A 115,473-nucleotide genomic window follows, 5' to 3' on the forward strand; every position below is an offset into this window, starting at 1 on the left:
AAGATACATACAACTCATTCGACAAATCAGCGGCCAATGGCCTACTTCAATGGGTCTAGGGTTGCACCGACACCGCGGCCAGGATTAGAAGGAAGGTAGAGTCGAAAGCTCGGCCCCATCAAGCCACTGCGGTGTTGGACTTTGACGAGAACGTTTGAATAGCTTATCAAGTCCCCAACTATTACTTTTCGTCGTCTCAAACTTGATGAAGCAAGCCTGGAGCAGCAGTTGGAGAACCGCATGGTCTTTCCTTTCTTCAGCAGGGGATTTCTCGCATTAGAAACAAGTTTATATGTCACTTTAATCAGACTTTCACATTTTGCGTGGTACTCAAGCCGGCGCCATGGCTTGCGCAGCGCGCTGGTTATCGCGCAGTTTTCTTGTGCTGAATCAAGATCTTGAGAACCATCATTGAGAAATACACGAGTATCAAAGTTCGCAGGATGTTGAAGCGTCTTCCACTACATAGTGTTAAAGAGGTACGCATTCGGAAATAGCATCAAATGAACGGTGTTTTAACGACAAATCGATCTGCCAGAAAAGTAGAACATAATTGAAGAAGCGGTAAGGGCCACAGAGGTTACATTTGTGATGGTTCTAAGGTTCTCCCGAGCTCCACAGAAATTCATGCCGCCTACCTAAAGTAGGTAAGACATTGAGGCGATTCTTTCATGTTCGGAGGACACATGTGACAGGTACATGGACTTCAGAGGGCCCTTCTCCCAAAGCCTAGCCAAATTATTTTGCGAATACCATCCACGTTGGAAATTGGAGTTAGTATGTCGTCTTCGCGGACTCCAAGGCGGCCATCCGGCATAGGGTCATCCTGATTTATGTACCCTTCGAGCCCTGAGACCCGTCAAAATGGGCGTGACTTGACCCAACTGAATATACATTACATCGATAAAATGCTACATCGTTGACAAAACTTGAAACCCCAATCCAAGAACCTTTTGGACTGCCGACAGCCGGATTTGAAGACTTGGTACCTTGTGAGATCCACACACGTCAATAGTCACTCCAGCGCCTGTCTTTCAAAGTTCATAAGCCATAGGTATCACTACTTGGGGGTTCTTCCGCCGTTCTCCCGTCGTTCCACCAGTCTTCCTGAGACAAGAAGGTGCTCTGTTGCCAGATTTCAATCCTCCCACCTCTCCTATTCCTGTATCAAACCATCAGCCGCCAAGATGTCGAGTTCACCTTTAGAGAAATATGACACCATGTAAGTCTCAACATTCATCCATACTTGGTCAAACAATCAACTGACCGTCTAAGTTTCAAGAGCGGCTTTGAAGTGGGCAATGCTGTCGAAATCAGTCGCCATGACAATCCTCGCCGCAGTGAAAGCCAGATGGCCACTGGAGAGTAGGCTACCACCAAGAAGCCCGGTCTAATCTTATGCTTCTTACTAAAACTACGGACTCACAGGCCGAGCAACCCTCTTGAAGGTATTCCCCGAGAACAGCTCAAGATCGATGCAAGACTTTTCGCTATCGGCCTAGGCCTTCAAAACGAGATCACCTACTTCGAAAAGGGGGCGTTGGCTGCACAGACTCCGAAAGCCTACGAAGACATACCGGAGCTAAATGAAGAGGATCGAGTCGTTCTGAGAAACGAAATCGAGCATCGCTGGAAGCATCCCAAAGCTCTCTACTTCACCATTCTTATGAACTCGGTGAGCGCAGCAATACAGGGCTGGGACCAAACAGGGTCAAATGGAGCAAATTTATCTTTCCCACAAGCATTTGGGATTGCGGACAAAGGCGAGGCCTGCTTAATAGCCGGAACATGTGCAAGAAACTCCTGGATCATTGGTGCCATCAACAGCGCGCCGTATATGGCTATTTGCGTCATGTGAGTCCTTCGCCAATTCCATAATGGACATATTACTGACTACCTGTGCGTACTAACAGCGCTTGTTGGCTGTCTGATCCCGTCAATAACTGGTTCGGAAGACGCGGTGCAATCTTCCTGGGCGCCATCTTCAGCATCCTCGGCCCCGTAGGCCAAGCCCTTTGCCAGACTTGGCCACAGATCTTGATCTGCAGAATTCTTCTCGGCATGGGAATGGGACTGAAAGAAGTTACTGTGCCCGTATTCTCGGCTGAAAACTCACCACCTAACATACGTGGAGCTCTTGTCATGTCATGGCAACTTTTCAGCGCTTTTGGGATCATGCTTGGATTCCTTGCAAATCTCGCTCTGGTTGGGTTTGGGGACATCGCCTGGAGACTTCAACTTGGTTCCGCCATGATCCCCGCAGTACCTTTGCTCCTGGGAATCTACTTTACACCTGAATCACCCCGCTGGCTATTGAAGAAGCGCAGGTTTATCCAAGCCTACGAGTCACTCCTGAGACTACGTGGCAACAATTTACTCGCCGCTAGGGATCTTTACTTCGTCAACGCACAGCTTGAAAAGGAGCAAGAATTAGTGGAGGCTGACGGGCTTGGTGACAGCAACTTTCTCACCAGATGCGTGGAGTTATTTACCATCCCCAGGGTCCGTCGGGCGACACAAGCATCGGGTATTATCATGGCTGCTCAGCAGTTTTGTGGAGGTAGGACAACGTACTCCCGAAATGTTCAAGAACGCTTGACTAACAACCGCAGTCAATCTCATGTCATTTTACTCCTCGACGCTCTTTGTGGAAGCAGGGGCAAGTAACACCATTGCTCTTCTGGCATCATGGGGATATGGTATGGCAATGTTCCTTTTCGCGATCCCGGCTTTGTGGACCATTGATCGCTGGGGCCGCAGAGCGCTGCTGTTGGTCACCTTTCCGAACATGTGCTGGGCTATGCTAGCAGCAGGCATGGCCTTCTACATTCCGCAGAGTAGTCCCTCACACCTCGGCGTTATTTGCTTGTTCATTTATATCTTCGCCGCATTCTATGGTCCGGGAGAGGGGCCAGTGGCGTTTGTCTACTCGGCCGAGGTTTTCCCTCTATCACATCGTGAGGTTGGCATGGCTTGGGCCGTCGCAACGAACAACTTCTGGGCCATCGTCGTGGCACAAACATCCCCGCCACTTCTCCAGGCCATCAAGCCCCAGGGAGTCTTCACACTTTATTCTGTCTTTGGCGTTATATGCTTGATTCTCATCTTTCTATTCCTTCCAGAGACGAAGCAACGCTCTCTTGAAGAACTTGATGACGTTTTCTCGGTTTCTACCAGGCGGCATGCGTCTTATCAACTATTGGAGGCCTTGCCATGGTGGTTTAAGCGCTATATCATGCGCAAGAGAAACGAGCCTGAACCTACGTTATATCTTTTCGAAGTGGAGGAAAACATTGAGTCGGGACCAAAGTCCTAGACACATGCTGAACGAAGGCGGAATAACACATAGATATGAAGCTTTGCGGGGATAACAGGAGCGAAAGGCTTGCAGACTTTCTTGCTGAGGGCCAAGAGCAATAATTCTTTTGGCTTTCACTCACATCTTTCATCTTCTTACGGAGACGGCTTGAAGGACAATAGTGAGATTTTGGAATTACAATATCTGGATAGAATCCAGCCGAATTTTTCGGATTTACAGAGTAATTCGTCTTTACGCTAATTAGTTGGGGCATCGGTATTTGAAACGTAAACCACCTTACACACCTTTGAAACCCCATGATGATAGATTTTGTGAGCCATCTGTGATGGTTCTAACAGATGCTACGTACCTTATCCATTTCACTGGGGGACGTTGAAAGGAGAACATTTCACTTTGTTAGTCTTGGCCAAGGAAGCTAACGTCGACCTGCCTATTCGTATAGTTATCGATCCAGTGGCCGGCACGTTATCCCTGTCAACCTGGAGCATGTGAGTCAATGCTCAGCAACAGCCTATCGCTAGTTTGATCGCCGCAACCATTTTTGGAATGGCCGGTGGGGTTTCGGGATGTTAAGTCTTGTACAAGGGGTTCTGTTCATGCTGCCTGCCGGATTAAACTTTTTAACGAAGTGAACCCACACTTCTGCCTAAGTCTTTCACGATATACACACAGAATTTCAGGGGTTCCTATTACTTCACAGGTAGTCAACACCTAGAAATAAACATATATAAAGTATTTTACCTTACCTATAGACTGTGCAGCAACAGCATCTCACCAAGCCTCTTCATTACAACACGATCCATTCTTCCACATACCCGTCTACGCTATGGCCACTCAAGCCTTTAGCAGTCCCGTGCCTCTCACGTCCGACGAGGAGGAATTCATGAAGCACGAGCACGAGCGTGTCAAGTTGACTGACAATCAACAAAAAGCCTTCGACACTTGGGCTGGCCCGAAAGACCCCGACGTGTCTGATGCGAAATATTGGATTGAAAAGAACACCGAGCTCGATTTCAATGCCTTCTCGTTCAAGTATCTCAACCTCCTCATCAAGCAGGCAGTATGGAGATACCACCATTGCTCATTCAAGGTGAGCCTCTAGAGGCCTGAAGTCCAGTCACGATCACTGATGCGTTTCAATTGACTCTGAAACAACTGGTTGTCGAACGTCCCGGGGCAGGTCTTAATCTTGGACATATGCCCAGTCTGAAAGGGAGATTTCCTGTTTTGTTCCTGGGCGAATGGGAAGCCGTCACGCTTCTGGTCCGCGAATGTTGCATGATGAGGGTTATTAACGAATTGTCTGATAAACCTCGGTGGTGGCTCAAGGTCAAAGACGACAGTATTGCTACAAAGTGGAAATCGGAGGCTTTGACAATCGACTGGGCATCGTATATTGAGAATGCTCACTTCACTCCTTCTATGGCCGATGCGGTAAGGTGACTTGTGTCTTCATTATAGTATATCAGCGCTAACGACCTCCAGTGCATCAGTGAACTACGGAAGAAAGCGGAAGTGTATGAACAGACAGGGCTTATGCCGGTCTACGATTACTGCACTGCCATCATCAAGTCTGACAGCATTCTAACCCCCGAGTTCGCCAAGTGTATCCGAGATGCTGTCAAGCCACTTGAGGATGTCCCCTCAGATTGCAAAGACTGGCACCCTAACAGCAACGATCAAGTCTTGGATTTGGTTCATCCCTCCCTCTGGCCTTTGGTATACGGTAGCTCTAAGGTGCTTCATGACCGCACAATCGGCGTTGATGACGCTCTTGACTACTGCGACATGGGTACTACAATACGCCAGCCGACAAAGGCGGAGGCCACACTATCTCCTGCCACTTCTTGGAGGAGTACTTCGAGAAACAAGGTGTTGAGTAGGGAGTTTCAATGGCTACCATGTGATGTGGACCTCGATCGAATCACAGGAAAAGCCAAAATTGCAAGCTACATCAACAACCTTCATCCTGTAGAGCAGGCTCACCTCTATCCGATCATCGAGAAGCTCATTGAGAAGTCTTTGCCAGCTTGGGATCTTATCTACAACTGGGAGGATAAGTTTGCGATTCAACGTCTCGTAACATCCAATGTTCAGAAGCCAATGTGCCCTTGTCCGGAAATCTGCGGTCGACGCCGTGCATGCAGGCCCCAGGCACGTCCTCTCGCCGAGGGAGAAGTCCCACGAAACCGAAAGGATCTGGGGCGCAACGCTCGTGACAAAGCCTGGTTCAGAGAGACTCATGGCCCTGCGCTTCCTGACGCTGACCCCGAGGCCAAAGATTACGTCAAATTCGCCGCCTCCGACATCAGAAGCAGTGGCTTCTTTGGATGCAAAGACCGCTGTCAAGTCATTGTCAAGTTGGCCAATATCCATCTCACGCCAGAGAACCCTGAATACAAAGGTGGCTCTTGGCATACTGAAGGTCTTCTGAACGAACATATTGTCAGCACAGCACTGTACTACTACGATTGTGAGAACATCACGGACTGCACTCTCAACTTCCGGACATGTGCCAACAGAGAAGACCTTGACGATTCTGGCTCACGAACCTCGCTCGACTATGAGCAGTACGACTGGTGGAGTATCAAGCAGGCATTCGCAATCGAACCTCGTGGCCACACATTTCAGAATGTGGGATCAGTACAGACAAAAGGCGGCCGGGCATTGTTCTTCCCTAACCTCCTCCAACACCAAGTCTCTCCCTTCAAGCTGGCAGATCCCTCAAAGCCTGGCCATAGGAAGATTGTAGCTCTTTTCCTCGTCGACCCAGCCATTCCTATCATCAGCACGTCGAACGTGCCGCCTCAGCAGAAACACTGGTGGCCTGCTGAGCCTAAGACTGGTCCATTGCCCGCCCCATCATCCGATGATCAGGGATCGATTCAGTGGGAAACGGCTCAGGAAGAGTGGGTTGACTCCGAAGACGCTTGGTTGAAGGCTCGAGAGAGTTGGGAACAGAGCCTTAGCAGAGATAAGTGGCCCATTGGAATGGAACAGGCCAAGGAGCTGAGGAAGGAGCTGATGGCTGAAAGAACGTGGATGAAAGAGAAGGAGGCTAATTGGCTCAAGACCGAGTGGAACTTCTGTGAACACTAGCTTTATGTTCTTGGTTTTAAGGAGAGACTCAAGTATACCATAGTCTAGACATACTTGCTACGCTTAATTCGCGATGAAGTTCCGATTGGCTTGCGTTTTACTTGGCCTAGCTCCCTCAGCACCACGCGACGACTCCTGCAATATCTCTACATTAGCCACTCGTGGCGAATACTTGTCCATTTTGGCTCATTTCGGGGTGTCGGCCGGTGGATCTCTGTAGTGAAATCGGAAACACAAAGGGACACCAAAGGCGGTAACCCGCTCGAGATCTCTATTTCTGAAGTTTCGTATTGTTATGTACCTTATCAATGTCAACATGGGAGACCCGCCGATGCCGCGAAGGCTAAACAGTTCAAGACTATCCTTCTCTATGTGTATACCATACCTCCATTCGCACAGATCGTGTCCCCGGTCACCCAGCGCGACCTTTCTTCGCACAAGAACACAATGATATCTGCCACATCCTCCTCCGTTCCACATCTGGGCTCGGCAGGAACCTTCTTATTCTGTTCTTCCATCCTCGCAAGATGCACAGGTCCGGCAGCACGGTACATATCGGTATCGACAGGGCCAGGGTTGACTGAATTCACAGTTACCCCGTATTTGTGGCCCAGCTCTGTGGCCCAGACCCGTGTTAGACCTTCGACAGCAGCTTTGGATGCGGCATAAACGGATTGAGTCGGGTAGCCACCGCGGGCAGATATCGAAGACAAGTTGACAATACGACCGCCGCGGTTGATGTGAGGTAAGACGCTTTGAGTCATGAAGATGACTGCTCTGACATTGACTGCCATCAGACGATCATAGTCTTCAATTGTGACTTCTTCGAGTGGTGCGTTTCCTCCGACGCCAGCGTTGTTCACCAGAACATCGACCTTGTCGGTTTGAAATTCTCGAAGAGCCGCTTTCAAAATAAGAGATGGAGCCTCAGGAGACGCCATATCGGCACGAATGCACGTCACTCGAACCCCGAACCCCTTTACTTCCTCAACCAACTTTAGAGCAGCAGCTTCGGATGAAGGAGAGACATAATTGAATGCAACCTGCACTATGTTAACATCAATATTCTCATCACAGGTCGACTCGGTCAAGATGAGGCCGTTGTGGATACACCAAGTAAAGAAGCTCTGATTGATCGACCTGGTAAACTGTTTCGGGCAATAAGATCAGGACTTACACTTGCGCCTTGTTTAGAAAGAGCTCGAACTATGCCAGCACCGATTCCTCGAGCCCCTCCCGTCACTATTGCGATCTTTCCATTGAGAGACATGACGATGACTTGAAGTCCAGTGGTCGTATATCTCGAATCACCCTTTAAGCTGAAGAGGAGACTGAGAGATGATCTTGATCCTTACTCTCAAGTTCTCTTGAGGGCTTGTCGATTACGATCAAGGGCGAGGTATGTGTATAGAGAGTATAGAGAAGATAAAAACCCCAGGCTTGCATAGGCTGCGTGCGGGGAGTCGCAGTGGGCGGGGGTTTCCGTCCAAATCAACAATGTGGCGGAAACCCAACCGGGTGACAGTGCGCCGAACGTGGGGTAGTGGTGACTTGAGACGGCGCCGTGTATGGTGTGAGGAGACGATGTGTTTGGGCCAATTTGTTGAGGCTGCACGAGACGATCTAACGTGAACGACAGGGCCAGCGAGCTCGGAGGGGGTAAGGGAGGGGTAAAGAATTCCGAAGGTGATGCAGCCAGAAACGATAGACATCTAATCAAGCTGCCCACCTTTTTGAGATCAGATGTGCTCGGTATATAACAAGCTGGCCGCACTGAGTTGATGTTCCCACCTCACTTCCTCATTGACACCCACGGAATCTCGAGTCCCTGGCCTGTATTGGCCATCAAAATCAGAATCATACTCATCAACCACTTATGCCTGCCATGGATACATCAAATGCAGTCGATATCCTTCGCCGAAAACCCGGAAACCTTGCAATTTATACTAACCCTGAACATGAGCTGTATCTCAAGAAGCTCGATGTTCCGACCCCAAGCGAAGGGGAGTGCCTCATCCACGTGCGAGCAACTGGCATCTGCGGCTCCGATGTTCACTTTTGGAAAGCAGGTCACATTGGCGAGATGGTTGTGACGGGCGAAAACGGGCTAGGCCATGAGAGTGCAGGCGTAGTTGTTGGCGTAGGACCCAAAGTGACGAAGTTCAAGATTGGTGATAGGGTAGCCATCGAGTGCGGCATCCCTTGTATGAAGGCATCGTGCTTCTTCTGTCGCACAGGCCGATACAACGCCTGTCCAGAGGTGGTCTTCTACTCGACGCCCCCATATCACGGAACCCTTACCCGCTACCACGTGCACCCAGAAGACTGGCTTCACAAGATTCCTGATGGAATGTCATATGAAGAGGGATCTCTTCTCGAGCCACTCTCAGTGGCTCTGACAGGGCTCGAGCGATCCGGCGTTCGCTTGGGTGATCCCGTGGTTATCTGCGGTTCCGGTCCCATCGGCATTGCCACTTTGCTGGCTGCTAGCGCAGCAGGTGCAAACCCAATCGTCATTACGGACATCAATCAGACCAGGCTGGACATGGCGAAAAAGGCAGTTCCTAGAGTACGAACTGTGCTTATCACTGCTGGAAAGGAGCCGCAGGCAACTGCCGAGGATATCAAGGGAGCTCTTGGTCAAGAAGCCAAGATAGTGCTAGAATGTACTGGCGTTGAGTCAAGTGTGGTCACCGGTATATACGTAAGTAATCTAACTTACACGAATTGTACGTTGGACGGGGATACTTGTGCTGATTAAACTCTGAAGTCTTGCCGATTCGGCGGCATGGTCTTCGTTATCGGTTGCGGTAGAGATTTTGCCACAATTCCCATCATGTACATGGCTGGCAAGGAAATTGAATTACGGTTCCAATTTCGCTACCGAGATATCTATCCTCGGGCCATTGGCCTTGTTGCTGAGGGAGTCATTGATCTCAAACCATTAGTCACCCATCGGTTTGCTCTTGAAGATGGTGAGAAGGCCTTCAAAACAGCTTCAGACCCTAGTGCTCTGGCATTGAAAGTTCAAGTACTTGACGATTAGAACCCAGGGCGGTAGTACTCAAGCTCAAGCTTTCTGAACTGTATCTTCGTTCAAGGAAGAGGTTCCGCCTGGAGGTGAATAGGGGCTGCAGGTTCGGTCGCGAAAATGTGCAGGCTGCAGCGGCGACGTCCTAGTGTCTTTCTATATCTCTCACAATTGATTCGAAACGTTGAACTCTCATTCCCCCGTACTACAGTGTTCTCATATGCCCAAATATAGCCCTGCACGGCGATAAGTCATGCAAGGAGCAGGAATCTAGGTTGGCCACGGCTCAAATCAAAAGGGCACATATCCCTAGCCGTGACATCGCATTTCTAGGAACACTGTTGTCGGTACCATGGTAGTCTCTTTCCCTCCAGCATTCCTTCAGAACTCGTAGCACCGTATCAACGTTTGTAAAACCGGAACCCGAGCTTTCAAGGATTCCTTCAATCAGATTCTCGAAGAATGGTTGTTGATCTGGGGCTGCCATTGCTCCAGCGACGCACATAGCCCATGTTACAGGTTTCAGAGACAGGCCATCCGGCACACTTTGAAGAGCATCCATAACGCCAGATACTGCGTTATGAATTGTTTCAAGCGCGTTTTCTGGTGCGTCTTCTATGTTGGCTGAAATTGTGTGCAGTTGTACAAGGACTGCCGTTGCATATATGCGGGTAATCGACTGCGAGATTAAGGCTGAATCGGGCTGACCGGACGAATTAGTATCGTTCCATACCCCATAATATTGAGAAGGTATACTAGGTACCTTTTGTTCTACCCCCAAGTATCCAACACCATCTTCGAGACGTTTAGTGATGTCTGCAATTTTGCGGCTCAAAGCTCTCGGATTCATCTCTGTAACTTGTGCCTCTAGCGAGGCTACATCTCCGAGAGCTAGCATAGCCCAGTTCTGGCAACCCATGACACAGGACACATCGATTTCTTCGTGGCTGAGCCACCTTTGATAAGGTAGCCTAGGTGGTTCACCTGTAGAAACACATGACAGAAGCTCGAACCAAAGTAGCTGTGACACATGGAATCTGATGGCCGCACTCATAATCCTCTGGAATCCAGTCTCAATTCTTGTAGAAGACTCGGACCTTCCTCCCACGCTCTCCAAGTCAATTTGACCTGCGACCAATACAAGAGCGTTCAGATGTGACTGCCAATTAGTGGTTCCTCCTTGGAAGACCTAGCCACTTTAGCATTAGCAGGGTGCAACCATGGGTTCAACAAAGGTTGGAAGAGTGGATACCTCGAAGCTGATGAGGAAAGTGCCACAAGTAAGAAACTCGACGCGATGTTCGGGATGGCTGGCGAAACCATCTGTCTCGCAGCGAATGAGAACTTGACGGAGTTCTTGCATCGCATTGGTGTGATACCGGATAAGCTCTGACTCCATTTCCTCTGTCTTACTTTGCGACATAGCGTGTTGGTGTAGAGCGGATAGCGTAAAGGCGGCTTGACGAAGCGGCCCTTGCTTGGACAGAAGCCAGAAAAGCCATCCTCGGCCACCGAGTGCTGGCTTATCCACGTAATAGGCGTATTGGAGGGGAAATATGTAGTCCAGATAATATGTCAGGAGCTCAGCTTCACGATACTCAGACCCGCCTGGAGAAAATATTGCTGACTCTTCGAGAGTTTCCCCAGAAGGCTCCGTTACGGCTCTGGTTGATGAACGTGTGGAAGAAGCCTGCAGTTTTCGAGTTCGGCGGAAGTTCTGTTTCACAGCATGCTTGATGCGTTGAAGTTCCGCCTGTAGCTTGACGGGGTCCTTGACCCAATCAGGCTCCGTTCCATAGCCATGGCATACTATGTGCCGATCTGTGCATTCTTTACAAGTCGGAGTTGCTTCGTCGCATTTCCTATGGCGAATACGACATGTCCAACAACCACCGCTACTACGGCCCAGGGGTTTGGACATTGTTGCGGGGGTGTCTCTGGACTAGTCTCGGGGTTTCGGTTTACCAGATTCATCGAAAATTTGCTAAGAAAAACACTATTAGCCAGACTCAAACAAGTCGTATTGGCCCGTCAGCGGGACAAATTTGCTCGGGCTGTTTTGTCGACGTTCGTCAACGTCTTCATTTGCGTCGGTTAATCTTTCCCAACCCCCCGCATTAGTAGCCCTGCAACCGAGACTGTCTCCACAATTCGCGCTCTTGTAACTCGGGAAGGAATGTCGAGCCGTACTTTAGGAAGGAAAGTCGAGACGAAAGGACTGCAATTGGTCCGCAGTCAACAACGCTCTTGTTTCTTAAAGTTACTTAATTAACAAAGCAGGCTAAGAACTGACTAGAAGTATGCTTTCTTACAGCTCAAATATTGATCCTTCAGTTATCTCACATTTCTGCGACTCTGAAAAATATTGTTTTACTTACTTTCTCTAAGAAGAAAATCAAATGAGTAGATCGTCTGCAAGCGTATGTCGACCACCAGAAGACAGCGATCGACCATGCCTACCTAGGCATTCATAATCGTTTGTGGTCCATTCACCGTAGACAAGTATCCTCCAATTTCAAAGGTCAGTATCACTTCGAGATGAGGATGCAGGATTTATGCAAGCGGCGCCAGACATGCCTTTAGATGTGAAAGCTGAAGAAATTGATAAGATCTCCCAAAGCGAATATTGGCGGGCTTAGCGCAGACAAATACATCACGGTTCCATATCAAAGGGTTAACAATTCCTTTCCATTCTCTGTCGTTTCCACACTGATTAATCCACTATACGAAATACAGATTACAGACTAAACATTCCATTAGACTCGACTTGGCTCAGCAAACCCTCCTCAACCTGCACACCCAAGTTGGTTCAGTTGGTACCAGCTGTATGCTCTAGATGAGAGGCACAATAATAAAAGGAAGACCTAGGCCTGCTTCTTGTTGCGGTCGCGGAAGTGATCTCTGGCCTTGTCGCGGGCAGCACCGCGCTCCCGGTTGGCGCAGAAGACGTAGTTGCCACGGTTTCTGTCGCAAATCTCGGCGCCACGCTCTGTGCGAGTGTTATCATTTTGCCTGATTGAACCAGCATTGAATTATGTCTGACTTACCATAGGTGATGATCAAGTCCTCACTAGCCGCGCAGAAAGCAAGGTCATCGCCCTTGCAATTGGGGTCGTGGTCATCGCGGCCACGGTCACCATCACGACCACCACGGCCTCGGTCACCATCGCGGTCACCATCACGGCCGCCGCGTCTGTCGCCATCACGATCTCCATCACGGCACTCGCGGCCTCTGCCGCCACGGTCTCCATCGCGTCGGCGGTAGCATTCGCAGCGGCGCTCTCTATAGCCGTAGTACTGATCGATCTCGCATCGTGTAATTCTGTCGAATTCGCGAGCCAGCTCGATAGCCAGCTCCTGCTGCTCACGAATTGCGCAGAAGAGCCTGTTGCCTCCATCGTTGGCGAAACAGAGCCTGTTCTTCGCATCTACAAGCTCCATTAGCAAAGCTGACTGAGGCCTGGCTCATGATGCGTTGAAATAATTTACCGTAGCGAGTAAACTCCTTGACACTGCGGCCGCAGTAAAGTTCGTCGCGTTCATCGCGGCATTCTCCACGGGGAAACGCCTCTGCTTTGGCCAGCTCGGCAGGCTGCTCAGCGGGCATAGCCGCGACGCAGCTGATGCCGGTGAGGGCGGCAACGAAGAGCTTTGAGTAGAGCATGCTGACGATCTAAGCGAACCGCAAGTGCTGGTATCAAAAACCAAAGGTGGGTATAATTGGAAGGGTATCGTGAGCTTGAACTGATTGTTGTCTTGTCTGTCTGGTGAAGAGAAAAGAAAGCAATATCTCACGGGGGGTGGTGCCGTTCTTTATAGTCTGGGATCACTTCAGTTGTAGTTCATCTTTCCCGTGAATTGTCGCCTGCCGAGCAATCAATGGACTGTTGACGCTCGCATTGCACCGGGTCTAGTTCGTCGACATACTCAAACGTTGTTTATCCCTCTGGCATCCAAGGATGTCCATTTCTCCGACGCATCCGTAAAGAGCTACCTAAGATGTGCAGCTTTCAGCAAGCTACCTCGATCGGCTTTGCTCCGAGGCATCCTGAGTTGTCTCCCACAGATCGGATGAGCTGCAACCAGTATGCGCCGTGGGTTTGGTGACTGTCACTCACGAACTAGCGGAGTATCAAGAGCAGAGGCGTCCTACAGAGATGACATGTGTTAGACAAAGGTCTAACGGCAGCATGCCGATTGTACCATCATGTTCATGAAAGTTGTCCAGGATTCCTGGCAAATGGACCAGAAGTTCATGCCTCCACGTTTGGCTTGCTACGCTTGATGGTGTGCCATCTAACTCTATTCAAGCTGTGAAGGGGGGAAGTGGTCGCATGGTGCAAGCATAAGATGGTTGCAACCTCTACAGTTAGGAAGAGTTGAAACTTTCTAGCTAAGCTGAGCAAGGCAGCTTGATTCCATTTCGGAAATCCTCAACTTGGGATTGACCCTTGGCAGTCCGGTAGGTCTTCCGAATAAGGATGGGTGATAATGCGCCCTCAAGCAACAAAGGTGTAAGTTTCTGGTACCTATTCCACGTATTAAGGTAGGATCATCTCACTGCCATACCCGACTACCAGGTCATTTTTGTGAGCGATACTCAAGTATAGTTCAGTCATCAGTTAGCGTTGTTGCTTCACTGACTGTTCAGTCTTCAAAATGGAGAGGTCACAGGATCTATTTCACCCTCCAGGTGGATAAACCATCTTGCATTAGGGACTTCTTGCACACATCCCATTAGCAACTGGACCGTATCCGCGAGATGGCCCTTGCTATACCCGAGCTTTCCTGCACCATGCCAATTTTCGACTCAACTGCTGTGCAAACTAATGTGAAGAAACATTTCATCTATCATAGTCGGCGTCTGGGGAGAACCGATAAGTGCCGCTCCGTCCCTCTGATTGGACTTCGTCAAAGGCGACGGCAAACATTTCACGCCTCAGAAACCGCAAACCTTGCCCATTAAGCCATTGTGTTTCCTGGGCGGAAGGTTCATGGCAGATAGACTCTGCTCATCTCCCGCTAACCCCAAAAGGCGAGCTCGACTTTGTATATGCTGTCCAAGTACCCTCGAGGCTGTCTTTGATCAGGGCTTCAATGGCAGATCATCGTGTGAGATCGAGTTCAATCCCTGTAAATGAAAAGTGTATGGAATTGCCTGACGGGTAAACCTCGTCTGACACGCATCTATTCAGCTGTTAACCCGACTTGTCTTTCTAATCAGCGTCACGGGATAGTCCCCGATCTGTTGCGACTCCCGAGAGCTCCGCATGCAAACTTCCCAGCATCCCAAATCGTAATCTCAATGTACGACTATTCGGTAAAGGAGGTGTTCGGAATCGTTTTCATTATGAGATCTTTAACCTTATGGGAATAAGGTTGGGGTTTGGAATGATATCCTGCATCTGCGGCGCACAGTCAATCCGAAGCCTCCACGCGAGCCATGCGCTACACTGTGACTGCACAAACGTCAGCACGAACCACACTCATAGTTTGGAGAGCACAGCACAGCTGTTCGATTGATTCAAGATTGGTCAAAGTTCAGTTCGTCTGGTATGCGTTGAGAGTTACAAACCAAACACTTTGCACCCCCGCAGAAATGTTTCGGCTTCTAGCATTGGTCTAGACCTTGAGCAAACTGTTGCGACTCGCGCTGATGTTGTGCTTCTGGCATGAACCACTGTTTGTTTGGGAGACAGAGGTTGTTAACCTCCCCACATTCCTGTCGATAACTTTGCTGCGTATTAAGCTTCTCCAACGTGGATCGCCTGAACTTCTCATCGGCGCGAAGAATGACTTGGGCAGCTTTTGAACCGCGAACAGTCGATCTGTCCTATAAGATTGTGAAGTGAAATCAAGGTTGACCAATGAATGAACAAGCAGGCCTCGCCAAGAACTCATGGCATTGAACGCTTCCATGAGGCTTGCATGAACGTTTCCACCAACACCCTGCTGTGAGGCAAGAACTGCCGTTCCTGGTGATCGACGTGAGCAAACTTCATGCAAACCGGTTCACGAACAGAACACTGAAGCGATCTACCTCGTAGTCCCCAGCGAGGCTGTTCACACGCCATCGCAATCCGGGGAAGTTTCACTAGACCAGAAGCAACGGAGACGGATTTTGAGGGAATTGATAGTCGGGTATATCGTTTATTGAAACTCGTTAGCCCCCACAAGGAGCGAGACACCTAGAGGATATCTTGGCACCAGTGATGTACATATCAAACGTCCATCAAGGACTTTCTTTCTTTACCTCCCTATCGTATCGTCCGCTCGAGATGAGAAAATAAAAAGGAAATCGCTCGGATATTCATGCAGGATAGCTCAAAAGAAACACAAGAAGGCCGCAAGTGCGTTGGCGGAAAGAATGATAAGACGTTGAAAAATAAAAATGAGTGGGTATCGGCGCTACCGGAAACCTCCCTGGGCGCCACCGTTGTTGAAGTATCCCTGATTCGCGCCTCCATAACCGCCATTGTTGTAGCCTTGCTGCGCGCCGAATCCATGGTCGCTGTATCCATGCGAAGGCGGGCTCATCGGCGGGGGAGGGCTTTGTTGGCCGTCAGGTGAGCCGAGGCGAGAGTAACCTCCTTGCGATGCGCTACGGCTCGGGGCCATAGGCAGGGGACCCGAAGGCGGCATTCCAGGGCTTTGGGTACGCAAGGGAGACATGAGCTGGCCGTGGCCATTCGGGTTGTCGCTATATGATCGCATGCCAGCTGCAGCACCAACCCCAGCGGCGCCCGCGGCCATGGGCGCGGCACCCCACGCGCCCTTTTCCTGAGATGCCGGGATGCTGTATGTGTTCTCCTGGACCATGCCGTTCTTGCTGAATGCGCCAGCATTGTACTCGGTGCCTGTCGCGCCAGCAAACGAGTCAGGGTCGACGCCGCGCTTGTGGAAGCCCTCAAGTTCGAGACGCTCTTCTTCGGCTCTCTTGGCGGCAAGGCTTGCCTCGTTGGCACCACGTCTACGCTGGCGGATGAAGTACCAGAGACCAAAGGCAATCAGAGCACAGCCTACGCCGACACCTCCAGCATATACAGCCGTTTTGGCGGTTGGGCTGAGCTCGTTGAACTTTTCGCTCACAGACTTGCTAGGTTCCTCCAGAAGAGCTTCCTTGACAGTTGAGTTGCCGCTGAGATTTGAGGTTAGCATGAGCTCGGTTGTAGTGCAACAGTCCAACGAGCGCAACTTACGCAGCAATTTTGATGCTCTCCCAGGAGCCCGTCTTGTCTCCAAAAGAGTACTCCTTTCCGGAGCTGTAGTCCGTCACCTGCGCAGACTTGACATACATGGTGTACGGTCCGGCGGCGTAATCGGTGTCACCTCCAGCCCATTCTCTAGTACCCGCAGCCATGCGGGGATCTCCACCAGCCCAGATACCGAGACTGAGGCGCATGGGAGTCTGGGGATAGGCCAGGGAGTTGTTGGCGTCCTTGGGGAGAAGAGTGCGAACGTTGTTGCCGTCGACCCACCACTCGAGCTTCTCCTTGGTCCACACGCAGGTATAGTTGTGAAAGTCGTCCTGGATGCTACCCGTCACAGGGTGCTCGGCACCGTTGTGCCAGTCCTGAACACCTTTGCCGAAAAAGTTACTCAAGGCGTCGTTCTTTATTCCAAGGAATTCCCAATCAACCTCGTCCAAGGTGTCGCTGAGCCACATCATAGAGCTCACAATACCCTTTCCCTTGGCGGCCCTCATGTGGATCTCAGTACGGCCCCAGAAGAAGTAAAACTTGGATCGAATTGTCGGAGAGTCGCCTTGCTTGCTAATCGTGAATTCAGCTCCATTATCCGAGGTGTACGTAACGGGGCCAACAGTGGTTTCCCAGGCATCAGTCGATGGAGTAGAGTTGAAGTTGAAGTTGTAGTCCATGCCAAAAGCCGGGTCGGCAGGACAGGTCGTGTTCATCGGATTACATTTCGTCGAAACTTGAGCGACCGCAGGCTGGGCAAGCGATGCCAGCACCGCCAGTGCCGAAAGAGTGTATTGAGACAGCATTGTAAGGGAGTGTGGATGGAAAATGATCCAATTGGACTTCCGCAAGGACGAACGGTTGTCGAAATGAGCGTTTCGTGACGTTTGCGACACGTTCAGTAACGTCAGAAGTCTGCAGAACACGGCGCGCCAGCGGTGAGGTCTTCTTTATAACAAGAGAGTGACAATAGTGAGAGACAAGGAGTATGTGTTGTCTGAGACGGACGAATTCACCAGGCTCAACGTCGCAGACACAGACCGGGCTGTTGGAACAGAGGGAGAGAAAGTTAACTTCTGGTGGAATGTCGAAAGGAATGGCGATGGTGGGGTTCAAAATCCAAGAATTCAAAAGCTGGGAGTGAGTGTGGATATGGTTGTTGGTGTTCGCTATTGAGATGGGGGCAAATGGCACGCATGGGAAGAAGCCGAAAGCACAGACTCGGGAATTGAGTTAGGGACTCAATCAAACGGAGAGCAATGATAGGAGGCAACCTCATCTCAACGTGGGCAAAGCGGAGAGACAGATGCAAGACAAGCCAGGGGATGCCGGGCGCGTGGCAAGCAGCATGTTGATTAAAGGGGGTGCCAATGTCTCTTTCTCCTCTTTGGGTTCTTGGAGTCGCATCTGCAACGGGCAGCGTTTCCGCACCAGCGCCAACCAGGATTAGCGTTACAACTATCGGTCGAACCAGAGGCGAGCAGCATTCTAGGGCCCGGTTCGTTGTGGCACCGGCAGTGCAAGGTTATCAGAAAGGAAATTGTTCGACATTCGCCAAACGGTCAAGCGACCGACTGGGAAACTCTCAAGATTATCCCGAGATTGTTGGTGGGCCTGCCGGAGGAGAAATGGCACCTTGGGCCGGGGGAAACGGCTGTGGAGATCTGGTGAACAGCGTCATGGGCGGTTGGAAAAGCGATCAAGTATGAGGCATTGCGAAGAAACTGCGGTCCGCGTTTGCGTGCGCTTCCGGGCACTCTCTTGAGTCGTGATCCTGAAGCAAGCGGTTGCGCGCATCGAAGGCCTGTTGGTAGTTCAAACGTCATTATATGGATGGCCATGTGAAAACCCATCTTAGGTGATACCAAAGAGGGCCCGCTTTAGGAGTCGGCGATCACACCGCCGTCACGTAAATCTTAAGGCACCTGCCCAAGCTGGAAGCATGAAACAGCATCTGCCAAGCAGCCGAGTACGGCTTGCAGTGGTGTTGTGTGATTTCAAGCCGCATCTGAAAAGATAGTTGCGACTGCAACTGGCAAATGCGCGTTGGAAAGGCGTCAGGTTCCCGATACCCACGACTTTGTCGTCAATTCGGTATTCGCGCGGTGAGTGATAGGACTTCCCCAGCTTTCGAGCATCGTTCTCCCAAAATACGACCGAGTTTCGTTGTTGCTAGCATCTTGCCTGTTGATCAATGACAAGAATTGTCGCCCTACACAAGCCAGCTTGCGGGCCAGTCTCGAGACTGCAACGGCGGGTTACTAATGCTTAATTTCAAAGAGAGACGCCTGGCCAGATCTGCTGCAGCTGTGATCCGAAGTGATGATGGTTGTAGAGCGATGGAACTCTCATGAGGAGCATAGCCAGGCGTCTAGTGACGACTCAAGATGAGCGAGAGAAGCGCGGTTGAGGAGTAATCGAGGCGGGATTGGCGTCGTGAGTTGTGGTGTCGTCGATTTGGATCTTCAGGCTTGAGATCTGGCCTGAGCGACTCGGTCGCTGTGGGTCACTAATGGTGAATATTTTCATCCGCAAATGAGCAATCGTAGTGTCTTGTTGTTGCTGCGACCCGTTTGGTGGGAAACACTGTAATAGCGTTCGTCGATGTGCTGAGTTGTTTGCGAAACTTCAATCATGGAAGCGTCGAAGGTTTGCGGAAAATGAGTGAGACAAGGAGCATGAGGACAAAGTAAGGTGAGTGAGTAAGGTGGGAAATAAGGTGAACAAAGTGAGATGAGTAAGGCTGCGTGGCTGCTAAGGCAAAGGCAATTCATCGGGTATTCGGCGCATGGCGGGCCCAAGCGTCCGGGTCAGGGCCGGTCGAGAGACCCACATCCTTAAATGACATTGCAACCGCTAAAACACAAGATTTTCCGCCTTGTTCGGTTACCGCGTGATACAGTGATATATGTACGGCTTGGCTAGACCGATATCGCTCGTCAACCTAAGTCAAGCCACAACGAGACATTTTCTGAATCACACTATCACTCGATGTCCTCACTCGCGTCAAGAAGCTGCAGTAACGAGACTCTAGCTCATCAATGATCCAAGACTCTGGAGGTTGACTTAAAGACATGCTCTTTCTTAGTATGCACAATGCCAACACCAATTTCGGCAATCTATCCGTGCAAAAACCCACATCGTCCCCGAACTTCACCAAACAAAAGTGATTTTTGGCGGCCCAGTCCGCTCCCGATTACGCGGCGGTGGATTCCCTCAAGAATGGACGCTTACCCGAGACGTAATAGTGGTGCAAACCGCCCTGCAACGACATGCTAAGATGCGATAACGCAATCCCAACCCCAGACAAGGTCTGCGGGATGAGCCCATGAAATTTTTCAGCTGTTGTTTGTTCAAATACTGGGCCGACTCCTGGCTTCTGACTGAGTCATCTCCCTGTCTAACCTCGAATTCACCCTTCACTCAACGTTCGCACAGCCATCAAAGCAGCCGACATGAGCGCGCAAAGTGATCTGCAAGTCGCAAACTCGTCCGACACCGATGCCGGAAATGAACAACCAAGGAACGAAGCTCAACGGCGCAGCTTCGGTGACTGGCTCCGTGATGATGTCAACATCCGCTATACCGATATCCCAGTCCTCGCTTGCTGTCTGGTGTCCGGCTTGTGCGACAGTGTAGCAGTGAACGCAGCTGGTGTCTTCGTCAGTATGCAAACAGGTAAGAGCCTAGCTATCAGGCAGGGGAAGCAACATGTGATACTGACCTGTTTAAAGGAAACACCATCTTCATGGCTCTTGGCGCCTCGAAGCTTCCGGCTGGCGAGCCACTCCTCTGGCTCAAGTCCCTCAGCTCCATCGCCGCGTTCTGGCTTGGGTGCTTCTTCTTCTCCAAGTCGAGACACATCCACCCCAAGCGCAGAAGCACTCTCGCCCTGTCGTTCCTTCTTCAGTCGGCTCTCGTCTTCCTTGCCGCCGCCTTTGCTCAGACACGTCTCATCGCCGACTTTGGAAAAGCCTCGGTGCAAGGCTCCGACTCGAATCACGAATTCAAGACCTCTGAAGACCCTCTTGTGATGGTCCCCCTTGCGCTTTTGGCCTTCCAGTTTGGCGGACAGATTGTGACGAGCAGGATTTTAGGATACAACGAAGTTCCTACCAACGTCCTGACCAGCGTCTACTGCGATCTCCTCTCCGACCCCAAGCTCTTTGCACCCCTAAAGGAGAACCCCAAGAGGAACAGGAGGTTCTTGGCCGTCGTTTTGCTTGTTCTTGGAGGTATTATTGGTGGCTGGCTGCAGAGAAGTCGGGCTGGCATGCCTGGAGCTCTTTGGATCTCTGGAGGAGTCAAGTTTATCATTGCCGTCGCCTGGATGGGCTGGGCCAGCAATGAGCCGGCTGAGAGCAAGCTGGAGAAGGGCGTTAAGTCATAATTTAGATACCCGTCTAAGCCATAGGCTGTTAGCAGAATATATCCCTCCCTCGTGCAAAGTCTCATTGTAGAATGCGAGCGTTTCTGGTGGGATATATGATGGCAAGTCTCGTGTTTTTGCGTGCCCCTCGAGGGCTAGCCCGACCATTCAACTGAGAGTAGTCAGTGTAGTTGTTGACTCGTACACATCCGTCTCCAGGGAAACACTCAGGGCTCACTGACTGCCACTCCAAGACTGATTTACGTACATATGTGCACTACTAAAGGTTACGGTTGTTCTAGTGCCGCTCCTATTTGATATATGCATACAATACGTGACAGCTGTGAACCTTGACCGAAGTATCACATAACAGCTTTCTCCTAGTCAAATTGGGACTTCGCGTTAGCGAACGAGCTGTTACGCGCCATGTCAGGTTGTAGGGTCTTTTCATCCAACTTGGCAAGATTGATGGGCTTGAGGTCACCATCTAACATTACCAGAGGCAGAGACAAAACTTGATAAGGTTGCTGTCTACTGATGGGTAAACCTTTGCCACAGACAGTAGCAGCATCTCGTCAAACTGTTGTGTGGGACGGATGGCTATGTAAGTCGTCTCAGCGTATGTCGTACTCCGCTGAGACGATGTGATCCATTAATATCGCTTCAAATCTGCCGATACCAAATCTTCGATATGTAAGGTAGACCAAGCCACCCGCTACGGGCTCTCGACCGTTGTCTTCTGTGACATTTCGGCGCACTCCGGTGCGCCAAACACGGGGTCTTCAATGATACTCTAGTGCATGAACAGTCAATCAGACAGCAAGGAACTTTCGACTTGTCCTTGTTTAAACGAAGACTTCCCCACAAACCATCCCTAATCAAGCCTTATAGGATAGCTTCCATGGCTGACATGCTGCATCGTTCGCTCTGCGCCTGAGTCCAACCAAGAAAGGCCCACCCCAGACGTAACCCACATGCCCGGATTCAAGATTCGCGAGAACCACGGTCAAGTCTTTTGACCATCTTTCAGGATCGCTTGGATGCCAGCGCAGGATCCCTACCTACTATTTGTTGCTAAACCGTTGTGCTTCTCGGTTTCAGAGTGAAGATTCGCGATAACAACCATTGGTAAATCATAGCGCTGTAGGGCAAGCCACAACGTCACGGTCATCCGTAGCAACCATCCATAGTGTCTTGCACCGTTGGGACCGCAACCGAGTCTCGGTCTGTGAACGAGCGCCAGCTCATCAAACTAATGGGCACACGACCGTCACACACGCCGTTAGCCGAATTCTGGTGCTTCCGCCATCTCGTCACCAAGAATGACCCCTTGCATCGCAGCACAGCCTCCTTGGCGTCTAGAGGCTAGATTAAACGCGCCGTCTTACGAAAGATATGAGATGTCATAATCGAGATTGTCCTCCCCTGTCGACTTTGCATCACTCTATTCATTACCAAACAGATCAGGGCCTCGGGGAACGGAAGGGCAAGACATTTTTGAACAAGACCCTGCGTGACCTGAACGAAAGAATCTAGGGGTCCTTCCACAAGAGGCTAGCCCGTCGTCATCATTAGCCTCTCATTGGTTGATTGGCCATACCTCGACCCCTGCACTGCAGCCTTCCCTTGCCAGCTTTTGACGTCACCGAGGACGGTGATCTTGGAGCGCAGATCACCGACAAACAGGTTTGGAGTCGCACGGCACCCAACCACCAAATCCGCCAAATGGCGTCTCACTCGGATCTAACAGCTAGTTGTCCTTCGAGGAACAGGAATGAGTGACGGACGGAGGGCATCCAAATGACCATCTTGGCATCATTGTGCAGCATCAATCATGCCAGCCTGCCAACAATGTCTGCAGCCAGGGTCTCGGCACGGGCGTCCGCCCAAACGACGTACCTTGCGGTGAGCTGTAACGGCAGTATGAGAGCCATAATGTCATGAATGAGGATGAGGAAGAGAGAGGATCAGGGGAAAGGTTATGAGAAAGGAGGAGAGATAGATATAACCTCCATGCTCCTCCCGCCCAGAGTCTTGTGTTCCGTCTTATCCAGCATCCTAAGCCTTCGTAAACAGAAGCACCCACACCACCAACCACACTCTACAACCTTGTAGGCGAAAACAAGCCTTTCGCCAAATCATCCTAGCAAATTGTATTCCTTCCATCACAAAACCTCTATATTCTCAAAATGCCATTCTTCGGAGGCGGCCGTCGCGAACCCTCTCCCGAACCAGTTCGGGAGCTGACCCCACCACCCTCAGAGCCCCGCCGCACCGGCTTCTTTGGCTCTCGCCGGGACCCTTCCCCGGAGCCAGTCCACCACCAACCCGTCGCCGAGCCCGCGCCCCGCAAGCACGGCCTCTTCGGCTCCTCTCGCCGTGACCCTTCCCCCACGCCGACAGCTCGCACATCCCGCACCTCCGCGACCTCCCACTCCTCTTTGTCGTCAACTACCTACCACACCTCCCCTGATGGCCACCACACCGGCGGAGGCGGCCTCTTCCGCCGCTCCACCGACGCGTCATCCGGTCGCCGGGGCGGTCTCCTGCACAAGTTTGGCGGCGGAGGCGTAGAAATGGACCCCAGCATCGTGCAGGCTCGTGAGCGCGTCATGGGCGCCGAGGCGGCTGAGAAGGAGGCTGACCGCGCGCTCATGGCTGCGCGGGAGAGCGTTGCTGCTGCGAGGGCTGATGTGCGAAGGCTTGAGGAGGAGGCCAAGGAGGAGGCCAGACGGGCCAAGATCAAGCAGTACCATGCCCGCGAGGTTTCCAAGCGTGGCAAGGCTTTGGGACGTCACGGAGACTAAGGTCACAAACTTGAGTGGTGCGGTTGAGAGAAACTCAGCAGTATTTCTTTTCTATTTATGAGTTCATGATCTGTATCATGGCGTACGTCGAACAATACGGAGTTGGGAGAGCGGAACAAAAGATTTCACACTATGTATTACTACTATAACACGCATGAGCGACGATTCGGAAACGCAAACATTACCTATGTAACAAGACGAGAAATGAACTATTTGACGAACACAAGATCGAGCCAATGTTTGTGACGCAAGGCAATCGATGCCGCAATTTTCATGAAAGCGTTCGTGAGGTCCTACAGAGAGCTTCGTCAAATTAGAAAGACAAAACTTGGCCGACAGGAAAAGGTCTGAGGCATGTCTGACAGTGCTGACAAGCTGACAAGACCCCTCCATAATCTGCCCGCCGTTCTCCAGTTCTCCAGTCCGACTGCAACCGGAGAATCTACTCAGCTCCGAAAGAGTCAGCACGGATCGGGGGTGTTCCCGGAACACCCCCTCGCAAATTCTCAGCCTTGACACCCGGTCGACACCACTCATTCCTCCCCTCATCCTCTGGCTCTAACCGGAGCGGACACGAGAATCTGCAGCGTCAGATTCCTTGCTGCCGTAGCGATTAGGTTCTCGGAAGTTTCTTACTCAAGGTGACGATCCGTGACGCGACGCTTTTTAATAGATTGACCGCAACTCCGAGTCCGGTTCATTGCAAGCAAGGTGGTGGTGGTGGTTGAGGTTTTTACTGATTTCCAAGACTTTGAGCATAGTGACAGAGTTCATTAGGGGTCATCTATCTAGTGACAACCTTTCTCGCTTGCTTGAGAATAGGCAAATGGAAAAAAAGGCCAGAACCCAATTGACTGCTGCTGTTGAGCTTTCATCCGAGATTTCTAGTACCCTGATCCAATACCTCATGCCATCCACCTGCCACCTGCTGAGCACGCCGTTCCTCCGGCCGTGCTGTCCTTCTGCGGATGCGCTGAAGACCGAAAGCGACAAAGGGAATGAAACCTGATCCTCCAACCCTGTATGTGCATTGTGAAGTGAAACGGGTATTTACATTTTTGGCTCAAAAGTGGTCAGTGCCCAAAGGTATCAAGAACTCATGTCGGCGACACAATCCGTAGATAGCCGCCGAAGTGAAAGGGGAAAAGGTCGCGTCTGCCCAAGGAGCTGGGCGGGCTGTAATAAAAGACATAGGTTAAAGGCCGAGATGCAAGTCGAGGTTGGAAGGTCCAATCCGTAGGAACGCCGACGCCTTCCAAGTGCCAAACACTGAAAAAATGGAATTCGAATCCGTCCAAAACAAGGGCCGCTCGTTTGATCGTGGTCGTAAGAAGATGAAGAACGATCATGGCAAGAAATGGATGCACCACGGTGATGTTTCTCACATAATGATGCACTGAGACTCTTCGCGATCCTTCTTGACACTGAGGGCGACGCGAGCGGCCTCGGTGAAGGCCTCGTTGACACCGCGGTTGCGCATGGCAGAGCACTCGAGGTAGCGGAGGGCATTGATGCGGCGAGCGACCTCCAAGCCCTGCTCGTAAGAGATCATGGGACGCTTCTCTCGCTGCTGGCCCTCGGCGGCCTCCTCCTCCTCATTATCGGCCTCGCGGAGATCGCACTTGAGGGCGACGAGAACCAACTTCACGCCGGGACAGTTGTCGGCGATCTCTCCAACCCACTTGCTCTCGACGTTCTCGAGGGAGTCCTTGCTGTCGACGCTGTAGCAGAGCATGATGAGGTCGGTATCGTCTGCGCCTAATTAGCAAGCGACTTCTTAATTCACCCAATATTAGAATCCCGTACCGTAAGACAAGCTGCGGAGGCGGTCGAACTCTTCCTGGCCAGCGGTATCCCAGAGGGAAAGCTCGATGTGGACACTGTCGACGAAGATGTCTAGCAATCTCAGGTCAGTTTTCAAATCGGCAGAGGGAGGATCGCGACGAAGGCATCTTCCGACTTGGCGCCTTTCGCTGGGAATCGAGGCATCGTACCATGGACGTAGTTCTCGAATACAGTGGGCTCGTAGACGGTCGGGAAGTAGCTGGGTCAAGTCAGCAAGAGATGCGCAATTGGAAACCCGGAAAAGGCCGGGCCCTAAGGCTTGAGGGTTGAAGGAGATAGTATTGGAATTACCCTCTGGTAAAGACGTTCAACAACGATGTCTTGCCGCACGCGCCATCGCCACTGCAGGTCGCAAGTCAATTAGCCAAACACTCCCAATCGCAGCCACCGACAAGGCTACACAAAGAGAAGGTCGAGGAGGTCTCACAGGAGGACCAGCTTGCGCTGGGCGGTCTTGTTACCACCGCACAAAGGCATACTGGGTGATCTGAAGGAGGTGGATTCGGTCGGGTTGTAGGAAGTCGGTTAGGGAGGGTTGATCGAGGTGAGGCGAGTCGGTGCGGTGCTGTACGAGATCGGTTTGCTTGGTTGTTTGTGGAAAGCAGAAAAGGATGCAGTCGGCCAGTAGGAGGAATCTGGGGGGAGAGTTCGTGGTTCGTCGGTCGATCAGCAAGGGGAAGGTACCAGAGATGGTTCTGGGTTGTTGTTTGGAGGTGGGTTGGCACGGCTGGTTGGTGCGCGAGGTGGTGGTGAAAGGAAACGGACAAAGAAAGGCCGATGGACTTTGGGGTAACTGCCACTGGAAGTGGAAGGGAGGTAAATTGATGGTAACGCAGGAAGGAAGGCACGGTACGGTGCGGTCCAGGTGCAGGTGCAGGAATAATGGAAGGGAACGGTGGGGAACAAAAAGAGCAAGGAAGGTCCAAGGCCCAGTGCTCTTTCCGTAGATGCAGTGCAACAGTGCCTCTTTTCGCTGGAGAGGAAAGTGCCAGGCAAAGCGGAGTGGCTTGGGGGATGGCTGTGACTGTGATGTGAGGCAGAGGAAAGGCAGGCGCAGAGCAGGCAGATGAGAAGAAACAAATGGGAGAAAGAGGCAGGCACTGGAGACCAAAATGAGGTAAAAGGTGCAAGTGTGAATTTGGGGTGAGCAAAAGATGCAGGAGCGGGAAATTGAAATTGGGTTGGAAGAAGGTGCGCTGCTCAATTGGCTGAGATCATGTCAGAGGGCCACTCAATGGAGTAGAAAAGAGCAATAGCGGACAGGGTCAGGCACCTCTTGCCGGGGTGAGCCTAGGAGGAAAGGAGACGGAGGAACACAACACTCATTGCCTTTTTGGCGCTGGGCTGGAAATGGACTTTTGGGGACCTGAGGAAGGAAGCCACCCAGCTGGATAAGGTAGGGACAGGCAGGAGCCACTGGGACTATGAAGATGGGCACCTTCCCAAGCTGTTACCTAAGAAACCTTTTGCTCTGTGTGGGGAAAACATTGATATACTATCATCATCATCATCTTCTTCTTCTTCTTCTTCTTCTTCTTCTTCCTCCATGGTGATACACTTCAGCACCAGCCAGGCCAGAGCAGAAAAGGGGACCAGCGCAGGGAGGCTGCGTGATTGCGTACTCCGTCACTCGTCGTCACTCAGTACACTTGGACGAATCCACAAGGACCGGAATGGGGAACCTCATGAATGTCACTGACTGAGCGCCTCCACCGAGCTACGGAGGCCCCTCTACCAAAGAATGCCCTGAGCACACATACGGACACTCTACGGATACCTACCTGTCCAACTTGACACGCTTGCTCCGTTATCGACCAGGAGACCAATCACTTGGGCTGCGACTCCAGTTTGCAGCGTACGGATATCTACTTCTGCCTCCGAAAGTGTACGAAGACGCTAAAATATCCGTAGATGCGAACTGGGAAGAAACAACTTGAACGAGTGGAGACTTCCCCGCCACACAATTGCGCGCATCTGCACCCACTATCGAGCTGCAGACATGTCACGACAGGGAAATCAGATTGAACTGCGCGAGAAAAGAAAAGAAAATCCCTCCCAATAAGCCATTAGTTGCCCTTCGTCCCGAACGTACCCGCAACTTCCAACAAAGTCATGAAATATCCCTCTCACAAATCACCAGGATGGACGCCATGAAGATGAAGAGGCTCGGGGCATGGGCCAGTGCGCGTCCAATGTGAGCTGAGCTGAGGCCGACTATGAGGTCTCGCCAAAACGGCATCATTGATCCAATGCTTTTCCAGCTTAGCCTTTTGGCTCCCCCCCCCCCCCTGCCACAACATGGCCGAGTGGCGCTTAAGGGCCCCTGGAGCCCCTCAACTCGAGTCCCGTCAAGGCCGTTCTTGGTAAGACAGCTGAGCTGAATGGGGCAGACAAGGTCAACGAGGGGCACCAGATACTCACGTACAGGAAGGCATCGAGGGCTATCTGGTACAAGAGAGTGTTCGGTACTGGACGCCAGAAACCTCCGCCAGAACTCGGTTGCGCTGTAAGCCGAGTCAACCTTATCTTCCGCTCTTTCGCCCGGCTGCGGCACCTTTCGAGAACGCCAGTCATACACGATTTATCGTCAAATCCCCCGACCTCTATCCACACAAACCTTGTACCTCCGTCTCACTCACAGACGAATATGCAGCTCCAATGTATGCTGAAGCCATCACGATACACTGGCCAAGATTTGAAGTGAGAATACGCAATCCTCTGGTTTCACCTCATAAATCCCGTCGCTCAGCCTCTACTTGTCGTGGGCTGTACGACTCGCTGCGCCGCTCACTCATCCCACCCATCGTCATTCGATAGTCCACACTGCAACGAATTAAGGAAGGAAATCCGATATCCACCTCTGTCAAAACAAACGCTCTCCACTACTCAAACAAAATAACTCCATCGCTAGCCAAGGAAGCACCGCGCCTTGTGGCAGACTCATCCCAGCGACACTCCCGCCGCAAAGCGCCGGAGCTCGACTCGCTGGAAGCCCCGAGAGCGGCGCCTGTTTTTCGGATCGAGAGACATGGGCGAATCCACCACGCCATTCACCCTAAAGGCAAAAGGCCCGGGCCCGTGTTTATTCCGTGCGAAGTGAAGGTCTTTTGGTCCTCGGTATTCGGTTCGATTGTTCTCGTTATTCCCTTAAGGTACCTTATTCAGCAGCGCTGCGAGAACCCTCAGTTGACCGCAGTGTCTGAAGGCATTCCGGGATCATATTCTGCCCCTCTTTGCAGCTCATCAACACCCCTCATCACTCCATGACCTTCCCCATCAGTGAGGCAAAGGCAGCTGGCATCGTCAGCCTCACTGACAACGCAACCCTTGCGCAACGGAACAGTGAGGCACAGCCAAGAATCGTGACGCATCATCACCCCTTCGCCAAGCACCCGTTCGCCGCTCTATTGTGCTTCGGATCCTCAATCCCCCTTGTTGCGCGCGACGACGCCTCCCGCACCCAGTCCGAGTGCCGTTCCCCCGGATACCCCATTGTCAGTGCTCACTCGCTGTTTCTCACAAGGTCTGATGTAAGATTGCGTGCCACCGTATCGTGAAGTATTCGATTATTGTTTAATTTTTCTACTTGTTCGTTACACGGGAACGTTCGTCACCGTGTCTTGGGTATCCACTACAGCGTTCCATCACCGTGTGTGCAGCCTGCAACATGCCTCGCATTCTAGAATCCATCCATGACGTGCAGTCGGCGGCACTAAAGCTTTCAAACCTTTCTTGCGCCGAATCCATGGACACGCTTAAGCACGTTCTCCCTCCCTTCCGTCTTCCGGCAGCGTCCCATCCCGACTTCGCTCCCGCCGGGCCCGACCATGCATAGGCGATCGATGGCTACTGCGACCCAGCTCCGTTCTGTCGGCTCGCACGGCGCCCGCTCTTTGACGCTCGACCTTTGCCCCGCGAATCCTCAACCTCCGCTTCAGGTTTGCCCCGCAAGCTGGTAGTTTGTGTGGTATTCAATTTGATTTGGCCAGGTCTCGCCGGTCCTATCGCATCCACCCCTCAGTCATCGTCTCTCTGCAGACCCTGCCTACTACGGCCCATCCTCTCCCCGAGGCTCATGTTGCCGGCCTTCCGATGCAGACCGTTCACGAATTGCCTGTCTCCAAACTTGGATGATCGTTCTCTCGCCTGATCATCGGCTTGTCGCGCGGCGTTCTCCCGTTCTTCAAGCGCAGCCAGTCGGCGCTCCCGATCTGTGTCGAGATCTGAAGCGGCTGCCTGCATCGCCGCCAACTTGCGAGCCCTTGCCTCCTCAGCGCCCTTGTCATCGACCTCTTTGCCGCTACTGGATCCATTGGTACGGGCAGCAGGTCGTCTGTCAGGCCCTTGCCGATGATTATCGTTGTTTCGGCGACCCCGGGAGACTGAAGCCTCTCCATCCCGGTCGCCACGCCTGTCGTGACTTCGTGGCGATCTCTCCCGTGGCCTGACGGGTCGTTCGTCCTCGGACACTGAGTCTCGGCGCCGCCGTTCGCGGTCGTCACGCCTGTCGCGTCGATCGCGTCTGTCGTAATCGTCCTTCTCGCCAGAGTCGCGTCTTCGAGGAGATCGGGATCTAGAAGTGCGTCTGCGCTGGTGGTGCCTGTCTTCTGAATCGCTGCGTCGACGCCGCCTTTCAGAGCGCTCTGCCTCGTCATGGTCGTCTCTCCGACGGCGCGGGCTTCGTGACCTTGAATAAGATCGCCGCCTCTTGCGGTGTCTTTCCCGATCGTCGTCGTCATTCCGATGCCTGTGGTGCCTTCTCTTGTGCCGCTCCTCCTTTCCTTTCGACTTTGATTTATCGTCTGCCATACCCATGGATGCAAGTAACTGCCGACGCTTGATGGGATCATTCATCATGGCTTCGTAGGCGGCCTGCTCCTGTCGCTTGATGGCAAGCAGGGGGTCTTCTCGAACTTTGGCTGCTGTGTCGCGTGCGGTGTTGGCCGTCTGTAGGGCCATGAAACTCTCCTGCCCGGCTTGCTTCTCCAAGTTCTTGTGTTCCGTTCCCTTGAGCAAGTTGTCGATGCGGCGCTTGCCTAAGAGGTAGCTCTCGCGCTCCTCGGTCGTGCCGGTCTGTCCATCGGTAGGTCCGCTGTAAAGAAACTCGACGCGGTCGACTCGTTTGGTGTGCCCTGCAGCCTCGAGCTTCTTCTGGAGTTCTTCGCGCTCGCGCTCTTCCTTGAGCTCGTTGATGCGCTGCTGTGTCTTCTTGCGCTCATCGAGGGCTTTGCGTTCCTCTTCCCAGACCTTGGCCTGGTTCTTGATGAGAGAAGGGTGGAAACTCTTCTTCAAGTTGAGATCGCCACCCATCTTGCCGACTGCTTAGTCGAGTATACTGGAGTATTCGTCGACAATTGTTAGAGAATGGGCCAAGCCGGAAAGTGAGTCGTGTGGAAATCTGTTGGAGATGTAGGTTGTTGGGAGAGATGGAGGTTGAAACTAGGCAGATGAAAGTCAAAAGGCTGGCACGGCTGGGTTCGAGTCAAAAAAGCCATGGGAGCCAAAAGTCGCCTCCGTTCATGTGGCCAGTGCGCAATCAGAGGCCGTTGGTGGGTCCGCCAATCGATAAGCTCCCCCCGCCTTCCATTCATTGTCCACCACAGCTGCACCTGCCTGGAACTGTCCCGCTCATTGTCAATCAGCCTTACTACCTTCACGTTCAATTTCCAACGACGAACAAACCTACAATTTCTTCCACCACACCTTTTCCTATAGCTATTCTCCAGTCAAGTCACCAAAGCGCACTCCTTGCGATCGCCTTCTCGAATACTCCACAATCCCCTCACGCAGTCAAGATGTCTGACGACGAGGACTTCATGCAGGAGTCTGATGAGGAGCAGTGAGCTTCCCCCAGATGGGCCTGTCAGCTATGGGTTTTGTAGCAGGAACCGCCGAGACTGACTAGGCGCAGGTACGACTTTGAGTACGAGGAAGACGACGATGAGGACTCCGGAGATGTCGGCATCGAGAACAAATACTACAATGCGAAGCAACTTAAGCTTACCGATCCCGAGGATGCTATTGCCGAATTCTTGGGCATACCACCGTTAGAGGAGGAAAAGGGCGAATGGGGCTTCAAAGGCTTGAAACAAGCCATCAAACTCGAGTTCAAGCTGGGACAGTATGAGAAGGTACAAACAATCTAAACTTCCTGAAGAAAGTCCTGCTACCAATAGAAGGGAAATACTGATTTCGGAACCAGGCGACGGAACATTATGCCGAGTTGTTGACCTACGTCAAGTCGGCCGTGACAAGAAACTACTCCGAGAAGTCGATCAATAACATGCTGGACTACATTGAGAAGGGATCAGACAGCCCCAAGGCCGTGGCGTGCGTCGAGAAGTTCTACTCGCTCACACTCGAGAGCTTCCAGAGCACAAACAACGAGAGGCTATGGCTGAAGACGAACATCAAGCTGGCCAAACTCCTCCTCGACCGCAAGGACTACAACACGGTCACTAAGAAGCTGAGGGACCTCCATAAGGCTTGTCAGAAGGAAGACGGCAGTGACGATCCCAGCAAGGGCACATATTCTATGGAGATATACGCCCTCGAGATCCAGATGCACGCCGAGACCAAGAACAACAAGCAGCTGAAGAGACTCTACCAGCGCGCCCTCAAGGTCCGGTCCGCTGTACCTCACCCCAAAATCATGGGCATCATTCGCGAATGCGGTGGCAAGATGCACATGAGCGAGGAGAATTGGGCCGAAGCCCAGACGGACTTCTTCGAATCCTTCCGCAACTACGATGAGGCCGGCTCGCTCCAGCGAATTCAGGTGCTCAAGTACCTACTTCTTACGACTATGCTTGTCAAGTCTACCATCAACCCGTTCGACTCGCAGGAGACCAAGCCGTACAAGCAGGATCCCCGAATCACTGCCATGACCGACTTGGTGGACGCGTACCAGCGTGACGACGTCCACGCCTACGAAAATGTCCTGCAGAAGAACCAAGACATTCTCGCCGACCCATTCATCGCTGAGAACATTGACGAAGTCACGCGCAACATGAGGACGAAGGGCGTCCTGAAGCTGATTGCACCGTACACACGAATGAAGCTGTCATGGATCGCGAAGCAACTAAAGATCTCAGAGCCCGAAGTTCAAGACATCCTCGGTTTCCTCATTGTTGACGGCAAGATCCAGGGCAAGATTGACCAGCAAGCCGGCACTCTCGAGATTCAATCGGACGCGGACAGCGATCGTACCAAGGCTTTGTACGAACTGACGCAATCTGTCTCGAATTTGTACACTACCATGTTCAAGGAGGGCGAAGGCTTCCGATCTACCGAGTTCCCTACCGATGAGCAGACCATGGAGATGATGGGCGGCGGTATGACCCCAAGAGGCGGCGGTCGTGGACAGCCGCGGGGCGTCGGACGGAAGGGTAAGGGCGTGGTGCCGTCAATGTGGACATGAGAAGCATGAGTATACGCGCATGCCGCTTGATTACAGCGGGAGATGAACATAGCAGGTAAAGCTTACGACTGGCCATTGCACCATAGCTGCTCGGTCAGCTACGTCACAGCAGGGACGGGGACGGAAGTGCTCAGACGAAGAAGGAAGACGATGCCATGGCGGCCTCGACAAGCATAGGAAAGGAGTAGAGGCGTTGTCAAAGTAGCTCATCAGGCCATGACAAGATACCAAAAACCATGCAATCAACATTATTAGTCAGAAAGGAAGGATATATTCTTCATCAAACACCTCAAGTAGCACGTCGAACAACCGACGCAAAGTATGGATGTAGGCAAATCCGTGGACAAATACGGTTCAAAAGCAGCTTCCCGCTGCGGGTGGCTCAATTCAAAGAGCTTCCAAGATCTCGTGGAACGCTGGTGACGGGATACGAGGCCGAGGGAGCAGGAGGCGATGAAGGAGGCTAAGCGTGGGATAAGTTATCACGTCGCACCACGACGACGCGAGGGATCAAGAGGAATTGACTCCTTGGCTAGGAGAGGTATAGGTCCTCTCGTGCATCTCAATAGAGGACAACACTAGCACACTAGATACGTATGTTGATTCATCACTTCTTCGGACTCGTAGATCCCGTGGAGGCAACCGAAGAAACCGAAAATACGAAGAGCCGGACACGCCTAAGGAATCTCCCAATTCGATGTCCCTCAACGCTAGTAGACTACGCGATGGTGTTTTTCGCCATGGTGTTTTTGCGACGATCCAATCCAGACCTCAGATCTATCATCCAGCCTTTGGGCTTCGTTCCGGAATCTCAGTTCCGGAAATCTCATTTGTCCATAGGAACCGGAATACGACCATCAATCTCCCCCGCGACACAATGGAGGGGCATCGAGCTGACCAAACAGCAGGGGAAAAAAGAGTTTGGACACGCAGACGATAGACTGGTGATCAACTTATTTGGCTCTCACTCGACACCGCCATCACCGTCCCAATTCGCAAATCAATAGGCCGAAAAGGCGCCTGACCGATCGATGCAGCGGCAGTTTGTCTTGTTGGCCGCGGCGCAGTCCCCCAAACGAGACGCAGACGAGATGAATCTGGCCCTGTCTTGTGTGGTAACCACCACCAACCTTTATCGATTTTCCCGTCTTCAGACCTTCACCTTGCAGCAACGATGTGTTGGTGCTCAGCTCAGCTCGCTTGCTTGATTTGCATGGCCCGCGTCGTTGGTCTCGACGTAGTTTGACTGACAGTTTGCAATTTACCCAGCCAGACATGGGCGCAGCAGCAAGATGGGGGGGAGGGACACCGCGGAGACTGAAGGCAGTGAGCCGAGCCAGAACGCGAAGCAAATGGAAGAAAAGAAAAAATTCTGCACCACCATCACCCACAAGTCTCCATCGCTCACCCCGTACTCTTCGGCATCGTGTCCGTAGCCGTCAAACGATACGACACGATGCTGGCGCGGGATTGTCCCGATTGTTCCTGGCAGCGTCGCATAAGGTAGAGAGAGACAGTGGACCCGGAAAGTTTTAGTCGCCTTTACCCTGGTTCGTCAAGGTAACTTCAACTGCAAGTCTGATGAACATTTTGCCCACAGACTTCGCTTCCCGTGATGTGCTTTATTTTATCGCGGCACGGAGTATTTGCCTTAGCCTTTGGAGTAACATCTCCAACAACATCGAACCATCAATAACCATCCCACTTGCAGATCACACTTGGGCTGGTATTATGCAGTCGAGTTTCATCCCCGGCCCGTCTGCTAGATGCATAGATGGTGGTTCACATCGTCTCCAAAATACCACTGTTCAGGTTGCGTCGCCTTGCGTCTAGTTCGGACGTTGACCACTCCCCGTAGATTCAGTGGTGGTGATTGACCGGGCGTAGCTTCTGCTCCGGAATCTAGATCTGTCACACTACACAGCATGAAGACACTTTTTCAACTCTCTTCCTTCTGCTTCGTTTCTGTGAGGCCAGTCCAATGATCGTGATCCGCCATCATGGCAGATCGCCATCGCCTCCCTGCAAATGGAGACCTGGCCTAAGGGGAAGCCAATTAAATGGCCTTCATTATGCGTCTTTCCGTGGCCACCACCTCCTGCGTACTGTAAGTATATCACACCTTCGCGGGCTCGCGAGTAATGGAGGAAAAAAAAAACCCAGGCGTAGCAGGGCGATTGACGAGCCGGTTCATCCACTCAAATGCTCAAACGACACCTGCATAAGCCGCGACAAGGGCGAATCTGTGGTGCGCCACGCAGGCGGCAGGTGGGCTGTAGAGAAGCGAACGAGCGAGTGGTCTGCTTTTGTTCTCCGCCTCTGTCTCTCCTCCTGCTCCTCTTTCTCCTCTTTCTCTCGGCCGATTACTGGGCGAATGCAGAGTGGAATCCGTGATGGAGTTAGCGGGCAAATCTGGCTCAAACATCGGAGAAGCCTGCGTGTTAACGAACCAAAGCCTACTTTCGATGATTGGATGTTCCGTTCAGCGAATACAAGAGACGAGAAGGCCATGAAGTGAGCAGATAGAGGAATCCGTGGTAGGTACTGAGCAGATTCACGGCCAGAGCAGTCAAGACTCAAGCGGAGGGAAGCTGATGTGACATGTTTAGCAAGTGTGTGTTTGTCTGCATTATGGATGCTTGCATGCCGAGAGTGTAATTAAATTTGCTTTGTGCCTCAGACTTCGCCTCAATACATGACGGATATAGGTACCGCGTACTAGTACAGTCGATGACCCAAGCGGATGACTACACGTCCGCGATGATCAAGACTTGGGGGCACGGGGGTTGAGGTGTTGTAAAATATCCTGCTCATGGCAAACGTGTCTCTCTTGCATGGTGCCATGGAAGATCTGACAGAATTTGAATTCGCGGGGATGTTTGAGCCGAGCTTGGCTGGAGAGATGCGCCGCGAGCATGTTTCTGCAGCTTGCCGCAACACTCACTGGCCCTCATTGGCGGTTGAGAGCAGGAAGCGTGTTGTACAATGACGATGGCGATTTTGTCAGGCACAACTGCAGTTATAAAGAACGATTGCAGCTGATTGTTGGAGATTACGCCGTAAACCATGTCGATTTGTGGCTATCCGTCTCCCGTATGCGCCGAACATCTCACTCCCTGTCGTGCTTGTTTGCCTTCCCGCCGCTCTGGGGTAGACTAGACAGGTTGATCAACGCAGGCATGGCTCATCGAAGACGGAGCCGGCCAGTAAAGTACGAATGAGCGACATGGTCAAAGGCATATGTCCACATCGATGAGATGTCAATTTTGACGTTGGCTCGGTCGTGGACCTTGATCAAAGGATGAGGCGATAATAGCGGGCTCCGTCTACCATTGAACAAGCGATCATCCTCTACATGCGCACGCAGGGGTCAGAATTTTCTGAAGGATGAGCTGTCATATCGCCAAGGCCGGTGGTTATTTTGGAGGCCCTTTGTCGGGAAAGGGCAGAGGAGTATTTCGTGCAGTCCCAGCTGCGTATCTGCATGGCAAGCTCCCGAGACTGGGAGTATTCAAGGTGACCAAGAGGAAGACCGCAGAGATAGCGGATATACGGAGTAGCCATACTGCCTCAGTGCCGACGCCATCAACCATTCATTTGTATCTCCCACTGCTCAGGATCAGGTCCGAAGGACTCCGTAGAAGACTTGTAATGCATCTGTCATTCTTCGCGCCTGTGGAGACGGGACGGAGCGAACGTGGGACGGGACGGGGTCTAAGTGGGCGGAAACGTAGCCGATGCGACGTTGCTGGCGATTGAACGTTGTTGGCATAGCTCGCTCACGATGTGCTCGGCGGCCCAGCTAATGTCTCCAGACTCAGAGCTCCGAATGGGCCTCCTTTGGAAAAGGAGACATCCCAAACATCGTCTTTCACGGAGTGTTGTTGGTGGCATCGGATACCGCAGTGCCCGGCCTAGACGATTACCCTTCATCTTGCAATCGATCCACATCTTCTTCACATGCCCTTGACTTTCTGCCGATGATCGAGCAGTGGACGAGGCCCGGTCAAGATGCTGTGCTATTCGTAGTCTCCTGTTTCCTCAACCATACAGACTAAGACGAATCTGCGATAGCGTCAGAGGAATACCAGGGGCATAGGGCTTGGGGCAGCAACGTTGTTATCTTGGTCTAGTCTGCAGAGTGCCAGAGTGCAACCAGTCTCTCTTGAAAAGTCCGTAAGGAGCGCCGCCAGTTAGTCACCCATGCTCCTCCTCCTCCTGCCGAGAAGGTGCTGGAACCGGCTCTTTTGTTGGTACTCCAAAAGCCGGAATCAAATTGTTTCCTCTCATCTGGGACGCTCTCATCTGTTGTCTTACCTGCCGACGCTGTTTATCGCCCATCCTTTCTTTACCTTTTCCCTATGTTATGTGGAGAACCCTGCAGAAAGCCGTGCAGAGCGAACGAGATTCTTACTCTGTTTCCAAACGCAAGACATATGAGAAGATGTATCGGATCTCCATGGCCGCCTCTGCCTTGCTCCGCCTGGTACGAGACTGGTGTGCCTGGCCCATTTGGTACAATGAGCTTAATGGAGCAAGAGAAAAAGAAGAGACTGGTTCAAGCAATCTGCAAAGGTCGGTAAGGGTCCTTTGTCGCGTGCCAAGTCCTTGCGATTTTTTGGCTTCTCAGAACCGACTCGTCTTGACAGAATAAATCTCAGGAGGCTCAGAGAGTTTCTTGCTTTGCTCGGGACGTGCATTTCAAGTCTAGTCTGTCCCATATCGGAATATGTTGCGATCTGTTCCAATATCAATGTTTTTCGGAAGCAGAGGATATTGAACTCGTTTGGGTGAATGAGAAATGACCCTCGACGTGAGCCACTGATTCAAGATTGCGCCCACCGGGAAACGGGGTATGTAGATCCCTAGGTGTCCCCACGCTCCATGTTGCCACAAGACCGAATTTGCAAAGTTGACATTGTCGAGTTTGCTTTCCCCTAGACAAACCGCATTCTCCAAGTCCAGGTCGCGTGCGGAACAGGCCGTCCAGAAGCTCCACCAACCAATCTTAGTTGCATGGAAGGTGAATGGACATATCGTGGTCGTCTGGCTTTGTTGGATCATGATCAGTGACCAACATACTTCTTGACAGATGCCTGCGAAACGAGTAAGCGTGTTTGGCGATTGATTTGTCGAATCGAAAGCCATTCATCCCGATGTGTCACGGATCCCAACTATTCGGTGACCCTTGGCGTCGGCTGCGCCGCTCGTTCGCCTTGTCCCAAGCTCAAATTTGCGCAACAAAGTACCTTCCATCACCACATTACGATTATTGTTGAGTTGGTTTCGGCAAGAACATTGGCCCCTGGCGCCAGACACTAGGCGTTGCTCACAAGGTCAAATTGGTCGCGAGGCTGTTTTGGAAATCGATCACCCCCAGAGTCTCAGGGTGGAAGACGGTGCGCAACGCAGGTGCGACGAAATCCCGTATCTACGACATTGTCTTAGTTTTCGACAGGTTGGCGAAAGGCGGGATATTCACGGCAGCGTCTCCCGCAAGGGGAAGTGTAAGACATTTGCAGTTGGTTGGGGCCAAAGTACGCAGTCGGAGCTACTTGATAGTCTCTTATTTCGGCCGTTCTGACAAGCGGGGCATGGGCGGCATGTGTGGTCGGCCGATGTGGTGAGGTAAGTGATCGACAGCGTGAGATGTCGTCTCCCTGCACCACCATGGAGTCGGTGGAGATGATTTGCCATGGAACAGGAAAAATTCGATATCACAGCATCCATTTCTGACACGGGAGTCTTGGAAACCGGGCAGATACACAGTGCCCAGACGGATCTCTCGGTCCGTAGCCAGGGGTTTCATCAACTGCCAGTGAACTTGACTCAAGGTCTACACTCCATTTTGTTGTCAGAATGATTCGTGTCTCTTGCTTTAAGTTGATGAGTTTGGATTTGGGCGTCCCGACCATCGCTACAAGACGGCGGTCGAGTCATTCTACTTCGTAAGATCCTCGCAAAAGCTGAGCTGCAGGTCAGGCACTACCTTAGATGGAGATCTCACAATGGTGTGTGTAATATTGCGAGGCGTTTTCAACCTATGGTCAATGCGATGCAAGACTACACCCGAAGCATGATCCAGCGTGGCGCTCACGGAACGTGTCATTGAATGTCCACCAGCCTTAGGTGATGATCCGTCCGCGGAGAGAGCTAGCTCAACATGATGTCAAAGTTGCCCGTGGAAAACGTTTGTCCGTAGTGCAGCAGCCGAGCACACCGTCGCAGCTAAAGTGTGCTCGGCAGCGGCCGCCATCGGCCGTCAGCCAGTGACTGGCTTAGTCCCTGCAAGGCAAAGTGTGGTGGGGTGTGGCAGGCTAGATTTGTAGCTTACTTTACGGATAGTGTAAGCCAGTCTCGTGGGAACTTCAGTGCTGTTAAGATAGCACGTAAGCTTCAAAACGACACCATTGGTAGGACTTTGAGTTGTTGGGGATATTAGTTTTAGACTCTGAGCGGTCAAGATGCTGAGGTGATGGCCAATCGACGGACAGCGGCGGCCCTCGGAAACAACAGCAGAAAAAGGAAAGACCCAGCACGGCGATTTGTCTCTGACGCCACGAGGCATGTGTTGGAATGTCGTTAGCCCACAATGCTGACGCTCCTTGTGGTAGTCGTCCCGCTTTCCCTTGCGGCTCGTTGGCCGTGAGCCCAGTTCTCCTTCCAGCCTGTGATGTGCGTGTGTGCCTATGCTAAGGATCTCATGCTGGAGGTAACCGAACAAAAGGGCCAGCGAGAGAAGAAGCGAGGCGGTGGGACATGCTGTTTTCATCGTGGCAGCATTGGGATACGCTCTTGTTCAGTCACCATCTTCCCCAGGAGTCGCGCTTGTTGGACCTTTGGCTGCCAATGATCCACATAGTCGCCCATACATTTGATTGACATCCATGTCATGGTCGAAGGCGATGGCATGCTCGGCGCGTGTGGCTATCGTGAGAGACGCTGTACCTTTGTGAACGGATGCCACGATACTTGCTGGGCGGAGGCACGATGGATAAGGTCGGATCGCACCACAGGCATGTGTCCGGACCATATTACATACATACTACGAGATACATGAGCTTCTGTTCACGATGGTTGTGTTTGGACGTACCTGGTATGGATAGCTTGTCACCTCGTTCGGGGGCTTGTGGAGGCCATCGCATCTTAGTCTTACCTCCCATATGATGGCGCTAAGGAGCCATCGAGGGGTGCCACGGCCCTTTGAGTGGTCTCGTCTGGCCCGCTGGATGCTGGTGATGCAGTGCGGCATGCTGATGGGAAATGCTTGTGCCAACCTGGAACCCTGTCCTAGAATGCCCGCAGCCCATCAACGTCGAGGCTTGGTCCAGTCCCTGTTGAATGTCTGTGGGATGGGCACGATGAGGGGATGATGGGCGGGCTCGCAGTGGAAACCCCAGTCAACCTTGTCCCTTGCTAGTGGGAACGGTGAAGGACAGGGCCTATCCCCGGTACCCTCTTCCCCTAGAATGCCACCCTTGTTTGTATGTCGGCGTCTTTTTGATCTTCTTGCTTCTCCAACGGGCTCGCAGATTCGCAGGCTCGCAATGTCCATGAGGCAGGTGTGTGTTCGCTCGTTAAAGGTCAATGTGTCTCCTGCGCAAGACATAGAGGTCGGGCGCTGGGAAGGATTCGTGTTGATGTTGCTCAGGCTGTATAGGTCTTGGGCACCTCGTGAGCAGACTACTTTGTATGTAAGGAAGCACATGGTAATTATCTTGGCTTTGCAGAGGCATTGATTGTATGTGCGTGTGTGCAAATGGCGACCAGGCACGACTGTTTGTACTTGGTGGAAATAAGAAACGAGTCATCCACATGGAAGATAAGGTGGAACTCAAATAGTGTTCGCGCGCAATATTCAGAGGAACGCGAGGTGCAGATACCTAAAGGAGACACAGAGGCGACGTCGAAGACGGAGACGAAGGAAGAGAGAAAGAGAAAGAGAAAAGATGAGGAGTCTCAAAGCGACAAGCCCATCTACCTTACCTTAAGGCTGATAGAGGTAGGTACCTCGGGTAATCCGTATCTTCCTCCTGTCTCCAAGGTACCCAAAGTGCCTTCCATACCTTTAGGTAAAGTGAGGCAGGTTCGTCACCACGGCAGCTTGAGGCTGAGGTTGTTCTTGCTTCTTTGATATCATCTTCAGTAACGTCACGGGGCGGACCTGCCGCGTGCTGAGAAACCGCAAAGTAAAGAGGAAAGAACATCCGATCCTGGTCCCAGGTTCCTCCCCAATCTAGGTACCTCAAGGAACCTCAAGAAGAGGTAAGCAGCACCTTGGCTCTGCTCTTGGGGGCAGGTTTTCCCAGAGAACTTCAGAGAACCTTCATCTCCATCTCAATTACGCATCTCCAGGTCCTTCGATTGACGTTCAGTCTGTGTTGCTTTCCAAGATTCCTTGCCTCAAGGTATCAGAAAGATGCTGCTTCATATCTTACATCGGACACTAGGCATCCCGTGTGTGTTCGAATCTGCACAAAGAGCAAGGTACGTATCACCTCATCCAGGACATTCCCAAACTAAATTTCCCAGGTTTTGAAAGACATGCCGCTCCCGTGGCCCCTCGTGCGGGTACGCAATATTTCCATGGCATCGTTGACCTACTTTACGACGGCACACCCGCGGCACCCTATCCATTACCTATCGACTTCCCATGTTGTACCTCTGCTCGCGACCAATCCATAGCAGACGGGGAACCCACCGACCGTCAACTGAGGGATTGTCGACCAGTCCAACAGATTGAGATGGCCAATCGACGTCCACGATTTAGGGGAAACCTGGCGCCGACCTGGCCAGACCGCCGCAGTCTGCCTTTGACGACCAGGAATCCAGTAGGAAGCACGCCTAGGGCCGACTGCAGACCAGGATCGTTGGGCTCGCGCTCTTGTCTCTGTATCTCGTCCGACTTTTCCTTTGTCTCTTCCCTCTCTCTTGTTCTGCGGCCTATCCTTGACCCAACGACCCTCGAGCCTTGTCATCTGTTCGAAACGGTACCTATCCGACGATGCACACAACTTCTCGACCTATCCGCAACCCTCGTCTTCTCAGTCTTCTCTTGCTGTGCCATTTTGGCGAAATCCGCACACTCTTGGCTGTTCGGGGCCGACGATTCATCTGTGGGTACCAAAAAGAGGTACCTGACATTGCGATATACCGCAGTAGAAGGAAAAAGACATGGGCCAGGGGGTGCGTTTTCCCCCTCTCAATCGTCGTCGCTCGCAATGCGCCCTCACAACTCACCATCCACAGGCTGGACCTCAATTAGCAATTATGTACACTGGACGTCCGTATCCATTCCCGTCCCCGTTTTCCCCGTCATCCCCGTTGACAACGTTCCCATCCCATGTCTATCCGTATGTATTCTGGATGCCTCCCCCCCCCCTTTGCCCAGTCTCATATCTCGTCACTGCCATCACGGGCGGTTTGCTGAGCGCGATGCTCTGCGTGGTCTCTGGATATCCCACCATCGGGATCACAAGTTCACAACCACCCACACAGCACGCTACGGATACCATGTCATGTCATACATAGTACGAGTACTTGCCGGACTATGCAGACTTGTATCAGAACACCAGCCAACCATTGTGAGGCACGGCACCCCATATTCAGTACTTGCCCACTGCATCACACAATGAAGCCTCGTTGAGTTTGAAGGCTACAGTATGTACTACGTACAGTACCGTACGGCTACGGGTACTTTGCCCTTTCTTTCTTCTTTCTTTCTCTATTCGTCCATCTCCAAATGCTCTGCCATGGCCCATTTCTATCCCCTGGCTTCCCTTGCCTTACATGGGATGCATGTATCTGTACGGATACCTGATGTTTCTTACATGGAGTTTGCAACTCTCTCGGCCCAAGTACCTACCTTACCTCTACGGATGAGTACTCAGTCATGGACGGCAAGGTACTTTCGCCTTGCTCCAACTCCTGCGCCGGATGATGCCGTCCAGTTCCTCTTCGTCTTGTCGCGGTCCTGATATTGTTGTTTCCCTTGAACATCCCTGCCTCAATGCCGTTGCCGACGTTGTTGCACCTGCACATGCGGCTGCTTGTGCCGTTACTCCAGTCTTGTGTCATGCTAGCTCCCATCGCCTGTTCTTGGTGCAACCATGGTTACCTACCTACTTTGATCCCAGAGCAAGATACGATACGGATACGCTGCCTGTCTTTTTGTCTGCCGGGCCTCATCCACCTTGCCGACGCGTGTGGACGCAACACAAGTTGACAGGCTCGGAACTCTGATTATCATCATTCGCCCCTATGTTTTCTCCCGTCCATTCCCCTAGTACTTACACCTGCTCTCCTCCCTTCTTCTTTCATCTTCCATCTTTTTTTTTCTCTTCCTGGGAAACTCGTCTCTCGCCTTTCACCTTGCTCTCCCTTTTTCTGCGAATTGCCATTGGAGAAGGTTGACAGACCAGCATCCCTACTCTGTCCCCTAACCAGCTGCTAGCCATCTATCACCCATCGTGTCAACTTGACCGCAGCCAGGTAGGTAGACCCTCACCTACCCAGCCACCAAGCCATCGTCAGCAAGCAGGCAGTACAACCGCGATACCGGGCTCGACTGCCCTACCCTACCTGTACCTACCTGTACCTACCTTACTCTCCGATCTCCAGCTGCGGCACGGCACTGCACACTCACATCACATCACATCGAATTCCTCCACATCCTCTGTCATCCGCCATTCGTCGGAGGCACCTCAGCTCGGCTCGCCGAGAGGCCGGAATCAAGAACCAAAACCCAGATCCAGTCGGTCCAGGACACCCATTCGAGCTGTATTCAGCACGGCAATGAGCACCACCACACACGCCAATTGCCAAATCCAGACAGGAGGTCAGACTAGGCTACAAACCACCAAGACATTTTGGCAATAACAGTCTTTGCCGCAGGCAGTGACAGGCACATACGGAGTACTTCCTATTAGTCTAAGGCAGTGAGAGTGTTAGCATCGGACCATCTCCACAAGCGAAGCCCGGACCCAGAGTCGATCGCACAAGCTGGCTTCCTCTCGCGACTGTCGCAACGAGGATTCACACCAAAGGAACGTCAACGTCCAAGGCAGCGCAGACGGAAAGCACAAGGCCAGCCAGACGCACCCCAGAAAACCATAGGTCACATTATTGTTCCTTTTTAGCCCCTCGGACGGCCATCGAATTTCTGCACTACTATCACCCCTGTTGCGGGCCTTTCTATTCGTCATCTCAAGCCAAGCTGCATTCAAGCGGCTCACTATTGGGGGGGAGGGAATGTACTAGTCGGGTTGCTTTTGAGCTGACCTGACCTGATCCCCGACCCGATCTAGAGGAGGAGACACACACACACACTTTCAGAGACAGAGCAAGGAAGAAACAGAGAAGCCGAATACCTACCTACGAACCTGTCTGGCTCGGCCTGGGAATTGTTTCGACTGTATCTCTGCGTGGTAGGGTAAATTAGAGGGGCGGCCCGTCCTTCTACTTGTTAATTGCCGTGAGCTTTCTTTACCCCGTCCTTGGAATCTTGTAAGAGTTCCTTCTGGAGAGCAGATTGGACTGATTGCTGTCTGGCTCGTTGGATCGCACCCGTCACATCGTCCGACTCCCCCGACTCAGACTCGACTGGACGCGACTCAACTCACACTCGCCTCGCCCGTTTTTCAGTCATCCCCTTCCCTCCCTTTTCTCTCGTCGTTTCAGCGATCATCCCGTTTTCCTTTCTTTTTCCTTTGCTTCCACAGTCTCTGGCCGTCGTCCCCTTGTGCCAATCACCTCAGACCGACTCAGGACCGGAGACGCGGCATAAGACATACTGCATGAGTCGTCAGCAATAGCGGCATCAATAGCAGCAATATAGCCGGTAGCGCCCACAGCGCCCACAGCTGCTGCATCGCACCGAACCGCACCGCAGCGCGCAGCGCATCACATCAGGTATCTTGGCTGGGTCTTGGAACGACAGTCAAGAGAGACGCAAGACAAACAAAAAAAACAGCCTTGTTGAGACCCTCGAGTCGGCAAAATCAGACGCCAAAGTGCAGGGCATAAGGAGCGAGAGCGCAAGCGAGGCCATGTTCCAGCCTCAACCAACGCCTTTTGCGTTTCACGCCTCGGCACACAACCCATACTCTCACCCTCATCCCCAAGGTCATGGTCAAACGTACATGCAAAGCCAGAGCGGCTCGCCGCAGGATCACCGGCCTCAGAACAGCGGAGGCTATAGCATCAGCACTGGGGCAGCAGGGTTAGGAGAAATGATGATGAGGAACGAAGAAGGCGGAGGAGGAGCAAGAGGAAGAGGGGTAGGAAGAGTGGAGATGAGGATGAGGATGGGTATGGCGGGCGATGGTGTCGGAGGAGGTGCATCTCACGACGCCGGCATTGATACAGGAATGGCGGGCTCACATTACGGCTACTTGTCGTCAGCGAGAGCAGAGAGGGGATCAGGAAGCGGCCCTATTTCTGGCTCTGGCTCTGGCTCTGATTCTGATGCTGTTTCTCGTTCTGGTGGTCGAGGCCATGGACATGGTCTAGGTCGAGGTCATGGCCAAGCTGGGGCTGGAGCTGGAGTGGGTTCATCGTCGGGTGCATCGTCGGTGGGACTGGACAGCATGGGTAACCCCCTGGTGATGGGCGGCGGTGGTGGTGGTGATGGTGGTGATGGTGGCGGCGGCGGCAGGCTAGGGCTGGGGATGGGGATGGGCATGGGACAGATGGGCATGGGCATGGGCAACTTGAACGGCATGGGTATGGGCCTGGGCCACAGTGGGCTGTCCCTGTCGGCGCAGTCGCAGCCGCGGTCGCAATCACTGTCACAGTCGCCATCTGGTGTTATGGGGATGGGCGGGGAAGCTGCAGGCACACACAGCCTGAATGCTGCGTCGTCGCCGGCCGGACCTGGAACCTCGCTAATGACAGGAGCAGCACAACAGCAGCAGCAGCAGCAGCATCAATACCAACAGCGCCAACAACAACAGTATCCTGGGCGGCAACAGCAGCAGCAAAGACAGCTAGTCTCATCAGCAGCAACAGCAGGAGCAGTGGGAGGGCCGTTGGCGACAACACTAATAGCGGCTACAGCGCCTATGGTTGGCCCCGGCCCGGTCGCCGGCCGGGCTCCAGCTGTCACCAGCACCAGCACCAGCACCGGCACCACTCCCGCATCGCGCGCAGTTCAGGTTCCTGTTCCTGTTCCTGTTCAGAGTCAGGTTGCTGCACTTGCACATCATCATCATCAGCAGCAGCAGCAACAGCAACAGCAACAGCAGCAACGGCAGCAACAGTCTCAGTCTCCTTCATCTGCCTCCACTCCTCCTCCTTCACTACTACTTCCTCCAACCACGACTTCAAGCACCACCACCAACGCCAACGTTGTCTCTGGCGTTTCCGCCGTGGCTTCGGCTGCTACTTCTGCTGCCCACTTGCACCTTAACAACCACCATAACAGCCCCGGCGCTGCTTCTGCTCCTGCCTCATCCTCCTCCGCGTCTTCTTCCTCCTGCTCCTCCTCCTCCCGCTCCCTCTCCCGCTCCTCCCACCCCCATTCCCACTCCCACTCCCATTCGTCCTACGGATACTCCCACGCCAACCTTTACTCCAACCACAACCTCCTCCACGGACACCTCCAGCAGCAACAACATCCTCCTCCTCCTCATCCTCACCCCGGCGCCTCTTCTTCGACAACATCCTCTTCTTCTGCCTTTTACACCACCAACTCCAACGCCAACCCAGGCTTCACAAACACCGCCGCCGCCCTCGCTCCTGATCACGCCCACGCTCCAGCCCACGCCGTGAGCAGCACTCGTCGTCCTTGCGCCATGGAACCCGGCGACCCCTCCGACGTTGCCGCCCAAGAAGCCGCCGCTCGGGATTATCAGCCACAGCTCGAGGTGAGTTGGCTCGCCACCCCGACTCCGGGAGACGCACGCCTAGCTCCCGTCGCCGAACCCCCCAAGCTTCGACTGCTCGTGCTCGTGCTCGTGCTCTCTCTTTTCTCGCCCTCAACCCACAAGAATCTCACAATCCTCTTTGAATCCAATGCTATTGAATCCAATACCATTGAATTCGATGTTTCCTCCACGTCGAAAGCTCCCATCGAACCCGAATCCTTACTCGTCATACACACCCTGCCACGTGCAACGCTAACACGGCTTACGCCCTTTTCTAGGGTTTATTGGTGGGCGACAAGATTACCAGCGACGCCATAACCGACGAGTACGCCAAGGCTGACGAAATCTATATCGCAAAGACCATCGTGAGTCCCATTCCAGCATTCCTTGCCCGGGGGATGCATACTCCGCGCAGTATGTTGCACTGGCTAACGTAGTGATTCTGCTCGTTTTACCCACTTCAGAACCTTCCCCAGACATATTCTCACTATCGCCCTGTTCAAGGTGACGGAAATTGCGGCTGGCGAGGTGAGTTTACCTTTCACGATCCTGACCACCATCACCACCACCAATATTTCCTTCTACCCCGCATCCCCGCCCCTCGACAGGGTGGAAGGTTCCTGGGAAATCACTTCTTTTCAAGCACGCCACTCTTCAACTCGACTCATGTCGGCGCACATGTCCGTTGCTTGGAAGGGGGAACACTGCTTCACTTCAGCACTCAAAGCAAGTTGTAACTAACACCATCTCTCTCTAGCAATCGGCTTCTCCTACTTTGAGCATCTCATCAACAATGGCGACCAGCATCAGATCCTCGGCGAGGCCGCGCGCATCACGAGCTTAAATCAGTATCTCCTCAACGTTGGCGGCTACGATCGGATGTTGTTTGAGGACATGGTGGAAGAGACGATTGGCTTGCTAAAAGATGTCGCCCAGAATATTGCCAACCCACAGCTAGCCATGGACATCATGGTCCAGCGCTTCAACGACCAGGGCTCCTCCAACGCCATCATCTACCACCTTCGCTTGCTGGCGCTCTCATGGCTCAAGGGAAATGTTGAGCTCTACGAACCCTTCATTCCCGCCGAGACGGGTATCATCGGCTATTGCGCCGAAATCGAACGCCCAAACAGAGAGATTGACCATCTCGGCATCATTCTGCTCGTTCAGGTGCTGCTAAAACCCATCAACTTCGTGCTGGAGATTGCGTATCTGGATCGCAGCCCAGGAAACCAAGTCAACATTTACCGCTTTCCGGACGAGGCCAATGGTCAAGACCCTGCCACTCTGGGCCCCATCATCTACTTGCTCTACCGGCCCGATCACTACGACATTCTATACAAGTCGCCTCCGAATCCGCCACCCTTGAATCTTCAGGTTCACCGCGTTGGTTCCTTTTCTCATTCTCAAGAGATTGCGAGCGTGGGTCCTCCTTTGCACAGCTATTCTCTCGACTACGGCCCCCTGGCCATGCTGCCCGGATTCGGGGGCCCACCCTCGGGCTTGTCTTCCGCTCTGTCTTCGCTCGGCTCGCCCACATCCACATCTCCGCTTCCAGACGCCTATGACCCTTCACCTCAATCTCCTTGGCTCGCGACGCCGTACTCTGATCATCACATTCAGCAGCAGCAGCAGCAGCAGCAGCAGACGGCACCAGCCCCTCGACCGCAGCCTCAAACGCCAGCTCGACCACAACAATCGACGCCTGCCCCTACGAAGCCGTCGCAACCGGTTGACTACCAGCTCAGATTTAGTCACCAGTGCTGGCATCTCAACAACACCAGCTCGGCGCAACCGTCAGTGATACCCGGCCAAGCCGGCTTCCATGAACCCAGCTTTACTACTGCAATGTTCAAGAACAGCCATTTCAACAAGGCACACTACAATAATCCTCACTTTCATCCCGAGGAGTGGACTCCGGACGATGATGGCCACCACGAGCGGCTGCCGGCGCCCAAGAAGAAGGGAAGAGTCAGGTCGGATCACTAGGCAAGGCAATCACACAAACGATGGGACCACTGTACCATCAGGCATTTCGCCAGTGATAAGTTGGACTTTCGCCATGGCCCATGAGCATCAGGGGGCAGACCACCACTGCGATTTCCAGGAGTGTAATGGAGGGGGGCGGGGGAACAAGGCGGTGTTACTTCTTTATTTTGGCGGTCTCTGGGGGCCCGCATTGTGGGAGAATTAAAATATGCCTTGATTTGGCTCATTGTGGTTTTAGTGTTTTGCTCTACGCAGATGGGAAAGGCATCATGATTTTATGATGGAGGGCTTCATCTTCTTCACGGCTTTATTTGGCGGGAGGGTTCGCTCCTCGGGTTGATACTCATCATAGCATCGGCGTTGATAATTAATAGTACTCACTAGTGCGCAAAAGTCCTCTGCCCCTTATGGTCGTTTTGAGTAGATATTGGACTCCTGTATCGTTGGTGCGGCGAGCTTACAAAGAAAGTAGAATCTTTGCCTGCCGCGAAAACGGGCTTGATATGGAAACGTGATGATCGATCTTTTGCCGCCGCGCCCCCCCCCCCCTTCCCCTTGCCCCGTCTATAGGGATACATCTGCAACGTCGTTCCAAGATGATTAATTGTTGTGGGTGTGTACAAGAACTATGTATGTACTGCACATGTGGGCTATCCAGGATCTCACACACGTCGGCGTCTGCGTCTACGTCTGCGGCTAAAGAAAGGTTGCCACCTGGCACCCCTGACATCAAGCATGCGACGAAGGCCCCGTTCAAACTCTTGACCTCTTTTTTTTTTTCTGACATGGATGGCGTGAAGGCGTCAACGGGGTGAGATGTGAGGTGTGAGCTTGAGGTCCCACGGGTGGTGGGGCTTGGCGCGGCATATCATGGACTTTGCCCGGAGCATGGGGACGGGTGGGCATTGCATTGCATTATTCGATTGCTAAGAGAGAAACAGATTGGAGAGAGAGAATGCGGCGGTAGAAATCCCGCAAAGAGTGAAAATTGGAGTTGGATGTCATCTACCTAGTTAGAAATAAGTATCTGTACTGGCTCTCGCTGTCCATCCATGTCTATCTACGCCCAACTACCTGCCAACCTATGACGGCTGGGAGGGGTCCCGCTTGGATGGCGCTCTTGTGGAAGAAAAAGCATCATCCTATGGGGTTCAGCCATGCCACCACGCCCCCGTCCGTCCCCGGTATGCTCCGGAGCAAACGTTACGGGAAGATATGCGTGGCAGCTTGACAAAGTGCGAGCTGCCAAGGCTCTCGATAAGCGTGATATCGACATGGTAATCTACAACCAGTAGCTGGTTGCAGAGACTCAATGGCAGTGAGATATCGTATTCGTGATATGTAATGCCGACATACCTACCTTGCTTTGCCCCTCCGGTCTGCAGAGGTGATGAAGATGCTTCGCCACGCAAGACCAAGAGGTCGTCCTGGCTTGGCAGGCTGGGATCTGATATGCCAAGATATAAAAAAAAAAAGGTGTTTGCTGATGCAGATGGGGGTATCATAATCGACAATGTCCGGTGAGGTATCCTCGCCCCCGCCGCACCGGAAATAATCAGGCTCCCAGCGAGCCGGAATTTGATACCCTACGTTCTGGCTCTTCCGGGAATAAGAAGAGAGTGCGAAAGGATATGCTGACCCGGACCGACCACGGAATGCGCGTCTCTCTTCAACAGGTGCCGTTCATAGCGAACGGTCCGGTCAAATGCTGGCTGCCCCGACATCCAAAAGAGGGGCTCAAAATTTGATGGCTGACGAGCAGAGGAAAAGAGGCGGGCAGGCCACACGTTGTGTAACCCGTGATGCACTCCGGTCACCAGCATTCTTGCTTCTGGCCGTCGTCTTATCCATGGGCCAGTACCGGGGCGCCACTCATAAACAGATGGCAAGTTGGCCAATTGAGGCAAGTATTGAGGATACGGTCATCCAAGTAGTTGATGCACTGTCGTCGGCGCAATGCCGACTCCGAGGCGCTTTGCAAGCTCCTCGGCCCACCGGCGAGCATACCATTCTCTCTTCGTCTTGCCATCGCCAGCAAGACTCAACTGCCTCCAGGAATCCTCGCCGAGTTCGGCTCTTACACTGGTGGCGGTTTTACCTTCGAGTCCGCACGGCACGAACCTCGCCCAAGGATTGAATGCCTCGTCGCCGTCGACGGCAACGTCCACGTTAAGCGCCGTGCCGAGCCCAGAGATATGACGGCGAAGGTGAACACCCATGGCGGCAATCTTGCGCTCCTGCCCTCCTGTTCGCTGCCTTGCGGCCTCGGCCCAAACTCCCGGATCGTCCTCGGAAAGGTACGTCTGGACCCCAGGTCCATCGGCGAGGATCGCTTGTGTGGTCTCCTCTAGAAGTCGCGCGTAGGATCGGACGGTCAGGCGGGGATAGTATTTGCTGTGCAGGTCCAGTATCGGCCACAGGACGACCTGCCCAGGTCCATGATATGTTGTCAATCCGCCGCGATCTGTCTCAATGACTTCGGGCGTGAATTGCTGCTCTCCTGAACTTGTTCCGCCATTTTGCTCCTCTGCCGCGACCTTCGTCTCTTCGATGACAGTCAAAGGCTGTTGAAGTCGTTCCAGCTGCTCGGGTAGTAAGGTCTTTTGGCGGCGGCCAAGCGTATACGTTGGTGCCGGAGTGAAAGATAGGACGAGCGGCGACGGAGCGCGGGAGTTCGGCGCCGACTTCCAGTCGAGGAAGACCTGACGTAAGGCAGTTTGAAAATTTGAAGCCGAATCATACGATGGAAAATGTTTCGAATCAGAGCCGTCGAGGTGAAGGTGTCGCAATTCGCTCGGTTCGGCGCCGTCGTCCTCAGGGAAGACCAACTTCGAGATTGGCGTTGAGGAGCTCCATCTTGCCTGTCGCAAGATGATACCAGGTATCTGATTCGCTGAGCGTGTCAGGGTTGGAGTTGGAAATGTAGAAATCCGGTATGCGGTTCGAAGGGTCCCCATCGGCTCGCGTGTTGTCGGAGGTTGCTGTGGACTTGAACGGAGTTTGTCGACGAAGATTGTGGCTGAGGTGAAGTCATACGCAAGCTGCCCGGAGCTTGAACAAAGTTTAGCGGAACGAGCCGGCTGGAACTGTCATCGGTACGTATCTTATCGATAGAGTTAGGTTATCGGCAAACGCACGAGCCACCTTCCGTCATAGGCACCGTGAGATGGGCGTAGGGTTCATGATCCTTCAGAGTCCCCAGTCTGTCACGGCATACAAGTCGTTTTCTGAGCAATCGTTATCGATAAGGTGTGGCCTCTGTCTGCGCGGGTCGCCTCACACCAACTGTCACGTCGTCAAGTTCATTCAGCTCATCGGTAAGCTCCTACGGCTCTTTGTCGTGCTAGAATGGGAGTGCTTTCACGATTGCCTCAAGGTCCCTCGGTATGTTGTGGCTTCATTGCGAGTCGGTTACGAGTCGTCATTGTGTCATCTGTATAAGATAGGTAGCTCTTGTCAGCTCGTGTCCGCGCTGCATGTGCGTGCCATTGGACATCCAAGACACGATGCCGTAACTTCCTTGAGATGGTGAGACACTTGTGCGCTTTTCCATAACTCAACGCCCTCCTAATGACGGCTTGCCCTTTCCTTGGGAAGCATGATGTCTTTTGTCCATCGAGCTCTAGCCCACACATTAAAAACCAGCTGGGCCAGGTTCGCTTTCTTCCAGCTATGATACCGTCACCCAGCACTTCATGATGATGACATTGAGATGCCTTGTCAAGCTGACAAGATGCTTCGTATGGAGCTCGAAGTCTGGTAGTGTGCCGAGCCGACGCCGGCGTACGACCAAGTGGGGTTACCGGATGCACCGAGTCGATCTGGCGCCGATGGTCTCGAGAGCCTGACGGACAAGCCAGGTGTTTCTTATTTGTCAGTTACGAAGGGACTTCGAAACGAGAGGTCTTCTAAGTTGGGGCCCAATAGCGAGGAGAATCGAAACCGAAGTCGAAGTAAGCAGTGCGTCTGTCAAGCTGCGAAGGAGAAGTCAGAGTTCCCGTCCCATCCGGCGGGTGACGCGAGAGCACCCAAGCTAAGCCTCTCTGTGTGCGAGCTAGAGGGTGGAATATTTGCAGCATGGCATCTGAGCCACAGTAGGACACATCGCCTTGGTCCAGGCCGCGCAAGATATCAAAGACAACAGAGCAATCCCGATATGATGCCATCGATTCCCGCGAAGACAGGTGGGTTGGTAGTAGTTCAAATGTCAAGATGCAGACCACCCCTCACACGTTGGACACTCTGTGAGCTGCGCCAGACGCGCAATTCTCGGAAAGCTGGTCGAGGATGGCGGAAGCAAGGTGTTCGGTCTGCCTTGGCATGCAGAGTGCTGCTGGACGGACAAAGACCCTGCATCTAGCAGTCGGAGAAGACGAGCCACTCAACTCGAGAAACAACGTCCAGCATCTCGTCCCATGGTGTTGACAACAGAATAGGTATTAGTGTTTTCAGTAAAAGGGTGAGCAATTGTTCGGGTCCAGCCATCCGCTTTGGCATGCCGCATGTGAGGTTTTCATCGGATGGGTGGGAGTTCAGCAAACGCTTGGCCGAAGCACCAGACGAAGAAGCCGCAGCCATGTGCTTTTCATCCGAACCGAAACAGAACCTAGGAGGATCCTGTAAGGATATCCGTACGAAGCACAGAATACTGAGATGCAAGTTGACAGTCCCAGGCCTTATTTCGATGAAGCATCCGAGCGGAAGATTGGCAGCCTTGTTCGGAGCCTGAAGAAGATTAGCGTGTTGACGATCACGACCGAAGGAGACGATGGAGCCTTGGAGCCTTGGAGATGCAAGCAGCCAGCGAGGGGTCAGAGTGCGAGGAACTGAATCGTGACGAAGGATGTGGTTGGCCCGGTGCGAAAAGAGAAAAGCCAGGGGGGAGAAGAGCTGGAAAAGGATGTTGGATGACGTCGTGGCAGGGTGGGGGCTGGGCCGAGGAGGGTCCCTGCGCTGGCAGTCGGTGACTGGCGTGCGCGACGAATCACAGTGGCTCAGGAGAACCAGGCGCTAGGGGGACGGTCCAGCGCTGTTGCCCAGCAAGATCTCGGTTGACTACGGGTTCACCGTGTGCGACGGACTATCAACTGTATGCTTAACGTGCAGAATCACGTACGTATCTACAGTCCATCTGATATTCTGCACCGTCATGTGGATCCCGGCAGTGGCTCGGTGGTGTCGTCATGGCCCACCCGACGCATGCGCTGTTCAGCAGGTGGGCAGCGACCAACACCGGACCCAACTCCACGAGCAGCAAGCTCAGCTACTACTTCCTTCCATCCAAGGCTCCAAGCAGCCAAAAGTCGCAGGAGCTACGCTCAGTCAGGGCCTCACTTTACACAGAGTAGGTAGTTACTGCAAACCGGGGGTCTCCTTCTCTCCCCGCTAGTTTGGCTTCGTACCCTGGTACCTACCTGAAGTAGGTACTTCGTACTCCGTACACGCAGTCCCGAGTTTGGTTTGGCGTCGGCTGTCTGAAATTCTGAATTTGGTTTGCATCATCTGATTGCTCGCCCGTCGTCCAATTCTTTATCCCTCACTTTTCCCTCCCAGACCCCCGATCTACGGATACTCTCGTCTCCTCTACCAGCTCAGTCTTCAGGAACACTAACCCTGCACTCCCACCAGCCTTGTTACAATCTCGGTCCGCCTGTGAGCCGCTTAAGCTGCCTTACAGAACCAACAAGTCGGTCAAACGAATCATCCAGACAGCGAGAGACACCAATAACCCCGGCATCCCTACATCTACCCTTCCTATAGTTCCCTCCAAGCTATTACTACCGGGTTTTGAACAAGGGTTAGAAGCAAACGGAAAACAACCCCAGAAACATAAACCAGAGACAACCCGCCTCAGCCTGTCATAGCTCCCTCGTCCCTCTGAAACACTTTTTGCGAATCCGGTGAGTTTTCCCATTGCTTATCATCGACGCCATAGCCTACCTTTCCCCAAGTGACGAGTGTAGAATTGCGATTGTGTATCCGTACACACCCGTACGCCATCTACTTTGTCCTTCCCAGGCCAAATCTACTACTTCTCCATTACCTTACATTCCTGCACAACCCCGGCCACCCAGAAAAGACACAATCGCTGAGTACAAATCCCTACAGGTCTCCGCGGCCCCTCTCCTCCCAGCCATCGCAAAGAATCGCAAACACCACCCTTCGGAGAACAAAAAAGGCAATCCAACGAACAGCCAAACCGAATCGCAGCAATGGTTAAACGTGAGTCCTCTATCCTTGTTCCCGCCCTTGCGCCGCGAAACATACTCCAAAGTCCCAGCTGCAGACTGACACAGCATCATTCCAGACGCCCCGCTCGGCACTGCTGCCATCGTTTTCCTCTCGGGCTCCATCGTCCTGCTGCTCTTCGTCATCCTCTCTGCTGTCCGCGACGCCGCGCCCCTCAACAACACCTACTTCCTCGAGGCTGACACTACTGGTATCACCGGCGCACGCAACGGACTGACGCGGTGGAACTACTTTTACTACTGCAACGACCAGAACGCAGAGTGCTGGGGTGCCTGGCCTGCCCCGGCCTTTGGCTGGGCCTGGGGCCGTGATGCGGCCAACGTTCCCACCGGCCTTTCAGGTAGCCACGGAGGCGGCACCACCAGTACCGAGTATTTCTACATGTGGCGCTTCGGCTGGGTCATGTACCTGATCGCCCTCTTCTTCATGGCTCTTGCCTGGTTCGCCAGCTTCCTCGCATGCTGCGGTCGTCTCGGCGCCGCTGTCGCCGGCCTGGTCTCCGCCTCGGCTCTCTTCTTCTTGACCGTTGCCGCCTCTTTGATGACGTACGTCCCCCAGTTATCCATCGTCTCATTTTGTTCGCAGTGACTGACATTTCTCTATAGCGCAACATTCGTCAAGGCACGCAACGCTTTCCAGGCCGAAGGTCGTGAGGCCCACATTGGCACCTACGCCTTTGGCTTCACCTGGGGAGCCTGGGCCGCTCTTCTCATTGCGACTCTACTGTTCTGCATCGGCATCCGTGGCGACAAAGGCTACTCTGGAGGCAGCCGCTTCGGCCGCAAGCGCAGCACTCGCAGCCGCCAGTCGTTCGACGTCAACAGCAGCCGCCGTGTCAAGGAAGACTATGCATAAGGCAGCTGCTGGCCTTTCACAGCAAAGGAGCACCACGAATCTACCCACAACAATTCCTCATCGTGGGCACCATTCCAAAATCTCAAGGATGTTGTATTAATGATATGTCCATCGTGTGTATGTTGTATTTACGCAATAATGTTATCTTGTTTCTGCATTTCGCTGGCGTTTTGGAAGAGCCACATACACCCATGAGGTCTTCCCGAGATGGAATGATGGTCAGCCTCTTGTCCATGGCCTTGGAGTTATGCGTCATTAGTACCCGGCTCCGACATGTACCGCTCTTTAGGTCTACTCCAAACTAATAGATTAATGCCGTAAACTTTGTCACTCCAGACCACTCGAAGCGTGGACCTTATGTTTGGCGATGTTTCCTCCAACGATGAGAATTTGCAAAGTATAAATGTAAGAGTTACGAAATTCTCGACAGTGAGCCCTCGTACGCTGTATGAAAACTGAATGACTGTCATGCTCCTATTTGTGTCGCAACTTTCTCACCCATGAGTATCGATCCACTTACCTAGTCCTATCCTGAACTCGCTACGTATCATGTGTAGGACCGAAGAGGTTTGTATGCTTTCAGAACTCCTTTTCGATTGGATTACGGCGTAGGACAGGTTTCCCTAGGCAAAGGTACTTCTTTATTGACTGGGTCGCTCCTTTATTTTAGAAATCATCACTCAGAAGGGCCCATTGCCTCCCACCAACTCTGCTCACATGCATCAGGTCTTGTTCTCGCTGCTCCTTGTCTACATGCTAAGTCGGACCACACGTGTACACACACACACACGACACAGAAGTTTTCGTCGATAACATCTCGGGATCTCTCAACACCTCAGTTGCCTTTTTGTCATCTTGAAGCTCTTCTTTCTTTCTGTCTCGTTGTCATGCCACCCAGCCCCTCCGTCGTATATGCTCCTTTCGTTGTAAATACTCCCACACCCAGTAATCCATCATGACCATCAATCCGTGATTCAAGGAAAAGGGGGAGTGGCAAAATTGCCAATCAAGAAAGGGAAACGCCATCCGTGTCGTATACTGGACGTTTCCAAAAGGCCGTGGAGCCTATCACTCAACGCAAGCAACGCAGAAGAAACCACCCCAATTGTCGGAAACAAACACTCCTTGCCAACCAGTAGTATATGCTGATGATGCAATGTAGAAATACTTGGATTGAGGGTATGAGACAAAGCAAAGAATAAAAAAAGATGAGAAGTGCAAGGGGCCGAATAAGAAGACTAACGAAGGCCAGCTCGGTCAGCATGGGAATTTGTGAATGTCATAAACCTCCCCCGCCGACAACGTGGCTTCAGCCAACTTTTTTATTTTCTCTCTCAACAACGCCTATTCCAGCATACCACCAGCTCCGACTACAGGGCTCGCGGCCGGGGACTGTAATGGAGCAGCGTGTAGTGCCGGTTTGGCGGCCGGAGCGATGTGACCTGCGCGCTTCCGCTCCAACACAGACTTGACCCAGTCTGCGACTTCTTCATCCTCGGTGCCAGACGAGAGGGAGAGCTTGCCGACGGCATCTGCTACGGCCTCAGCCTCCTCTCCCTCTTCTGCCTCCTCGGTAATCGTCTCAATCTTGGAAAAAGGTGCCATCCAAGGGTGTTGGAGCAGCGCCGCATAGGTTGGACGATCCTTCGGAATCTTGTTGAGGCACTTGCGGACAAAGTCGTGTGCGGTGCTGGAGTAACCTTCTTCTGGCAGGCCTGGGGGCTCTCCCTCAACAATAGCCTGTTACCAAATTAGCTCGCGTCTCTCAGCAATCTTCAGTATACTAACACTCAGCTGGCTGAAAATCGTCGACGATACCTCTGGCGGGTAGGGGTACCGTCCCAAGGCGCACTCGATGACTGTCAAACCGAGACTCCAAATATCGCTCTGCACGCTGTATGTGCCATCGGCGCCAGCTGTCATACCTCCTCCTGAGATACGTTCCGGTGCCATGTAACTCTGGCAACCAATGTTGGTTTTGGCGATACTCGCAACAAGGTTTCCACTGACACCAAAATCGCAAATTTTGACTTGGCCTCTAGTATTGGCCAGGATGTTGGTGGGTTTGACATCACGATGAATGATGTTATGCTCGTCCTTCAAAGACTTGAGGCCCATCACCGTGGAGTATGTAATCTTTTGTAGCACGCCTTCGGGAATACCACCGTCGTACAGCTTGTCGATCGATCCACCGTCCATGTGCTCAATGCACATATAGACGGCACCTTCTTGGAAGAAGGCTCCATAAAAGTCAATGATGTAGGGCGATATACACTCGTGTAGGATAACGAGCTCCTTGAGAATGGTCGTGAACTTGGCCTCTTCCAGTTCTAACCGAATCTCCTTCATCGCCATCACCCTGCCGGTACCTTCAGTGGATGCCGAGACTGGTGATGACTCGATCGATGTGTCGGCATGGCGGAGGGGTGATGGGTCCGACTGTGACGAGTTCAAGTTCGGGTTCTTGAAACCGCCCAGTCCAGATCCAAACCTCGGTACTCTAGGCTTTGTATGCCTCACTTTGTAGACGGTACCGTAGTTACCCTTGCCAAGCTCGTCCAAGACCTCCACTTCGTCTAGCGAAATGGTGAAAGCTGTGCCATTGGCGAAGTTAACACCGTTCTTGGTGATAGTTGCAGCACCGTCGAACGTAATCCACCCCTTCTCTGAATCAATGTATTTCTTGAACTCGTCCATCTTAGATCCAGTCGTTCCGTTAGGTGCACCGCTCCCATTATTGGAGGGACCGTGAATATCAGACAACTTCGGCGCGGTCGGAGAGGCAGGCGAAGGACCGCCGCCCATGTCGGAAAGTTTCATCATGGGTCCACGCCTGGCAGCAAGAGATGGTTTCGTTGGGATGACCGGGGCAGAGCGTGGCATACCACCAGGCGATGGGCGAACCATACCAGCAGGCAGCTTCAGCCCTCCAGGTATTCCGCCAGGTAACCCTCCGGGAGAGCCTTGTCGTGGGACTGGAGATTGCGGCGAGCTTGCCATATTATTGGGAGGGGGTTGTGAGCCAGCAGGCTTGCCCATGCGCTGAGCGTGAAGCGCCCTTGCCCTTGCCATGACTTCGTTCATGGCACCACCACCCATGCTCATCATGGAAGCGGTAGGAGGCGGACGGCGTGCGTTGCTCAGCATGCCCAACGGTGTCGAAGACGGAGTCATATTTTGGGGATCGGAGACGGTGCGAAGCGACGGGAGACGTTTGGGCACTTCTGAAGGGGATTCCGAGGGGCCTTCGAGTGGGGTACTGGCCTCGGAAGAGTCGGCGGAACCGGGCGACGTAGGGCTGCCGAGTCCGTCTCTATCGCCAACGTAGCCATCGGGGGTGGCAGGCATGGAGTCTGTAGTATTTAGGTCCGTCATTGCGAGATGTGAATTGACCTTGGCGGTGACCTGATGCTATCGATGGTCGATGGGAGAGGGTGGGCGAGTGAGTCGACTGCAGGCAATGTCTCGGATGACTCTATAGCATGTGCGGCAGGTGATGGACCGGGACGGTAAGGTGCGGGAGGGCAAAAGTCGGGCACGCGATAGATATCGAATTATCGTCAAGTCGGGTCGCACGCGGGGTGCTAGGGAGACAGGAGGGTCGATCGCTCAGAGGTAAGCGATGGCAGAGGATCGAAAACTCGAGGGTTGTAGCGAAATGCTGCCGCGGGGTCTAGACGCGGCGGTTTTGGTAGTGTGGCCTGCTGCGCAGTCGGGGTCGGGGTTGCGACCGGGGCGGTGGCAAGGGCAAACTCTAAGTCGGAAAATGGCAGAGAATGCGCGAGCGGGCTAGGCCGGCCAGTCCGATTTTGTTGAGCTGTAGCGGTCGTCTGATGGCTTACTGGCTTGTGAGTCCAATGTCCAATGCTGAGCAGAGGAGTAGGGAGAGGAGAGACGGATGGTGAAATAGAGAGAGTGAGACAGAGAGAGGAGGGTACGGAGAGTGGTGGGGCGAGAAGAGAGTGAGTGAGTGAGTGAGGGCGATTAGAGAGGAAAGAAGAGAATATGCGAGGGTGGATGCGACGTTTAAGGGGAGGGAGATAGATGAGGGAGGCTGAGGTATGATAAAGAGAGGAGGATGGATAGGTATCGAGAAGAAAGGTAAGGTAGGCAAAGCGAGGTACGGATAGAGAGACCGACACATATGATGTCCTCGTTGGACCTTCTCTGTCGCTTTTGCTCTATTCAAGGACCCAAAAAGAGGTTGGCGGCGGGGCATGAATTAGACGAGGGAAAATGGGTTCGAAGTCGCAACGCAATTTTGGTGCAAACGTCACAAATGCAGCGCAGCCCAGAGTACCTTGGCTATCTGTCGTCGAGTAGGGGTACATGGGACCATCCGCGACGCAGTAACCTTAGTCACTCCTCCACGGGCTGAAGAGAGCACTTCAGCAGTGAGTGAGGTGGGTGACTCGTGAGAAATTCCAGGCGGGGGATTACGGACTTGAGGTAAGGTACATGGACGTGCCTGCCAGGACTCAAGAACTGGGCAGACGATGGAGCAGACAGCAAGGTATCTGCTCCATCTTTCTTGTACCTGTACCTTCCGTCCACTGTGGATGCACCATACGCTTGTACCCATCCAGCAAGGTCGACGTCTGCCTCTGCTTCTGCCCCGGTGCCTGCCTCTGAGCAGCATCGAGCAGAATTACGGAAGGAGGAGAAGAGAACCCAAAGGGCATGAATGCACCGCTTGATGGGAGAGAGTGAACTGGAATTGGACGGGGTCGGGAAATTGAGGAAACTTGAGGCTCACCAATCAACCAATCTCTGGTGAAAATCTAAAGACCGAACCGTAGTGGGTGTTGGATGCCAGAGGTCAATGCCTTGTTGCTCTGCGCGTGTTTGTGTGTAGGGCATCCGTCTGCGTGCACGGAAAGAGGCCAAGTGATGGACGAGTTCAGATGGGAAGAGGGGGGCGAACTAGTAGAGCATATATAGAATCTACAAATCTATTAGTCGCTGATAGATAGAGTTGCACGCTGCAGCAGGGCAGAAATAGTCGAAAGATATGTGGGATGTGTCAAGATGAACGGGACAAAAAAAAAGGCAAAAAGGGCAAAAAGGGCACTTTGGGCGCCAACGTCCAGGTTGTGGCTGTTGAGATTGACCTTGACGTTGACTTCTATTCTGTTAATTACGGTACCTAGATGGAAGATCCAGGATGCAGTCTCCGTAAAACGCGGTCCATACTCCGTACCTTACTCCGTAAAGATACCTTACATCAATAGCAATCTCACACCGGGCATTATTGACGGTACGTATGCCCAGAGACACTCAATTCCCGTACTTTTGGTAGGTATCTCAGCCGCATCCAGTTAATGATAGCAAAGCGGGCAGGTAGGTAGGTACACCCCTATGTGCCGGAACGTCTTCTTCCTGCCTTTACCTTCCAATTGCCCACTCAACAAGGTACATCGGTACGAAAATCGAAACTCACCTAGAAAGAGGCAGGAGAGGCTCGTCGTGTCATCCACAAGCAGGTCAGGTAGCACCATTCCGGTTCCATGCTGTTCTTCTTCGGTGGGACCTGACGGCTGCCCGGCAGTCCAGACTTCAATGTTGGTCGGTCAATAGCACTCAATAATCTGAGGGTCTAAAGGGAGGAGATCCCTGCCTTGGCTTTACAACTACAGACATCAGGCAAGGTCAGGGAAGGCAGCTTGGGCAGATGCGCCGCAAAAAGAAACAAAAACCACATATCAAGCCTTCCCGGTGTGCAATAGCAGCGCAATGGAACAGCAGCGCAGCAACAAGTTCTCTCTCAATCTAGGCCTCGCAGCACTCTCCCGCGTCCCAAGCATGAAGGGAAAGCATCCATCCATCCATCCGCCCTGCCTTGACTCCCTGAGCCCTGAACGATATGCACATCCGCATATGCAGCGACTGTCCCTTGGAGAGCACCGCCACCTGCATCACCGCTCAGTCTATCCAACTTCCTCTCGGCTTCTTCCAGGACATCGTGCATCCGGTGACAGCGGTCTAATCCAATCGTTTTCCAAGAGCTACCCACGCATCGTCAGTCAGATCTCACCATTGCGACAGTTCGACTACCTATCTCACACTGCACCAAACAATGAGATGACCTGCGTCTACAACGACAACCAGCAGTCACCCAGAGATACTTGTGTGGCTCGGCTGTCAAGGGGACCAGGCCCATGGAGTCATTCGAACCCCCCCCCCCCTAAGCAGGCTCTGTGGCTCTTTAGTGAGCATTGCAGGGGACCATCAGCAAGGTTTTTCCGCACATCACCTCTCGACGGTGGACGCGCCTGCATATGTGCTCCATGCATTATGCTCCATCTGCTAAGGATACTCGCTCCAGTGACGGGAATGACTGAGCTAGCTTCTGTACATCAAGAGTGAGAATCACAGCGCTAATCTCATCTTGCGGAAACCTGCTAACTTCGTCGCGATGTTTCTGAAAATAGCACATGCAACGGCCAGAGTGATGTAACTCACAGCTCGGAACCGAGCTGGTCTACAGACCCCTACCTCAACCAAAGCGATAGTAGCCACCAAGCAGACGAAACCCAGATACAAGCAACGGACGACTAGACCGTTTCTGTCTTACACCGCAACAACAGCTGCATTTTTCTTTCTCGACACCTTTCACGATCCGGCCCCCACAAACACAGCACATTACATAGGGACGCATCGGCCATGACTTCTGGCGCCCGGCGGAGGGCTTGCCTGTTGAAGGCAAAGCAAACGATTGGCGAAGGCGACACCGTCATGCGGTCGAAGCACCCACCAGGAAGGACGACGACGGGCAGTCTAAGATGAAAGCTGCATATTCCCCCGTTGACGCTAGTCTCTTAGACCGCAAAGTACCGTGCCGAAGCAGCGGCCATCTGAATTTGCGCATGGCATCCTCGACCTCGTCGACCAATGATCGAGCCGTCTTGATAGAAGCCCTTCGAAAGGGCAGGACTAAGGTAGGCTCTGTTCTCTGCTTGGTAGGTCTCTGTTGGAGAATGGAGATTGGAGAATGCTTGCCTTTGACAAGTTTGATAGTGAGGGCCCCTCAGCGCCAGTGTCATCCATACCCCAGTCACTGATCCTAGCCCCCTCTTCCGGCGTCCCGCAATTCGTCAATTTGCTATGGGGTCGTCACTGAGGAGTGATGACGTTGATGGAGTAAGAGGGAGTTCCACGAGTTGCAAAGAGCAACGCCAACGACAGACTGAGAAAAACTTGTGGCTTGAAGTTTTGAACGGACGAGCGTAATTTCCCGTGGGAGGCTCACTACACTCGCGCTACTGGCTACTTAGCCCGTACAGCGTCTCCTGGTGAGGTTCAACCCCCACCGCAACTCTTCGTCGTTGAAGCACGTCTGCCCATCGCGGATCGGGGATGGGCAGGCTGCTGACCTCGAAAAGTATAGGGTTGTACACAATGCCATCCGATTATTTTCCTAAATCAAGAGAAGGTCGAAATGGGTTTTGCATCATCGCTATGCACTGGGTATTAGGAATTCATGGAAGAAACGGCATGCCACTAGGACGATTTCCCATCGACTGATGACGTTTTCTCCCGTCGTCCAGAATATGCGTACGATACGTACTATGTACATTTGCTTTCCCCAAAGAATTGAACAGGGCAGCTTTTTGGGTAGGGACCTAGGTACTTCGATGCCTTATCTTATCAATAACAGCGGACAATTACCTCCGCCTGACATCATCGAGGTACGAAATTCTTCTCTGCGTTCCGTCCAATCGTAGTTCGGCCGGAACCTCGCCCGCGTCTATGCGATTCGCTGACGTCTTCGTGCTGCAGTCCAACAGCCAAGGTGCCTAAGTACCTTAATTGTTAGGTAAGACGTCGTCGGTCGGAGCGTCTAAGCATCTCGAAACCACCACGGCTAGGGCGGGCGTGATCGCGGAAACACAAGATGCCAGCGAGCAAAATCCCATGACCTGATCTGCGAGATCTGGAATACGGAATCTAGAATACGGTGAACGAAAACAGAATCCAGACTATGGGCACGTTTCCTAATCTCATCCACAGCCGCCACTCGCTACGGCCTACCCGCGATCATCGCCTCACAGCCCCCCGGGGAAAATATGCAGTTTCAAAGTCTAACGGTCCACGCAGTCGAAAGTAATTCAAGGGTCCTCTAATTTTTTAGTGTTTTGATGCCCTGATGCCCAAGAGAAAATGTTACCCTCCAAAAAGATCTGCCTCTTGAGAGGACACACCCAGAAGAGCCAACGCTGGATGCCGCGCAAACCGGACCAATCCTGTCGCGCAGTCGACCGGAGCTCTCGCCGATGGTCGTCGAAAGTGGCAAATGCTGTCAAAACAGAGTATCCCATGGTAAACTGTACTTCAACTCGCCAGGGAAGGCCCTGCAGAGTCAAGGAGAAGCGTAAATTCAATGGCAAGCGGCCTCCGAGATGTTGCAATTGCCGACCGTATCTCCTATCAATTCCGCGTCTTTTGATTCTGTCTGCGAACATTTGTAATCGTCTTGTTGAGGTTGTTGACTTTGTCGATATCTGGACCGGGGAGAAGCAGAGCGAAGAGGATGAACCCTCTGTCGTCATCAGCCACATGGTTTCGCCACCTGCACTCTGCTCATCCGTCGTGCCACAAAGCAACCACAAGCACCGTAGAGATTATCCTCGATTCTCCACATCTGTCATCTGTTTCACTTTGATGTCTTGTCCAGTCTTGTCCAGTGTGACTCTTCTTTCCCCCACGCCGCTTGTCGATCACCTCCTTTGGTGCAAGTGTGTGTAAGCTCCTGGGCTCTGCTGACAACTTCCGAAAATCTCGATGTCGAACAAGACCGTAATGTTGCGCATCTCGGGCGCATGATGTGATGCTGATTCATATCATGCATCTAACTTTTGTGCATATCACTTGTTCATCAAATCTTTCGAGGTACGTAGCCGAAAGTCTGGCGATTGATGTGATGCAAGTTGTAGACGTATTTCTTGTTCATCCTCCGAATAGCATGTCTATTACGTCAAGGTCGCAAGCTAGCACATGATGAGACATCGAAACATCAACCACAAGCATGGTGTTACTTTGGTTTTTTTTTTTTTTTTTTTTTTTTTTTTTTTTTTTTTTTTTTATTTTTTTTTTTTTTTTTTTATTTTTTTTTTATTTTTTTTTTTTAATTTTTTTTGTTTTTTTTTTTTTTTTTTTTTTTTTTTTTTTTTTTTTTTTTTTTTTTGGTTTGGATTGAGAGGGAACTTTCAGTGCTGGCGGCATTGAAGCCTGGACGATGAGTTAGTCATGCCGTCTGTAGATCATTAACCGGGAGTATTGAAGCATCGTGAATTAAGTGATATAATTTTGAGGATTGCAGATGGTGTTCACAACAAACCGGACCAACTACGGCAACCGAATGTTGTTTCCCTCATCTCGATTAGCCCAGTGCACAAATCTCCGGACTGAGTACACTTGTAATCTATGAGCCATCTTTCGTGATGTGGGAATAACTGGGTGATAATAATTACCTTCTGCGTAGATGAGCTATTCATTGAGGTGCTGAATACTTGAAATAGTCATCGCATTCGACATTGAAGATTCCCATCACTGGTCTATTCGCACACCCATCATATTTCTCGCGCTCTACGGGTCTCGATATATTTCGGCCTCTGGTCATATCGATGTACGTCTAAAAGCCCTGAAGAAGAGATCCAAAGGTTACCTTACGAGGAGCAATTGATTACGATCTCGGGCTGAGAGGAGTAAAATTAGATGGATGTCTTCATTTATTCGGAGATTGGTATTGTCCATCTACTGTGTTGTCTCTGATTCCAGCATACCAGCCAAATACAGTCTACGATATTGATCACGAGAAGCTTCCCCACCTACCTTCTCAACCGCCGGCATCGAATCCTAGATGACTGGCCGGACCGCTGCCACCAGACTGGAGAAGTGATATCGCGTGGTCATCATAATTAAGAGGAATGTCCGTAGACTTGCCCGCATCCAGAGATTGTTGGAAAGGCTGCCTCATACTGCCTATTTCATGTCAAAATTCTTTACGTTTACCTGCGTAAAGGGGCAAGCGATGCAATGCAGGTGCCCAAGGCGGGGATCTAAGGCAGGGATCTAGAGCAGGAGATCGAGAGCTGGCCTTCAGGAACGGGAAGAAATCACATAGAAGAAAGAGACGCTGGTCGATGGAAATTGGCCACTAGCCATCATTTTCATGAAGAGGTATGTAAAGGAAGGAAGTCATCGTAATCTCACAAGGGTTTTCATCACCTAGATATTCAAGTTAGTATATCGAGGCCGCGACGATGCCAAGTGGGCAGTACTGACCTCCTTATGGGAATGGCGAAGCTCTTGCGGCAGCTGAATCTGGCTCGTGCCCGATCTTCGTTTCCTTCCTTCCTTCCGTCCAGAATGGGATTCTTAACGAGACGGGTTAGGCTTCTTCATGAGGACAAAGTCCTCCTCGACAACTTTGTCGTCCTTGGCCGGCGAGTCCTCGTAACAGGGGTCCCAGCAGTCGTCATACTCATCATCGTCCGCGGTCTCGAGGGAGCTCGCGTGCTGAGGGCGAGGCTTGATGACGCGACGAGGCTTCTCGTGCTGCTGCTGCTGTGCGGTGGAAGAGCGGGCAACTTTGCCCGCAGGGCCAGCAGACTTGCTGTCCTCGTTCTTGGGATCGGCCATCTGTAGAGTCTTCTCCTCTTTCTGCTTCTTCTTCTGATCGGAGGTCTGGTTGCTCTTCATATTGGGCTTGCTGTTAGTTTTGTTGTGGTGTGGTGTATAGTAGGTGTCTTGATTGATTTTGTATAGCAAGGTGAAGGATTTTGAGAAGAGGTTTTGTTTATTCGATGGTCCTCGACGAGACGAGAAGGTGAGGACTCTCAAGGCTGCCCGGTCAACCGCATTATCGTGGGCCTCAGGACGTCTTTTGGGCCCGTTATAAGGGTTTTGTGTGAAATACGACATCTTTAGTGAACCCTCGGCGCAAATAGAGACATACTGGATCGGGAGAACAAAAGCAACCGGCTTGCTGCCAGTGCTCTCTTTATCGTTCGGAAGAGCGAGTCCCACGGCAATATGTCTAGGTGTTATCCGCGATGTACTCAATGATTTTGGACAATGACTTTGAACGTCACCAGTCAACCTGAAGCTGCTGGTCTCGCTCACGAGGAAACAAAGTTATGAGTGAAAGCCCGAGAAATAGCTGGTTCATTGCTGCAAAACACTCGTCTGCCTGCTTCAAAGGATGCTGAGACGGGCCCTGAGCTCAACAGCTGGAAAAAGGAGAAAGGAACTACGTGAGGGCATCAGCACATCTATCTACCAAGTGATCGCCTTCCTAAGTACCTGCAAGTGCAGGGCTTTGATGACGGGAGATCGCAGAACCTGCCAAGAGGCATGTTCGATACTCAAAGGACCATCACAGAAGAATCGAGAAGACTGTAGGTAGCATCAAACGTTTAAGCTGGCCGAAATACCGACGAGATACCGCGCATGGTTGGAAGCAACGGGCAATGTGGAACATGTCTTGGCGATCTGATAATAAAGTCATCCAAAGTGTAGCAGCCAAGTCGTTTCTGCATAGCCTCATGTTCTGTGTTTGTATTGAACCCAACTTGGCGCGGTGGAAGTCTGATCTCCCGGCTCGAGATATCTTTTCTCGTCATACATTTGACACGACCGCACAATGGACTGAGAGCAGTAGCCTGAATATGGTAGCTGTGGTCGAGAAGCAGAAGGCATCTACCTTGATGGAGCATCTGTGCGCACGTTTAGTAAAGCTCAAAGCTACCGTTTCCATCATGGGCAAAGTTGAGGAGAAACGGCGGGGTGATGGGGAATGCAACAGCCTCACTTCGGATGTGCATGCAAAAGGGCGAAGTAGGAGGGCAAACGCAGCCGAAAGTTCCCTCCCTGAAGTCGCTGCGGACCGCGGCCACGAAGCTTAAGTTGCTGGCAAGACCCTTGAATAGTTGGGCTCCGAGGCAGCTTGGCGGCGGTATCGGGGCTAAATCTTGACCGCACAGCCCGGGGTGCGGGAACCATCAGCGCAGAGATGAGATGGCGAAGCAAGCGTTCGTTGATGGTGTCTCGGCAACAGTGTGGAGGTATTCTCTTACATCCCATACCTGGGAAAGAAACAGGCAAGATATTTGTGTGTTGGGAAAAAACTGGGTTCCACCGTGTGCTGAATGGGAGGCTAACAGAGGTGAAGTTCCCGAAACGAACGTGTGCTTCTCAATCGCTGCAACCTGACGTACAGCATGCGTACCTGCGGAACGCGGGAGGCGATCTGATGTTTCTGTGGGTGCGGGTGCGGGTGTCTCTCGGAGGAAGATCGTCAGGTGTGGCATCCCATGCCGAATGGATACTCTCTGGTGTACTCCGTGTACGGATACTCTGTATGGAGTAGGTATAGACTCATAGAGGACCTTTCAAACAACTTGTTGGTAGGTATCCGTGCTCGGTGGGTGTACTGCCGTAAATGTCGTGAATGTCTGGCGATGCAAGGTCGTGTGCCGATGTGCAACATTATCAGACAACGGATGAATCAAGAAAGATGGGGGGCGGAAAACCGGAAACGGCCAACGGCAGGGGATAGACTCCTGGAGCTAAGCAAGGGACGGGCGAGAGAAACGGTGGTGAATGGATGGATTGAATGTCGGCTTGCGTCGCAGTCGGAGGTGTCGCAGCAGCTATCGGTAAGGAAGAAGGCCAAAGGCGAGGGGCCACGTCGGGTCCGTCATGTCAACGGGAGCTGGCGACGTCAGGGCAATTTCGATTTCGATTCGACGCCATTGCCAAGGCGCCGTGTAATACACTGCGCCTGTTGTGCCAAGAGCCAGTCGGTCAGTTGGTTGTTCTGTGAGGCGCTTGCTTCTGGGTGCATATTGAGGATGTGCTTCCTGTTGGACCCGTTTGGTGTTCTTTTTGCCACCAGGACATACAACGCAGCGGCTGCCTCCCTCGAATATCTCTTGTGGGCTCGCATGGTCCGTAAGAAATGGAAGAAGTTAACTTGATGAACAACTTGATACATACCTACAAGTATGTAGAAAATGGCAGTGCACAGATGGAAGGGAGGGAGATGAGAACCTACCACATTAAGCGTACTGCTAAAACGGAGCAAGAATAGCCGGGGTGCCTTGCATGCAGAGTTTGGCGGGTTGGAAGACCCAGCAGGAAGCAACAGGGTGGTGGCAGCTCAGTTTCGGCATGAGTTGCTCAGAGGCACAGAATGGAGACTTGCTCCTGCTGCTGTTGCTGCTGAAGCTGGGAGCCCGGCGTCATCGTGGGCTCATCCGCGCTCCTGATTGGGCGCCAAGTGTTTCTTAGCGGGAGGTGTCCGTCACCTTAGTGCCTTCCACTACGCAGTGGGTGGGTGGCTGCCAGTGTGCCAGGTTGCGGCTTGTCGCTGAGTGTGTTGCACATCCCCACTGGGGGGAAGGTGTCAAGGTTGCGTCGCTGCACCATCTGCGTAACTGATACGGCCCAGTCTGAGGTGGCCTGGGAGTCTGGACCTTACCTTACTGCGTAAAGCTGGACAAGAACAGGCAGTAAAAGTATCCGTAGCAGGCAGAAACGGTAAAAACAGAGGTGACGGAATCTGGGGCTGTTCCCAAACAGTGAGCTGTCGCGCTGAAGTGGCACACTGCGAGCCGCCCTCATCCCTGGCGACCTCAGCCTGGGCAGCCCAGCCCAGTTGGTACGCCGCCATCGCCATTTTTTTGCGCCGTGATTAGCTCGCCTCGACTACGTATTTTTCTTTCCTTTATCAATCTACCCACTCGGACCAACCTCATATCATCGTGCCTTCCCTTCTGTGGCTGAGAACTCTCGGTCCTTCTACCCATCACCTTTACCTGTATTCTGCCTTTCCCTTCTTCCATCTTTTCCCCCTCCCACACCTTGTCCATCAACTTGATACCTGCACGTGCTTCCTTTCCTCAACGATTCTCTACCAAACGACGAGCAGCGACACCAATACACTAATACTACCTACTTTCGCACTCCCTCATGTCTCTTTTCGCCAGAGAATGAGAGCTTGGTCGCAAACTTCTGGAAAAGGCCGAACTCTACTGTGGAGGCCCGACACATACCACCGATAATCCCGACATCCAACGAAAAACCCGATCACCGACTTCAACACCGTACCTTACTCTTTCAGTTGCGATCCGTCCCATCGCCGACTATCCGAAACATTCACATCGCGCTGCTTGGGCCCGATTACAAGGTCAACGCGCCGCGCCAAGCCTCTTGAGAACCTTCCATCAGCTTTGGCCGCTCAGGACCTCCGTCCTGAAGCCCTTTCCATCTCCGCCGTAACCTTCCTTCAACCTCGACATCCGCAGTCTCCGTCTTTGCGCTCTCTTTTAATATCCACGTCCCAGAATGGACCAACAATACTTGACGTCGCCGACGTCGTTTCGACTGGCAGACATGGCTCAAAACGTATACGAAATGCCCCTCATGGCTATGAAGAAGCCTCACGATTCACACCCCTCCATGGGTAACTTGGTTCTTCTCGTCTTCGAGGCTGTCCTCGAGGTTGTGTGCGTGAGCTTGCCGGGCTACATCATTGCCCGTCTTGGGCACTTTGATGCTGAAAAGCAAAAGTTCTTGGCCAACCTCAATGTCATGCTATTCACGCCTTGCCTTAGTATGTCTACAATTCCACCTCGCCTGCACGATAGTGTCCAAGTAGCCTTCCTAACAGTGTTCACAAGTCTTTACCAAGTTGGCTTCGCAACTCAATGCCGACAAGCTCCTCGATCTCGCCGTAATCCCCATCATCTTCATCATTCAGACTCTTGTCTCCTGGCTCGTCGCTACCGGCGTCGCCCGCGGCTTTGGCTTCAACCGCCGCGCTACTAACTTTGTCACGGCCATGGGAGTCTTTGGAAACTCAAACTCCCTGCCCATCTCTATGATCTTGTCCCTGTCGCAAACTATCAAGGGGCTACACTGGGACAAGATCCCCGGGGACAACGATGACGAGGTTGGTGCCCGTGGTATTCTATACCTCTTGATCTTCCAGCAGCTCGGTCAGTTGGTGCGCTGGAGCTGGGGCTACCACGTGCTGCTTGCTCCCAAGGACAAGTACCCCGAGTACCAGGACGAGCGCGTCGAGGAGGGACAATACCCGGGAGATCGCGAGACCGCTCCCCTATTGACCGAGTACGATGACGGCACCGCTACGTCCCGTAGTCACTCGAGTGATGACCTATCCAACTATGAGCCGGCCGGTCGCACCCCTGTTGCTAGCAGATCCAGAGCCTCCCCCGCCGATACCGAAGACGAGGACGACGACTACCTTCCCAAGAAGCCGATGAAGACCAACGGTCTCGCACCCCTCAATGGTAACCATCCCGTTTTCGACGGAAGTGGCGATGAGATATCGTCCTTTCCCCGCATTCGTAACACGGATGAACCCGAAATCCCCGAGGGAGTTAAAGGCTACCCTAGCCGCATTAAGAACGCCTTCAACAACGCCGTCACCTCTGCTAAGGAATCGACATCAAACTTCTTTGCGAGAGTCTACAACAGTTTGCCGACCCCCTTCAAGACGATTCTCTCGGCCCTAAGCCGCTTCGCCGGCAAGTTTTACAACTTTTTGTGGGAGTTCATGAACCCGCCTCTGTGGGCCATGCTCAGCGCCGTCGTTGTTGCCTCAGTCCCGGCTCTGCAGAAGATCTTTTTCGAAGAGGGATCCTTCATCAAGAACAGTTTCACGGATGCTGTTCAGTCCAGTGGTGGCGTCGCTGTGCCCTTGATCCTGGTTGTTCTTGGTGCCAACCTAGCTCGCAACACGCAAAAGAGCGAGAAGATGCGGGATCCTGAGGAGGACCAGATCGGAACCAAGCTCCTTGTCGCATCCTTGGTGTGCCGCATGCTCCTGCCGACTTTGATCATGACCCCTATTCTGGCCGTCTTCGCCAAGTATGTGCCAGTCAGCATTCTGGATGACCCCATCTTTGTCATCGTCTGCTTCTTGTTGACCGGCGCCCCGAGTGCTCTCCAATTGGCTCAGATTTGCCAAATCAACGAGGTTTACGAAAGTGTCATGTCGAGAATCCTCTTCCAGAGCTATGTTATCTGGTATGTAGCCAAATGTGTCTGGATTTCTTCCTCTGCATATACTAACAAGTGTCGTAGGATTCTTCCATCAACCTTGGTGCTCGTCATGTGCGCTTTGGAGGTCGTGGAGTGGGCTGCATAGGCTCCCTGGTGATTTCTTTTGTTCTGGAGGGCACAAGGTAATAGGCAATATAATGGTGCCGTTGATTTCAACAGAAATGGTTGAGGCGTTCAGGTATCCTCAAGACACGACGTGGCTCGGGGCAAAAGCAAAACATGAATTGGCCCTTTGCCATGTATTATCACAACACAAGCGGATTGGGAGGCAGTGGACTGCTGTACACTCTGAGTCTGAGATATCAGGTCTTTGAGGGGACTTGTTTGCGTCATCGACGCTTAGCAATGTTACAGCGAGTGTACATAGTAATAATAGGAATCTGTACATTATCATGGAACTTCCTCCTGATTATCTGCCTCCACACTATGACCTGGACATGATGTTCGATACGGATTGATTTCAATGCAAATCACTCGCTTTCATAAGTCTCATCCTCGTTTCGGACACTCAATACCGCGTAAGAATCATAGCGGCGGACACAGATTAATACCTCGAGGAAGCCTTAAAAAGAGCCAAATCAGAGAATATGACTTACATGTTAAAGAATAAGGCAAGGCGTAGGCATATTGCGGTTCGGCCGATCTAGAGCCACGCCGGCACCACAATCTCAAATAGAGTAAGGTATGTTGAACCGATGTTGTCTACCTTCATCTTCCGCATCTAGATGCCTTTATAAGTAAAATGACTGAACCGCAGTTGCCCGTTGACCGAACCCCACCGAGGCGCGTGCCTGCCACCTCGGTATGGATCCACCTATATCACGTGATCACACGTCAGTCCTGGCACGACAGGAAAGAGGGTCGTGGTTTGCGACGCCTTGGTCAATTTCGCCAACCTGTCAACCAAGATTTTGTCCCAAAACAAGCAACCATGGCGTCCCGAACGAGATCGCTCTCTCGCGACCGCTACCGCGACCATTCTCGGTCATTGACACCGCTGTCAGACCGGTCTCGCTCCCCAGTCCGTCGTCATACGTACGATTCGCGATCTCCGTCGCGTTCCCGATCTCCCACGCCGCGACGAAATGGCAGGCAGAGAAGCGGAAGCCGCAGCCGGAGCCGTGGAAGAAGCGCTAGTCCTGCTATCAGAAGCACCAAGGTAAATTGATCTTCTCGCTCTATGAATCACTCGCGCTGTCATTTTTCAAGCTGCTGACTCTGCATTGAATTAGATTGTTGTCGAGCGATTGACCAAGAATATCAATGAAGCCCATTTGGAGGAGATATTTGGCCAATTTGGGCACATCAAGGATCTTGACCTGCCCATTAATAGAACTCGTCAGTATCTGTCCTCACAGGGTCGACTTGAACGGCCTCCAAATGGATCCCTGCTACATGAGGCTGACATTCCTTCTCCTCCAGACGGCACTAACCGCGGCACTGCTTACATCCTATACGATACCGAGGCTGATGCTGAGGATGCTATTGCCCACATGCATGAGGCACAGCTTGATGGCGCGGTAATCAACGTTTCAATCGTCCTTCCCCGGCGCAAGATGTCCCCAGCACCTCCAGCTGCTCGACGTGGCGGAGGCTCCGATGCTAGAGGCGGCCGAGGGGCAAGAGCTCAGGGCGGATTCCACGGTGGTGGAGGAGGCGGACCCGGCCCTTTCGGCCAGAACGGTCCCCGACGGGGTGCATCACCACCTCAGGGTCGCTTTGGCCCCAGATCAGACACCTACCGGCCTCGATCGCTTTCGCGTTCCCCAAGCCGATCTCCCGTTGCTGCTCCTCCGTCCAGAGGCGGTGGTGGAAGCAGATACCGAAGCCGTTCAAGATCATACTCTCGGTCTCCATCACCACCCCCGAGACGTGGAGGAGGTGCACGCGGTAACGACCGCAACCGCCGAAGAAGGAGCCCGAGTCGAGACAGCTACGATAGCTACGATAGCCGTCGATCCCGGTCCCCGAGCCGTAGTCGTGATCGTGGCGGCGGCGGCGGCGGCGGCGGCGGTGGTCGTGGGTACAGATGAGTCAAATTTGGAGCGCCACTGGGCGAAATGGGTTTGGTTTGTGATTTCTCTTTCAGGCGTTATGAGGAACGAGGAAAAGTCGGCTGGGATACCCTAAGGCGGGCGGCGGGCGTGGGCATTTCAGTCAACCCGTAAGACCTGATTATGCCTGCACGTATTCTCAGCTAATAATGCGTAGACAAATGCTTAGATTGCTGGATCTTCACACATGTTTCACGCCCTACCTCGACTGGTGACTCGATGCCACGAATCTGCCTCGCACGCGGAATCCACTGTGTATTTTGACATTCTCGGCTCGCAGAGCTAAACCACACCTGATCACTAATCAAAAAAAGCCTGCGATTGTCAAGTGACAACCTCGCGCGTGGATCAAGCGTTGCGTGTGGGCTTACGCCGGAGCTTCGTATATTGCAAACTGGCAACATGATTTATTTATTTCGGTTGGTCTGAGCAGGCTGATTGGATGGTATTATGGCGAATAGGAAGGCGTAGTTCGAAGATCGGTCAGTCCTATTTCGGTGCTTTTTGCCTTTGCCGCAATCCTTCAGCCGATAGAGCCAACCCGATGAGTGCAATGCTGTGGAGTCTTGCCGGCCGTTCCCGCGATACATCACGGTTCTCAAAGGTTCCTGCGCTTTCGACGAAGTTCCCGGTCATCTCAAAGAGTCACCAAGTCTAAGCAAGGGCGAAACCTGTCTGAGTTCTGCTTCGGCGGTCGCGACTGAGTGTACTCTCGGGCGGAGAAAGTGGATGCGGTTCGGGCTCGATTTGGTATCATGTGAGCTTACACAACCTCACAGAACACGCCTATCTCGGTCTCCGCCCGACTGACATTTCATGAGATGCAGATCAACCGATGTTGCCTACGTCCATGACGCCTTTCACAGCGATTCGATGTTGAGTCAGCTTCCATACATGTTTATTTTTGACTCCCACAGAGCGAATCGACATCGGGGCAATAGGCAGCGTTTGGCCACTTCGACTCTTTCTGACCAAGCCGTGCGGTTGCTTACGCCGAAGTGGAGGAACTGACGGCACGACACCGAATGCTATTATTTCGGATATCACCTTGTGGACTATCTGGAAAGAATATGCACAGTACCTTGGGGCCACCACAAGTGTACGACGGTTGACAGAGATTCTTCATCTTTCGGGTTACACAAACTCCATGTGCTTGGTTTCGGGCACGCTGACAACATATCTGAACACGCACCCTCATTTGGCACTGAAGAGACCCACGCAACATGCAAGTCGTCATGGTAGCTGTCAGAGCCAATCGTAGGCTGTTCAAGCTGACCCCGATACTGGGATGAGGGGCAGTGGCCCCTGAGAACTCGTCGTTCACGCAGGCATCACACCAATAACTCCGCACTCCCCGCCAGCCTGATGCTTCACAACCACCTGGCCGGTTCACCCAAACGAAACACCGGCGGCGGCGGCAGCAACATCAGAACCGGCAGCCAGGTACAAGGTGATTATGTCTCGGCTCTAGGGTAGCCCTGCTCTATTACCTACTGTTGCTCTATCACCCCATCAAAGGGCTGCAACAATTCTGCAGCAGGGGGTTTAAGGCCGGGGCGACCGACAGTAACACCCTACTCGCCATGGCTCACCCGCGATTTCGACAGGTGAAGTCTCTTTCTGACTCAAGAAACTTGCTTTCAGTCGTCTTACGGCATGTTCAATATGCCGCAGTCCACACTTGCGTGGCAGCAAGCCAAGCATTGGAAGCGGCGCAGAGGGGAGTTCCCTCGTTGTGAGTTTGGTGACTGTCTCCTACCCCAGTCAAATCCCCCACATCGCTCACTTAGGAGAGAGCTAAGCTGAGCTAAACAGACCAAAGAGGTCAAACGAACGCATCTTAACCTAGTCGACTGCCTTATAACACTGGGTCTCATGATCCACTAGGCTGATCGAGACTGAAACGCCGTAAATGCAAGAGATCGTTCTCGGCCACGATCCAGCACTCCATAGAGTTTGTACAACGTCGTCGTTCAACGGTTGACAAAGCCTCAGCATCCTTCAGCCCTATGGACTTACACCCTCGCCCTGCTCCAGCCTGCTGGGTGCAAAGCATGGAACAACGTGGGATGTGGGTGTGGCCAAATCCGCCCCGTCGGCTCTGCGCTAGACCGGAAAAACGTACACACTGCGTCCTTCGCGTCAACTGCTTGCTTACGTCCTGTACATCTTGGGCCTCTCGTCTACCCCCCGGGTGCTCATTTTATCCCAGTATCAGCGTGGCCATGTCTCGTTTCGCCTACCCTCCACACCCTATCTTGGAATATCAAATTCTTTGGATGTAGATTGGACAAAATCCGCGCGAGCCACACCACACCCGGCTGAGTGGCCCCGCGTTCATCGTCTTTCTATCCCCAAGCCTCCCAGATGGGGGCTGTTTCTTAGCCTCTCAGTGTGGCCCAAGGCCTTTTGTTCTGCTCAACTTACGTGTTCTGACTTGTTCGCTCGACCGGCCCCGACATACCTGCAGTCCGGAACCAAGAACCGGACGACGTCGTCGTTGCTCACATGACGGACCACCTCGGCGGGACTCTTACCACCCCCCCTCAGTCGGCGAGTGACGACCAGGCAGCAAGTCCAGAAATACTCTTTGGTACTGCTGGGCATTGTACCGGGCGACTGACAGTTCGTTGAACAACAGGTCTCCGACGCATTCATGCCATCGGCCGGCCGTTTGACGATTTGTTGCCTGGCTCGACTGGTTACACAGCTGCTTTCAACGAGGCATAATCCCACGTTCGCCGTTAGCATCTCACGCTGTTGACTGTCACACACTTTACCCGACCCCTGCCGCACTCATCTTGGAGTAGGATGTCCATCCACCCCTTCACAGCCATGTTTGCCTATTCCTTGCCCGCGGGGGCGCCCTTCCTACCCACTCTCTTGGGAGCCTTATGCCGAATCTGGTTGGTCGTTCCCGGTTTCTGGGAGCCTGACCGGTAGGCTGTATGTGCTTCGACTTGCCTTGCCAGAAGCGGCTTGAGATCCTTACGGGAAGGGAGTACAAAGTTGATGTATCTTTTCGCAATACCCCCTTCCATCCCTTGTCACACGCGATATTTAGCAGATGAGCTCTGGTTGTCGTGTCACACAAGGCAGTAATCTTCGCGCTAAGCGCCAGGTCAGTTGCCGTTTGGATGTCTTTGAGGACATGGTGTCGGAGGTATAGACATGTTCAATGGACTAGCTGGGCAATGTTCAACGTTGTGGAGGGTCCTTGTCTGTGTATATGTCTTGGTGTACAGGCAGAGCCTCATGGAGGGTTCATGAAGACGTATATAGGAGGCGGCTGGCATCTGGTCTGGATGTCTCAGATGGCAGAACTCTATCACCACAACCCTCAACCACCCCTAGCAAGACTCCCAGAAAACACTGATCAGTCACTTCATCATTCACTGAACACACCGTCTTCGATACCTCTTATTCACCAACTTGATCATAATCGGCCCCCAAATCCTGAACAACTCCAACAAGGCCACACTATAAAATTACTCGTCTAGAGAGGCACACATTGCAACAATGTTGTCCCCGATATACTCAAACATCTTTGACAAGATCAACGTACCAACACACATTTCTGACGAAGACTTTGAAGAGATCCACGTACCAACAAACATTCCATACGAGGGCTTGGGCATCTACCCAATTACCTTTCCCGATCCTCCTCCTACACCACCCGGCGGCGGTCCCCGTGGACCTACCCCTTGGCCAAACGTGCCTACGCCCCCAAACAGTCCCTAAACTGGGAGACTAGTACGGCCACGACAATTAGCTTAAGACTCTCTGGTCTACACCGATACGTCCAAGATGTTGTTCGTGAATGCACCCGTTGGGGAGGAGAAGAGCGGAAAGAAGACGGCGACGGCTACTTCCGGTCAGAAGAAGGGCGGCGAATTCTCCTCGGCTGTCAATGGAGACTCGAAGACTACCGCGGGACCCTTTGAACTGCCTGGGTGCTCCGTTCAGGATCCGGCTACCAAATGCGGGTCTTCAGCACTGCAGCCGCCGGGGTCTCAGGATCCTGCTAAGCGGTCGTCTTGATGGCTGCTTATACCTCAGTATCTTGTCGACTCTTTCTTCGGCTCAACTCGGATCTTCATTCCTAGTTTCTACAATTCTCATCATGTCCTTTGTTCCCTTTCTTTTGTCCCCGTTTCACGCCCCCGGCATGAAAACACCAACACGGGGACCAGTACACGCGCAAAGCATACACTAGACTTGCATTCTCTGCGAAGAGAAAACGCATCATCCGCATATCATCAAGCAGTCGTTCAACGGTCTCTTTTTTCTCTATTCGGTAGCAGGCATTTACGGTATTGGGTAGCATTCGCTTTTTAAGTAATAGAGAAACGGACGTCCATGTAGTCAATACACTTATCAACATGGAGCTCAAACAATCTCTCCATCCTGCTTTGTGATATGTTCTAAGTGATCCGAGGTGAAGGATGTCCTTATCATATGGGAATCTGGGTGCCGTTAGCCCTCTCTTGGGTTGTGTCTCTTGAGATTTGCTCACTGGTTGCTCAAATTGACCTAAGGTACGTGGATAGAGAGAGAGTTGGCATGGCCATGGTGAACAACTACAGTGAGTTTATAGGGGAGGCTCGTGTCACTACTAGACGATCAGTATTCAGCCTAAGCCATATTTGAGGGCTAAAGAGAGATGACCTCACGACTCAATGATTGAATACCATCTACAATATCAAGGAGTGCTGATTGGGGCCACTGGCTTCGTGGCTTTGATGTTGTATCAGGATTCATAAAGCAATTGAGTTGATATGTATTGCAGTCCAGGCCTGAGTAATATTGAAGCACTGGGTAGGCCCTGTGAGTTTCAAAATATTGTTTCGCTTTCGCGGGTCTCGAGGGCAGGTAAATCGACTCCGTACGGCTGTCAAGACTCGGGAGAATTCACATCATTTTCTTTCATTCTCAATACGATTCGGTCAAGAGTCAAATACAAAGCGCTTCTCTAATACACATTCTGGTTTCTCGGTAATTATCCGGTAGCAGGTCAACATGACTTATCCCATTTTCATCTCGCAGGCCCCAGGAAAACAGCATCATGGTCATTATGATGGTTGGGAGATCTCCATGACATCCGCGATACTTCTGCTGAGATATCGTTCTAGACGAGGAGAATGATATTTCAATATCCTCGTGCTGCTGTTCTACTTTTTGCCGCTCACAAGTCATCGAAGGCTGATTATCGATCAAGTTACAACACGGCGCCGCGCTGAACATACTTGCATAGCTAATCTTCCTCAAGTCTAATCTGCAAAGTTCAACAAGGTCAATCTAACACTGATTATGTTGCATTCGTCTTCAACGTTTTGTTTGAATGCTTAACAGGTACGCTGGGGCTCGATCCACAGTCCTCCTACTTAATACTCTCATTTCAACAAGTCAATGAACCTGAACATTCCAAGACCATTGCCTAAGGCGAAAGGCCTATGGCGTTCTATGGATATGAGGAACACCGCTCGAGATTCATCGCTACATTTCACTTCATGATCAAGTTTGACAAGGCTCCCGTGACGCGGTGATGATGGAGCCCCATTGTCGTTCACTTTCCTTCACATTATATCAGTGATTATAGAGCACACTTCTCTCACAAATAGGTTGTTAAATGGGATCTCATGGGAAGGAAGCAGATCTGGCGAACTCTTCATTGCTGCAGAGCTTTTATCGAGTGATCACGTAGAGTCGTAGCATACGTGAATCTAATAGATTCTTCATATCCCATGGTTCTTGGTGTATGCTGGTGATGCGAGTAGCTCCAGGTACGTTGAACTGAAACTTCTCGAGAGCAGACATATGAAGCCTAGAGAGTTGTGTCATGTCACCCAAGATGGGATCTATATATCAAATGTTTAACCTGCCCATTTTCACATTTATCAACGAGACAACTCGGAGGCGACGAGGCCGGAGAGCCGGCAAATGTGGGTCGGGTCCGGAAGCAGAACCGGCGGAGGATGGCTGCTCGCCGTCCCCGAAGCACCATAGAGATCGGTCAACGTTGGGATCGCTGAATCCTTTCCTCAACCTATCAAAGAAGTCACGTATCATTGAGGAACAAAGTCCCATTTAAAGCTAATGGTGAAGGCCAACCTCTCATTGAACCACTATTGGTCCAGCTGCCTCAAATTGATAGTGTCTGTTACTTGATTGATGTTGCTCCACCCTGCCCTTGATCATCGTCTGTTGTCGCCGACTCATGGAATCCCCATTGCAAAGCAAGCAATCACCAAATGAATGTCCGACCACGTGAAAACTATCGCAGTCTCAGGCAACTCATCGCTTCCGACAGGGAGAGTGCTGATCAAGACAGAGACTCGAGAGCACGGGCGCCGCGGGAACACGCCATCAATGACCCCTGTAAAGAAATGCTGGGCAGGGCGCAACAGGGCAAGGGGGGAGGGGGCCTGGCATTCAACTTGCATCTCGTGTTCCCGTGGCAGACCGCAGATGCGATGCTCCCGACTGGGATTCGCGAGGTGCTTCTGCAGCGGCCGCCTGTTGCCGAACCTCCAATTTCAGTGGTCGTCGCGATCCACGCTATCCTGCACTGCAGCTCGTGTTGAGGAGGAGGAGGGGGGAAAGAGGACGCAAAAGGTGCAACCTTGGCCAAGGCAAACTGGCTTTCTGATCCCATTACCGGATGCGCTACCTTGTCGTACGCGCAGTGTCTCGAATTTGGCCAGGAAGGTGAGGAAGCTCGTATCACAGTTTTTGATAAGGCGCTAGAGATTTCTTGGTCAAAATGGCAGATCAGCGGGAATCACTCCCAGATTCTATGGAGCGCTCGCGAGTTGCTGCACGTCCGCATTTCGTTGAGAAGGGCAGGCGGTGCTACAGGCGAGCGAAGACCACATCCCAAGTCAAACTCTATTCAACTTAACCTTGTATTTCAAAAGCTGATCCAGCTGAGACACATGGTGAGACCCGCAAAGTGATGTGTTTCTCAGTAAACTGCACAGCTTGCGAGCCGGACTCAAAGCACAGCGTTGTCCAGTCCACCACGCGACAGCTTCAGCCCCCCCAGAAGCGTCCTCGAATGACAATGTCACCGCAAGAAGCAACCGCTGTTTTACTTTATCAAGAGGGCGCGTTGGGGTGGCTGGTGAGCTGGACCGGGAACGTGGGCAAATGCCACCCTCTCTGTCTGCCAATCCTTTCTTATTCCCTCTTGGCCGTGTCACTTTCACATGCAGCCCTGCATGGGAGACGTGTGGACGTGTAACATGGGGTTCCTCCCTCGCCCTTGGGCGGTTGGTTGGCTGGCAATCTAGCACTGCTGGGCCTCCTATGCTCCATGTTGCCGGTTTCCGCTCGCTATCTCTCGAGCCTCAAGCGCGATGTTGTTATTTGCCGGGGGCCTTGTCGACTAGGAGTCTGTAGAGGACTGTCGGCAGATCAATTGCCAACGTGTAACGGTCACTGGTAAGTAAGTAAGCAAATCTTGTTTGGCCTCTTTCTCGGACAACATAGCCATCTCTGGCATGCCTATTTCCGAATATCCCAGCAAAATTCGTCTTATGTTGAACGGTGCTGACATTGACATGCCCAAATCGAGTGTCGACGCAAATCAATCCAAACTTCCTCCCAACTTCTGCGTCAAGCAGTCTCCAACTGACGCACTGTATAGTACATGTTTCTGTGAGCTGATCCAGCTAGCAAGACACAAATCTCAACCACGCCCTGGGATCAATTACATTGTAACAGTAGTAAACATCTTTCGCTCTGTTTCTCCCGGTGGCTTTCTGCCAAGAAGCTTCTCCCGGTGTCGCGGCACCGCCCTAAGCCCCCAGTTCAATGCAGAAGAGACGATCCTTCCCAGGGGCTCGTCGATGTTACCTGCAGCCCAGGGTTTAGGGTAACCGCCGTTGGTCGAGCAGCAGGCCTCTCACAGCCTCTTTAAGCGGCTCACCCTTCTCCTATGGGCCTATCGCCGTCACGAAAGGCTCATTCGATGCTCTCATTATTGCTGCGGTCGTTCTGATCGGGTTTTGGATCTCCGACCCGTGCCGCGTTGCCGTCGTGTATATTTTCGTGAGAGGAACATCGCCGCGAAGTCTCGACATCAAGTGAGGCTATCCGCTCTCATTTGAGCAGCTCAGTCGTTTCCATCTCTCCTCATCGTATTCTCTGCCCCTGTTGCCGACTATGAACATGTTATCGGCGCTCGTTCAGGCTGGGTTGTTCGCCCTCTCATTTCTGATTGAGACTGTCGCTGCTCAAGGAGACGACCTTGGGAGTGTTCTTCAGTCACAGTCAAATTTGTCTACATATTACAACTTAATCAAGGTAAGCCTCGAGCACCAAAGTGATTCACCCTAGCTTTTCTCACTTCCGAGCAAATTCTGCGTGTGCGAGACCATCAAGTCTAACTTCCAGCAGAAATACCCCGAGGTTATTCTCAAACTGCCAAATTATGATGGCGTCACTGTAAGTTATCATGAACCTCATCATCTGCCACGTCTTGGTCCATAACCAAACAGTACTCAACTTCCCTGACCAATACTGATTGAACTCGCAGATTGTTGCGCCGTCAAATTCAGCCTTTGATAACATCCCGGGCACCCAACTAAACGGCATTTGGAATGAATCAGACGCCTCCATCGCCGTCCCCATCCTAGAATACCACATCCTTCAAGGCACAGTTTCAACCGGCGCCCTTGAATCAGGGCCGACAGTCCTCCGATCCTCGCTCCTCCTGAACAAAGCCTGGACCAACGTAACCGCCGGACAAAATGTTCTCGTCAACAAGCAGCCGGGCGACGTCATCGTCTTCACCTCGTCCGAGGGTATCCGCACCACTCAGGTCGAGGGGGACATCAAGTTCGCCGGCGGACTCATCCAAGTCGTTGACAACCTCATGATCCCGCCTGCCAGGCTAGAGAACACGACGGACTCGTTCAAACTCCCGGCCTTTCTCGGCGCACTCTACGCCGCCAATCTCATCCCATCGATGTCAGAAGAGAAGAACGTCACAATCTTCGCGCCCCGGAACGAGGCCTTCCAACGCGTTGCTGGCTCCCTGAATAGCCTAGACGAAACCGCTTTGAAGAAGTTCCTAAACTACCACGTCGTCCCCGGTCGAATCCTAGCCTCCTCGGACCTGAAAAACGGCACCAACCTCACCACCCTCGCAACAGAGGACATAAGCGTCATCCGGTCCGGCAACAACCTCTTCCTCAACTCGGCGCAGATCATCCAGCCGGATATCCTCGTCGCTAACGGCATCATGCACATCATCGACAATGTGCTGAACCCAGACGCCCCGTCCATGACGCCGAACCCCAGCGCTGCCACCCAGGCGCCGGCTTACCCCGAGAGCTCGGCGTCCGGGCTGCCGTTCACGACGGCGATTCCCTGTACCGTCAGCTGTCCTGTGACAACGACTGCCAGTCCTACGGTGGCTTCAGCGCGGTCTTCTACGATGGGGGTTAGGACTACGACTAGCCCCGGTGCGGCGGTGCGAACCGGTGTGGCTGCTGGTGCGGCTCTGCTTGCGGGACTTGCCGCGTTGGCCTAGACTTTGGTTTGTTGGACCCGGCTGGTTGGACAAGGGAGCGTGAGACGACTATACCACCGTATTAGACAAAATACCTTAATATTTAGTACTGAATAACAGCTTCATGGGCCTGATTTCATGTTTGATCAGTTAGCCAATGTGTTCTGCAGTGAGTGATAAGGTAATTGTGGTTACGACCTCGTTTGATAACCAAAAAGTGAAGACATTATAAGGTGCGATATATTGATAGTGACAGCGAGAAGTTTTAGATTTCACTTCCAGCAGAACTGATCGCTTCTTCCACATTCTATCAATGTCTGTCTGCTGTATTGCCAAGTTACCTTGATACCCCAGAGCCAAATCTGGGTTGATTGCATCTTTGATCCGAAGTACTTGGCCCACGATATTCACGGCGTTTTCCGGCACGCCAAGTTGCTGGTAACTCTAGTAGATGTAGTTTGTTGTCTAGGTAAAGTTCCATTTCCAATATTGATAACCACTGTCTGCTAGTCTCTAGACGCTTTCGAACTTCAAGACCGGACTAGTCTACATGTATCAGAAGGTGGAAAAACAAACGCTTCGCTAAATTTGACTTCTGGCTTATATTCCTTCAATCCAACCCAGACTTATCGTACAGTAGGCTTACTTTCAATACGTTTCCTTTATGAATGGCCAGTGACTGTCTTGCCATCTATGTATTGCTGATACGACTACTTACCAACTCGAGTACAAACTCCCGGATCGCCTCAATCATCTCGTCTCCGAACTCTCACGTACTAGATAGGACTACAAGATGGACTCTTTGGACAGCCAAGAATAGGACACATACCCGGAACTAGCTCTGTGAAATAGACAGGGACGCTTTACTTAGTCTTGATGATATCATTCATTGCAATATCCGACGTTCATCTATGTTCCATGGCTAGTCTCTGACTTACGAGACGGTCTTGACAGAATGAATGACTCCAGAACACGCACGAACTTATGTGACACACGACGAGATGTTGTATCCCGAAGAAACCGGAGGATAACAACATTGTGTGTACATTGTATGAGGGTACTTCACAGCTTCATCTGTACCGTATCTGGCAATGAACTTTTGCATGTAATATATCAGCCCTGCATCATCAGCAGTCCAAGACTGCTGGTTTCGATATACCGTCTTTCGAATTATTCGGGCTACAGCGAGGCAAGTGAGACCTTGCAACAGTCAACCTTACGGGCTATGAGGCTCAAAATGGAAGCCATGACTCCATTGGCGGCAATCCAAGCGTTCAATGTACGGCAAGCTCGTCTCGATTCATTGTGCACCTTGCCAACTGCATCTTTGAGGACAAATACTTATCAAGCTGTACTCCCAATAAGACCACTGACACTGGCACAATCTCATCGCAGCAACTCAAGGCCACCGCCACATGCCTACATCTCACCACACTAGATTGTCAACCGGCCAGCACATACCCGGAACGCCAGCATCTGTCAGATCACCGGGTACTGCGAGAGACCCTGCTTCGGGCGTGGCAAAGCCACAAGAATGCACGCCCAACTGTCCAGCTCGCCCAGGATTTGGGCCTTTCGTCGCTCTAGTCCTCCTGTAGAGAGTCAATGCATTGCATGCAGAGTCCCCTGTTCTGCCTGCAGTAACCAAAAGCTACTCATCTATGCAGGGTTGCTGTCGACCAAAAGGACAATTTCTGCCTTGGCACAGCTGCAGATGACTTAGCCTGGGTCAACCACTCAACAAATCGTATGCCTCTCGATAACAACGCATCAGCCGCACAAAACCGGCTATCATCGACAACTGAATACAAGCAGACAATCTTACAAATACAAAGGTTGGATGGGGACGATGGCACGTTGCTCCTTCGGCCGTTGCCTCAACTGAAACATACGTTCTGGCTGGCATTCTGCCCCCCCCCCCCCCTCTAAGATAACGGCACAACGGCCAGACTTACGAGCTGCGAAGTCAGCTCGATTGGACCACAGGTCACCAGCTCTAAGTCAACCCCAATGCGAGACTTGCGCAGATTGACGTGGTGGGCAGAGGGGGAGGCGTCGGGAGGGTAGGGGTTCCTTTCCCTTCTCGATGCAGGCGCCTTTTTCTTCCTAAAATAACCGGTTAGGCGAGCTGCAAGTCTGACTGGCCGGGTGGAATCGAAGCCAACGTAGAACACGAGAAGGAGGGGCAGCCATTTCGGCCTGCAAAAGGCGGGGTTGATGAGCTTGTACGGCGACTGACTGGCTCGTCCAGCCACCACACCAAAGGCTTGAACGACATGCTCATGGGCTCATTGCGCTGCGAGACCTTCAAGCGTCAGACTCCGATGCAACGTCGACAAAGCTTCTTGAGGTGTGTGGCAAAACACAAACATGTTCAGAATGAATGGCAGTATGTCAGTTCGAGTAGTCCTGTGATGGACGTGCTGAAGCCCGCGCAACATCCTATCGACAGGCAAGCGATAGGTTATCGCACAGCATAGTATGGCTTGACGTGCTGATTCGGCAGTGGTAGTTCCACAGCGTGCCACCTACAAGCCGCGTGACGATAGCTCAACTCATGTACTGTAACCAAAGCATTGAGACATCCCAACTCCGCGGAACGGGTTCAGTTGGGGAGTGCTGCCGCACGAGATAAGTCCCTACGAAAAGAAAAAGCCCGACGGAACATACGCCCGTTGAATTTCGATGGACGAAGCCTAAGGTGATGGCCATGATCTAATTCGACGAATGAGGGGGCCATAAAATTCTGTCCATGGTCTCCTCAAGGATTGCCATACTGTGACAGAAGAGCAACATCAGCTCGGCTGGCCGATATTGAGACGCTAACGCATGCTGAATGCAGTGTATTCGGCCCTCTTGCTTGTCTGAGGCCTGCCAACGTGCCGACTACACTTGCATTGCAGGTGTCTCCCTGCAAGATAACCGGCAAGAGCCTTGAACGTGATAAATGTGCGTTATAGAACCTGAGGCTGAACAGCTGTCATTGTATTGGTTTGGAGATGGCTTGCCATATCTTGACACCGACAAAGGCAGCGCTCCCGAGTTGGGTTTATCGGGTCACCATAAAAGGCAAGGTTGTATTAACGAGACAAACAAAGACACCCGCCGCTTCGCGGGGGTCCGTCCCGGAGGCGTCGATCTTCCGAGGATGGGCCCAATGGAATTCTCTAGCGTAGGGACAGAACCAAGGATACTGGAGCTCAGAGTTGGAAGTGTCATGAAGCATCCGACGGCGGGGCCGGGACAAGAACTCTCGAAGCCGCGATCAACATGTTGACCTCAGTTGCTACTCGCCACCCTTGGGAAGCATCGGGGAGCTAGAAGCACACTCCTTGCCGATCGTCGAACTCAGTTCCAAGGCGGATCGTCCGAGCTGCTGGAACAGAGCACGGCTAAACTGCTCCATGGGAAAGGGCAAGGGTATCGTTTATGTTGTATCCTTGATATCATTGTAGAAGGCCTCTGGGCCAGTGTTGATGATGTCAAATCTCGAAGATGTTTTGAGTGAGTTGAATGTATGATTCACCTGGTTAGTCAACCCGCTGCCACCAAATGGTGTAAGCAATGCAAGGAAATCATCGTCCGATATTCTGCAGCTCTTTGACACTGAGCTGCTGTGTGCTTTGGCTTTGGCCCCGGGAGGCCTACACTACCTTACTTCAGCTGAAGGTTGTTTCCTCAGTCTCGTATTGGGGCCAGGACAATGGCTGTTGATGAGATGCCGTAAGCCAAGACAACAGGCGCGCGGTGGGCCTTTGGACGCTGGCCGAGTCTGTGTCTGGCACCTGGATAGGAGATGGTTCGAGTTGAGCTTTGACGCCATCGCGACACGACGGCGACGGTCTTGACGTGACGGTGGAAATTGCGGTAGGGAGGCCAGGAGGGGGCCAAGACGGGCCATGACAGACCGGCTCGATACTGTCGCGCGCTATTGGAACTAGTACCGAATAGGCAGCATCCCTTATCGTGTCTTTTTCGTCCGACCAGCGACCACATCAAGGACCAGGGTGCCAGCAGAAGAGCAGACAGGGGCTTTAATGCAGGTACAAGGGCATCGTTGAGTGAACTGGCCGATGCATGCACGCCACCGAGCTAACGAGCGCACCAGAACAAGCCGCATGGGCAAATCTCTTGCTGCTTTTCCTGGCCACATGTGTACACAGCGGATACAGTTGCTGCTCTTTGGTGAGCAGTGCCCCGAGAAGCATAGGGAGCTGGAACCAACCCGCCCGAGGAAGCAAGGTAACGACGGCAAGACGGGAAGCGGGCCAGGCAAGGGCCAAGGGGTGCTGCTGGCAGGCGGAGACTGAGGGAGACCGAGAGCAGTCGGTACTTGCGATGTTGCCATTATATGCTCAGGGCTGAAGGTGAAGCGTTCTGCAGTGTTTCACTAGTGAGGTTTCGTGGTGGCCGTAGTTGATGTGCCGGAGGGCATGATGAGATAGTGATCCTTGACTATTCTTGCGAGGTCTGCTCCGTACAAGGCGGCGTATATGGCGAGAGCTGAATTAGAAGCGCCGAGATGCATACTTAGGTTTGGTGGGTGATGGAGCCCTTGGTGCGTGTCAGGACTATCTTGGGTGGTAATATTGGGCAAACGGCGAGGCCAGACCAGACGAAGCGGGAGTGGAGTGCTTCAGGTCTGGATTGATCGAGGTGAGGGCGATGGGGAGGCCGAAGAAACAAACGAGGATTGTCGTCGTCGAGGCGTTTGTGAAAGAAACAAATGCGGCCCCGTCCGAACTAGCAAAAGACCGGATCCAAAGTTAACGACAGGAGGTGGACAAGCTGAAAGGCGATCGAGGAGGGGCGCCGGGGGTGGTACGTGGAGAGGCAGAAGAAGAAGATGGGAGGAAGAGAGGAGCAAGAAGACGCGACGAAAAAAGACTGCTGAGGGGTGTGCGTGCAAACGTGGGAGAAGGAAAAGGACTTCGGTACGTACAGTGCGCAGACCCGGTTGATGATTTCCACCGTTGCTGAATTAGGGGTCTCGACGACTGAACCTCCACTGTAAGGCAGCGGGTCAAGCGCCGATTTGAGCTATCCTTGGTACTGTATGAAGTAAACCAAAAGGGGTGAGATAAGCACTGTAAAAGGTCACACCTCCCAAGATGAGCAGAAGGAGCAGAATGGGCAAAAAAGTACATTGGCAGAGGTACCCGAATCGCACTTGGCCTTCCTCATCTTAGCTCGCCCAGGAGGAGCAAGAGCGCCTTTGATCTGCCTGCGTCTTCTCCTGTTGGCGGCGACCTGAGTCCCTGACCTTGCCATTTACCTCCCCGGTCTCGCCTTTTTCCTTCAAGCCCAGCTGGGATTTCTTTCTTCTCTCCTTCGCCTTGTCCGTCGTTGGGAACACTACAAATCTTTCCCTTGCCGCTCTTTCTCGCTGCCATCTCGAGGATTTACTCATCTGCACTGGCGTTGCGACAACCCGGCAAATTCATAGACGATTCGCGGCTTCACATTCGTTTTACCCACGCTTGCTTACCGTCGACTACCTCGAGGAACAAGTACTATTCCTCCACGTCAAGCCGCAAGGCCATTCACTTGTCTCGTCAACCTCAACCTTCGTCTATAACCCATCATGGATCAGGACCAGTACAATCAGGGCTACTACTCCCGCCCAGCAGCTGGAATGCCTTCACAGGCCACCACTGCTACCGGAACCCCTCTTCGCCCCGGCACGCCCAACACTGAAAACAGCAGAAATCCTTTTGGCGATGGTGTCGAGTCCCAAGCTTCTCAGAGAGGGCCCATGGCCGGTACACCAATGGGCACGAACCCATTCGGCACGCCTGCCGTTTCCCGACCTGCCTCGAGCTTCGGCTCGTCCAGTGCCATCGGCGCACGCTTCGATGAGCGATCCCAGCGGTACTTCCACTCCAGACGTATCCGTAAGGAGGATATCGAGAAGCCGTGGTTGGACAAGGCTGACCCCAAAGAGAAATGGGTCACCATCATTCCTATTGTCGGTATCTTTATTGGTCTCGCTGTCTCTGGCTTCCTCGTCTGGGACGGTATCAGAAGTGTCGTCAAGCACAAGTACTGCCCTGTGCTCATTGAGGATTTCTCCGGTAGCAGCCTGGATACAAACATTTGGACCCAGGAGGTGCAAGTCGGCGGCTTTGGGTACGTCTCCTTGATTACATTCCTCTCACCCCGCATCACGCTAATCAAATTCCAGTAATGGCGAATTCCAGATGACCACCGCCGACAACGAGAACGTCTTCCTCAAGGACGGCAACTTGGTCATCCGTCCCACCCTTCAAGACTCCGCTCTTATTGAGAAGGACACCGAGATTGACTTGCTCAAGGACGGAACTTGCACTTCCACCGAGTTCTCCGCCTGTGTAACTGCCACCAACACTACTTCTGGCAACTCTTCCATTGTTCCCCCTACTAAGTCTGGTCGCATCAACACCAAGAAGGGTGCCACTCTCAAGTATGGCCGCGTCGAAGTTGTCGCCAAGCTGCCCAAGGGTGATTGGCTCTGGCCCGCTATCTGGATGATGCCCGTCGAGGATACCTATGGTGCTTGGCCCCTTTCGGGTGAGATTGATATCATGGAGTCTCGCGGTAACAACTGGACCTATGCTCAGGGCGGTAACAACATCGTCTCCTCTGCTCTGCACTGGGGCCCCGACCAGGCCAACGATGCCTGGTGGAGAACCAACAACAAGCGTCAGGCCCTGCACACGACCTATGGTGATGAATTCAACACCTTCGGTCTGGAATGGTCCCAGAAGTACCTCTTCACCTACGTCAACAGTCGCCTGCTCCAGGTCCTCTACACCAACTTTGACGAACCCATGTGGAAGCGTGGTGACTTCCCCCAGACTAACTCTAACGGTTCCCGCCTGGAGGACGTCTGGAGTCAAACTGGCCGTTCCAACACTCCCTTTGACCAGAAGTTCTACCTCATCATCAACGTGGCCGTCGGTGGTACCAACGGCTGGTTCGAAGATGGCCAGTCTGGCAAGCCGTGGGTTGGAAGCAGCCCCAACGCCAAGAAGGACTTCTGGAATGCCCGCGACCAGTGGTACCCCACGTGGACCCAGCCCGAGCTCACTGTCCAGAAGGTTTCCATGTGGCAGCAGTGCGACGGCAACGAGGAGCTGTAAAAGTCCACTCGAACGGCCATTTCTCTCTTTTGGATTTTTCGCACATTTACATATAGACGGCTACATGCACAATTGGGATAGATGACGGGCGCGCGGTGCGGATTTTACAACGGAAGGCGATTACTCTGGAATACCAACCTGGAATTACTTACCCAGGTGCTTTGAGCACATATATTTGATGACAATATCTTGGGTTATGATTAGGATATTGGGAGATGCAAACTTACTACCATCTAATGAATTTGAAAACTTGCATAATCAATTTCGTATGATTCGAACAATCGTTGCCCACAATAAGGTTATCTGCAGCTTGACTGATGACTTCCAAGCTTCAACACTTCCAAGAGGCAGCTAACATCAGAGCCTTGGCACTGCCAGCGGCTTGAGATCCCTGCATTTAAAGACTCAAGGCAGGTATATGGCCGATGCAGTCATCACCACCACTGTAACCGACACCAGCCAGCTGCTGTCAGACGGCGCATGCTACTCGCCTTGATTGTTCGTGGGCTGTGGCTCCCACAGTCTGCAGATGCTACACTTCCAAGTTCTGCCTTAAGCTGGCTGACTTATCACAGCGCCCGGCCAACACCTGTACAACAAGGGCCTAGAATCGATGAACCCAGAAAAGACAACCTTGCGGCAGGCGACTGGTGTACTATTACAGCGTCGGGTGGCAGCAAAACCCAGCTGTGACAGCCTGAAGCCAAGAATCAAGGGTCGGAAGACTGGGGGCCTTGGGAGCCGGCCGTAGCTCATCGAATCACCATCCTGGATGGATCGTCGCGAAGCCTTTTTTTACGTTTTGTTGACCTTTGCCAGGTTTTCCTGATGACACTGGATGCAATGCTACTTTCTGGTGATTGCTCGGGCGTAGGGCCTTGCCACCGGCACCTCTGGACATCTGCTAGTATCCGGCATTTCTTGCTTTGCTTAGGTACCTTTGTTCCCGTCAGAAAACCATTTGCCCTCCTGTATCTGTATTATTTGCATCCTCCTTTGATTTCGGCAAGGTGCACTGTAATGGGTATAATAAGATTGAGAACTTCATTAAAAACATCAGCCTTCATTAGGGCGGCGGAGATCTCAGTGTTACAGATACACAAGATGACTAGGCCTTGCGACTCTGTTGTGCATGTTGCTTCTTTTTTTTCTCCTTCTCCTTCTCAAAAATAGGTCTCGGGCTGCACAAGCTGGGGTAAGTCACGGATGAGACCAATTCGCCCCCCTTCCCTCCGAACCGGGTGCGTGTGAGACTGTCCCGCATCAAATATAGAGTTGAAGAAAGACCTCGTGGGGCGAGGGAGAGAGAGCATGGGGGAGTTCTGTCTCATTTATGGAAAAGTCATGCTTTTGGGGGTACTGGTTTATTGATTGTGGCGATGTCATTTCGTGTCTTATACCAGATCTGCCGTGAGTCGAACATGTCATCCCTTCTGCGTCATCAGTGTGATCAAACACAAGTAGTATCTATGTGCGATGAGGAGCGAGAGCTGGGAAGATGAACCTCTACGCAGTAAGGGCGAATACCAGATGGCAGCCCCGATTGACCGGGAGAAACAGGGCTCAGAATCTGTCCGTGAGCCCTTGGCTGTCTCTGTTTCTACGACGTCGCCATGCGCGGACAGGTAGTGGTGAGAGCCGTCCGTGTATCAAAGCAGTAGTATCGGGAGGTGTTGGTAGAACCCACAAGTTCAGGTTCAAGGTGAGCTTCAGGTCAATGACACCTTGGGGTCACCGCGGTGGATACCTCTCAGTTCACCATGGAGAGCCCAAGGTGAAGCGGCCGCCAATCTCGATCCTCATCACATAAAGTGGGAACAAGAAGGATTCAATCACTCAAAGTCCAAGGACAACAATGAAATTCAAGGTTATGAGCAAGCTTATGGGGGAAAAAGTGGTGAACATACCACCCAGATCCACAGCATTTCCACTCATCAGTGGGAGAAGAAAGATCCATTAGATAGGGCATGTGGTAGCGGGCGATCGCACCCACACACGCCTCAGGCTCTCACCAGTGATTGAAGACTCGCTGTTACTTCAAAGGGAACGGATAAGTGACGCGATGTTGATTCGGTGGGACTCGGTCAACGCGGGAATAATGGACAAGAGTGCGAAGATGGGAAATCGGGACTTTTGCGAGGATTCGCATGATAAGTGTGTTGATGAATCAGGGTGGCATTGTGGATGAGAGGGGCTGTTTCTTCTCTTCCCGCCCATCCACCGATGGAGCATTCGTACAGAATCCCGCACCAACACTGCGCAATGGGGACTTGGCCAGTTGGCGAGTGCCCGGCTGCTTGGGAATCAGGAAGCCCCGGCAGGGATTGCTACTCTCCCTGGCGAGGGTTGCCGACCGAAGAGCAGACTTTCCAGGGCTCTCAGTCTTGAGGCTGTGCTGCAGTCTACGGACGGAATTTTTTGATGCGAACGTGTATCTTGCTCACTGCTGAATGCATGTTTACCACTTGCGATATTTTGCGCATGGCGTCCGATATGGCCATGTGTCGCGTTACACAAGCGACGCAAGCGCAGATACGAGCTGCCCCGGCTCCCGACTTCCTTTGTCACAGAACCTTTCGGTGCGAGCCGTGAAGTGAAAGAAAACCGGGCGGTCCCACGCCCGGAATCGCGGCAAGGCTGGGCAGCACAGCACAGTCTTTGTGCGCGCGCGGCCCACGATTAGCGATGCTGGGTCCAGCCGTCGTTGCCGATTTACACGAGTTCCCGACTGTTGGTTTTGTCACAGACACAAGCTGACGTCGCCTACTATGCCACGGACCCTTTTCTTGGTATGAGATCTTGTCCATCTTTGATCCTTCAGGTCGCCACAAGATACACCTCTTACACCGGTAGGCAAATCTGGCGGGGGCAAGATATCGGAGCGAGTGCTATAAGCAGGGAATGTCCCGCATCCCAGGGTCTTCGTACACGTGTGAATTCGTTTGTCCTGGGGTTTGCGATGGAGAAACGCCGCCTTGACCTCAGCTTGAAAAATGGGCTGATGGAGCTTTTTCGATGGTTTGTTTCCTCTTGCCAGAAGTGGATTGCAAACACGTCTCGTTGTGCGGCCTCTTTCGAGGTATCCAATTCGTATGGGTCTGGCCCGGCCTGGCCTGGATACTCTCCGTAGACAAGGTCACAGCCCGACAAGGGGTCGTTCACGTTTTTTCTCTCCGGAGGATCCGCCCGCAATTTTTGACTGCCTACGGAGTACATAGTGTACAATCCATCCACCCATGCCGGTGGGTCGGAAGATCACCGGGACCCGAGGAATTTCGCCGACAAGCTAAATCAAGCTACGGGTAGTATTTTTTCCTAACAAGCTGAGCGGGGACAAGAGATAGGAGCTGAGGTGTGCCGCCTGTCGCCGGCATACTGCCGTCAAGGGTGAGCTGTCAGTCACACCGGACGGCAGGCCCGTCGTGACCCTGGCCGTGTAAGTGGGCGGGCGGTGCGTGCGTGCGTGTTGAAGTCGCGACACCAAAGTTGCTCGCTTGAATGCTCGGCAGATGAGTCGAGTACGTCCCTACAGCATGCGACAAGGCTACAGCAGGACGTTAACGGTTAAGGTGAGAGAGTCGGCTGCCGGCAACATGCTTCCGCCGCATGGAGGATTGCGAAATCCTGCTGTGCTATCACAGTCGAGTCTTATCTCGACAAGGGGTGCGAAAGGTGTGATTGAGGACCTGAAGCCTGGAACTTGATAGTAGAAAAGACTATGGGTGACGACCGGGAAAAGCTCGCACCCGACAGCATGGATGACACTGCTATTCCGGGAACAGAGAAGAGTGCGAGACACAAAGTGACACCGGTCCACGGACAAAGTCGCACGCGCCAGTCGACGATAGTCCAGAGCTGGTCGACGCGGACATTTTGCTAGGACCCAGGATGGCGGATTGAGGTGAAATTGCGATACAGAACGCCACCGGCGAGTCGCCTAGGGACATCCCACGTTGTAAGTTAGGTGGTTGTCGCGGCTGCGGCTGAAGACCCTGGACGATATTGGACTTTGACAACGACAAGTCTAGAGAGCCCACCTCGCTCTCATTCACCCCTCTCCCCCTATCATAACCTACCTCTCTATTTCCACGGAGCGGAGAGTGCGTGCGCGGAAAATGGTCGTAGCTAGAGGGGAAGCGAGTAGAGAGGCCGCGTAGTGTTCTCCTGGAAATAAGAGCGCGCCAAAGTTGCGTTACCCCCTATCCTCACTTGGGTGGAAATTGTTACTTAAGCCACGATATCTGCCATCTCAACATCGCCCGTCGCTGATTGGACGTAAAGAGCTGGGCTTGTGGGGGAGAAGGGCAGGAAAATGAGGTGTGGGCTGTGGCCCAGTGTGGCTGCTGCCGAAGCCTAGAATTCAGTCAAAAAGCTTATATGTGCTGCACCGTCGACAGATGGTAGGCTTGACTCGACAAGCGTGCCAGGTTTGGCCTCATTGGTGAGAATAAGACGGGCGTAAGCATGCTATCGACGGGGAATGAGGCCTTGATTTGGCGCGACGCCAATATGGTGAGATGCTGATAGAAAGTGCAGTTGCGATATCGATAGTTGAGCGGCGAGTCCAGGCAGTGTGGTCCTTGATAAGCTTAATTGCATGAGATGACAGGGGGCCAGGTTGATATTGGGCCTTGACATGCTCGCTTCGGCGTACCCCTGCCTATACTCTCAGTGCTGTCACTTTTGCTGACAGGTGCTGTGGCAATCCAGTCTGCATCGTGAAAGGTGGCGGTTGAGGCATTCAAAGGTGAGAAGGTGGGTTGATGAACAGGACCGAATCTTGGTGCCCTCTCATCCAACGAACGGGCTTTTCCAAGGGTCAGCCTCGGAGCCGTTGGGTTCAAGTTCGCAGCGCGTCATATCTCACTCCTGGCGTCAGTCGCCACAAGCCATCATCTCGATTTCTATGCTGTTCCTGTAGAGGATTCAAACGGTCAACGAGCTGACTGGTTGAGCACGCCAAAGTTGGGTGAGAATGTGCATGAGTGTGTGTGAGCGAGCGTGTATGGTGCGAGTGAGTGTGTGTGGCTTGTAGTGGCTTGGATTGGCTGGAATATACCCTGGCCAGCATCCTTCTCTGCTGCTGCTTGATGCAAGTTCCCTGCCGAATACGAAGAATTGGCGGGTTGGGCACACTCAAGGATAGACCGCCTTGAGGAACCATTAATTATCCGTCGTGTTAATTCTTTTTTTCATTTTTTTCGAGGATCAACTCACTGTGTTTTGCTTTCGGATCGGTACATGCAACTGACCCTCCCCAATGTATAGGTAGCTCATGGTGGTGGTGTGCTCGTACCCGCAAAAACATGTCGGAAATTTTGGAGATCACGAACAAGAAACGGATATCGGGTCTGGAATTGATCTTGCCGTGCACCGAGTGTTCAGCTTCCAGCGGGTCTGGTGGGCTCCCAAGATGCTAGTAGGATAACTGATTTGTTACGTCAGCCATGGCTCAGAGTGAAACGACCGTCGGTGAAGGAACCCAATGCTGAGCAACTTCGGCCGAGTCGCCTGCCCCCTTGCGCGACCGGCAGAAGCGCTTCTCTCAAATCCATGGCTATTTTTCTTGTGCGAGTCCATCCCCCTAGAACTGTTGATATCAGACTTGGGATGGCGTGCTGGATAGTGAGAGGGTCAACCTGGGCACCGCCAGATCTCTCACAAATACATAGTGATTGGCCACATATAATGGCCCAAGGCGGTGTTTCCAGAGATTGAGAATGGATGACGTGAACGTTGTCCTCGAGGATTGCATCTCGCAACATGCTGGAGAAAATACGAGATTGATAGGCGTTGCAGTGCCTCGCAGCCCCTTCTCAGAGGGCAACAATGGACAAAGACCCGATCAGCTCATGAGAAAAACCACCGTCCTGGTCGGCCAGAGTCAGGTATCGCGCCGCCGTCTCATCTTTTCTTAGCGGTGTCATCATGGCTTTGAGCGCCGCTCTCAGTTAGCTTGCCGGTACACGGTACCTAGCTTTGGGCGTTCCAGAAGCTCCATCTGTTTTCTGTTAGCGCCCCATAATATTTTTGAATATTTTCTTTTCTTTTCTCTGCTGTCCAAGAAAAGACTCTCTCCTGTGGCTAATGAGCCGGGCACCCGTTGTTCGTTTGCTTAGCGTGGCATGCAACCAAGCATGGACGGACCCCTGTTCGCAAAACGGACCCATGCTATTGTCGCTGCTTTAATACTGAACAGAGCAGTGAAAAGGACGCTGAGGTACCTACGGACACTCTTTCTCATTGTGGGAAGCCCTGCGACAAGCTGGGTACGGAGTATATCGCTTTCGTAAGGCGTGAGACGAACGGGTACGTTTCTGTTGATCGGGTTTTCGCTTTTCGATATGACCTTATCTGGGTCTCTGCCACCCCCGCGAGATTCCATTCGGCACGTCATCCTCAACTTCTGGTAAATGCCACTCAGCTTCTTTGTTGTTCGCCCCAAGGCATCGGAAATGGTCCGGATTCGGCAATTTTGTGTCTTTGTCCTTGCAGCCGCAGCGTTGTAAAACAGTCATAGAGTTGCCAACATGAAGCGTGGCAGCAGTTTCTTACGCAATGGCTGTGCCCCTCCCACCAAGAGTCTGGTTCTCTGTGGGCATCCTGATGCATAACGCAGCCACGCAGCGACGGCCAAGGGTCCAGCTTCAAGTTGTGGCTATTGAATATTAGCACCTCCGCTGGTGGGGACACTTCTCAGCCAGCCTGAAGTGTTAAAATGTGGTCTCGGCATGGCTGGATAAGGCATCGTGCAACATATCTAAGGATATCTGGTCCTGTCCTGTGAACCGATAGAGTGACAGACTAGTGGCGCAAGGAGATGAGGGCGGGCGGCTTCATCCACATCGCTGGAAACCGCCCTCCAGCCTATCGCCTCAAGACAACTTGGATACTTGATCGTCTGGCTGCTGAGATTAGCGACATCTGTCGCAGTTGTCGATGGCTAACAAAGGGATGCTGGTAGGTAACAATGACCAGGCGTTCGCTGGACCCCGAATTCCACGTGCTAAGAACAACATCGCTATGTCGAATAACAGCTCCGACAAGTGCGGCTGAAATTTTTCAATCATGGCGACAGCTTCTATTCTAGCTGATTTCTTCGGATTCTCGCACGTTGACGAAAGACGTTCAAAAAGAGCGTTAATAGATGTGTGACTTGATAATTCAGAATGCGACGTTTGTCAGCCACCTGGACCCGTTGATACTGTCAGCAGCGGAGGCATACGCCGTAGAGCAATGCAGCAGTGGCCTAATAAGATAATGCATGTCCCGTTGATATCACATCTCTGACTCGAGACAAGAGGTGTACATTTGCCGCGAGGACAATGCGAGCTAGCAGCAAATTCTCAGGCAGCGGCCACATGTCAGTCGTGGCGGTCTGCCGTTATTCGGCTCTATTGCTATGATTGATGCAGACAAGAATGGTTTGGTGTATCCAAATCCGTACTCTGGCAGATATGAGACGTATGTGGTGTGAGGCCTCGTGGGTCTCGCTGTCTCGGGCAAATACTGTCATCATTGTATTCGTAGAACGTTGATATCTTCGGCGCTTTGTGCAGTGTACGGGGCCGGAGGCGATGGGGTCATGATGAAGGCTCTCGGTCTCGGACGATTTTCTCAGGTGTAGTGGTGCACGGGGAGGACGGTGAGGGAGAAACAAAGAGACGGATAGATGCCAAGCAGCAACGGTGCCGGCATCAAGTCGGGATACGGACCGGGTAGTAGGAAGTAGCACGGGTGGGATTGCGAGTTTGACAGGTCGGTGATGTCGATCCCTGAGTGGTTAGCAAAGCGTATCCGCAGATGCGGCTCCCAAGATGTCGGTGTGTGCGTGAGGTCTAAGAAAAGAAGTGTGTTCCGTTTGGCGACGAAGTTTCTAAAGGCTGAAAGGAAAGCAAGCGGGAGAGTAGACGGAAGCAGGTTGGAAGGGGCCACGAGTGAAAATGACAGAGCGCCACCCCGGTAACCGCTCACCAGCTATCGGCCGCCATGGCTACCCGCGTCTGTTGAATATCAAAGCCCCAAAGTCCCAAATGTGAAGTCTGGATTGGTGAGCTTGCGTGTTCTCTGTTGGTAGAAGAGGAGAATGAGGTGAGGAAGCAAGTCCGAGCCCAAGGACCCAAAAGGTCAAGATGACGAGCCAAGAGACTACCATCTCAGGTCAAGGAAAGAACCTAACATTGGGTCGCCGAAGAAGCGGTGCCTTCCACTTGGTCCCGGCAGCACCTAGCGTGTTTACTTGGTGTGTCCGAGGGCCCCACATTTGGCACGAGCTCTCCATCAGACAAGGGAAAGCACGGACCAAGACAAGGCTTCGGCTCAGGCACAGGCGCGGCGCTAAAGTAAAGTAAGCGGAGCCCGGTGGCCCGTCTCTTTCCATCCTTGTCAATCTTCGGCCGGCTGGCCCCTACCTCACCCCTGATCCCGGACCTCACCCCTGGTACCTTATGGAGTAGAGTGTGCAGAGGCAGGAGCAGCAGGACAACCTCCCACACCCCTCCTTCTTTCCCTTGTTCCTTGCTTTTCTGCCCGGAACGACTTCTATTGGCCCAATGTCTCTCGTAACCCGCAATAATTCTTACTTGCACCTTCCCATTCAGCACACAGAGTTGTCCCTTGTCCTTGGCACGTTGGTATGGGTAGCCACGATGTCCTCACTCCTCGGTCGTCCTTTCCTCAGGTTCCCCCCAACCCCAAACTCTCAGAGCCACGCCCCCTTGTTCTCATTGTTGCTCTTGCCGTATCCGGGCATCATGGCTTTCGGCGCTGAAAAGTACGTTGTGGTTTCTAAGGTAGGAACTACTCCATAGTAGTTTTTTTTTCCTTCTCACTTCTCTTTCTTCCCCTCTAGCCTCTCGATATTCACGTTATTCTTCCGCGTGGACTAAACCCCTTCAAGCCAAGCTGCCAATTTCCACTGCAGGCTTCTATACCCAGTCTCGTCTGCACCTTGTCCCATTAAACCACTGCATCGTCGCCCTTATTTTTCATTTCCACCCCGAGAAGAGAACGTGGGATTCCCAGTCATTGCTGCTTTTCCAAGCGCGCCTTTCTTTTGCATCCCCCCTCCTCTACGGAGACGCTCTAATCCCCCTCCGATCCCTCGCTTCGTCCACACTTCAAACTAGTGATCCCGGCTTCAGCGTGGCGAGCACCGCGAATATCTCCAACAACCAGAACACGGCTGCTACCATACGTACTACGTAGTAGGGTCGCTAGCACATCGCATCATATCCCAATCGACGGGAACCTAGACACGCCCTCCCACGAAAGTAGACGCCTTCCAAGATAACCCGTGCAGACCAGGGCAGCGCCCCAGCGTCCGATTGTTGTCTTTGCCCTCTTTGCCCGCTCTCTCAGCATCCAATTCCCGGAACCTTGGCTCGCCGTGCCTCATCCGCGCAACTGTACGCAGTACCTCGTAAACAGAGAAGAATACCATCCATACCTTAGGTACTGTACCCATCCAGTCCGTCCACTCGCTTATACGGTATACCGGGCGATTCTTGCAAATCCCATCACCACGTTCCCCTCTCACGTCCCATCCCGTTCGCTCCCCTCGGCAACAGTGGCAGGCCAGCAGCTCGTCTAAGGCGGGCAAGGAACGGTGTATCCGTCCGTACCGCTCGCCGTAGGGCATTTCCCGATTCCCTTCTCATCATCCCACCCCCCCTTGCTCTGTCTTCTGCCTCTAGTCTATGCTCTAGCCAAAGCTTTTGGGTCTGGCTAGTAGGCAAGACTTCTCCTCTCTTACTCAACCATCCTACCAACTATTACCCACTCACTCTCCCCCTCCGCTGCCCACCAACCTGCGCTCGCTCTGTCCGCCGGTTCCTCGCCTCCAAGACTGGCCTGTTGCGCTATCCGTCTGCACACCCACCCCTTGGTCGTGTTGGCGAGGCTCATCGACGCTTTCCCCGATTAGACTGGCCTTGTTTCTTGCCGCTCCTCATCCTCCTCCTGTTGCTGTGTCTCTACCCTCCTCAATAACCTCTTGAACCCTCCCTCGTCTTCGACCACTATTTGGCTTGCCTTCCCTTCTCTCATCCCTCGAGATCGTCTACAAGACTAACCTTCAAGGCGCCCATCAGAGACCTCGAGGTTGTTTGCGCTGTCTCGTGCCTCCTCTTAGGCTTGACTCTCGCCCTCCGGTCCACATTCCTCGACTCGACTTTAATTCGACTCGATCCGACAACTCGGCGCCTTTGTTCATGCTTGCTTGAACGTTTCCATACATTCGCTACTATCAGCCTTTGGTTCCACTCGGAAGCCTACACACTCGCTATCACTGCCCACCTGACCTCCCCCTCAGCCTGGTCACTTGCCTCAGCTTGGGCTTCATCGTCTTTTCAAGCTTACTTTGTTCGATCCGAGTTCGAACACGGCAGCACCCACTGCATTGTCTTTGTGTAACATCCAGAGGTGCGCGACCTTCATGCTGTGCTCGTTCCACTCGGAATAAGCTTGTGACTGTGAGAGGCACTAACAATATTCAAGCAGCTCGAATCGTACCAAACTTGGTCGACAACTCTCTGAAAACTTTCAGAAGCTACCTCGCCTGCCATCATCACGATGGGTCTCGGTGGCTACTTCAAGGCTGAGAAGCCTGAAGCTTCCGGCCGTGGCAGCCCACCGCAGCCCGCTCGCGGCAACCAGGCTCCAGTCATGGAGAAAGACTCGAACAGAACGAGCACGAACGATATGGAACTCCAGCCACCTACTCCTCGCTACAACTCTCGTCCGCAGTCCATTTCTGGTCGATCGACGCACTCCAATGGCAGCTCCATGTTCCTCGACGACATTAAGCATGAAGTCATGGTCAACTACCTCTACCAGCAGCAGTGCTCTCACCTCTGGGTCAGTGACGGATCTGGTGAGGTCGAGGGTGTTCTTCTGCGCAAGTCCAGGGGTCAGTACATGGCTTGCCCTCCCCAATTGGGCACCTCCCCGTTTGCCCAGGCTTGTGCAGCCCTCAACGTTCAGTGCGCCATGACGGTGAACTCGCGTGTCATCAAGACCTTCCTTCAGTGGTCGCCTGACGCCGTCGATGTTCCTCTGATGAACGGTCTCCGAGTCCAGATCCTGCCCACTATTGAGGACCTTCCTAGAGCGAGAAAGCACCAATTCGCCGCCTTCATCGCTGCCGAGGGCCTCCTCATTGTCTGGGATGACGATGCGCTCCATCTTGTACAGAGAGCCAAGGCTATCGAGTCCGAGCTCATGGAGCTTGTCTGGAAAGCCGGTGCTGAAGACGAGGAGGGTGACGAGAAGAAGGGTCCCAACGTTGGCGAGTACGAGATTGATGAGGAAAGCGGACAGATCAAGCCCGAGAAGCGCCCTGTCCACCTCCTCAACACCTACCTGGTGTCCGTCACTCTGGTTCTCGTCGTCGTTTCCCTCGGCGCTGCTTGGAGACAGCTGGCTATCGAAGTCTCTGTCGACGGAGACTACCTTCGTCTGGCTCTCGTCGCCCTCTTTCCCCTTCAGATCTTCTTCACCTTATTCTTCGCCCAGGTCATTGTCGGTTGCTTAGCTCAGATCTTCGGACCTATTCGCCAGTTGACCATCAACTCCAAGTTCTACTCAGCTCGTCCCCCTCCGAGGCTGCAAAGCTCTTTCCTGCCCCACGTTACCGTTCAGTGCCCTGTCTACAAGGAGGGTCTCGGTGGTGTCATTGTCCCTACTGTCAAATCCATCAAGCAGGCCATGTCCACCTATGAACTTCAGGGTGGCTCTGCCAACATGTTCATGAACGACGATGGTCTCCAGTTGATTTCTGAGGAGGAGCGCCGCGCTCGTATCGAGTTCTACGCCGACAACAGCATTGGATGGGTTGCCCGCCCCAAGCACGGCGAGAACGGCTTTACCCGCAAGGGCAAGTTCAAAAAGGCTTCCAACATGAACTTTGGTTTGATGATCTCCCTCAAGGTCGAAGAAAAGCTCCAGGCCATCAACCGCCCCAACGAATGGACTCAGCACGATGAGGCTCAGGCTTACGAACAGGCTCTCAAGGAGGTTCTCGAGGACGATGGCCGTGCATGGGCTGACGGTAACATTCGTGTTGGCGACTACATTCTCATCATCGACTCTGATACCCAAGTTCCCGCTGATTGCTTCCTCGACGCCGTTTCCGAAATGGAGCAGTCTCCCGATGTCGGTATCATGCAATTCTCGTCTGGTGTCATGCAGGTCGTCCACACCTACTTCGAGAACGGTATCACTTTCTTCACCAACCTCATCTACAGCGCCATTCGGTACACTGTGTCCAACGGTGATGTTGCTCCTTTCGTCGGTCACAACGCTATTCTTCGCTGGAGCGCCATTCAGCAGGTCGGCTACTACGATGAGGACGGATACGAAAAGTTCTGGTCCGAGTCACACGTGTCCGAGGACTTTGACATGTCGCTTCGTCTCCAGTGCAAGGGCTACATTATTCGCTTAGCTGCTTGGGCTGGTGAAGGTTTCAAGGAGGGTGTATCGCTTACTGTGTACGATGAGCTTGCCCGTTGGGAGAAGTACGCCTACGGCTGCAACGAGCTTCTCTTCCACCCCATCCGCACTTGGCTCTGGAGAGGTCCTTTCACCCCGCTGTTCCGCACCTTCTTGTTCAGCAACATTCGTTTCACCTCCAAGATCACCGTCGTCTCATACATTGGTACTTACTACGCTATCGGTGCTGCCTGGATCATGACCTCGGTCAACTACTTCCTCATGGGCTGGTACAACGGATACCTTGACAAGTACTATGTCGACTCGTGGCAGGTTTGGTTCTCCATCATCATTGTCTTCAACGGTCTTGGAAACGTCGCCCTCGCCATCATGCGTTACCGTCTTGGTGAGAAGAGCTTGTTGATGGCCTTCTTCGAGAACCTCAAGTGGACATTCCTGCTCGCCATCTTCCTCGGTGGCCTCAGTCTTCACGTCAGCCAAGCCCTTTTGGCTCACATGTTCGAGATCGACATGACGTGGGGTTCGACGTCCAAGGAAGCCGAGTTCTCCAACTTCTTCATTGAGGTGCCCAAGGTTTTGAAGAAGGTAAGTTATTATATACCACCCTCCCTTGCTCATGCTAGGCGTTTGCTCCACATTCCGGTGGTGCTTACGCATGGCCATGCATTCCAATCTCAACCACTTCGTATTCATTCGAGCCGACGCTAACGTTTTGTGACTAGTTCAAATTCTCCATGCTCTTCTCCTGCATCTTCATCGCCGGCATGATCATTCTTGCCGTCGCCGACTTTGTCCCCCATGACTGGCGCATCACCGACTTCGTCGCCATCCTTCCCATGGCCACCGTTTCAGCCAGTCACTTGCTCCTACCCATTGCCCTCAACCCCGCGCTCATGACCTTCTCGTGGTAAAACAATTACCATGTTGGATCTGATGCTATTTACTATTTTCATGAGCCGTACGAGGCGACAAACATTGTACAGTGGGCGTTTTCCCGCAACGATATAGACATGGGACGGAGTTGCGAGGGGCTTTGATACCTAGATCCCAGCTTGAGCAGACCACGACATGATCAGTGGCGCTCTTGTTTGTTTTCATTTCTTTTCTACCATTTCACAAAAAATGCCATGCAAAATATCTTTAACACTTACATATAAAGCTTAATTATCATGATCAAGTATGAGGTGGCTCATCGCGGAACCAAAGGACAGGGGGGTAAGGTTGGAACTTAGGATAGGGCATGAAGTAGATGATGGTCACCAGACACGCACACATACGCCCAAGTGTTGGTATTTGATTCCACTAGCACAAATTTAGAGAAAATTGAGCCACATTCCTTTGAGAATGCCTTTTGCCCTCGAAAACACGAATTCCGTATAGATCACTGGCATTTAGTCCTGAGCGGTTGATGATAACGATGGGTCTGAGAGTTCGTTCTCCTCAGCTGTGACTATGGACCCTTGACATTCACATGCGAAACAGAAGGGATCGAAGGGTGCAATTTTGATTCGAATCGAGTTTTCGTTCCATCATTCCAAAAAAGGCTGTCTAGAGTGGGTTATTGTCTTTGTCAATGTCTAACTAAACGCGACAATCTCTGAAGGGGGCAGAGACAATATCCACCACACGAAAACATAAGAAAAAGCACGACAAAAAAGAGAGCCCATCCTGGATCCCGTCTATATGCAGAACGCCTTCTAATCCCGTCTGAACACGGATGGGGGTAGGGGAGAAGACCGACGTCTCTACGTGATCTTTCCCTTTATTTTGTTCCCCTCCAATCCCTTCTATCCCCAAGATATCTCTGAAAGCAGCAAAAAAACCCAACTTTTTCTTTCTTAGGAAAAGAGGTCGACCTCGTCTGTGTATGTTCTGGTCATGCTCTTTTCTCTCTCATTCTTAAACCCAGCACCACAGAAGAAGAACAAGGTATCGCTCAGTATTAACCGTCTTTTCGTGAGTCGTCGTAAAGTCCAACTTATTCCTCGTCATCCGTGTCGGGAGGGTGGGGTGTTCCCTTGGGGCTGTTGAGCCACTCAATGTGTCTCAGACGACGACGGACCTCCTGCTCCTTGAGCTCCTTCTTGGTCTTCTTCTTCTTCTTTCTGGCGCGGAACTTCATTTCAGAATTATCCTCGGCGCCAGAGTTGACCGCGCTGTTGACGGCACTGTTGGCGACGGAGGAGACGGCGGTGGAGGCGATAGCGCTTCCGGGTACGCTGCTGTTGTCCTCGAAGGAGCCGAGGTTGATAGCGGCGTTGCCGCGGAGGGCGACACGGCCGTCGTTGACGTGCCACTGCTCGGAGCACAGGGCGCCGACGAACTCCTCGTTATGGGAAATGAGGATGACACCGCCCTTGAACTCACGAATGGCAACGGCGAGACCGCCGAGGGAGTCACGATCCAAGAAGTTAGTCGGCTCGTCGAGTACCAACAAGTGAGGGTTGTTCCACATTGCACCAGCGATAACAACCTTGACCTTCTGGCCACCGGACAGGGAGCCGATCTCGTTGTGGTTGGCAATCTCAGGATCCAGACCGAGGTCCTCAAAGTGCTTGGAGATAACGGTGGGCTGGAGCTCACGGTAACCGAGACCCTCGCGAGATGCTTCGTGGTCGTCGAACTCTTGGATGAGCTTGTCGAAGCCCCACTCGATCATGGTCTCGCGAGACACCTGAGTGTTGTACTTCGGAAGGTATCCACGCCATTTACTACGTTTTGTTAGGACATTTGCCATGTGACTCGGGAATTAGGTTGTGCTTACATCTCGTATTGGAAGGTCTTCTTGTACTTTTGACGACCAACGATAGTCTCGAGCTGACGAGCAGACTTGCCGTCCTTGAGATCGATGAGCTTATCCATCTGCTCGCGATCCTTGTCGGAGAGCATACGGGTCTGCTTCATATGGACCTCGCGATCGTCACCGTTGGCGTAACGCCACTGCAGGTACTGGTTGGGGGTCTTCTCAAGATGCATCTCGACGTGCTCAAGAGCGTGCTGCTTGATGTAACCGATACGCAAGTTGGGGTGCTTCTCGACCTTTCCGGTGCTGGGAATGACCTCACCAGTAAGAATCTTGATGAGCGTGGACTTGCCGGCACCGTTGGGGCCGATAATGGCCACTCTGGACGACAGAGTAAGCTGGCAAGTAACCTCAGCGAGAGAGGGCTTGGGGGCCTTGGGGTATTGGTATGAGACGTTGGTCATGCGGATAATGGCACGGGTCAAGGACTTGACACCAGTCAGGATACCCGGGGGCGGGAACTTGAACTGAACCTGGGAAGCGGAGAGCGTGTAGTAGCTCTTTGCCTCGGGGCGAACCTTGACAAAGGCAGCGAGGTTGCCCTTGTAGCAGGCAAGCTTCTTGTTGGGCTCGTAGTGGTAAATATCCGTGGTGACGTTATCGAGGAAACCGGAGTCGTGAGAAACGATCAAACTGGTGATGTCGGGGTGGGTCTTGAGGTAGTTCTCGAGCCAGGCGATGTTGGCAACATCCAAGTGGTTAGTAGGTTCGTCCAACAACAGGACGTCGGCGCCCTTCAGCATAGCACGAGCCAAAGCCAACTTCATCTTCCATCCTCCAGACAGGGAGCCGACCTTGTGCGACTGGCGCTCGTCAGGGCCACTGCCGAAGCCGAACTCATCAAGAACCTCGACGACCTTGGCACGACCGCGAGCCGCGATCTCCTCGTCCTTGAGGACGAAGTCTAAAATGCTGATATCAGCATCCTCACCCTGGTTGTGCTCGACGTAAATGGTACGAAGAACATCCTGGGGAGGGAAACCCTCGAGCTTGCCGTTGGCGATACTGCGCATCAGCGTGGACTTGCCAGCACCGTTGCGACCGCAAAGACCGTAGCGGTGACCCTTGAGCAGTCTCAGGTTGGTGTGGGAAAGCAGCAGCATGCCACCGTATGCCAGGGAGAAGTGGGCATTGACAATCTCCGTCTCGCCGTCGTCCTCCTTCTCGGGAACACCGTACTTGCGCTCGTCCTCCTCGACGTAGTACTTCTGAACACTGTCGGCGATGGCAATATTAGAGCTCGGGGCCAAGGCCTGCAGGTAGGGAGCGATGCGTCCAGAGATGCGCTGAACAAAACGGTGGTTGACGTCCTCAGCAACCTGCTCGCAGATGTATGGGCGAGCCACCTTGTAGATGTCGGTGACGGCAAGGCCGCCGCTCTTCTTGATCTCGGCATCAAGGATCTTGCCGACGTCCTCGCTCGAGACACGCTCGATGACATCCTTGTCGTCACCCATGGCCTTCTCAATGACATCCAATGCTCTCTTAGCCAGCTCTCGGACCTCGGGGAGGGAAGCGCGGTCGTAGACACCCTTCACACCTGGCTGCAACTTGGGCAAGAAGGTTCTGGCCTCGATCGGGTCGTGAACCAGCTTTGTCAAGTTCTCGACGACAACGACGGTCTGGCGGAGAACCTCTTGAGCGGTAGAGGGAGTGTTGAGGGAACGCTCCAGCAGGGGCGTCAAGAGAGCAAGGACGGGAGAGGTGACGATGGCGACGAAGGTCGTCATGGACAGGGCGTGGATGGCCTTGCGAAGAGTCTCGGTGGAGGGGTGGTGCATGGTATCGATGAGAAGAGGCACGCGAGGGGCGACGTCGTCGTTGGAAAGGAGGGCGGTAAGGGCGGTCATAGTCTGGACAGACTGCTTCTCGACCTCGGCCTTGAGGTCGTGCATGCCGCCCTCGACGATGGGGATGAGGCCAGCCAGCTTTGTTCCGATGGCCTCACGGAGGACATCCTGCTCTTCAGCCTGCTCCTGGGTGGAGCCGACAGTCTGCTTGGCCTTCTCGGCGATCTTCTGGAGCAAGAGGAGGGCAGCAGCAGTTCCCTGCCACTTTCCGGTCCTCTTGGACAGGTAGGTGTGAAGAACGGGCAGCAGACCGACGACGAGAGCCTCGGCGCTCAAGTTGTTGAAGAGAGCGTCCAGCGCATATTGAGCAGACTCGCGTACGACGGAGCCCTTGTCGGCCAGGGCGTCGAGAGCTGCAGGAACGAGGGTGGCATCCTGAACAAGGAAGACAACCTCGCTCAAGGGTGACTTGGGGGGCATGCGCTCAAAGAGGGCACCCAGCAGGTTCTGGGCGCACTCGCGAAGCTGAGGAGACTTCTTGTTGGCAACAGCCTTCTTGATCTCGGCAAGAATGCCATAATGGGCGAGACCTTGGTATCCGACCGTGTTGTTGAGGACTTCGCAAAGACCGTAGGCGGCATCGACTGAGGCGGCGGAAGTGGTCGCGGTGAAGATGGAGTTCAAGAAGGCGGAAACCTCCTCTTGGGATGGCGGGGGAGGGGCATCGCCCTTGGCCACGACGGTCATGTTCGCTTGGTGTTGTTCCTGCTGCGATAAGGGCGGGGTTACAGGGTGAGGCATGGAAGCGACAACCAGCACTCGGAGAGAGGGGTCGGAGGGCGAGAGAGGGAGAGAGAGCGCGCGAACAAAGGGACCTCGCTTCTGCAATTCTGAAGGAGGAAAAACCGGAAAAGAGTTTCGCGGGGAGAAAAAGGATGCTCTCGTCTGTCCTCTCTCTCGTGGGACGGCGAGTTTGTGTGGTGTAGGTCGTCAGCAACAAGTGTCCCTCCGTCGCAACACAGATTTTTTTTTAGATTGGGCACTGCAAGTCCGGGCGCGATTTTTCCCTCTTTGTTTCTCATAATCCACCAGCAGAATCGCATCCTTGGCCCATGTGAAAAAAAAAAATTCAACTTTGTATCTCGCCCCCTATCGGAGATATCTTATTGGTTGCACCCGCTTACTCATCTCCACCCTCGCCCCCAATCTCCGTAGCGATAAACGAGTACGTACCGCGGGGCTCCGTACCTCATCTTTTTCGCTCCGCTGCGAAAGGCTCTTGATGCCCGAATTACCAATCCAACTACGCAACTCTCGTTGCTCAGCACGGAAAATGGGAACCAAGGGCCCAGCGGAAATTCATTTATCTCTTCACCTTCAAGTTTTTGAAGAATTCTCTCAACATGTTGGATCCCTCCGCTGCGGTTGCTCCGGTGCCGGCGTCGAAATCCCGTTGAAGAAGCGCGGCCCACCCCGCGGTTGCGTCCCGCCTCACCGTCGGCCAAAGATTCGGCTAAGTGGTCACTGTCCTTCCATCTCGTTTCAAGATATCAACAAATTTCGTCTTGCGAGTGCGACCCTGTTTCGTGCGCAAGAGCCTCTGGTCAGCGTGGGTTCAAGGAGGACCGAAGGCAGCGTTGCTTCTCATTCTCCCACTGATGCAGGCGTCTAGCCCGCTTTGTCTTATCTTGAAAGGGCTCTTCTAGTCCGCAACACCGTTATGCTCTGCCTTGTAGATACTCCATGCAGAGATGGATGCCTTCCTGACGATAAGCTGTGTGGAGAATAATGTGTGGCGTACATGGCGTACATGGCGACCCAAGATACCTCTTCACATGTGGCAGCCATGACCAGCAGAGTCTCGGCTACAGCCGTTTGCGAGCTGAGGCTGCGCTGTCGGCTGTTTTTGGCCTTGGTCTAGTCTCATCGCTCTCAGAACTATTCCCATCTGTATCGTAAGAACTGGCCAAGGCGAGTTCGACGTCACACATGGGTCGACCAAATCATGAGAGACCCTCGAGGTCGCCAGGCTGATCTTGGCCCATCGGCCGACTTGCAGATTGGCTTCCTCTTCCGATGTGAGCCGTGTCTAAATGCTGAACTGATTTTGTGGAAAATTTGGTCCAACGATGCATCCAGAGGGCTTCAACATTGGCATTTCGTCTTCTTCACAACCTTGGAGAATTACGGCCTGGCGGTGTTTTCGTAAGGACATTTTCTGCGATGATCAGCAACCGGGCCAGTCTGATGTGTAGCATCAGCATAAAAGCATAAGTGTACCAGAACACTCATCAGACGAAGTGAGCAGCACCTTACGTAGTAGTCAAATTCACGAGGGCCTGGAACATTTCCACCCGTGACGTTTGGATCACTAAACTGCCTCCCCGCTGTAGTTTAGTTTTGCTTCTCACATCGGCCCCGCACATTCCAGCTGCTGGCCTTTGAATGCTTCTGAGCGTCGTCAAAATCTAGCTGAGACACCGTGTTTCTCTTTCCCGAAGCTGGATGGATCGAGGTCGAGGAGGCAGGCAAGTTTGTGCGAAATTGGGGATAAGGAAGCTTGCTTTTTTCACAGTCTCAGCTCATGGACGGACGTTATTGATGCTGGAGAAAAGGCTGGCGGTAGATGGCTCCCTGCTTCATATTAAGAGTAAAATGTGACGTCGGGTTGATCAGAAGACGAAATGTGGCCTCGAGCACCTGATATGGTCTGCCAGCTTTCGTCAGTGTCCTTACCTTCGTCGGTGGGTCATTCGGTATCGCATCTTGAGACTGAGATGAGGTGCAAGACGGGATGGAATCCATCGCATCCAAGCGGGAGATCTCCGGTGCTTACCTTTCCTTAGATTCGGATATGCTTACCTAAGATGAGGCACATTATCCAAGAACCTCAGCAAAGTTACAAACAACCTAAAAGTACGGAGTATGGAGTGCCTAACAGACCTGGAAATAGATGGGAATTCGGAGGGAATTTGGCATGCTTCTGCCGGGTTCTGGCTCTTCCAGGGGCAGACGCTAGGTATCGTAGGCCCGTGCTGCCGAGGCCCCGCGCCAATCAGCGGGGCAGCCCTAGAAGAACACGGCTCCACTGGCCTAATGGCGCTGTAATCGAGGACTGGAAGGCCCAAGGGACGTCACTAAGACAGGGGCAGCGGTCCAAGCGTGGGGTATCCAGTACGTACCTAGACCCAGATTCCCCCACTGTTTCAACCGGAAGCTCCCAAATCCAGGCGGGCACGGCCTGATCCCTCTGCACTCAGCAGCGTGGTTTACGAAAGGTTAAGCACGCCAACACGCCGCCAGCACGCCAAAAGAACAAAGCCGCACTGCTGCGAGTCGAAACCTAGGGGAACAGACCTGACACCCCGTCCCTCGTCCCGGTCCCTTCAATTGTTTTGTCACTCTTTCCAAGTTCCAACCCTTCTCTTCTCGTCTTCGCAAGTATTTGTCTGATTGTCCTGATCCGACACTGACATCACGTCAACTTCCGAGGTCGCCTACGCTCTTCACATACTCCCAGACTCCATCTCGATTGACCGAGTTCGAGTTGCTAGCACCGTCTTGCCTATACCCCCAATTGTCTCCGACACGTACCGAAACTGCTTCGTTACAATACCATCCCCGAGGGCGTGTCGAGCAATGGTACGCCAGTCGAACCGTGCTACCACAATCCGTCTCTGAACAGGATTGGTGCGCTCGTCAGACGCAGATCCAGCCTAAATTGTACATCATTGAACAAAAACCAGAAGCATTCGACTTCCCCTAGGCGGATCTAGAGTCACGGCCACGGATAGTACAACATATATTCAATCTGTCCACTATGGACCCAAGCAAAGAGGGACTCTTGGGCGACAAGTCCCGCCGCTCCTACGATGGCGAATCCGACGACGGCTCCGACATCGATGCCACGGATTACCTCGAGCGAAATGAACAGAAGCAGGAGTCAAGATTCCCCAAGCCCGCCTTCCTTTCCGCCAGGCCGCGGGGCTGCATTGCAGCTTTCAGAAGACTATTTCAGGGTCGCTCGAAGCTATGCCTGCTCATCACCGCCGTCGTCTTCATCATGTGGGTATTCATCAGCGCCGGAGGAGCCGTCATGTACAAGAAGTTCAAGGGCGCGCCCCCCACCGGTCTATCGCCACCATGGTACCCGACTCCAAAGGGTGGCATATCCAAGAATTGGGCAGAGAGCTATCAGAAAGCCGGAGAGATGGTCGCCAAGATGACGTTGCCTGAAAAGGTCAACATTACAACAGGAACTGGCTGGATGATGGGTCTCGCGGTTGGCACGACTGGCCCTGCCGTCCACGTTGGCTTCCCGCAGCTCCAACTACAAGATGGTCCCCTTGGTATCCGGTTTGCCGACAATGCGACAGCATTCCCTGCCGGCGTCACTGTTGGCGCTACTTGGAACAAAGAATTGATGTACCAGCGAGGCAAGGCCCATGGTCAAGAAGCCCGAGGCAAGGGAATCAACGTGCTCCTCGGACCCTGCGTTGGACCCCTCGGTCGACTGCCTGCCGGCGGCCGCAACTGGGAGGGCTTTGGCGCCGACCCCTACCTGTCGGGTATCGCTGCTGCTGAGACGATCAAGGGCATTCAGGAGGAGGGCGTCATGGCTACCATCAAGCATTTTGTTGCCAACGAGCAGGAACATTTCCGACAAAGTTGGGAGTGGGGATTGCCCAACGCCATCTCTAGCAACATCGACGACCGGGCCATGCACGAGCTGTACGCGTGGCCATTCCTCGATGCCGTCAAGGCTGGTGTTGCCAGTGTCATGTGCTCTTACAACCAGGTCAACAACTCGTACGCTTGCGACAACTCCAAGCTTCTCAACGGTATTCTAAAGGACGAGATGGGCTTCCAAGGCTTCGTAATGAGCGACTGGCTTGCACAACGTTCAGGTGTCGGCAGCGCTCTCGCAGGCTTGGATATGACAATGCCTGGCGATGGTCTATTTTGGCAGAATGGAAAATCTCTCTGGGGCCCCGAACTTACTCGAGCCGTCCTCAACGGATCCGTTCCCGTCGAACGATTGGATGATATGGCCGTTCGTATCGTTGCTTCCTGGTATAAGCTGGGTCAGGACGATAAGAAGCTTTACCCAGATGAGCTCCCCAATTTCTCCTCGTGGACCAACGACAAGATGGGTACCCTCGCTCCCGGTAGCAAGACACCCCAACCTCAGGTCGAGGTCAACAAGTATGTTCATGTGCAAGGCAACCATTCTGACATTGCCCGCCGCGTTGCTGCCGAGGGCACAGTGCTGCTCAAGAATAAGGACGTCTTGCCAATCAGCAGAGACGGCTTCATCGACGCGAAGCGCAAGCGCCACGAGGGCAAATTGAAGATTGGCATCTATGGCGAGGACGCTGGTCCAGGCAACGGCCCGAATTACTGCGCTGATCGCGGCTGCAACCAAGGAACACTGGGCTCGGGCTGGGGCAGTGGTGCTGTGGAATTCCCGTACCTCGTTACTCCTGTCGAAGCCTTGAAGAAGGGGTTCAAGTCTGAGAAAGTTGAGCTGTCCGAGTATCTCACAAACTCGCCCCCATTCCAAAAGGACCCCTCTGTGCTGCACAACCAGGACGTCTGCATCGTATTTGCGAACGCGGACTCGGGAGAAGGCTTCCTGGCATGGGGAGGCATTGGCGGTGATCGAAACGATCTCAAGTTGCAAAAAGGAGGAGACGATCTGATCCTCCTGGTTGCTGACAATTGCGGCAAGGGTGACGGCAACTCAGCAGGTGGCGATACCATCGTTGTCATTCATTCGGTAGGACCCGTCGAAATGGAACGCTGGATCGACCATCCCGGTGTCAAGGCCGTCCTCTACGCCAACCTTCCAGGAGAAGAGAGTGGAAACGCGCTAGCGGACGTGATCTTTGGCGATGTCAACCCCAGTGGCAAGCTGCCGTATACGATCCCCAAGTCTCTTAAGGACTTTGGACCTGGCGGACAGATCTTGTACCTACCCAACGGCGTGGTGCCCCAGCAAGACTTCTCTGAAGGACTCTACATCGACTACCGACACTTTGACAAGAACAACATTGAACCTCGTTTTGAATTTGGATTCGGTCTTTCATACACAAGCTTCGAGTTTTCCAATGTCACCGTCAAGGGCGTCAAGGAAAAGAGCGCACTTCCTCCACCTCGCCCAGCGCCCGGGGCGGAGCCACCAAAATTCAGTGACAAGATCCCTGACAAGAAGGTGGCTTTGTTTCCGGAGGGGTTCCGTAAGCTCGAGAAATATGTGTACCCATACTTGGACACCGTTGACGATATTTCTTCGGAACCGTACCCTTATCCAGACGGATACGAGGTGAAGCAACCTCCATCCCAAGCCGGCGGTGAAGAGGGCGGTAACCCCGATCTGTGGGAGACATATGTCACCATCCAGGCGGACGTCACCAACACCGGCGCTGTAGCAGGCAAGGTCGTCCCCCAGTTGTACATGTCGTACCCGAAGAATGTGCACGGCGTGGACTTCCCCGTCAAGGTCCTTCGCGGATTTGACAAGTTCAACCTGGAGAAGGGCGAGAAGAAGACCGTCACGTTCAACGTGACACGCCGCGACCTCAGTTACTGGGACGTACGGCAACAGAACTGGGCGATGATTACGTTTGGAGAGTATTCGTTCCTTGTTGGCGAGAGCTCGAGGCATCTTACGCAAATGGGCAGTTGGTAAACAGTTGTTGAATATTTCTTTTGTTTCCACTGTTTTGAAGCCATGTATGTTTATGAATTGAAGATTGTGGGAAAACACAAATGGGAGTTTCGTTTCTGATTCAGTATTGTTGTACATGATGAGACTACATAGGGTCTCGTGAAGGTGGCTGATCTACGTCTGTAGAATGTGAATAGAGCTACTTGAATACTGTGACGTTTAATTCAAGCCCTGGTTGACTTGAATATATTTTACCCGTACTCGGGTGTGGCGAAAGTGCTGGGAGCATCAGTCTATCTGAGAGGAATCATGGCCAGAATCATTTACACTGATCCACGACTCAAGTTGCAAGGCGAGGAAGGCGCAAAGCACGGCACATCCGGAGATAGTGATGGAGTTGCATGGTGGCGAGTTGATGTAGGCATTCAAGCTGGAATCGGACCGGTCTTGAGACTGTATTCCAAGGTAGAGGTATTTGACTAGGTACTGGAAGAAGGAGTTTCTTGAGGTACCAAGCTTCCAAGCAACCATGTGCCGAATGCCGCATGACGTTTGACCTGATGATCATTGAGGTCTCGTCATCCAGGCAACAGCGACGTGTGTTTGGACAGACTTGTTCCAGGCAGATGTCTGCCAATACGACGCAGTAATGAACGTACTAGATGTTGTCGGCTTGCTATGAAGTCATTGAAGGCATATTGAAACTTCGCGGAGTTCACGGAGTGTGGTCAGCAGGTTTACTGGCAATGTGGCCGTGGAAAAGAGCTCCACCCCGTGAGATAAGCGGAGGCCGCTGGGCTCGGGGACCTCGATCATTATCTTTTCGAACAAAGGTGTGCGACACAGTGGATTGCTGTTACCCGATGCAGTCAGCAGCAGAGAAACAATTGGAAGTAGGTAGTGAGAAACACGTGATCGGCTCTGCGATG

At 52.7% G+C, this 115,473-nt stretch overlaps 35 protein-coding genes across 35 annotated transcripts, besides 1 other annotated feature; 19 read left to right on the forward strand and 16 right to left on the reverse strand.

The window, feature by feature from the left end:
• Positions 1-1,187: 1,187 nt before the first annotated feature.
• On the forward strand, positions 1,188-3,316 carry CPAR01_09863 (uncharacterized protein; the record flags this gene model as incomplete). The annotated part of the gene is made up of 5 exons (XM_060494127.1): positions 1,188-1,222; positions 1,276-1,365; positions 1,429-1,854; positions 1,914-2,560; positions 2,613-3,316. The coding sequence occupies 5 exons, from the start codon at positions 1,188-1,190 to the stop codon at positions 3,314-3,316; spliced, it is 1,902 nt and encodes a 633-aa protein (XP_060346309.1).
• Positions 3,317-3,949: 633 nt separating this feature from the next.
• CPAR01_09864 (uncharacterized protein) lies at positions 3,950-6,418 on the forward strand (the record flags this gene model as incomplete). Its single annotated transcript, XM_060494128.1, has 4 exons — positions 3,950-4,019; positions 4,072-4,351; positions 4,432-4,753; positions 4,805-6,418. Coding segments are annotated over 4 exons (2,286 nt in total), but the record flags the coding sequence as incomplete, so codon positions are not given.
• Positions 6,419-6,786: 368 nt separating this feature from the next.
• CPAR01_09865 (uncharacterized protein) lies at positions 6,787-7,688 on the reverse strand (the record flags this gene model as incomplete). The annotated part of the gene is made up of 2 exons (XM_060494129.1): positions 6,787-7,461; positions 7,596-7,688. The coding sequence occupies 2 exons, from the start codon at positions 7,686-7,688 to the stop codon at positions 6,787-6,789; spliced, it is 768 nt and encodes a 255-aa protein (XP_060346311.1).
• A 615-nt stretch (positions 7,689-8,303) lies between these two features.
• Positions 8,304-9,464, forward strand: CPAR01_09866 (L-arabinitol 4-dehydrogenase; the record flags this gene model as incomplete). Its single annotated transcript, XM_060494130.1, has 2 exons — positions 8,304-9,122; positions 9,189-9,464. 2 exons carry the CDS (start codon positions 8,304-8,306, stop codon positions 9,462-9,464), a joined length of 1,095 nt encoding a protein of 364 aa, XP_060346312.1.
• A 271-nt stretch (positions 9,465-9,735) lies between these two features.
• Positions 9,736-11,370, reverse strand: CPAR01_09867 (uncharacterized protein; the record flags this gene model as incomplete). Its single annotated transcript, XM_060494131.1, has 2 exons — positions 9,736-10,638; positions 10,702-11,370. The coding sequence occupies 2 exons, from the start codon at positions 11,368-11,370 to the stop codon at positions 9,736-9,738; spliced, it is 1,572 nt and encodes a 523-aa protein (XP_060346313.1).
• Positions 11,371-12,313: 943 nt separating this feature from the next.
• Positions 12,314-13,113, reverse strand: CPAR01_09868 (uncharacterized protein; the record flags this gene model as incomplete). The annotated part of the gene is made up of 3 exons (XM_060494132.1): positions 12,314-12,438; positions 12,497-12,877; positions 12,939-13,113. 3 exons carry the CDS (start codon positions 13,111-13,113, stop codon positions 12,314-12,316), a joined length of 681 nt encoding a protein of 226 aa, XP_060346314.1.
• A 2,744-nt stretch (positions 13,114-15,857) lies between these two features.
• Positions 15,858-17,454, reverse strand: CPAR01_09869 (glycosyl hydrolase family 16; the record flags this gene model as incomplete). The annotated part of the gene is made up of 2 exons (XM_060494133.1): positions 15,858-16,587; positions 16,649-17,454. The coding sequence occupies 2 exons, from the start codon at positions 17,452-17,454 to the stop codon at positions 15,858-15,860; spliced, it is 1,536 nt and encodes a 511-aa protein (XP_060346315.1).
• Positions 17,455-18,018: 564 nt separating this feature from the next.
• CPAR01_09870 (uncharacterized protein) lies at positions 18,019-18,357 on the forward strand (the record flags this gene model as incomplete). Its single annotated transcript, XM_060494134.1, has 1 exon — positions 18,019-18,357. The coding sequence occupies one exon, from the start codon at positions 18,019-18,021 to the stop codon at positions 18,355-18,357; it is 339 nt and encodes a 112-aa protein (XP_060346316.1).
• A 1,746-nt stretch (positions 18,358-20,103) lies between these two features.
• CPAR01_09871 (uncharacterized protein) lies at positions 20,104-21,038 on the forward strand (the record flags this gene model as incomplete). The annotated part of the gene is made up of 2 exons (XM_060494135.1): positions 20,104-20,326; positions 20,383-21,038. 2 exons carry the CDS (start codon positions 20,104-20,106, stop codon positions 21,036-21,038), a joined length of 879 nt encoding a protein of 292 aa, XP_060346317.1.
• A 2,168-nt stretch (positions 21,039-23,206) lies between these two features.
• Positions 23,207-23,824, forward strand: CPAR01_09872 (uncharacterized protein; the record flags this gene model as incomplete). Its single annotated transcript, XM_060494136.1, has 1 exon — positions 23,207-23,824. One exon carries the CDS (start codon positions 23,207-23,209, stop codon positions 23,822-23,824), a length of 618 nt encoding a protein of 205 aa, XP_060346318.1.
• Positions 23,825-25,205: 1,381 nt separating this feature from the next.
• CPAR01_09873 (GTP-binding protein RHO3) lies at positions 25,206-27,217 on the reverse strand (the record flags this gene model as incomplete). The annotated part of the gene is made up of 4 exons (XM_060494137.1): positions 25,206-25,576; positions 25,631-25,868; positions 26,149-26,693; positions 27,124-27,217. The coding sequence occupies 4 exons, from the start codon at positions 27,215-27,217 to the stop codon at positions 25,206-25,208; spliced, it is 1,248 nt and encodes a 415-aa protein (XP_060346319.1).
• Positions 27,218-27,967: 750 nt separating this feature from the next.
• CPAR01_09874 (uncharacterized protein) lies at positions 27,968-29,628 on the forward strand (the record flags this gene model as incomplete). The annotated part of the gene is made up of 4 exons (XM_060494138.1): positions 27,968-28,032; positions 28,097-28,175; positions 28,909-29,199; positions 29,530-29,628. The coding sequence occupies 4 exons, from the start codon at positions 27,968-27,970 to the stop codon at positions 29,626-29,628; spliced, it is 534 nt and encodes a 177-aa protein (XP_060346320.1).
• A 58-nt stretch (positions 29,629-29,686) lies between these two features.
• CPAR01_09875 (uncharacterized protein) lies at positions 29,687-30,979 on the reverse strand (the record flags this gene model as incomplete). Its single annotated transcript, XM_060494139.1, has 1 exon — positions 29,687-30,979. The coding sequence occupies one exon, from the start codon at positions 30,977-30,979 to the stop codon at positions 29,687-29,689; it is 1,293 nt and encodes a 430-aa protein (XP_060346321.1).
• A 485-nt stretch (positions 30,980-31,464) lies between these two features.
• Positions 31,465-33,089, forward strand: CPAR01_09876 (COP9 signalosome complex subunit 2; the record flags this gene model as incomplete). Its single annotated transcript, XM_060494140.1, has 3 exons — positions 31,465-31,508; positions 31,581-31,800; positions 31,872-33,089. 3 exons carry the CDS (start codon positions 31,465-31,467, stop codon positions 33,087-33,089), a joined length of 1,482 nt encoding a protein of 493 aa, XP_060346322.1.
• A 1,352-nt stretch (positions 33,090-34,441) lies between these two features.
• Positions 34,442-34,525: a sequence feature (Short protein (CPAR01_09877, KAK1533169.1) was converted to a misc_feature.).
• Positions 34,526-38,418: 3,893 nt separating this feature from the next.
• On the reverse strand, positions 38,419-40,341 carry CPAR01_09878 (uncharacterized protein; the record flags this gene model as incomplete). The annotated part of the gene is made up of 2 exons (XM_060494141.1): positions 38,419-38,520; positions 40,246-40,341. 2 exons carry the CDS (start codon positions 40,339-40,341, stop codon positions 38,419-38,421), a joined length of 198 nt encoding a protein of 65 aa, XP_060346323.1.
• Positions 40,342-41,725: 1,384 nt separating this feature from the next.
• Positions 41,726-42,156, reverse strand: CPAR01_09879 (uncharacterized protein; the record flags this gene model as incomplete). The annotated part of the gene is made up of 2 exons (XM_060494142.1): positions 41,726-42,059; positions 42,113-42,156. The coding sequence occupies 2 exons, from the start codon at positions 42,154-42,156 to the stop codon at positions 41,726-41,728; spliced, it is 378 nt and encodes a 125-aa protein (XP_060346324.1).
• Positions 42,157-45,136: 2,980 nt separating this feature from the next.
• On the forward strand, positions 45,137-48,943 carry CPAR01_09880 (peptidase C65 Otubain; the record flags this gene model as incomplete). The annotated part of the gene is made up of 5 exons (XM_060494143.1): positions 45,137-45,843; positions 46,417-47,179; positions 47,233-47,319; positions 47,419-47,482; positions 47,712-48,943. The coding sequence occupies 5 exons, from the start codon at positions 45,137-45,139 to the stop codon at positions 48,941-48,943; spliced, it is 2,853 nt and encodes a 950-aa protein (XP_060346325.1).
• A 1,922-nt stretch (positions 48,944-50,865) lies between these two features.
• CPAR01_09881 (uncharacterized protein) lies at positions 50,866-52,126 on the reverse strand (the record flags this gene model as incomplete). The annotated part of the gene is made up of 2 exons (XM_060494144.1): positions 50,866-51,994; positions 52,104-52,126. The coding sequence occupies 2 exons, from the start codon at positions 52,124-52,126 to the stop codon at positions 50,866-50,868; spliced, it is 1,152 nt and encodes a 383-aa protein (XP_060346326.1).
• A 1,173-nt stretch (positions 52,127-53,299) lies between these two features.
• CPAR01_09882 (uncharacterized protein) lies at positions 53,300-54,128 on the reverse strand (the record flags this gene model as incomplete). Its single annotated transcript, XM_060494145.1, has 2 exons — positions 53,300-53,953; positions 54,060-54,128. The coding sequence occupies 2 exons, from the start codon at positions 54,126-54,128 to the stop codon at positions 53,300-53,302; spliced, it is 723 nt and encodes a 240-aa protein (XP_060346327.1).
• A 1,027-nt stretch (positions 54,129-55,155) lies between these two features.
• On the forward strand, positions 55,156-56,047 carry CPAR01_09883 (SUR7 protein; the record flags this gene model as incomplete). The annotated part of the gene is made up of 3 exons (XM_060494146.1): positions 55,156-55,165; positions 55,251-55,737; positions 55,798-56,047. The coding sequence occupies 3 exons, from the start codon at positions 55,156-55,158 to the stop codon at positions 56,045-56,047; spliced, it is 747 nt and encodes a 248-aa protein (XP_060346328.1).
• A 1,344-nt stretch (positions 56,048-57,391) lies between these two features.
• CPAR01_09884 (uncharacterized protein) lies at positions 57,392-59,422 on the reverse strand (the record flags this gene model as incomplete). Its single annotated transcript, XM_060494147.1, has 2 exons — positions 57,392-57,787; positions 57,836-59,422. The coding sequence occupies 2 exons, from the start codon at positions 59,420-59,422 to the stop codon at positions 57,392-57,394; spliced, it is 1,983 nt and encodes a 660-aa protein (XP_060346329.1).
• A 463-nt stretch (positions 59,423-59,885) lies between these two features.
• On the reverse strand, positions 59,886-60,266 carry CPAR01_09885 (uncharacterized protein; the record flags this gene model as incomplete). Its single annotated transcript, XM_060494148.1, has 1 exon — positions 59,886-60,266. One exon carries the CDS (start codon positions 60,264-60,266, stop codon positions 59,886-59,888), a length of 381 nt encoding a protein of 126 aa, XP_060346330.1.
• Positions 60,267-62,341: 2,075 nt separating this feature from the next.
• On the forward strand, positions 62,342-62,605 carry CPAR01_09886 (uncharacterized protein; the record flags this gene model as incomplete). The annotated part of the gene is made up of 2 exons (XM_060494149.1): positions 62,342-62,409; positions 62,479-62,605. The coding sequence occupies 2 exons, from the start codon at positions 62,342-62,344 to the stop codon at positions 62,603-62,605; spliced, it is 195 nt and encodes a 64-aa protein (XP_060346331.1).
• A 3,819-nt stretch (positions 62,606-66,424) lies between these two features.
• Positions 66,425-66,748, reverse strand: CPAR01_09887 (uncharacterized protein; the record flags this gene model as incomplete). Its single annotated transcript, XM_060494150.1, has 1 exon — positions 66,425-66,748. One exon carries the CDS (start codon positions 66,746-66,748, stop codon positions 66,425-66,427), a length of 324 nt encoding a protein of 107 aa, XP_060346332.1.
• A 3,648-nt stretch (positions 66,749-70,396) lies between these two features.
• CPAR01_09888 (membrane transporter) lies at positions 70,397-72,224 on the forward strand (the record flags this gene model as incomplete). The annotated part of the gene is made up of 3 exons (XM_060494151.1): positions 70,397-70,664; positions 70,732-72,103; positions 72,161-72,224. The coding sequence occupies 3 exons, from the start codon at positions 70,397-70,399 to the stop codon at positions 72,222-72,224; spliced, it is 1,704 nt and encodes a 567-aa protein (XP_060346333.1).
• Positions 72,225-72,881: 657 nt separating this feature from the next.
• CPAR01_09889 (RNA recognition domain-containing protein) lies at positions 72,882-74,172 on the forward strand (the record flags this gene model as incomplete). The annotated part of the gene is made up of 2 exons (XM_060494152.1): positions 72,882-73,298; positions 73,372-74,172. The coding sequence occupies 2 exons, from the start codon at positions 72,882-72,884 to the stop codon at positions 74,170-74,172; spliced, it is 1,218 nt and encodes a 405-aa protein (XP_060346334.1).
• A 2,864-nt stretch (positions 74,173-77,036) lies between these two features.
• Positions 77,037-77,234, reverse strand: CPAR01_09890 (uncharacterized protein; the record flags this gene model as incomplete). Its single annotated transcript, XM_060494153.1, has 1 exon — positions 77,037-77,234. The coding sequence occupies one exon, from the start codon at positions 77,232-77,234 to the stop codon at positions 77,037-77,039; it is 198 nt and encodes a 65-aa protein (XP_060346335.1).
• A 478-nt stretch (positions 77,235-77,712) lies between these two features.
• On the forward strand, positions 77,713-78,234 carry CPAR01_09891 (uncharacterized protein; the record flags this gene model as incomplete). The annotated part of the gene is made up of 2 exons (XM_060494154.1): positions 77,713-77,884; positions 77,972-78,234. 2 exons carry the CDS (start codon positions 77,713-77,715, stop codon positions 78,232-78,234), a joined length of 435 nt encoding a protein of 144 aa, XP_060346336.1.
• Positions 78,235-82,359: 4,125 nt separating this feature from the next.
• Positions 82,360-83,731, forward strand: CPAR01_09892 (fasciclin domain-containing protein; the record flags this gene model as incomplete). Its single annotated transcript, XM_060494155.1, has 3 exons — positions 82,360-82,500; positions 82,579-82,641; positions 82,733-83,731. 3 exons carry the CDS (start codon positions 82,360-82,362, stop codon positions 83,729-83,731), a joined length of 1,203 nt encoding a protein of 400 aa, XP_060346337.1.
• A 934-nt stretch (positions 83,732-84,665) lies between these two features.
• CPAR01_09893 (uncharacterized protein) lies at positions 84,666-85,148 on the forward strand (the record flags this gene model as incomplete). The annotated part of the gene is made up of 1 exon (XM_060494156.1): positions 84,666-85,148. One exon carries the CDS (start codon positions 84,666-84,668, stop codon positions 85,146-85,148), a length of 483 nt encoding a protein of 160 aa, XP_060346338.1.
• A 1,989-nt stretch (positions 85,149-87,137) lies between these two features.
• CPAR01_09894 (uncharacterized protein) lies at positions 87,138-88,058 on the reverse strand (the record flags this gene model as incomplete). The annotated part of the gene is made up of 3 exons (XM_060494157.1): positions 87,138-87,359; positions 87,413-87,647; positions 87,778-88,058. 3 exons carry the CDS (start codon positions 88,056-88,058, stop codon positions 87,138-87,140), a joined length of 738 nt encoding a protein of 245 aa, XP_060346339.1.
• Positions 88,059-89,294: 1,236 nt separating this feature from the next.
• On the forward strand, positions 89,295-90,831 carry CPAR01_09895 (beta-1,3-glucan-binding protein; the record flags this gene model as incomplete). Its single annotated transcript, XM_060494158.1, has 2 exons — positions 89,295-89,839; positions 89,895-90,831. The coding sequence occupies 2 exons, from the start codon at positions 89,295-89,297 to the stop codon at positions 90,829-90,831; spliced, it is 1,482 nt and encodes a 493-aa protein (XP_060346340.1).
• A 10,572-nt stretch (positions 90,832-101,403) lies between these two features.
• CPAR01_09896 (uncharacterized protein) lies at positions 101,404-104,192 on the forward strand (the record flags this gene model as incomplete). Its single annotated transcript, XM_060494159.1, has 2 exons — positions 101,404-103,866; positions 104,004-104,192. 2 exons carry the CDS (start codon positions 101,404-101,406, stop codon positions 104,190-104,192), a joined length of 2,652 nt encoding a protein of 883 aa, XP_060346341.1.
• A 1,067-nt stretch (positions 104,193-105,259) lies between these two features.
• Positions 105,260-108,675, reverse strand: CPAR01_09897 (ABC transporter; the record flags this gene model as incomplete). Its single annotated transcript, XM_060494160.1, has 2 exons — positions 105,260-105,992; positions 106,046-108,675. 2 exons carry the CDS (start codon positions 108,673-108,675, stop codon positions 105,260-105,262), a joined length of 3,363 nt encoding a protein of 1,120 aa, XP_060346342.1.
• A 3,019-nt stretch (positions 108,676-111,694) lies between these two features.
• Positions 111,695-114,565, forward strand: CPAR01_09898 (glycosyl hydrolase family 3 N terminal domain-containing protein; the record flags this gene model as incomplete). The annotated part of the gene is made up of 1 exon (XM_060494161.1): positions 111,695-114,565. One exon carries the CDS (start codon positions 111,695-111,697, stop codon positions 114,563-114,565), a length of 2,871 nt encoding a protein of 956 aa, XP_060346343.1.
• Positions 114,566-115,473: the final 908 nt, after the last annotated feature.

This window comes from Colletotrichum paranaense (assembly GCF_030867605.1).
Source record: "Colletotrichum paranaense strain IMI 384185 chromosome Unknown Scaffold_8.1, whole genome shotgun sequence".
In the NCBI taxonomy this organism is placed as follows: Eukaryota; Fungi; Ascomycota; class Sordariomycetes; order Glomerellales; family Glomerellaceae; genus Colletotrichum; species Colletotrichum paranaense.